This window comes from Lynx canadensis, chromosome B2 (genome assembly GCF_007474595.2).
Source record: "Lynx canadensis isolate LIC74 chromosome B2, mLynCan4.pri.v2, whole genome shotgun sequence".
NCBI classification, from domain to species: domain Eukaryota; kingdom Metazoa; phylum Chordata; class Mammalia; order Carnivora; family Felidae; genus Lynx; species Lynx canadensis.
The window spans coordinates 136,778,653-136,901,913 of NC_044307.1; the positions used below are offsets into that span (position 1 = coordinate 136,778,653).

The 123,261-nt window shown below is 44.4% G+C and overlaps 1 protein-coding gene across 2 annotated transcripts; it reads left to right on the forward strand.

Moving 5' to 3' along the window:
* Window positions 1–14,969: 14,969 nt before the first annotated feature.
* Window positions 14,970–116,539, forward strand: AKAP12 (A-kinase anchoring protein 12). 2 transcript variants are annotated; one of them, XM_030316591.1, is made up of 4 exons: window positions 14,970–15,289; window positions 71,568–71,679; window positions 109,829–114,827; window positions 115,511–116,539. In XM_030316591.1, exons 1-3 carry the CDS (start codon window positions 15,128–15,130, stop codon window positions 114,817–114,819), a joined length of 5,265 nt encoding a protein of 1,754 aa, XP_030172451.1. In that variant the 5' UTR covers window positions 14,970–15,127; the 3' UTR covers window positions 114,820–114,827; window positions 115,511–116,539. The 2 variants fall into 2 exon arrangements, with proteins under 2 accessions (XP_030172451.1, XP_030172452.1); XM_030316592.1 differs by lacking the exons at window positions 14,970–15,289; window positions 71,568–71,679 and adding an exon at window positions 91,686–91,840.
* The last annotated feature ends 6,722 nt before the right edge of the window (window positions 116,540–123,261 follow it).

The window sequence follows — 123,261 nt, forward strand, 5'->3', positions numbered from 1 at the left end:
GTGTTGGGTGGGGGATGGGCTAAATGGGTGATGGGTATTAAGGAGGACACTTCTTGAGAGGAGCATTGGGTGTTATATGTAAGTGATGAATCACTAAATTCTGCTCCTGAAATCATCAGCACACTATATGTTACTTAATTCAGATTTAAATTTGAAAAAAAAAAAAAACATAAGAGATCTCCTATTTCATTTTGTTCTGACAATAAAAAGAGAGCGCCACCTTTTATTAAAGTTCGTAGTGCCCAAAATGGTCTTATTCTTGAGTCTTCGTTTGGTTAAATTAGAGCTGAAATATGATTGAAATCTCACATTTAAAAGCTAGATAGGTCGTAAAGCACTTCTTCCAGTGAAAAGATGGGACCCCTGAGGTTCTAAAACTTTGGCTCCTCAAATTATTAGAAGTTTGGAAATTTCCATATGGATATGACAGACCTGCTCATCTCATCTTCAAGCCAACCTATCGTGTCTTTTGCAAATATTGATTTTTGTTACCGCATCTCTCGTGCTGGGCAGTTCCATTCGCACGGAATAGACTTCTGCTGGGGGGCCCCTGGTGACAACACCCCTTCCACCTTTTACTTTCCTTGGTTGCTGTTCCAAATGCCTCAGGCACCTCCGGGGAAACTCCTCCAGATCCTAAGACACTTCCGCATTAAAATTCAGTATTTCAATTTACATATATTTGCATCTCCACTCTTAGGTCTGAAAATAGGTATTGTTTTAGCTTCGTCTTCTAAGTCTTCTAAATTCCGGAGCCTCTCACACAGCTCCTGAGTGTCAGGAAAAGGCCATTGTACCTACAGCCCCCTTTAAATTGGTTTGAATTGGGCACCTCCTGAGTTTTTATTTGCACGTGGAATTATCACAGTTGATCCTGCCTCTTGCCGTCAGGTCCTCTCTGCAGCCACATTTTTGTTGTGAAACCGCCCTGCTGCTCTGCCTGCCACGCAGTGAGCTCATTTCCTCGTCATACATCTGCCTCTGAGAGCTCCATCCAGATCTTGTCAGAAACAAAACAGTGCAGCAGCCTTGCAGAGCACAGCGGTCACTAAACTGACATGACAAATACCAAGGCCTCGACTCAGGCCTAAAGACCCCTGGCTGTAAGAATCTACCACCTTCTTTTATAAATACCTGAACATTCTTGGGCTTGCAAATTCCAAGGTAGTTTCTTTGTCCTTGAAACACAAACACGGGGGCTTTTTAAATACCTTAAAACAACAGACATTTATTATTTCACACAATTTCTGAAGATCAGGAATCCGGAAATGGCTCCGCTGAGGGGTTCTGGCTCAGGGTCTCTGGTAAGGTTGCCTTCAAAGCTGTCAGCAGGGTTGGCGCCATCCGTAGACTCATCTGGAGCTCAAGAATCCACTTCTCAGCCTACTCTCATGGTGGGTGGGAGGCTCCAGTTCCTAGCTGGCTCTTGGCAGAAGGCTTCAGTCCCTCAAAACACACACCTCTGCACCGGTCGGCTTACAAGATGGCGGCCTGCTTTTCTCCGTGTACATCCAAGATGGAAGCCAAGGTCTTTTATGGCCTAATCTCCAGAGTCTATGAGGTGCCCGAAGAGCAAGGAAGCCCTAGGGGAGTGTCCCCTGCAGAACCTGTCCTCTATGCTGGGATTCCCTGGGCTGGGCATGCAGAAGGCTGGTAATATAAGACAGGGGGAGCCAGAAGTGGGTAGGTGGGGTAGGATGGGAAGGATGGGTGGGGATAAGGGACTTCATATCGGAGCAGCAGTTTCCACAGCAAATGTTTGAACCAGAGCACTATATATATAAAGAGGCAGTGACAGGAGACAGACTGGAGGTGGGCAGCTTTAGGAAAGAAAAACTCAAACGAAGGCCAAGGCCAACATGTTTTACTGGCTCCAAACACTTTCCTGAATCCCACCTGTGGCTTCGGTGGGAGAGAAGAGATTCCCGTGTAATTATCTATGCAGTTTTGAGTTTGGGGATGAAGATGATGCCCTGAAAGGAAGTTGCATTTGCCACTTGTGCTCATAGAAATTGTGTCGGTGAGGGGTGCCTGGGTGGCTCGGTCGGTTGAGCGTCCGACTTCGGCTCAGGTCATGATCTCACGCTCTGTGAGTTCGAGCCTCTAGTCGGGCTCTGGGCTGATGGCTCAGAGCCTGGAGCCTGTTTCCGATTCTGTGTCTCCCTCTCTCTCTGCCCCTCCCCCGTTCATGCTCTGTCTCTCTCTGTCTCAAAAATAAATAAACGTTAAAAAAAAAAAAATTAAAAAAAAAGAAATTGTGTCGGTGAAGGGAAAATTATTCAATAATAAATGCAATCATTCTTCCACTCCATTGCTAGTTTCTTCCCACCAAGCCCGGCTCATGGACATCAGAGAAACCCTGGAGCCAGAGACAAACAGTGTATTGGTGCCCTGAGCCATTTCTTTTCAGGAATGGAGAAAGCTCAGTGTCCTTCACAGACTGGCAAAAAATACCTATTTTAAACAGTTCAGATCTCTAAAAAATCTTACCCCTTTTCTCAGCCACCAAAATTAGGCACGCTGTTATTTTGAGGAGAGGCCGAGATGGATTTTTTCCTCTGCATATCTCCACAGTGTCTAGAAACCATTTTATCTGAATACAATGAAATGTGGAAAATGAAAAGCTCATCGCATGTGGACATTTTTGAGGTTAAGTCTCGTTCTGCCACCACTGTCTATGTCTTACTCGGCTCAAAAGTCAGCTTCTTAATCCTTTCATTTTTTTAAGTTGTTATTTATTTGAGTAATTTCCACACCCACTGTGGGGCTTGAACTCAGGCCCCCGAGATCAAGACTCGCATGTCCTTCCGACTGAGCCAGCCAGGTGCCCCCTTGAAAGTCAGCTTCTAATACTGGTGGCCAATAGGTGCTAGCTGAGAGGTTTATCATTTTCAAAGCTTTTTTAAAAATATGATTATAAATGATTATCAATTTGTTAATCTTGGAGAATGCCTTGCTACATTGACTTGGATGTTGCAAATATTTATAGATAAGCAAATATTTGACATTTGTTATTAAAATGGGCCATGGGGCACCTGGGTGGCTTAGCCGGTTAAGGGTCCAACTTCGGCTCAGGTCATGATCTCACAGCCCCACACTGGGCTTCATGCTGACATGAGGAACCTGCTTGGAATGCTTTCTCTCCCTCTCCCTCTCTGCCCCTCCCCCATTGCACTTTCTGTCTCTTAAAATAAATACACATAAATAAATTTTAAAAAGGCCAAAGAGGACATGAATTTTTTTTTTTAGTCCAGAAAATATAAACCATGCTCAATTTTGTTGAAGTTAAATTTACTCTGCGAAATTAACGGTTTTAAAAAAACATTTAATGTTTATTTATGTTTTGAGAGAGAGACAGAGCGTGAGCAGGGGAGGGGCAGAGAGAGAGGGAGACAGAGAATCCAAAGCAGGCTCCAGCTTTGAGCTGTCAGCACAGAACCTGACATGGGGCTCAAACTCCTGAACTGCGAGATCATGACCTGAGCCAAAGTCCGATGCTTAACCGACTAAGCCACCCAGGTGTCCCCACTCTGGGAAATTAACATTTTTAAACACCTTAGTGTCCCCTCCCATTCTTTATCTGATTTCTTTTATCTTTCTTTTCTGTTATCTGACGTGATATTGCTAGCTTCCAATTTGTGTTTTGCTAAACATTAGTGATGAGGGAAGCAGAAAAGGCAGCGACCTTTGCAGAAACTCTTCTTAAGTGAAAGATGTTCCTCTTAGCTGATTTCACTGTGACTGCTCCTCTTGCTACATTTCTTGTTTGATCTGGTTCCTCTGAGGCCCTTGAAAAGCAGGGGAACTTGGAAATGATGTTGGCCAAGATGATTACAGGTGGATCCACTCCTTCTTTACTGGCAAAATGAAACCAAGGAGTTAAAAGGGTGTATTGACACGAAGGGCAGAGTCAGGAAATCTATTGTGTCCCTATTTTACCAAGTCTGATTGTTTCAGAGTTAAAAAGCCTAGAAGCAAAACAAAATACCAACCTCTTAACACTGTTGACATCTGATTTGGTTTAGTTTTCATTTTAAAGGTTATTTCAAGCATGCTGGAAAGTTGAGGAGACTGGAAATTGAATAAAAAACAGATATCTAGGATCTTAATTTTAGCCCATCTGAGAATACAGATATATATATATATTTTTTTTAATTAAATATATATATATTTTTAATTAAAACTTCCCCACCCCCACCCCCGCAGTTAAATTCCCATGTAGTTGTAAGAAATAATGCAGAGAGATCCCACATGCCCTTCACCCAGTTTCCCTCATGGTAACATCTTGCAAAACTATGGTACATATCACAGTCAGGATATTGACATTGATACACTCAAGGTACAGAGCATTCTCATCCAAGGATCTGTCTTGTTGTCTTAGCCTTACACTCTCCCTCCTCCCCAAGGCTTCCTTAACCCTTGACTGCCACTAAACTCTCCTCCCTTTCTATAATTTTGTTATTTTAAATATGTTATATAAATGGAATCATACAGTATGTAACTTTTGGGGATTGGTGGTTTTCTTTCAGCACTATTCTCTGGAGATTCATCCAGGTTATTGTATATATCAGTAGTTTCTTTTCATTGTTGAGTCAAATGTGTTAAAATCTTTTGGACATTTTCTAATTGGATTGCTTGGAGTTTATTTGTTTGTTTGTTTTTGTTTTTGTTTTTTTACTGCTGAATTTTGAGAATGTCTTATGTACCTAGATACTAGTCTTTATTGGATTTGTGGTTTGCAAATATTTTTCTCCCAGTCTGTAGCTTGTCTTTTCATTCTTATAACTGGGTCTTATGCAGAGCAGAAGTTTTAAATTTTGATGAACTACAATCTATCCATTTTCCTCTTATTCTTTTTGTATCAAGGCTGAGAACTCTTTGCCTAGCTCTGTATCCTAAGATTGTATCTTATTTTTTATGTTTACTTTTATTTTGAGAGAGAGAGAGAGCACAAGTGGGGTAGAGGGGCAGAGGGAGAGAGAGAATCCCAATTGGACTCCACGCTCAGCACAGAGCCTGATGTAGGGCTCGATCCCACAACCCTGGGATCATGAACTGATTCAAAATAAGAAGTTGGACACTCAACGAACTTAGCTACTCAGGTGCCCCATCTCTTATTCAAAAATACATATATATATTTATTTTTATGTTTTATGTTTAAGCCCATGATCCGTTTTGAGTTAATTTTTTTTTAAGGTGTGAGACTTAGGTCAAGGTTAACTTTTTTGCCTATGGATGTCCAAATGTTCCAGCACCATTTATTGAAAAGGCTCTATTCCCTCCATTGAATTACTTTTTTAAATTGTGAAAAATCAGGCATGCATATTAGTATGGGTTTATTGAAATTGTTATAAAATTATTTTACATTTATTTTAAAAGCATTTAGCAAGTCAACTTACAGGAATGCAAAAGAAATGTTAGATCAACATATCTGCCTTTCTTCAATTTATTCCTAGTTAAGATATTTATCAGTTCACACTCTGATTATTTCCATGACTAAAGAAGGCATGTAGGTTTTGGCTGACCCAATATTTTCTATAGTGATTAAATTCTATACTTTGAAGCAAATATTCAGTATTTCATAACCTAATGGTTTTCTGGCTAGGAATATGATAAGCAGTATATAATTGCATAGAGATATTTTTATATTTATCTGTAACTCTATCCTGGAATAACCATCTTCTTTGGCATGATTTGAAACAGTACAGTCTTACTATAAGGTATTCCCACTATAAGACAAAATTCATTATGCCATGTGGCCCTATGCTGGACCCCTTACAGGTGGATTGATTTCCTTGGAAGGTCCAGATTGAATACACGTAATTATAATGATTCCAGATCATAGACTTCCCTTCCCCTAACATCATTAAAAAACTGTGCTAAAAGGAAATAGCTTTTCTCCCATATCCTTGCTTAGCTGACGACTAATGCCCATCAGGAAAGGAAGCTAAGCAGCACCAAGAAAGTCAATTCAATCTAAGAGCTAGAGCAGTGGTTCTAGACCTCAGATGCACATTAGCATCACCTAGGGAGCTTTTTACAACACCAATACCCAAGTTGCACCCTAGACCAATTAAATCAGAATCTCTGAGGTTGAGATGCAGGTATCAGCATTTGTTAAAATTCCTGGGTTATTCCAGTATGCAGCTAAGTTTGAGAACTACTGTTCAGTGCTAAGCTCTCTTCTCTTGTTTACTTCTTTTTTGTTGTTTCTAAGTTTATTTATGTTTGAGAGAGCCATGCGAGTGGGGGAGGAGCAGATAGAGGGTGAGAGACAGAGAGAGAGAGGGAATCCCAAGCCAGCTCCGCACTGCCAAAGCAGAGCCCTATGCAGGGCTCAAACTCAGGAATCATGAAATCATGACCTGAGCAGAGACCAAGAGTCGGACGCTTAGCTGACGGAGCCACCCAAGCACCTCTCTTGTTTACTTCTTTATGAAACCTATTATTAGTATAATTTATCACTCAATACTGTGAATATAGTATACTGGGTTATCATTAAAACTGATTTAAAAAATTATTTTAAAAATGAGATACATTTAAACAATATATATACATGTATATATATATATATATACACTTATATACATATATATATGTGTGTATATATATATATATATACACACACTTATATACATATATAAATTTTCAGCTTTTGTCCTATCAAAGTTGAGATGACATTATAAATATAATTTTCTAAGTTATTTTAGATATCTGATAAATAAATGCAAAAATTAGTATCAATAACAGAAAGAGTGAAGTCAATATTGTTTACAATTGTCATAATTTTTGCCAAATTTTTCAGTGGTCAAAATTGCTAAAAATGTCATAATTTTTACAATTTTACACACCTTGATCTGGGTTATGCATAACAGTAGTTAAGATATACTTTTTTAAAAGTCATTTTACATTGCTATAAAACAACATATAAGGTATGTGACTATACTTTCCAGAATATTTCCCACCTAAATTGACAAATTACTATGGATACCTCTGCTATCATATATAGATTTAGAATTATGGTAAAAAATGCATCATTCCCAACCAAACTAATAACTATTATGTAAAGATAATTGTCTTTTTAAAAAAAATCTTTCCATATTCAGATTAAAATAATGATATGAAGCAGAAAAAGCACATAAAGTGAATACAGACTTATTAAATACAGAATGGAATTGCCTTCAGCTCTGATTCAAACTCAAATGCCAGTTGGTTTATTATTCTCTGGATTTCAATGGGATATGCATGCATATATCATGCACATATGCGTAAATGTTTTCATTACAGAGAAAAAACTTAATGCATATTCATTATGGAATATTTAGGAAAGCCATATAAGCAAAAAACATTTTTTTAATAAAAATCATCTATAGCTATTGTTAAATGCAATATAATTATAGATGCATCTACACAATTATACAATACAATTATAGATGAATCTCAATATAATTATGCTGGGTAAGAAAAACCAGAAGAAGAAACGTATATCTATATATAGCTATATAGTAGATGATTCCATTTCTATGAATTTCTATAAAATTCTAGAAAATGCAAACTAATTTATAGTGACAGAAAGCAAATCAGTGACTGCCTGAGAAGGCAGGGTGGGACTAGAGCGGCTAAAAACAGAAGTTACAAGGGCACGGGGAAAGATTTTTGGGTCAATGATTGTGCCCATTATCTTCACTATGATGATGATTCCAAGGATGTATACATTAATCAAAACTCATCTAATTGTATACTTTATTTTTTTATTTTTTACTTAAAATTTTTTTTTTGTAATTTTTATTTATTTTTGAGAGACAGAGTACGAGTGGGAGAGGAGCAGAGAGACAGGCAGACACAGAATCTGAAACTGGCTCTAGGCTCTGAGCCATCGGCACAAAGCCTGACACGGGGCTCAAACCCATGAACAGTGAGATCATGACCTGAGCCGAAGTCAGATGCTTAACTAACTGAGTCACCCAGGCACCCCTAATTGTAAACTTTAAATGTGTGCAGTTCTTTCTACACCAATTATACCTCTAAAAAACTGTCCAAAATTTTTTTCTTTTTTTTTTTTTAATGTTTATTCGTTTTTGAGAGACAGAGAGTTAGCAGGGAAGGGGTAGAGAGAGAGGGAGACACAGAATACGAAGCAGGCTCCAGGCTGTCGTCACAGAGCCCGACATGCAACTTGAACTCACAAACCATGAGATCATGACCTGAGCCATAGTTGGACGCCCAACCTACTCAGCCACCCAGGAGCCCCTGTCAAAAAATTTTCTAAGTGACTGTTGGCAACTTTCAATCATGGAATGCGTTCTGTATAGTTTTGCTTGAAATACGAATTTGCAATCACTCTGGATATTCTTTTCACTAACTCATTGTTTTTACTTAGGAAAACATCCTGTAATTTTGCACTCTGAAACAATCAGTGTTACAAATTCTCTCATAGAAAGTAAAATTCAAATAGTTTACTCATAATTTCTTCCAAAGAATTCTGAAGAGCACAACATTCAAAACAACATATCCTGGGGCGCCTGGGTGGCGCAGTCGGTTAAGCGTCCGACTTCAGCCAGGTCACGAATTCGAGCCCCGCGTCAGGCTCTGGGCTGATGGCTCAGAGCCTGGAGCCTGTTTCCCATTCTGTGTCTCCCTCTCTCTCTGCCCTTCCCCCGTTCATGCTCTGTCTCTCTCTGTCCCAAAAATAAATAAATGTTGAAAAAAAAAAAATTAAAAAAAAAAAAAAACAACATATCCAAATGATTATTTCATTTTTCAAAGGTTTCATTGACTTAATAGCATAAGCAGCTGCATATTTTGGAATCTGTTTCATGTAATTAATTATGCTCCCAATGAAGTTGTAATGAAGTAACACGTGGGGGGGGGAGGGAAGAAAGGGGAAGTGTATTTAGTTTCATTATTGATTTTCTATCCTTTATTCTGATTTATCACAGCTATCCTTCCTATAGATACGGCATTTATAGGAGTGACAAGAAGTCATTAAAAAGAAAGAGAGAAAGAGAGAAAGAGAGAAAGAGAGAAAGAGAGAAAGAAAGAAAGAAAGAAAGAAAGAAAGAAAGAAAGAAAGAAAGAAAAAAGCAGCTGACAGAGTTAAGATGAATCCCCAGGAATACAGAATCTTACCAGGACATCAAATGAGATTTAGATGGAAACTCTGTAAGATGGGATAAAATAGTCAACCTCTTCTGTGTACCTGATTTTAATAATTCTTCAGGTCAACCGTTGGTCTTGTCATTGTTAATCACATGCAAACAACAATTGAAGTATTTTTTGATGTCAAAGACAGCAAACATATTGTAGACCTGAGATTAAAAATTCAGGAATTGCGGGGGCGGGGGGGGGGATGTGTCTGGATGACTCAGTCAGTTAAGCATCTGATCTCAGCTCAGGTCTTGATCTCAGGATTGCTAATTCAAGCCCCACATTGAGTTATGCACTGGGCATGAATTAAAAAAAAAAAAATCTATATATATCTATATATCTATATATATATCACAAAGGGGCAATCACCTGGCTGGCTCTGTTGGTCTTGATCTCAGGTCATAAGTTCAAGCCCCAGGTTGGGTGTAGAGTATACTTAAAAAAAAAAATTCACAAAGGGATTCAAGTTAATAGAGGAACATAAAAATCTCTCAGTAATTTACAATGTATATTTCTAGTGTCTTTTATCAGTAAGCAATGTTGACTTTTGAAACCCAAGTGTTCAGCTTTGAAAAGTCCCAAGCATTTTGCCTAGTACTTAACTCAATAAAAGTTTGTTGAACTTACTATGTTAAAATATATTTTTAAATATATTGGATACTTACAGGACCTGTGTAGACTTTGTGAAGGGATTTGAAGTTATGAGGATTACGGTAACTTGGTCTGCTCTGGGGAGTAGGAACCTTCTGGATACCTTCAGATACCCTCTCCAATGTGTACCCGTGAAATCTTTCTCCATACTGAGCAAACTGTTCGCTATATCATAGTTCCAGTCATGAGTGGGTGGAGAGCAGCCCAACTCTGCAAAATTAGGAGTCAAAGCTATCCTGGCTTATTGGTGACTGCATTCCAATTGCATTCATTTGCTTGTCTGGTTATATTTAGACACATTTTGAACAGAGCATGGCAGCTATATCAAATTAGTTCTCTGTGAATAATTGCCTCTATTATATAAGCTTCCACGGTGGCTGGAAAATATAAATGAAAAAAATATATACATACATAAAAGAAAGGATTAACTCCTCTCCATCCCACTGCCCTTTTTGTTATTTTGGCATAATCTCAGATTTGGGTCAAGAGCCAATCTCAAATCTTGGTAAATGAAACTGATACACAAAAATCTGGCTTTATAGTTAACCCAAAGCGATAGATTTCTTTAAATTTAGAAGAATAGGGGCACCTGGGTGGCTCAGTCGGTTGAGCATCCGACTTCGGCTCAGGTCATGATCTCGCGGTGCATGGGTTTGAGCTCCATGTCGGGCTCTGTGCTGACAGCTCAGAGCCTGGAGCCTGCTTTGAAGTCTGTATCTCCCTCCCTCTCTGGCTCCCTTGCACTCGCACTCTGTCTTTCTCTGTCTCAAAAAAAAGTAAACACTAAAAATTTTTTAATTTGGAAGAATGGCATTTGCCTGTATGTATAATGTATGTCTACATGTGGTTGGCCTTTGAACATCATCTGTATATTGAACTTTTTCCATAGCTTCTGTATGAATATTGGATTATTTGTCATGAATAAAATGAAATTGTTAATTCTTATAGTTTTCTAGTTTATAATTTGCAAATGCAAGAGAGGAGAGTAGGAGTTGGGTTCTTTGATGATTTAGATACCTTGATGTAAGCAATTAAGTCAGAAAAAAACTAGGCTTCTTATTTAGCGAATACAGTGAAGTGATAAGAGGTAGTTTCAAGAGTGAAGAATTTCCATGTTCTTTTTTTTAAAAATTTTTTTTAAAGTTAATGTATTTATTTTGAGAGAGACAGAGACAGTGTGAGTAGGGGAGGGGCAGAGAGAGAGGGAGAGAGAGCGACGGAGAGAATCCCAAGCAGGCTCCATGGTACCAGCACAGAGTCCAATATGGGGTTCGAACCCACCAACTGTGAGGTCACGACCAGAGCTGAAACCGAGTCAGATGCTTAACCAACTGAGCCACCCAGGTGCCCCAAGAGTTTCCATGTTCTTTTTTTTTTAATTTTTTTTTTTAACGTTTATTTATTTTTGAGACAGAGAGAGACAGAGCATGAACAGGGGAGGGGCAGAGAGAGAGAGGGAGACACAGAATCTGAAACAGGCTCCAGGCTCTGAGCCGTCAGCACAGAGCCCGACTCGGGGCTCGAACTCACGGACCGTGAGATCATGACCTGAGCCGAAGTCGGATGCTTAACCGACCGAGCCACCCAGGCGCCCCAGAGTTCCCATGTTCTAAGCGAAGTTGCCTGAAGGCTTTGTAGCTAGAGAATGAATCTTTGGGGTAGAGTTAAGTGTTGGTTTTAAATTGTTATAATATTTGTAATTATTATTGCTTTTCCAAGGAGTTGTATTAACTCAGGTATAAAATGTTTCACGTTTGTGAATTCATTTAAAACATACTTGAAAATGTTTTGGTGTGTGCACCAGACACCCAGCTGTGGCTTTAAATTTTATGGGTAAATCTCGTGTGACCTGTCTTTCTGGAGAAGCGAGCGTGAAGCCTACGAGTTCAGCCTGCTGTACGGGCCACGTCTCTTTGTTTTGGAGAAATCTCGAGCTGTTTTTATGAGAGTATCAACTCTCACAGGGAAACGACTCAACGTCAGCTGCCCCATGGGGGAGGATGTGTGGGACACCTGCGTCCTGCTGTTTGGAGGAGAAACGGGCTGCTGGCGACAAATCGGGGTAACTGACAGCCTTGGCCTGAGAAGTGGAAAACTGAGAACAGCGGCCTTCCTCGCTGTCACGGACACTCATCCAAGCAATTCTAAAGGAGTCTCCGAAACCTGAGAAAAGAAAACCTTGGCGACTTGATTTAGAAGCTCCAGTGGGAAGCACAGTAATGGAAGTGCAGTAACTCTGTGCTTGGCACCTACTAGGCACTCAATAAATATGTGTTGAAAAATAAAGGAGTGGTGTACCTGACTGGCTCCGTGGGTAGAGCATGTGGTTCTTGATCTCGGGGTTGTAAGTTCGAACCCCAGGTTGGGTGTAGAAATTACTTAAAAACATAAAATCTTAAAAAAAAAAAAAAAAAGAAAGAAAGAAAGAAAGAAATGAATGCGTCAGCTTCGTAATGTTCTGAATGGCATATCTTCTGTTGAATGTTCTTTTATTTTTAATTTTTGAATGTTTATTTTTGAGAGAGACAGAGACAGAGTGTGAGCAGGGGAGGGGCGGAGAGTGAGGGACACAGAGCCCAAAGCAGGCTCCAGGCTCTGAGCACTCAGCACAGAGTCTGAGGTGGGGCTTGAACTCATGAACCAGGAGATCACGACCCGAGCCGAAGTCAGATGCTTAACTGGCTGAGCCACCTAGGTGCCCCTGAATGTTGTTTTTTTTGTTGTTTATTTATTTTTGGGAGAGCACAAGTGGGGCAGGAGTGGAGAGAGGAGGACGGAGGATCTGAAGAGGGTTCTGAGCTGACAGGCTGACATCAGCGAGCCCATGCGGGGCTTGAGCTCACAAACTGTGAGATCATGACCTGAGCTGAAGTTGGATGCTCAACCAACTGAGCCACCCAGGTACCCCTATTCTACTCAACATTCTAAATAACATATTCAGAAAGTTGGGACATGTCATTGCTAGGAATAATAAATAGCATAACTACTCTTCTTAACAAAAATAAGTCCATGGAGAGTAACTCCCCAGTTTACAAGCAGGGATGGAAAAGTTGAGAAACCAAAGGTGCTTGTGTGAATTTACAAAAGAGCCTGTTATTCTTAATACCTCCTTATCAGGGAGCTGTTTCAAGGCAGATTAGGGAATACTAGAATGTGCATATTTCTTAAAATAAGATTTTACTTAAAAAAAAAATCAGACTATGAGCGTGTTCATGGCCTGGAAAATAAACATAAAGCAAGCAGCTGCTAAACTGAGCAGACACTGGCCATGTCTTTCTCAGTATGTGGGTTTGTATACTGTTGGCTTGAAATCTTTGGCCTTGCAATCTTTATCTGAAAATTTAAAAGCCGGGAGATGTGAAAAGCCTTGTTAAGAAGTTCCCAAGAACGGAATAAGTATAATCTCACAGAATGGGACATTTTGATAGTGTTTGTACTACTTACTTACTGATACATTTTTTTTACACGCTGACGTTAGTCCTTCTCAGATAGGCTTTAACAGCATTTTTAGCCCTTAACATCTTAGGTGAGGCCTAAATGCCACTTTTCACAAGCAACCCTGAGAGGAGAGAACACTTTCTACAGAAGGAGAGTGAAGTGTGGTACATAGGTTCGGTGTGGGAAGAGGCCTTGCTCTTGTGTCTGCCTGAAATGCCAAGCACCTGATTTAATTTCTCTGGGCCCACTTTCCCCCACGCCATTGGTAAGATGAGAAAAATAGCACCTACCTCCTAGAGTTGTTGTAAGCATTAAATATGATTAGATATGCAAAGTGCTTTGAATGGTGCCTGGCACATAGTGAGTACTGCAATGTTTTCTAAGTGGTAAACATTTAAGTTGAAATGGTTGAAATGCTTAAAAATTCTGAAAACCCCACCATTTTGCAAATATATTGCTTCTTGCGGGATATATTCCAGAGAAAGTGGCCTTTAGGTACTTCTTCAACTAAAGATGATAAATTGAGAAAAATTTTATGCCGGATAATCGTATGCCATCATACTGCACCCCACAGTTAATTAGGCCCAAAATATTCTACTGCTGAACTAACCGCTTGCATCAATTCTCCACTAACTCGTACAAAATCTGGGTATAGGATATTCATCCGGTATCTCGTGTTGACAACCCGAGTGTCTTCATTCCTCCAACTATTTGTGAAAACTAAGGCACTGAGTTGCCAGGTAAAACTGGCCCCATCACCTTCATGCTTACGTGCCAAATAATCCAGCTAAAGATTCGATTTCGTTCAAATATGGCTTGGCTGCCTGCTACCTTCATATAACAAGCATTAGATCCAAGAGTATGACGGATAAGAATGCAAGCCACTTAGGCTGATCTTATTTAAAGCCTCTACCTATGGAGAGCTACCAACGGCAAAGGAACAGATCTACGTCGTCATGTCTCCGCATGGCGCGAGGGACAAGTGGCCTGTACCTCCAGCATCACGCCCTCAAAGAGAGGACAGGCTCATTTCCCGTCACCGTCTCCCTTTCCCGAATTCCCCAGGGAAGGAGGGCAGCCCGCGTTGCTGATGGCATCGCCTGACATCACTGGTTCCGGATGATAGGCGAGCGTGGGGCCGCCTGGCCCACCTCATCCGTGGCCTGACTGCATTAACCTCTCGGTTCCCAGCTCGGGCCACGTGAGGTGTCCTAATATGGTCAGACTCCGGAGAAGGCGAGGAGCGCTTGCCTTTCTCCTGCTACCGGGGAGGAGGCAGAACTAACGCTGGGAGGATAACGCTGTCTGCAGGAAAGCTACTGGGGACCGGGGTTCGCTTCTGGGCGAATGGAAAGTGGGCTGCTGCAGCAGCAGCAGCAGCTCTGGTTCTCAATCACTTAATAAACCTCAGCAAACCCAATCGCCCCGGGGGGCTTTCTGCCCTCCCCTCCCCTCCCCTCCTGCAACCGTGGGTCTTCCTCCCGTCCCCACTGAGCAATGGGAAGCGCCCAGGGGTCGGGGTGGGCTGCCCGCCTGGACCTGGGCTCGAGGCTCGGGCTGCGCCTCGGGTCCTACAGCCTGGGGGGAGATGCTGCTGCAAGGCGTGTCTGGGGCTGTGCTCATGTGATGAAGCGAGGGAAAAACAAGGGGGAGGAGGAGGAGGAGGCAAAGAGGTGGCTTTTTTTTTTTTTTTTTTTTTTTTTTCTTTTAAGGAGTTTGCCGCGAGCGCGTCTCGTTCATTCGCAGTCTGGGCGCGTTCGGAGGAGGACGGCGGGAGAGGAAGGCGTTCTTGGGACCTCGCGGGCTCACGGCTTCTCGCTCTTCTCCGCGTCGCTGCGATCTGGGGAAGGTGTAACCGGGCAGCCAGGCGCGGGAGAACCGCAGGAGAGCCATGGGTGCCGGGAGCTCCACGGAGCAGCGGAGCCCGGAGCAGCCGGAGGCGGGGAGCGCGACGCCGGCCGAGCCCGAGCCCAGCGCCGGCGGCCTTGCGGCGGAGGAGGCTCCCGGCGCGCAGGGGGATCCGGCCATCGCCGCCGCCGACCCCGCCACCAAGGTACGAGCGCGCCGGCCCACCTGCCCGGGGGTGGGGGGTGGAGGGTGGTCCCTCTGATTTCCGCCTGCGAGAACTTCCCGGCCCGTCCAGCCCATTTGCAAACTCGGGAGCACGCACCCCTCTTTCTAGCTTTCCGGGGTCTCTTGCGCCGGGGGTGGGACCAGAGCAGCAGCGAGCGCGGCGGGCTTGCATCTTTGTCGTGGGTCCCCGGAGGAGGCGACTGCGCCTTCCGCAGTAATAAAATCCGCCCCCCGCCCCTCGCTAACCGAGCCTTTCTCCGCACTCTTCCGGTGGGAGAGACCCAGCCCGAGACGCACGAGCTGCGTGGGGGAGTCCGGGGGGGAGGGGGAAGTGACCTATCGACCGAGGGTCCTGGGCCCCCCGCCCCTCTTTCTCCCGGATGCGGAAAGTCAACTGTTGTCGGGCCGGGACCCGTGTCGCAGCCGGGCGGACCAGCCACCCGTGGGTTCCCCGCCGCGTATGGTCCTTGGCACCAGCTGTGCCTGGAGCGGCCCGGGTTTGGTACCCAGTCTTGCTGCCGCAGCGCTCGCGCAGACACCGCCTTCCTGATGCAGAGAAAGCCTGGGGTGTAGCTCGCTCCGAGCCAAAGAAAACCTGGGTAGACGCTGCACTTCCAAAACGAATGACAGGTTTCGCAGACAAGGCAGCGTCGTCCTTTTCGCCCAGTTCATTGCCCGTGGACTCAATTGGATAAACAAATACTGGGGAGAAGTGAGAACTTCTCAAAGGATGCGGTCAGAGGCGTAAGCGAGCATTCATTCCTTGCACTCATGTCTGTGAAGGCAGTGCTGAACCTCCTGGAAAATTTGTATTTTATAGCCTTAAGTCACGAAGGCTGAAATATTTACTCTTGGCGGCTACAGCCGCCAGTACGTTGGCTTGTTCGGGTAGTTGTATTTTGTTTTTATTACATAATCTATTTTCCAGCAAATGCGTTCATTAGCAAGGCGGCACCTAACCTGTCCTGTGATATCTTATGGAAAGATGGTGGATAATCGTATTTAATACTAAAAAAAAAAAAAAGGACATACCTAATGTGTTGTATCTGAGGATATAGGATATGAGGACCTTTAAGAGTTATCAGGAAGTGTAGATGTTTACAGTGTGAAAAACAACCTCCCGCCCTGAAATCTAGGTAAATTTCTCTCAACTGTGATGTCATCGTTTGTGACCTCTTTAGCTGTCCTAGTCTAGTTTGGGCTGAGAGAGTGCTCTTAATTAGATTACCCCTAGCGTTTAACTTGTAACTACCTGTAAAACCCGTGGTCCCTAGAGCTGTAGGTGGTACCAAGTACCAATTGCCTGGAATATCGAATTTTCTAAGAGGTGCCTAAGCTTTAGGCTTGAGTCAGGTACTAGTCTCGTAATGAAAGTAGTTTTAAGCTGTAATTACTAAAAGCTTGCAATTGGGGACGTTTTTCCCCTCGGTTTTTACTGCTTCAGGTTATCTTAGCAGTTCATGCTGAAATAGGATACCTAATCTGTTAAATAAATCTGGTAAACTTGAATTCGTTCATTTAAGAACTATTCCTTTGGCTCTCTTTTTGTCCTTCCGTAATCCTATCCACCCTCTTTCCTAGTCGCCACCGTCTTGAAGCAGCCAAGCCACCTCCTTTAAAAAAAATTACTTAAATAACATCTAGAATATCATTGAACTCTTTGGCATCCTGCCCAGTTATCAATTTGGAGACAAATCAATACACTTACATGTCTCCTTGGAAAATGGTGTCGTTTTTCATTTCAGCTAGCAAAAATTTATTACTCAGGTTTTGAAAACCTGTCTTTTCGAAAGGACTCCCTAATTAAGAATGACTCAGCACGGAGCTCTTGCCTCCCCTCTTTGCCCTGTTAAACCCTAGTTGCTGACCTTCGAGTAATCCTATGTGCCATGCCAGCCTCCTGTAGCACCCTTCTTCCAGCAGTTCCCACATTTGTAGGTTTAGTGACTTGACTAAGTGTTCTCCTGGCTGTTGTAAATGCTCCACGGGACAGGGACCGTATGTGTGTTTTTGCTCAAGTCCCCCCCCCCCCCCCCATGTGTGACATGCTGCCTGGCGTGTAGGATGTACTGGCTCCCTGGTTTTGATTGGATGCTACTTTTTCTACAATTTAACCTTGGACCATCTCATTGTCGTGATCTGCCTCTTGTATCAGTGACTAAAACCACAGGTTGTTCATAGACCAAGTGACTGTTTTGGCAAAAACTCTTTGGGGTCTTTGGTTTCTATTTCTCTAGAAATAAAGTGACTTGTTCGCATTGCAATTTCAAATTGTCTTTAATTGCAAATGCACAAAATATTGTGAATGCAAGGGGCTCAAGTGAGACCACTTCCTAGGTTGAATTAGTTATGAATACATCTTGAGCTTTCTTGATTGCGTGTGTGGACATTTGGGGGTTTAGACTAATACAACCCCCCCTTCCCTGTTAGGATGCTGATCACAAATTAAAGGCTATTTACAGATTTTTTTTTCCATCTCAGTGATGTTTATATGACATGCATGCTGCCTATTTAGCAGTCCAGTTTACTTTCTCTTTTTTTGTGGTTAATTTTAGTCATCAGCCATTTACTGAGTAAGTAAATGTCTTCTTAGAAGACATTACACTAATTGAATATCACTCCTATAAGGTCAAATGGAGTGTTAAAACTTGATTACTCAACCCTAACATTTAGGTGCACTGAAGCACAAGTCCTGGGTTTATCGGGTATATTTCAATAAAATGGAATCTTTCCACTCTTTTACAATCTTATCTATGTAAATTCTGGGGGGAAATGGCTTGATCAATTATTTATCAGTTTTAATTTTGAGACTTGCCCATTTTGGCCACTGCATGGGCAGGAATTTCAGACTACCCCAATGCAGTTAGTAAATGAAGCCTCATATTCCTCAATCATCTATTTTTATTTTTTTTTTTAAGATTTTTTTAAGAGTTTGTTTATTTTGAGAGAGAGCAAGCAGGGGAGGAGTAGAGAGAGGGAGAGAGAAATAATTCTAAGCAGGCTCCGCACTGTAAGTGCAGAGCCTGATGCAGGGCTTGAACTCATGAACTGTGAGATCATGACCTGAGCCGGAGAGATCAAGAGTCGCTTAACCGACGGAGCCACCCAGCAGCCCCAATCATCTGTTTTTATTTTTATTATTTTTTTAATAGGGGAGGGCTTTAAGTGTAAGGATCTGTTCACAATTTTTTTTTTTTAAGTTTATTTTTGAGAGAGAACGCTTGTGCTTGTGTGTGAATGTGGGAGGGGCAGAGAGAGGGAGAGAGAGAATCCCAGGAGGGCTCTACACTGTCCATGCAAAGCCCAGGTGGGGTTCGGACTCAAAAAAGGTGAGATCATGACCTATGCTGAAGTCAGGCGCTTAACTGACTGAGCCACCCAGGCGCCCCAATCATCTGCTTTTTATTTATTTATTTATTTATTTATTTATCTATTTATTTATTTAAAAAAATTTTTTTTTCCAACGTTTTTATTTATTTTTTTGGGGACAGAGAGAGACAGAGCATGAACGGGGGAGGGGCAGAGAGAGAGGGAGACACAGAATCGGAAACAGGCTCCAGGCTCCGAGCCATCAGCCCAGAGCCTGACGCGGGGCTCGAACTCCCGGACCGCGAGATCGTGACCTGGCTGAAGTTGGACGCTTAACCGACTGCGCCACCCAGGCGCCCCCTCCATCTGCTTTTTAAAAGTTTGTCTTTGAAAGAGTATTTTTTTATTCAGATGTTAATGTAGACATGACATTTACTTAAAGTTTCTGGGAAATCTGGAAATTTTTTTTTTTTTTTTTTTTGAGCAGCAGGCAAAAATTTATTAGAGTATAAGATCAGAAAGGAAAAATAGTAGGAAAGCTCTCTTTACAGAGAGGGGACGTTCGAAAGTGAATGCCTCTAAATCTTGATTTCTTGAGCCAAGCGAAGTTTGGACAATCATAATTCTCCGAATTATCCTTCTTGTATTTCCTGCTCAAGCAATGACTTCAGAGCTGGAAACGGAGCAGTGGTCAGTTGCAACGGTGAGGCCAGTGTCCCTGGCAGGTGGGGAGATGAGACTCTTCACTCCTGGTTATGTTTCCATTTGGTTACAAGAGCTGTGAATCACCAGAACATAAAGATGTACTCAAGTAGAAGAATCCATTGTCTGATTGGTAGATTTAAGGATGTCTTTGCCCTCCGAGCATGAGAGCACACAATTGAGTTGGCCAGCTGCATTTCTTAATTCTTCCCAGCCTGAGGTAGGATGCTTTCTCCCACTTGCCTTCTGTTTACAAAATGGGAACTGAGGAAGAAAATGACCTTACTGTGATGATGTCACCAGTTTTAAAATAAAAGGGCCAGAATTTAGAATGACTAGGAGAGAATTATGTGTTAACAGAGTGGTGGTTTGTGAATACAGGCTACCTGTGTGCCTATGGATTTCTCCCAGATTCCAAGAGGTACTACTTTTGAGTAGAGCACAGGAGATGTGGGTGTGAGGACAATCGCTTAAGATAGGTAGCCTGTGGGGACCGCCATGCCAACCCTTCAATCCCTACTAGCCTTGTAGCCTAGTGGATGTGTGAGATCAGTGGAGATTTCCTCCTGAAATAGTTCCTTCTATGATAGCAGGCCTCAGACAGTGTATGCTTTTGAGTCCACTTTGGGTCAGCTAGCCTCTGCCTCAGATCCCTTTAAAGCGAATAAGGGGGCACCTGGGTGGCGCAGTCGGTTAAGCGTCCGACTTCAGCCAGGTCACGATCTCGCGGTCCGTGAGTTCGAGCCCCGCGTCAGGCTCTGGGCTGATGGCTCAGAGCCTGGAGCCTGCTTCCGATTCTGTGTCTCCCTCTCTCTCTGCCCCTCCCCCGTTCACGCTCTGTCTCTCTCTGTCCCAAAAATAAATAAATGTTGAAAAAAAAATTTTTTAAAGCGAATAAGGAGTATTCTCATTTGGTATTTTATAGGATAATTGATAAAACAAAATGTTATGCTTTATTTATTTTTAAATTTTTTTTTAATGCTTTATTTATTTTTGAGAGAGAGAGAGTATGAGCTGGGCAGGGGCAGAGAGAGAGGGAGACAGAATCCACAAAGCAGATTCCAGGCTCTGAGCTGTCAGCACAGAGCCCGACATGGGGCTCGAACCTGTGAACCACGAGATCATGACCTGAGCTGAAGTCGACACTCCACCAGCTGAGCCACTCAGGCACCCGTAAAATGTTTTGCTTTAAAAAGGTATTATGAAGTGCTCGCTTCGGTAGCACATATACTAAAAAGGTATTATGAAATTGTTTCTTTTTCTCCATCAGCTTTAACTCACTGTTCTAGAATACCACTGAAAGGCAAACCAAGCTCAGTGGTGCACATCCTTGGCCTCTGTGATTCTGTATGTGACAGTCTATCCGGGAAGTAAGAAATTCAGATTTATAGCACTGAGAAAAATTTATCAGTGCTTTTATCTCATGAAAAAAACAAAGCTAAAATATCCTTGAACCCAACACTCCATTGTCTTACACCTGAAAAAATTATAATTTAGAATGTTTTATTTTAAAATAATAGGAAATATGAAGAAAGCTGAGTTTGGAAGGGAGAAGCACTATATATTATAAATGTGCAAGCTTATTTAAGAGAAATCTTAAAAATCTGTAATATTTATTTGACTTGTCTATTTAGATTTTGAGTTATTTTCTTGCTAATTAGCACTTTTTTAGAGACCCTAAGGGTAGGGTTTTGTATGGTCAGTGTTTTGTTTCCAACTCGAAAAAGGATTAGGGGAAGATGTTAATAATCTATAATAATTTCAATTATCCATACATTCATATTACTTATGAATAATTGAGTTATTTAAAACTGACTATAATCTGACATTCTTAAATCATAACATCTTCATAAGATCAAAAGTCCTTGTTTATTCTTATTGAAATGATCTTTATTTAAAATCATTGCATAATAGGATTTATGTTTAATTTTTTAAGATTTTTTTTTTTTTAATTTTCTTTTTTTTGAACGTTTATTTATTTTTGGGACAGAGAGAGACAGAGCATGAACGGGGGAGGGGCAGAGAGAGAGGGAGACACAGAATCGGAAGCAGGCTCCAGGCTCCGAGCCATCAGCCCAGAGCCTGACGCGGGGCTCGAACTCACGGACTGCGAGATCGTGACCTGGCTGAAGTCGGACGCTTAACCGACTGCGCCACCCAGGCGCCCCAAGATTTTTTTTTTTTTAAGTCATGTCTGTACCCAACGTGGGGCCCGCACTCACAATCCCAAGATCAAGAGTCCCGCGTTCTCCCTGAGCTGTCTGGGAGCCCCTAATGTTTATTTTTCTAAAAATGTTAATGGTTGAGAGCTTGGATTTGTAGAGTTTGGTGAAAAGTAAGTCTCTTGTCACCTCCCAGCCACCAAGCATTCACTGTGGATAGTTTGAAACCAAAGTTGATGGTTTCTTGCATGTTCTTTCAGAAACTTTATGCATGTAGAGTATATAAATAAGAACAGGTCCATTATTTTTTAAGTAATCTCTACACAATGTGGGGCTTGAGCGCAAGACCCTGAGATCAAGTCGTCCGTTCTTTTTTTTTTTTTTTAACTTTTTAATGTCTTATTTTTCATTAAAAAATTTTTAGATGTTTATTTTTGAGAGAGACAGTGTGAGCAGGGAGGGGCAGAGAGAGAGGGGGACACAGAATCCAAAGCAGTCTCCAGGCTCTGAGCTGTCAGCACAGAGCCTGACATGGGGCTCGAAATCATGGAGTGAGATCATGACCTGAGCCGAAGTTGGACACTTAACTGACTGAGCCATCCAGGCACCCCTCATGTTTATTTTTGAGAGAGAGAGACTGAGCACGAGTAAGGGAGGGACGGGGGCGGGGGGGGGGGGACACACAGAATCCGAAGCACGCTCCGGGCTCTGAGCTGTCGGCACAGACCCTGACACAGGGCCTGAACCCACAAACCATGAGATCATGACCTGAACCAAAATCAAGAGTCGGATGCTGAACTCATTGGACTGAGCCACCCAGGTGCCCCTTAACCCCCCACCCCCATTCTTATTTATGGCTACATAAATTTTCCCTTTATGGGTTGAAATGCAGTAAAAGTTTAACCAGTCCCCTGTGTTTACATTGACATTTTCCTAGTCTTTTGCTCTGTTAAATTGACACAGGGAATATCCTAGCTCTGATATCTTTGTATGTGTGCAAATGTGTCTCTAGGATAGATTTCTGGAGGTGGAATTGCTTGCTCAGAGCATTTATATGCATTTAAAATTTAGATAGCCCTTGCTAAATTTACCTTCCAGGGAGACACTCTGTATCCCCACTCTGAAGATCACGAGTTTTTGGATGATTTGCCTCAGTGCAGGGCAGATTTGCTAATATTTGCTACTCTGCACCCAAGTTGGCACTTGAGTTTCCTTGATGTGTTTTTAATTACGTATATTAGCCATATGCTTTTCCTCTCCATGCCACCCAATCACGAACCAGACTGGTTTCCAGAACATTAAAGGTTATGGTTTATTTTACTGTTAATTTTTAAAGACTCCCCCACCCCACCTCAAAGTTATTCAAAATAAGGAAAAGCAAGTTTAAGAGTAAAAAGTGGGGCGCCTGGGTGGCTCGGTCAGATGAGCGTCCGACTTCGGCTCAGGTCACGATCTCGCGGTCCGTGAGTTCGAGCCCCGCGTCGGGCTCTGGGCTGACGGCTCAGAGCCCGGAGACTGCTTTGGATTCTGTGTCCCCCCTCTCTCTCTGCCCCTCCCCCCTCGAAAAAAACGAATAAACGTTAAAAAGGAAAAAAGTAAAAAAGTGGCCGAAGTACTGCTTGTGTTTACTCATTTTTCCCCAAATTCGTAAACAGTCTTAATTTTATTTACTTGGACAGTGATCTACTTTAGCAATCGTAAAATTTCTCCCCTGGGAACCATCTAAAGTCGTCTAGTTGCCAGAAATTTCTTCATACTTCTGATCCATGAAATGTTGGAACCTGGGACTGGGGGGCGGCAGAATTCCACTCCTGGGAAAACAGTAGACTGAAGACCCCCGCCCCGGGTTCTGTTCTCATTCCCATCACAAGCTATAGCCTTCCTCTGTTAACTGGAATAAATGTGATTTCCCAGAAAAAAGATAGGTGCTCAAAGCACAGAAACTACAAGGTCTTTCCCAGACCATGTTAGATTTTTCTTAATACACAGATTCATGAGAGTTGAAAGGTTTTTGTCTTCCAGGCAGCTTGTCTGTGATGTTTTTTAAAAAGCAGGGTAGGTGGGGCGCTTGGGTGGCTCAGTCGGTTAAGCGTCCGACTTCAGCTCAGGTCGTGATCTCGAGCCCCACGTCAGGCTCTGAGCCTGGAGCCTGGTTGATATTCTGTTTTGCTCTCTCTCCTCCCTTCCCCTGCTCATGCTCTGTGTCTCTCTCAAAAATAAACATTAAAAAAAAAAATTTTTCTTTTTTAAAGTAGGGTGGAGTATGGACAGCCTTGTGGTTTCATTCTGCCTAACTTTAATTCCGGTTTTAGTAAATGCCAACTTACTAAATGTCAAAGTGTTTGATTTGTAAATGAGACAAGCTAGAATTTAAGAAGGGGAGGATTATTGCCACTTATTGGCTGATCTTCTGTTTGTTAATGTGCAGACCTTGTGAACCGGGTTGCACAATTGAGTAACCTGGTAGCTTTCACATCCTAGACACATTGAAGCAGAACCCCGGGCAACTGAAAGGTCAGGTAATCAGCACCTTAATGCTCACCAGGTATTCTGATTTGCCTGCTGTGGCTGGCATTGCCTTAAGGAAGGAGGTACAGGCGATAGGGGCCCACAGAGGGCCAGGGAGAAGTGGTCCAGGCCAAGATGACAGCAGAGACTGACCGAGGTTAGAGCCCGTGTGGGTGGGAGGGAGCGTTTCAGATGATGTTGGAAGAGCCGGTATTCCGCCCCCTCACATTTTCAGGAGAAAATAAAGGGAAATATTCCTCCTACATAATTCTGTCCTTGATTCTACTGCGTTGAGAAGAAGTGTGCTGCCAGCAGAGGCTTTTCTAAATGGAATGTGCTACGCAGGATAAATACATGTTGAATTCCATGCCATTATCCTTTCTGAGCAAGGAGGAGCCTCTTGTCAATGTTCATTTTCATGTCCACCCGGAGCCTCTTAAACCTCTTCCCTCATTTGTCAATTTTAAAACCTCTGCCGTGCCGGGTAAGTGGAAAGGAGCTGAGGGCTGAGTTTATGGTATTCAGCTGTGCAGAAATCCTTGAAGAAATCTTAAAACCTAACCAAGTCGTCAATGATCAGAATAGGGTTCTGGCCTTGCTCGTCATGTGACTACTCAGTCTTGATTCCATAAACATGCCTTTACTCTCTGTTCTACTCCAGGCACGGTGCCAGGACTGGGGATGGAAAGAAAGAACCCCAAGAGCTCAGGACTAAGAAAGTCACAAGCTTTCCTTTCCACACACTTGCTAGAAATGAATTGTTTTATGTCTGGAGGGAGAGATCCGAATTTATTTGCCATACTGGTTACCTCTTGTTTCCAGGACTACTGATTAAATAGTCACTTCTGTTTAACACTCGAGTTTCCCCACATATGCACAAATCTGTTGCTTACCGATTTCTTTTTTCTTAAAAGGAATTTCCTGCTGTGTTTATTCGTGTTATAGTAACTTAAAAGCATTAAGGGAGTGGCTAAAAATGTAATCAGTTACAATAGCTAGCCTGTGGTTTACATTTTACATCTCAAGTGTTACCTGTAGAGGCCGCTTTTAGACAACAAACTTGAGCAGTGGAAACTTGATCGAGGCACAAGGGCCCACAGGGACCACCAGGCTGGATACAGACAGGCCCCCCAGGCGACCCACCTCAAAATATCCGTGGGCTCTAACTGACCAGTGGGGCTACTTACAAGCGGGCACAGTTACCAAAAAAGGGAAAATTCCACACATCCCCAAACCTCCTCACCTTCCTCCTTTAAATACAGCCATCACCCACTGCCTTGTTGCAGACCATCTCCCCTTTGCTCTCCTGCCCGCCGCTCCCCTGCAGTGTATTTAATAAACTTCCGACTTCGGCTCAGGCCACGATCTCGAGGTCTGTGAGTTCCAGCCCCACGTCGGGCTCTGTGCTGACAGCTCAGAGCCTGGAGCCTGCTTCGGATTCTGTGTTTCCCTCTCTCTCTGCCCCTCCCACTCACACTCCCTCTTTCTTACTCTCTCCCAAAAAAATAAACATTAAAAAAAAATTTTTTTTTAAACAAACTCCTATCTCCTTTGTTCTGCCTTGGTGAATCCTTTCACCTTCCCGTGCCACCGGCTTCCACCCATTGGTTGCCCCACATTTGGGGGTCCCCGTCGACACACCAGGGACACCACATTACCCTGGTGTGCCATGGCAATGGTGAGTTTATACGTACGTAAATATAAAAAAGTCAGTGGGAAGCAGACGTTACCGTCTAAGCTTAATTTTTCTTGGTGTGTAATAACTTGCATTAAAAATAGTCAAGTGTAGGGGTGCCTTGGTGGCTCAGTCGGTTGAGCGTCCAACTTTGGCTCAGGTCACGATCTCGCGGTCCGTGAGTTCGAGCCCCGCGTCGGGCTCTGGGCTGATGGCTCAGAGCCTGGAGCCTGCTTCCGATTCTGTGTCTCCCTCTCTCTCTGCCCCTCCCCCGTTCATGCTCTGTCTCTGTCTCAAAAATAAAAAAAACGTTAAAAAAGATAAAAAAAAAAAAAGTCAAGTGTAGGGTTGCCTCGGTGGCTCAGTCGGTTGAGCGTCCAACTTTGGCTCAGGTCACGATCTCCCAGTCTGTGAGTTTGAGCCCCATGTCAGGCTCTGTGCTGACAGCTCGGAGCCTGGAGCCTGCTTTGGGTTCTGTGTCTCCCTCTCTGCCCTCCCTCACTCGCACTCTGTCTCTCTTTCACAAAAATAAACATTGAAAAAAGTAGGTGTTCCATAACCACTTACCAGGTGAGAGGAATTGGTCCAGATGCTTTGAGAAACGGAGAGCTGAGAACACTCGGCTTTATCTGAGTACCTCATAGTCTGAGTGAGGGCAGAGGGTCCCTCTAGGAAACACTCCATAAAAACAGTTCAACTAAATTGGATAGAAAATAGAAGAATTGCCGTTACTGGGTACATGTCTTCTCAGTGGATTGTCCAGATAGCTGCCGTAGGGAGAAAGCGTTTTGGAAAGTGTTGCAGGTGCATGAGGCCATGAGTTGGGAGGCCAGAGGGACCAGATGAAGGAGCGGCATGCTTGTAAAGGGGCAGAGGGAAGGAGCAGGCTGCAGAGAGCTTGCTGGCGATGCCGCACAGGCAGCGGAGAGCCAGGGAGGGCCGCTCGTGCAGAACGAACCGAAGATGCAGGCGCCACGCGAATGGGTGGATGGGAGGGTGGGGGGCGGGTGGGGAATGAGGCCAGAAAGGGTGTTGGGGGGAGGTGGTGCCAGATAACATTGGCACGATCTGGTGAGGTAGCAGATACTCAGGACCCAGTGGGGATTGGGTGCAGGGCGTAGGTTTGCCTGCGGGCGGCCCACAGGACCCGAGCGGCCAAAACTTAGCCTGCAGAGTACCTGGCACAGGCAAGAACGTTCCCCTCGTGGCGTAGGTTGCAGTTCATTGTCTATCGCTGTAAATGTACCCTGCCAAGCCACGGCTTATGCTGCAGAGAGGATCTTCGGAAGGGAGAACATCACTTGGTAGTAACAGCTTGGGACTTGTGAAAAAGAAGTTTGCGGCAGACTTTATAGGTAATGACAGAGGACTCCCATGAGACCAATACCATTTCTGTAACAGCCATCCCTGTCAGAGCAGAGACCATGGCATTGGGTGCAATCCAGGATCACTGGGTGGTGCAGGTGGGAGGCCTAGGGGAAGGTCAAGTATAAGCAACTTAGGGTCGTGGCTGTGGACAAAGTGGAAACGAGTGAATATTAATAGAAATCTAGGTAGAACAGATGCCAGTGGGTTGAACAGCTATCGGACCCACTGCTGTATACAGCAGGGACTTTTACCCCAGCGCATCGGGTCCGCCTAAAATGAAAGCCTCTGATGGTTAACTCACGTTCCTTCCACTTGTAGGCAAGGAATCTAGGTAACGTGGGATGTTTACCTTTGCTTTCAAAGAAGACCCTTCTTTGTGATTTTTTCCGTCTCCACTGCCTGCCCTCTGTTTTGTTCAGGGGATGATTTATGGTTCGCCATTTTTTGTGTCTGAGCACATGATTTTATACTGAATTGAGCCATTACACACCGTGGGCTTGGTCTGCAGCAAGGATCAATTTTCTATCATCACTCCCTGATATTGACCATTTTAATTTAAAACCTGTTTTTTAAAGACATTTTTTAAGACCTTGCACCCCTGATAGATTTCCTGACTCCATAAAATATATATTGTTGTGATGCATAAAATAGGATTATTGATGTCTCTAATGGCTTCTGATCTTTTTTTTTTTTTTTTTTTACATTTTCAGTGCTGGGTGATAATTTTTCACCAAGTTAGCAAACTGTAGAATGCGTCTTAAGAAACTTTGGTTTGAGGGGTGCCTGGATGGCTCGGTCAGTTGAGTGTCCGACTTCAGCTCAGATCATGATCTCGCGGTTTGGGAGTTCGCGCCCTGCGTCGGGCTCTGTGCTGACATCTCAGCCTGGAGCCTGCTTGGATTCTGTGTCTCCCTCTCTTTCTCTCTCTCTCTCTCTGCCCCTCCCCTGCTTGTGCTCTGTCTCTCTCTGTCTCTCAAAAAGAAAGAAAGAGAGAGAGAGAGAAAGAAACAAACTTCGGTTTGAAGTTATCCTTCATTTGGATAACAGTTTTACTCCATACCCATAACAAATTGCAGGCTCTGCAAAGTTCAGCCTTAGATGTGGTCTATCTGCTTTGCATTTAAAGTCGATGTACAGTGTAGTACATTGGAGGGCCGGGGTGGAGATAGGTTTGTTTGTCAACTATAGGAAATTGCTAAGAATCAGCCAGGCTCTCTATGATGAATTTTTCTTCATTATTTTAGAAATGACACGTTTAATATTCAGACATGAGCTTCCCTCTCTGTCTTTCTCTCTCTAGTTCTTATTTGAATTCCAGTTAACATAGTGTCATTAGTTTCAGGTGTATAATTCAGTGACTCGGCACTTAGACATGAATTTCCGACTCCTGTAGTGTTCATCTAAATATTTAAAGGGAAATTTTTGTTCTTGAGCTCTGTTTTCCATGAAGAAAGTTAGTGAAAACCAGTAGAAAATGTCACCACTGATGTTTACTAAATCAGTCTTGATTATTACCATCTTTTCTCCAATCCTGACAAAAGTCAGTGTGTAAAATTTAAAGAGAAAGTGGTTGACAGGACTGGGGGCAGATCCCCAGTTGATCTGGTTTTATAGCTGATATTTTTTTCTTTGTAAAACTTTCAAGAGTTTAAGTTAACTTTAAATGCAATTCGATGGCAGTTTTAGGTCTCTCAGTTACGATATAGAAAGCTGGTTTGCTTTGATTAAAACGAAGGTCGGTTATTCTTTTCACACTAATTAAAGACATACTAGATCTTTTGAATGCTCAGAAGGTTTTTGTCCTATATGCAGAGTCTGTGGTGACCAAAGAGGACGTACAGTGTTATCTAGAGAGCGAGATTTCAAGTCCCTTTTGGAACTGTGCCTGATAAACAGTCCTCCAGGAGAGGAAGGAATGCAAAGAATGCTTAAGTATTCAGGGAACTAGGTCATGGTTTAAAGTATTACATTTGTCAGAGAAAGTTTCTCAAGCCGTCCCTATGATCCTTGGCTCCTTGCTTCGTCCTTACCCAGTGTGCTTTAGTCTTCTGGCAAATTAAGTGCCTGGATTCACTTCTCAGCCTCTAGGAGGGCTGGTCTAGAAGTAGCAGACCACCTTGCAACACCAAAACAAAGGTAAGGCTCTAGGTTAGTGACTGGGAAGCCATAGATGTGATTAAGTGGGTTTTATTTATTTTTTTCCTTAATTGCATGATCTCAGACTCAAAATTTTTATTTAAAGAGTATGTATGCAAGCGATAATAGGCTATGCATAGGTATATTTACAAAGAAAGGGAAAAGCAGAGAGTTCCTTTTAAGTGAACAGGGGTTGGGGGGGGGAGGGTCTTTCTTTGCAGTGGGTGTTAAGCACCTCAGGGGACCAGCCCGGTTTCCTGCAACTACATATGGCCACAGTGCCCACAGTTTATTGTGGACTTAAGCTCATGGAAACCGTACTGTAGCTGAGTGTTGGACAAGGGGCACGGCCGTGACAGGTCCGGAGGCAAGAGGGAGCACGGACTGAGGTACCAGGAAGGGGGACACAGAGGATGCAATGCACGGAGTGTCCCCACAAAATTCATGTGCGGAAACCGGAACGCTCAGTGTGATGGTATTAAGAGACGGGGCCTTGGGGAGGTGATGGGTCATGAAGGTGGGCCATCGTGGAGCCATCGTGATCGTGTTAGTTACCTCACAAGAAGAGGCAGGTGGGTGGTTTTCTCGCTCCCTGCCATGTGAGAATAGGATGAGGAGACAGCCCTCTCAGCGGGACCCAGATTGGCCCCACCTTCACCTTGGACTCCCTGCCTCCAGGACTGTGTGAGAAATACACATTTGTTGTCCAAGCCCCGGTCGTTTGTCATAGCAGCCCGAGCCAAGATCGAGGAAATAGAATCTATGGTGAATTGTTGAAGAACGGAGACCCTTCAGAGGGGGCAAGAACGTTGAAAAATAGTACAATAATAATAAAAATTGAAAAGTGATGAAATGGGGCCGCCTACTCTTCCTTAACTGCGGGACTTGGCCACATCTTTAGTATGTTGGTAATTATTAATTACGCCTCTCCAAAAGGGGACACATAGTAGGCCTCTTTATGCAAACGCAGTTGAAAAAAGCTGGGCAAGAGAAGAGAGCGTAGCTGGAAGAGGGGTTGAGGAGAGCCCAGGGAGGCACTTGAGGCCCTGCTGCGGACAACATTGAATTCTGGGTGCAGCGTCTGTATTTATTGTGATGGGTAGTGTGGAGCCAATAATTAGTTGGGATCTACGCCTGCATCTGTTGGCATGTAGACGGGGACCGCAAATTTAATAGTTATTCCTAATCTGAGACTGAGACAATAATTCTAACGTATTAGGGAAATGTGTTCTTTTTTGGTGGGGGGCACAGGAAGGATGGGTTTTCGTTTCATTCATGTAAAAATGATGGTATTTTTTTATATATTTAAAAAAAATTCTTTTTAAACATTTATTTTTGAGACACAGAGCACGAGTGGGGGAGGGGCCGAGAGAGGAGGTGACACAAAATCCGAAAGAGGCTCCAGCGGCTCTGAGCGGTCAGCGCAGAGCCCGAGGCAGGGCTTGAACCCCTCAACCGTGAGATCATGACTTGAGCCAAAGTCGGACGCTCAACTAACTGACTGAGCCACCCAGATGCCCCTTATATATCTGATTTTTAAATGAGCCACATGTAGAGAAATTCCTCCTCTCTGGTTAAACTGGGAAAATAGGGGCTATGTCCCAGCTTTTAAATGTATGTTATTTGGGAAATGCCTCAGATCATCCTGAGATGAAATATTTCATATTTTCCTATCCTTAGTAAGTGATGTCTAGACTTGCTAATGGTGGGGGGGGGGGGGAGGGCCAAGAAAGAAGTAGAAAATTGAGGTAACAGTAAGGATCATTAAAATTTGGGGGGCTGACAAATGTCCATCAATGGATGAATGGGTAAACAAGATGTGGTATGTATACATACATATATATATATATATGTGTGTGTGTGTGTGTGTACACACATACATGTATACGTATATACATATGTATATACATATGTATGTATATGTATGTATATACATATACATATATATATGTATGTATATATATATATGTGTGTGTGTATATAGTGGAGTATTACTCGGCAATCAAAAAATGAAATCTTGCCATTTGCAACTACATGGATGGAACTAGAGGGTATTATGCTAAGCGAAATTAGAGAAAGACAAACATCATATGACTTCACTCGTGAGGAATTTGGGAAACAAAACAGATGAACATGAAGGGAAGCAAAAATAATATAAGAACAGGGAGGGGGACAAAACATAAAAGACTCTTAAATATAGAGAGCAAACAGAGGGTTGCCGGAGGGGTTGTGGGAGGGGGCATGGGCCACATGGGTAAGGAGGAGTAAGGAATCTACTCCTAAAATCATTGTTGCACTATATGCTAACTAACTTGGATGTAAATTAAAAAATAAATAAATTTTCAAAAAATTTTTTAAAAATTGGGGCTGAGGACAGTTTGGATGAATTTCATTGTTGAGGTAATCCAGATAATTGCATCAGATTGAGATTATTTTCAGTCTGCAGTGAGTCTAATAATAACTATTTATAGACTCCATTTCTATGGCACTTAATTGCACGTAGAGCTAAATATCCTAACGCAAGCCACGTTATGCCTTCAAACTTTGCCTTAACCATATTTTCTGGAGCCAAAGACAGTTGGACTAGTGTGAAGTTAAATGCTGTAAATTGTGTTCCTCAAACCCTTTCCAGCTCCTGCAGGGAGTACTGGTTGTATTGTAGCTGTATGTGAACCTGAACGGAGATCAGGGGAAGGTCCAAATAGAGCCTTTTTGAATGGAATTGCAAATTCTTCTTCTGGCGAATAAGAGTAAAGAGAAATGTCATCTGCTTGTTGCTTTTTATGGTCATGAAGAAGGCAAAATCCTCAACGTTTATGATTCCTTTACTGTGAGCCAATCAACTGGCTTATATGGGCTTCGGATAAAAAGTTGAGAAAGACACTGATTTATTTTTTCTTGAGTCTGATGAAAGCAAATAAAGCAAATAACTGTATTTGGGATTGTAACTGAGCAAAAATTTTAAGATAGCTGCTGCTTTTAAAATCTAAGAGTCAGGGTGCCTGGGTGGTTCAGTCGGTTGGGCATCAGACTCTTGATGGACTCAGACTCAGCTCTGATGGATCAGACTCAGGTCGTGATCCCCTGGTTCACGAGATCGAGCCCTGCGTGGGGCTCTGTGCTGACAGCACGGAGCCTGCTTGGGATTCTCCTGTGCTCCGTGTGTCTGTCTCTCTCTCTCTCTCTCTCTCTCTCTCTCTCTCTCTCTCTCTCAGAAATAAACATTAACAAAAATTTGGGGGCGCCTGGGTAGCTCAGTCGCTTAAGCGTCTGACTTCCGGCTTGGGTAGTGATGTTGCGTTTTGTGGGTTTGAGCCCGTGTCAGGCGCTCTGCTGTCTGCGTAGAGCCCACTTCAGATCCCGCCCTCCCCCCCGCCCCGCCCCGCCCCGCCCCGCTCCTCCCATTGTCTCTCTCGAACATAAGCATTAAAAAAAAAAAAAAAAAAAAAATCAAATCAGGGGCGCCTGGGTGGCGCAGTCGGTTGGGCGTCCGACTTCAGCCAGGTCACGATCTCGCGGTCCGTGAGTTCGAGCCCCGCGTCAGGCTCTGGGCTGATGGCTCAGAGCCTGGAGCCTGTTTCCGGTTCTGTGTCTCCCTCTCTCTCTGCCCCTCCCCCATTCATGCTCTGTCTCTCTCTGTCCCAAAAATAAATAAACTTTGAAAAAAAAAATTAAAAAAAAAAAAATCAAAAAGTCACCATAGGGCTATTCTTGGGAGATTGTTTCAGGCCACAATAAGCTGGAGCAGGTCAATCTAGGCATAAGGTATTGATTCTTGCTTCTGAGTAAATATTGGCTATTACTGGGTTTATTTTTTAAATCAGTGTATACAAAATCCATATTAATCGAATATGCCCACTTAACCCTTTTCTTGAGTGTAACTTTTTTTTTTTTAATGTTTATTTTTGAGAAACAGAGCTGGATAGGGCATGAGTGAGGGAGGCGCAGAGAGAGAGGGGGGGACACAGAATCCGAAGCAGGCTCCAGGCACCGAGCTGTCAGCACAGAGCCCGACACGGGGTTTGAACCCACGAACTGCGAGATCGTGACCCGAGCTGAGGTCCGGCGCTCAACCAACTGAGCCACCCAGGCGCCCCTCTCTCTCTCTTTCTCTCAAATAAATAAACTTTTTAAAAAAAATGAACCATCAAAGTGAAAATTGAGCTAGGAAGTGGAGCTTTTGTTTCACTAGCTCTTGAGTTTAATACTAGGGTCTCCCTGTGGTTGGCTCAGCTCCCAGTTTTGGGGCTGGTGGGTCCAGGACCACTGCAGTGTGAAGGGATCCTGGCTGTGAGGCCAAGAGAACGTGTCTTTTCTACTTCTCTCTTCTCTCTTCTCTCTTCTCCCTTCTCCTCTCCTTGCTCTTCTCCCCCTCTCCCTCCTCTTCCTTCTCCTTCGATGTCTTTTATTAACTGAGGGGATACTAGACAGCTCCTAAGGTACCAAATGCACTATTTTTCTAAGTATTTTAGGATACGTTACTATATCTTTAAGGGGCAAATGATTCATCTTCATTAGCCAACCTCTTATCTCCACTGTCCCGACTCTGCCCACTCCTTCATGGCCTGGAAGTAGCTGATGCTGGGCTGTACGAGCAATTTGGGTTCGGAGGTAAGTCGCACAGCCTAAATTAGAAGCAATACTACTTATTTTTCTCTTTAATTTGGCTGTAACTGACAGCCAGGCCCCTGCAATCACCCCCTTTTCCCTTCCTGTTTCGCTCTGCTTGCCTGACATCCCAGTTCCTCATCCTTCCTACTGGGCCCTGATGAATTCCATTCCATTTCAAACACATTTCCTCCCTTAGCACCATCTCCCAGCCGATTTGCCTTCCATGATCAAGGCATGGTCCTTAGGAGATTCTGTCCTCTCCCAGGGTTTTAACACTAAATTATGTCCACCAAGTTTCAGTCCCATGTATAGGTCTGTGCATTAGACAAGTTTACCTCGGGGGGAGCCTTCCTTCTGTCCCTTTGGCCCCGCTGTGTTCCCTTAAAGGGGAACTCTTGGAGAATGGTATCCCTGTCTTCGTCTTCTCTTCCTGTCATTTATCAACGTCCAGGCCGCCGTGAAGTGTTTGTTGGTTCCAGTTCTGGTCCCTTAGATCTTTTCCTTGTCCCCAAATTTTAAATATTCTATGTCATATATGCCACATTCATCTAAAAACTAGTCTTGCGACTGGAAGCCCCCACTGCCCAGGCCACTGAATGGGTAGGAGCAACACTGAGTGTCCGTAGGCTGCTTTTCCACAAAGGCAAACATGAGGAAATGAGGTTTTGGGAAGTAGTTACTAAAAGGTGGGGGTGGGGGGTGGGGAAACAGTCTTCCTGGTTCTACCCATTTTTCTATACATATAATTGCTTTATAGATGTAGATGGTTATAAAGTTAGAAGTACCCTGGACCCCTGTAATTGGAGAGGCCCTCTGCTTGCAGGTGTATATAGCCCTCCAGACTTTCTTTGCTTCCAGTTACGCACCTATCATTCCCGTATTCTTTATTCCCCAAGTTGCGTCTTTTTTTTTTTTTTTTAAACATTTATTTATTTTTGAGACAGAGAGAGACGCAGCATGAATGGGGGAGGGGCAGAGAGAGAGGGAGAAACAGAATCGGAAGCAGGCTCCAGGCTCTGAGCCATCAGCCCAGAGCCTGACGCGGGGCTCGAACTCGCAGACCGCGAGATCGTGACCTGGCTGAAGTCGGACGCTTAACCGACTGAGCCACCCAGGCGCCCCTCTTTTTTTCTTTTTAATGTTTATTTTTGAGAGACAGAGAAAGAGAGAGAGAGAGAGAGAGCACGAATGGGGGAGGGATAGAGAAGGGGACAGAGGATCTGAAGTGAGCTCCACACTAACAGCATCGGGCGTGATGCAGGGCTCAAACTCATAAACCTTGAGATCCTGCTCTGGGTCAAAGTTGGTTGCTCACCTGACTGAACCACCCAGGCGCCCAGAAACCAATGGTTTATTAAATGTTTTCTTTTGATCTTCTATACATTTTTCCCCCCTTTCAATCAAGGTAATCATGAATGTAAACATCGCATGTCTAAGTACTTTTCCACTGTGGTGCAGTAGTCACATGGCCTCAGAGAAATGGCGACACGACTAAAGTCAGTTTTCCGCCACCTTGGCCATCATCGATGCAGACTGTGGTATCTTCATCATATTTGTACGGAAACATCATTGCAGTTTGGGCTATGCATGGATTTCGTGATTGGGTCGGCTTTTATTTTGGGAATTCTGTTTGAAGCAGAAACCTAGGCAGTTGACTTAAAGTTTCAAACATTTGATTTATTGTTCTTTTCCTTTTCAACAAATAATGTCCGGTACGAATTAACTAACGTTTAGAAAGTCTGTGTTTTCCTTCTCCTCCCCACCTCCGAAAAGAAAATCCCTGAAGCCTCTCTAACTTTTATTGCGAACAGCTAGGCTTAGTATGGGAGGGAATCTCAGTGAAGCCAGCGTGTATCAGGACTGTTTCACACGTGAAGACTGCCTCAGCCCCTGACAGCTGGAGAGACATTCCCCAGTGCCCACCAAGTCTAAGGTGTTGACAACGTTTCTGGGCATTACTTTCCTTATACTTCAGAGTTCAAGCACATGTTCTTTGCCTGCAAACCAGACCGTTTGCTGCCCGAAGTTCTCTGCCTTTAGATTGATTTCTTGTATGTGTAAAGAGGTGTTGATGTGACCTCCAGAATCCTGTCTTCTTTTAAAGTTCAATGTTCTGTGACTCACATGCTGATGATCCTCTTAGAGTCTGGTAATGTAAAGGCAGAAGTACCACTTGCTGAACTAGAAGCTTTGGGCTTTCTCTAACTCACAACTCAAAGTAAACCGGTCTGGGAGGCCCCCGTTCAAAAACTACTAAATTCCTTCTGTTATTTCTTCAGATATTGTTACACCACAGGCTCTCGTGAGCGGTATCATCCACTGGCCTGGCTTCCGTTACGTCTGTGCGCTGTTGGATTCTGAAACCGTCCCTCTGTCCCATTGTCTTTTGTCCCTTCAAGCTGAGCCCACCCACCTCGAATCTATACCTCCTGTCCTCTTCCCTGTCGATTGCGTTTTCCAGCTTGGGGCAGGTGGAGAGGAGACTTCTGTGAGAAAAGCTAGTGGGATACAGAAGGGATGGAATGAAAAAGAGGAAAGTAAACAAGAGAACATCCTCTTGGAGGGTAGCCTGACTCTCCTAAGTTTGCCATAGTGAAAAAGCCAGGAGCAAGGAGAGGTCCTGAAAGGTGTAAATGAACTACTGACCTGCCTTGAGGGCCGGAGGCAAAGCCTTTTAAGTCAAAAATGTTCTATGTTTTGGGCGCAGGAGTGGCTCAGTCGTTTGAGCGTCTGACTTCGGCTTAGGTCCTGATCTGGAAGTTCATGGGATCAAGCCCTGCAACAGGTTCTGTGCTGACAGCTCGGAGTCTGCTTGGGATCCTCTCTCTCCCTCCTTCTGTCCTTCTGAGGCTTGCTCACTCTCTTTTTCAAAATAAATAAACATTAAAAAAAACTGAACAGTACATACATAGGTATATAAAAGGCAATTCTTTTTCCTTACCCCATCCATCCCCTATCAATCTTCCCTCATCATAAAGAACTGCAGTTAACCGTGATTATAATATTCTTCTTGGCCTAGAATGGATTACTCAGTGGATATGTGAAAAAAAAAAAATTGGTAATCACCAGAAGTCAGGTTGGGTTCACTAAAAATAAACCCAGTAATCAAACCTCTGCTTCTTTTTTTTTCTGTTGTTTTCAGGTTTCTGTACTATAGCATTTTTGAGATAAGACTGATAGCGTTTCTGGATTCTAGCAGAGATGTGACAAAATTGAATAGTTCAGCAACTCTCCTTAAATGTGGTCAAACGTACGGTTGGATAAACATAGTTGACACATCATCCTAGTAAGCGTCGCCAGCTACAGAACTCCCTCGGCCTGGCCAGAGTTAATGTTTTACCAGCTTGCGTCAGAAGTGAGGGCAGATGTCTCAAATTGGCAAATGACTGAAAAATTAGAAAGCGAGGCTGGATTGTGTCTTTTTTTTCAAACTTTGGCATGGCGACAGTGTTGGGATAAAGAGGAAGGACTGTGTAGCTCTCCCCACACCAAAGCAGACGGACGTGAACCACACAGTACAGGACAGAGAAAGATACTGGGGCTGTGTAAGGACAGGTGGAGAGAAGTGCGTCGAATCGAACGGGAGAAAAATGCCCTGAGATGCACGAGTTCCTGTGCTTTTTGAAAAACCAAATTCTAAAGCAATTGGGCGACGCCTTGGACCATGTTGAGTGTTCACATTTTTTTGTGCCAGCACGCCTAATTTTGGAAGGTCAGCAAAAAAGGAATACAGGAGCAGGAAAACTATATGCCATGCGATGATTATTACCACTGTTTATCGCTGCCTTGTTTAAGGTACGGAAAGATCGGCAAAGTGAATTACGTGTGGCGCATACACTAGATCCTTGTCATTAAAGGGTCGTGAGAGGAATTTGTGGCATCCTGGCCACACGTGTGGTTTCAGAATGCGGGGGGAGTATGCAGAACTGACTTCACAATAGCAATTCTTTCTCTATAGTATATGTACGCGGCTAAGTGTGAAAAGGTGTGCCTGAAAATGAAGCGTTAGAATGACAAGTGTTTTAGATGATTTCTTTAGTGTTTTTCTTTTTTTTTTTTTTTTCAACGTTTATTTATTTTTGGGACAGAGAGAGACAGAGCATGAATGGGGGAGGGGCAGAGAGAGAGGGAGACACAGAATCGGAAACAGGCTCCAGGCTCTGAGCCATCAGCCCAGAGCCTGACGCGGGGCTCGAACTCACGGACCGCGAGATCGTGACCTGGCTGAAGTCGGACGCTCAACCGACTGCGCCACCCAGGCGCCCCAGTGTTTTTCTTTTTTTAAGATTGTTGAAAAGCCAGATCAGCGTGGGAGGGAATTTCGGATGAAAGAGGATCTAACTTATAAGCGGGAGGGAGGTAAATCACTATTGTTTATTATCTTTATTCTTTTAAGTTTATCTTGAGAGAGAGGACCAGTGGGGGGGGGGGGCAGAGAGCGGGGAACAGAAGATCCGAAGCGGGCTCTGTGCTGACAGCGGGGCTTGAACCCAGGAACCATGAGATCATGACCTGAGCCGAGTCACTTAACCGACTGAACCACCCAGAAGCGCCGATAGCTGGGGGTTTTAATTGATTTTATGTTGACAATAGTATAAAATGAGGGAGGGTGGCTAATACACAGCATTTCAAGTATACTCTTAATGCTTTATTAATAAAACTACTGTACTGTGGTTTGCACTGGTCTATATGGAGTAGTGTCCTTAGTAATCAGAGCTACATTTTAAAAACTACATTTTAAAAAAAAAATTTGATTTTAAATTTTTAATGTTTATTTTTGAGAGAGAGAGAGCGAGAGAGAGAGCGAGCATGAGTGGGGGAGGGGCAGAGAGAGACGGAGACACAGAATCCCAAGCAGGCTCCGGGGCTCTGAGCTGTCAGCACAGAGCCTGACATGGGCTCGAACCCACAAACCGTGAGATCATGACCTGATCTGAAGTTGGACGCTTAACCAGCTGAGCCACCCAGGCACCCCTCTATGTGTAAGTTTTTGAGTGACTACCAGACTTCTCCAAAGCAGCTGTGCCATTTTACTTTCCCACCAGAAGTGGAAAAGGGTTCCGTTTTCTCCACATGCTCCCTGGTACTTGGTTCATCTGCTCTTTTGAATATTATAGTCATCTTAGTGGGTGTGCAGTGCTTGTATCTCACTGTGGTTTTGCCTTGCGTTTCCTTGATGACGTCGATCCAGTTTGTTTTTAGTGAACGAAATTTCCAGTGTCAATCTTCATCCGCGTAAAGCTAAAAATTAAAGACGGCTTCCGGAAGACTGTGCAGCAAGCACCCTGATGCATCCGTGTGAACGTTGTGGGCTGTGCGCCCCTGGTAATTGAAGCAGTGCTCTTCTGGGTTCTGAAAAACGGTTCTTAACAGCCATGACTATTAAGCTCTGATCTGTTAAGATAAATTCTGCTTGTGGATGGGGGAGTTGCTCAAATAATAAAATGTTCTGGGGCGCCTGGGTGACTCCGTCGGTGAAGTGTCGGACTTCGGCTCAGGTCGTGATCTCCCAGCTGGTGGGTTTGAGCCCCACGTCGGGCTCTGTGCTGACAGCTCGGAGCCAGGAGCCTGCTTCCGATTCTGTGTCTCCCTCTCTCCCTGCCCCTCCCCTGCTCACACTTTTTCTCTCTCTCTCTCTCAAAAATAAATACACATTAAAAAATTAAAAAAAAAATGTTTTGTAGTAGGAAGGCGTAATGGTGAGAATTTCTGTTGGTTAAACATAATCGTACAGAAGCAGTTCAAGACTGACCGGTCATGAACATTTTGCCAGACTTGTTTTTGGTCTCTTACATGTGTCCTTTTGTTTGAACTCTGAGACATCAGAATACTTGGCAAGAGGTTAGCACTGACTCGTAAGAATAAATTCCTCATTCTTCTTCACCACAGTACCATTATCACACGTGAGAGGCTTAACATTAATTTTATCATCTAATAATAGAGTCCATATTCAAACTTACCCTATTCCTTAAATGGGTTTCATACCTGCGTTGAAAAAAAAAAAAAAAAAGATCCAGGATCTCCTCAAGGTTCCCAAATTTCATTCAGCTATGTTTCTTTTTAGTCTCTTAAACTAGAATATGTCTCCCATCTTCTTGTTTTTCATGGGATTTATTTTTATGGAGAGCCGGCCAGTTTCATGCATAGTGGGTTTATCCAGTTTGTTTTTCTACGACTGGGGAACATTCTTAGCCAGAATACACCTGTCTGATATTTAGTGCTTACTGTTACATCACACCAGGAGTCTAGAACATTGGGTGGCCCCACTCTAGGCGATGCTAAGTTTGATGATTTGGTTAAGGGCTTGTACCAGATCTCCTCATTAGAGAGATGCTTTTCCTGGGGCTCCTGGGTGGCTCATTCGGGTTGGTGTCCAACTTTCAATTTCAGCTTAGGTTATGATCTCACGGTTTGTGAGTTCAAGCCCTGTGTCAAGCCTGCGGTGCAGAGCCTGCTTGGGATTCTCTCCAGCTCCCTCTCTCTCTCTGGCCCTCCCCTGCTCTTTCTCTCAAAATAAATAAACTTAAAAAAAAAGAAAAGAAAAGAAGCTTTTCACTGTGGGGTAACATGGCACGTTGATATAGACCGTACTGTGGCCAAACGATGTCTTAGCATCCGCTGATGATTCTTGCCTGACTCCCGTTGGAGGTTTGCAAAATGGGGACACTCTTATCCACTATTTTTTCTACATTTCTTCACTTGGCATTCTTCGGTATAAAAGACTTTTCCCCCTCCCCCCCCCCCCCTTTTTCCCTGGTCTTTTCTCCCTTTGTTTTCCCCTTTACATTAAAGATAGTTTTCAACAACGTTACGAGCATGTTTCCAATTTTTATTTCAAACTTGCCTCAAGGAAGGAAATCCCTAGCAGGGCACTTCAAAGACTCCTCTTGGTGGGGACATGTCATAGAACAAGAGAAATGGTGAGATAATTGTTGTTGGATTGGTTAAAAGAATGGGACCAAGGTGGTTATTACCCTTAGTTCTTGAGGATCACCTGGCTGGGAGTGGTGATGGTGGAGGAGGGGTAGGGTGGCAGGGAAGGGGGTCACTAGAGTAGCACATCTGACTTTAATTAAAACATGTCAGAAAATTTTGGCAGAAATGCTTATTTTTTTCCTGAAGGAAGTTGTGAATTACCTGATGAGACATAAGGAGTTCTGTATCTGAACAGGTCAGGGTCATTAAGCATTGTAAATATGGAAACTAGAAATTGTAGAAAGATTAAAAAATAGGAAGAAAAAAGTTCCAACTTAACATAGCCTTTATCTCTTTTGTATGTTCTTAGAGAAAGACTCACAGTTTTAATCATTTTTAACTTCAAAGCATTGAAAAACAGACTCAGGTTCATAGCAACAATGGTATGAAAATGGAGGTAATAGTTCTTTTATTCCTTTCAAAAATTTTTAATGTTTATTTTTGAAGGAGAGAGAGACAGAGCATGAGTGGGGGAGGAGCAGAGAGAGAGGGAGACACAGAATCCAAAGCAGGCTCCAGGCTCTGAGCTGTCAGCACAGAGCCCGGAGCGGGGCTCGAACCTGCGAATCGTGAGATCATGACCTGAGCCGAAGTCAGACACTTAACCAACTGAGCCACCCAGGCGCCCCCGTTTTCCTTTTTTAACTGTTTATTTTATTTATTTTGAGAGAGAGAGCGAGGGGAGGGGCAGAGAGAGAGAAAGAAAATCCCAAGCAGGCTCCATGCTGTCAACAAAGAGCCCCACATGGGGCTCTATCTCAAAAACCGTGAGATCATGACCAGAGCGGAAATCAAGAGTTGGCCCTTTTTTACCGACTGAGCCACCCGTGCCCATGGAGGTCATATTTCTAAGTCAGTTCTCCCAGACCTGTTTGAACCCCTTGAAGTCAGGCGATGGTGCTGATTGTGTTACCCTGACTGCCATTTTTGTTGCAACAAGCTGTCCTTTTAATGGCTCTTAACCTGCTGTTTCTGGAAGACATTTGGAAAGCCAGAGGTTTGGCAAATGAGAATCTAGAGGTGGACAGTGTCCCTCATGTTAATTTGAGGTTTCCATTGTTAGTTGCATTCAGGGTGTTGAGCCCTCCGAGCGTCCCTTTAAGAGTGCACGTCCATTTTACATTGAGAAAAGGGAACAAAACCATTGAATACATTTTTGAAAAATGAACCCACCCTCCAAGAAAGTGGTGTAAAAAACAGCTTGACTACTATCTTCCCTTAGAAACACTATCGTAGGAGACATCACATTGCTAAAGTTCACATGTTGCTGTAAAAGACCTTCGAATGAATCATTAACAGGTTTTTTTTTTTTTTGTCAGAATACTTTACACATTTTATATTGATTTAGTAATTTGAATGTTTAAAAAAATCTCATACTATCACTGGAAGAAGTAAGATTTTATAGGATTATTTTCCTGCCATCTGTCTCAACAGGACCACCTACATATCATTTTTTTATCCAACAAGTTGTACATTTATATTTTCCACTATAGTGTGGGATTGCAGAAAGGCTGTTTTTATTATTTCTGTTGAATGACTTTATGCAGATTAAGCCATTAGAATACCTCGCTGACTTGGAAAAATGTTCTAATTATCTAGACATCTAGACTGGTTTTGTTTAATTGGTTAACATTCATCTTTGCAAGAAGAAATAGCTAGTAAATAATAAAAATTAGATTGAACATAATTATTAATGGATGACCTCACTAGCCATTTGTCTCGGTCCTACAATTGCTCATTGACACATTGATCAGACTGAAATTTTGTGTACAAACAGAACTCTGGTAGTGTTGAGCCTCCACGGACCGTGAAATACAATTTGCAGAGAGTTAAACAATAAATTTTGTGGGTTTTTTTCCTTCTGTGTTCCAGGAGACCTTTTAAATCTTGAAACAAATTTACATGTAGCAAAGCTAAAACTGTGCAAGCTAATTTTCCTAGCAAGGTGTTCTGGTGGTTGGAATCTCTGTTGCAAAGGCTCCTTAGGAGAAGCCAGCAAGGTTTCTACCTGCAAGTGTCTGCTTCCCGTGTTTGAAAATGATGAAGACATTTGTATAGGTGCTAATGCGCTCCATTGCATGTTTCCGTTTTTGCTTAGGGCTTTAGTGGAACTGAGAGAGAAAGCCTAATGAAACCGAGTTAGCTTTAGCTTTGTCAGCAGTCCCCGTCCCCCCCCCCCCCCCCCGCAGTTGTTGAAGGGATACGATCAGGCTCACGCCCCAGCTCTGCAGTCACTGCAGCTTGTCTCCCGGGGGACAGAGCCTCACACAAAGGCAAGCCAAGCAGGACTGGGAGTGGCTAGAGGAGCACAAGACACCTGGAGATCCAAGATTTGGAGGAACTTATTATTTATTTGCCATTTCTTTTACCTGCCCCACCCCCACCCCCAGGAAGTCGTTGATTGTGTTTTATCACAGTCTCGTGCCTTTATGAAAGATTTAGATAGCCCGTTGATTTCCCTGTTCCTTTTTATTGTTGTGTCTCTTTAAAAGAAGAATACCAGGGCACCTATCCTTTACAAGACTTACCCTTTTGGGATTGGTGTGGAAGGATTGACTTCGAGGTGGAGTTCTTTGTGAGCCCGAGCTCAGTTTAAGCGATGTAAGACAAATCTCGCTCACGGTCATTTAGTTATTGAACAAGATAACAAACCTAAAAACAAATACAGCAAGTTATACAGTCTTGAAGATTCGGAAGAAAATGAATCCGTCCTTTCCTAGGGGTAATTACTTCTGCAGCTGTTTCAAGGTGGGTTCTGTACTCGAGCTCCAGATCTCCATCAGACAGATGGAGATGTCGAGCAAATGTCTGAGCACGGTTATTAATCGATGGGGCTGCAATAAATGTTTGTCAGTTATAAATGTTATGTAGACTGGAATGCTTTACTAAGCTATATATATATATATATATATATATATATATATACACACACACACACACACACACATACATATATACGTATATATATGTGTGTGTATATGTGTGTGTGTGTGTACACACACACACACACACACATGCTTTTACTTAAAAAAAAAGAGACCTGGATTTTATCTTTTTTTAGGGGTGGAAAGTGCCTATGATAACCACACCCATGCAGATAAGTAACTCATTTTCTGGATCTGCTCCTCTTTAAGAGAGTTTTTAAAATGCAAAATGGATGGAATAAGAAATCCAGGCATATTGTTCCTAAAGGTCTAGACATTTATGAGGGGGAGAGCTTTATAGAACTGAAATAATACAGAACTGTTAAATTCCTTTAACTCAAAATTTGCTGCTTAATAGAATCTCAATAGATATTTATTGAATGAGTCTCACACTTAGATCTTAAAATGAGAAGGCATAAAACCGCAAATAGACTATTGCCTCCTATTTTCCCATTTTCTTTGGTATAGTATATTTTAACAGGGCTATAAATCCTACTTCTTTTTTAGCTTTTCCCTTCTGTTCTTTTTGAACAAATATAAGACATTTTAAATGCTAATAAGTGTATACATAGGAACAGATTTTAGGACTAATGTGTGGATTTTGTAAGCATTTATTCTCCAAGTGTATCAGTTTGCCAGATACTGGTGTATCTTCTAGTAAAAAAAGCATTCATCACTGAACTATACGAGACATGGTAAGCCTTCCCTTTTCAGACCCTTAGGGAGTAGCTCATAGATGTGTGTGTTTCTTGTACTACTGTGGAAAGAGGAATAGTAGATAGAATGTGTTCATCTTCTCATTTGTATTTTATTTAAAATCTACGATAATGAAAATGTATCGTGTCTGATAACTGAAAATTTCATGAATTAACTGCATATTAATTTCTGTGTGAATGTTGGGGTCTATAATGTATGAATGTGGATAGACTCACAGTGAGGGAGAATTCGTGTGCTGTTTATCGTTATCAAAGATGCACCATAAGTCCGGTTGGATTTTGATTTGGGAAAGGTCCATTCTTTAAACACAGATATGCTGGAGATTGCTTTCTCTCTGCAGTAGACAGTGGTGCTTCAGTTATGCGAAGAGAAGGCCTAGTTCATGACTGAGCTTCGGACAATGAGTTTAAAAGCGTTCTTCCAGCAAAACCTCCTGCTTATTTTCTAAAATCCTTCAATAAATCTTTAAATTCATACTGTACTCTTTTAGTGGCCTAGAATGCCCACACCCAGAACCTTATTCCAGAACTCTTGGGAAGACACTTGTTATTCTAGTGTTTTAAAAGATCGTATTGCCGGGGCGCCTGGGTGGCTCAGTCGGTTGAGCGCCCAACTTAGGCTCAGGTCACCATCTCACAGCTTGTGAGTTCACCCCCTGCACCAGGCTCTGTGCTGATGGCTCAGGGCCTGGAGCCTGCTTCAGATTCTGTGTCTCTCTCTCTGTCTCTCTCACTCTGCCCCTCCCCTGCTCACGCGTGGGGTCTCTCTCTCTCTCAAAAATAGACATTAAAAAAAACTTTTAAAAAAAGGTTGTATTGCCTAGTATTATCTTCTTAAATATTATCTTAAAAAAAAAAAAAAAAAAGTAAAGATACAGGAGACAGGAACAGTGGCCAGGAAGCTGGGATTTTTGTCGGGTGGTTTCTACTCCAAACAAGGTCTGTGACTTTGGGGCAAGTTCTCTCAGAGTTTGGTTCTCAATGGTGTAGTTAGAGGAACTATTCTAAATGATCTTGAAGAGGAATCGTTCAAGCACGACTGTTTCATGCTGTTGCTGTATGTAGTTTTTATTTATTTATTTTTGAGAGTGGGGAGGGGCAGAGAGAGAGAGAGAGAGAGAGAGAGAGAGAGAGGATCCCAAGCAGGCTCCCACACGGTCAACATGGAGCCGGATGTGGGGCTGGAACTCGCAAACTGAGACCGGGACCTGAGCCGTCATCAAGTGTTGGACGATTAACTGAGCAACCCAGGCGCCCCTATGTCTCCTTTTTAAAAAATGTGATATTATTAGATACTTTACAAAATACTCAGAACACTGCCCCTCCCAATTTTGGCATATGAAGACTATCTTTCATTTACAGAATTCCCTATGTTTCCATGTCACTTAACAAATACATCACAGCTGACTGAACCATTCTTTTTATTTGCCAGTGAACACAATGACAGCTTATTTCCATTCCGCAGGGAGTGACTTTGTTTATGGGCCCTCCCCCCGTTATTCCGCAAGGTAAGCGTCCAAGGCTTCGGAACAGAGTAGAAAGAACACGCGCTTTGTAGTCAAGACGTGTGTTTGAATCCCTGTCTGCCACTTACACAAGATAAGTAGCTTAACGTGAAGTTTTCCTCTACAAATTGGGTTGAAGGCTGCAAAGGGCTTGTGTTTACAAGTTATGCTAATTTCGATGCCACTGGGGACAGGTAAGTGCTCTGACTTTGCTGCCGCATCCCTGATATTGGTAGTTTTCCCTTGACAGGCCAAGGATGGTATCTTAAGTTTGCTTTGGTGTTTGCGTTTCTTTTTTAAGAAAAAAATTTTTTTTTTTTAATTTTTTTTTTTCAACGTTTATTTTTTTTGGGACAGAGAGAGACAGAGCATGAACGGGGGAGGGGCAGAGAGAGAGGGAGACACAGAATCGGAAACGGGCTCCAGGCTCCGAGCCATCAGCCCAGAGCCCGACGCGGGGCTCGAACTCACGGACCGCGAGATCGTGACCTGGCTGAAGTCGGACGCTTAACCGACTGCGCCACCCAGGCGCCCCAAGAAAAAAATTTTTTAACATTTATTTTTGAGAGACAGAGAGAGACAGAGCAGGAGCAGGGGAGGGACAGAGAGGGAGACACAGAATCCGAAACAGGCTCCAGGCGCTGAGCTGTCAGCGCAGAGCCCGGTGTGGGGCTTGAACTTGTGAACCATGAGATCGTGATCTGAGCCAAAGTCGGACGCTCAACCGACTGAGCCACCCAGGCGCCCCTGGTGTTTGCATTTCTTTAGTTTATTAGAGCAGACGATACATTTCCATGTGTTGATTCATGGATTTAATTTCATGCTATCAATGGTATTTATTGCCCACTTAACCTATTGGGGTCTTATTATATGCTTCAAAACTCATGGTTTATAGTTTCACATTTGCAGGCAGTCAGCTATGTAATTTTTCCAAATTTTGAGTGTGTTTGTGTGTGTGTGAGAGAGAGAGAGAGAGAGAGAGTTGTTTACAGTGTCTTCTTTTGGGTACCAGGCAAAGCTCCCAGTCCTGACTTACCCCATTGTGTCCTGATGATCCCACAGAATTTTCAGTCTTGGGTTTTGGTGTGTAAAGCATTCTACGTGAGGTTGGGACCCAGTTTCTTGGGGCTTCTTTTCTCCACATACGTTTTTGTTTATTTAACAAACACTTAAATAGTGTTTACTCTGATTTCACTTGAGCAATCCTATCGATGTTATGAGTTATTAGCCCCATTTTACAGATTAGAAAACCGAGGCACGCTCTGAGTGGTGAAGTAGCTTGCCTAAGGTAACACGGCACCAGTAAGCAGAGCCTGGGTTGAAATCCTGGAGATCAGACTCCAGAGATGGCTCTCTTTACCTCTTATTATGCTAATGGAGTTATTCTAATGGAGCGTACCAAGTTTTTCCCTTTAGTGCGTGGACCGGTCACATAACTTGGTTTTGGCTCTCACATAAGCTCACCCCTCACATTTGCAGGGCCCAAGGCAAGAATATAAATGAGGATCCGCATACCACATGTCGAAATATTTTAAGTCTCTTAATCAAGCTAATTGTTAAATGTTGTATCCTCGTTCCTGACCATTAAACCTTCATAATGACCAAGAAGGCCAAATCTGAGCATCGAATTCTTTTCATTTTTTGGAAATTTTATTACTATTTTTAATGTTTATTTATTTTTGAGAGAGACAGAGTGCAAGTGGGGTAGGGGCAGAGTGAGAGGGAGACACAGAATCCGAAGCAGCCTCCAGGCTCCGGGCTGTCAGCACAAAGTCTGTCCCATGAGCTGTGAGATCATGACCTGAGCCAAAGTTGGACGCTTAACTGACTGAGCCACCCAGGCTCCCCGCCTTTTTTTTTTTTTTTTTTTTTTCTCTAGTTTATTTATTTACTGAGGGCGGGAGAGAGGGAGAGACAGAGAACGAGTGGGGGAAGGACTGAGAGAGGTGGGGGGACAGGATCCGAAGCGGGCTCAGTGCTGACAGCAGTGAGCCCCAGGCGGGACTTGGACTCACAAGCCACAAGCTCGTGACCTGAGCCCAAGTCGGACGCTCAACCGACTGAGCCACCCAGGCGCCCCTCTTGTTACTACTCTTGACGTTCAGGTCAGACAAACGTGAATTATTTACTTAGAGCGTATCGTGTGTAAGGTGCTGGGTGTGTAAGGGAGATGCTGTCCCCACCCTCATGAGTCTCTGTCTCAGCTTAGCCCTCGCCTGCTTCCCACAGCACAGCCCGCATTCACGTTGTGTCAAAGTACAGAGGTGATGGCGAAGGATATTGATTTCTTCCTGATTGGCCCAAGACGGATCCTTCAGGAAGGAGGGTAGGGGGAGCAGTGGAACGAGGAGGCTGTTCTCCAGGGAGGCTCCGCTTGTGCTGTAGGATGGTGAGGAGTTAGGGTTTAGGAAGCAGGCGAGACTCACATGGCAGATGCAGAACTAAGGAAATTAACAGGGAGGCCAGCTTGGGACCCTGCAGGCAGCAGGAAATCAGACGTGCAGTGTTGATGCCTGAGCTAGGGCAGAAATCAAAAAGTGGATGATGCAGACAGCACTGAAAACTCAAAAAATGATGGGACTTGATGGTGTAATATGATAGGGAAAGGATGGGATAAAACCGGCAGAGAGGTTCAGGGTAGGACCTGAGGTCCCTGCGTGGGGAACGACACTTATTTGGGAACGATGCTGGGAGTGTCTGACCACAGCAAACCCCCTCAGGTGGAAGGTTCCTGTTAAGAATGTAACAGATACCGCCTAAGACCTGACTAAGAATAAACAGTAGACCATAAAACCTGTGACCCACAAGGGACAGTATGGCCACAGACCACCTCTCCTACGTTGGAAACGAGCCAATCAGAAATGGACAACCCAGCACCTAGAGCTATCAAGCCAATGAGGGTTGGACCTGAGAAGGAACCAGCGGGATGGGAGGGGGAGGGGACGACCAGAACCTTATGTAAAACAAGGACCCGCCTATAGTCCGCGGGCATTTACCTTTGAATGTCCCCTCTGTAAACGGAGCTTTCCTACTTTTCTTACTTTCTAATCTTAAACTCTAATAAACTCATGCCTGCCGTTCATCCCGTGTCCAGTCTTCATTCTTCGAATTGGAGACACAACGAATCCCTGGTATTGCGGTAAAAAATCTTGCAACAGTATCCGTGTGGGGTTGAATGAGAAGCAGAAAAGCCCAAAACGATCCCCAAGTGTCTAGGTTCTTATACCTAAGATGTTATTCCTTTCCTGGAAAGGAGTAGTATCGAGAAAAGATGGCCTAGGGGGTGCCTGAGTGGCCCAGTCAGGAGCCCACTTCTGATCCTCTGTCCCCGCCTTTCTCTGCCCCTCGCCTGGTCTCTCGCACTCTCTCAAAAATATAAATAAATAAATAAATAAATAAATAAATAAATATAAGTAAGTAAGTAAGTAAGTAAGTAAATAAATACTTAAATAAATACTTAAATAAATTTAAAAAGATGGCCGAACCATTGGGGCCAAATGCTAGGAGAGGGCAACAAAAGCAGGGATTTGTTCTTTGTAATGCTAATAGCTGACATTGATTGCTCACTACCTGTCGGGTGCTTTCTTAAGCACTTAATACACACAAACTTGTAAATCCTCTTTCTACCGAGGGCTGAAACTGGTACCTAGAGAATCTGGGAGTCCTTTTTTCAGTGTCGGGTCCTGTTGGTTTCATCTCCAAAATACATTACAGGTTGAATGTTCCTGTCCCCAAACTCTCCTCTCTGGTTCCAGTTCTGATATAGTTGCAGTCTCCCTGCCTCTCTTTCATTCTGTTGTCTACTTTGCAGCCAGGTTGATGGTTTGGGTGGTTTTTAGTGTTTATGGTCAACTGACATCCCATAAAGCGTGCGTAAGGTGTGTGGCTTTGGTGGATTCTTACAAAGTGAACACCTTTGTAAAGAGCTTCTGTGTCAGTTTGTAGAACATTGCCAGCGCCCAGAATCCTCCCTTGTGGCCCCTTGCAGTGCGAATTGTGTCCCCCTTCAAAATTCGTATGTTGAAGCCATAACCCCCAATGAAACTATTTGAGGATAAGATAAGGAGGTAATCAAGGCCAAATGAGGTCATGGAGTGGGTCCTGATTGAAAGGATTTATGTCCTTAGAAGAAGAGACACCAGAGAGTGTCCCCACTCATTATCTCCGTGTGCCTTTATCTCCTTCCTTTGCCCTGTGAGCGCACAGTGAGAGGGTGGCCATCTACAAGCTCAGAAGCAGGCTCTCATCAGAAATCAAATTGCCTGGCACCTTGATCTTGGACTTCCCAGTCTCCAGAACTGTGAGAAATAAATTTGTTGTTTAAACCACCCAGTCTGTGGTATTTTCTTATAGCAGCTTAAGCTGACTGATACAGAGGCTTTGGAAAGTGAGCTTAGAAGGTCAGTAAAGAAAACAAAATGCAAGAAGTATGAGTAGATAGTGGTCTAGGTTGCAGATTCATTCCATGGACTTGTTTTAAGAATAGTGTGAAGGGGCGCCTGGGTGGCTCAGTCGGTTAAGCCTCCGACTTCGGCTCAGGTCATGATCTCACGGTCCGTGAGTTCGAGCCCCGCATTGGGCTCTGTGCGGACCACTCAGAGCCTGGAGCCTGTTTCAGATTCTGTGTCTCCCTCTCTCTCTGCCCCTCCCCTGTTCATGTTGTGTCTCTCTCTGTCTCAAAAATAAATAAACATTAAAAAAAATTAAAAAAAAATAGTATGAAGAATGTAATATGAGGCAGCAGAGTGGGGAGTGTATTTTGGGTCAAGTAAGACTAATTCCATCATACAAACTTAACTATTAAAGCAGAATGTTTATCCCCTACTCCCCATAGGCAGTGACTGGACAGGTTTATAAGACATTTGCTAATTTATATTTCAGTCTCAAAGCTTTTTCCCCCATCATTATGTGAACGGATAGCAAATAATATTTTTCTGTCTGGACAGTGATTCACTTTATTGAGTTTGCCATTGAACTGTTTTTTCTTTGCCTGGAAGGGGATCATACAAATTAGAGAAAACTGCATTTCATTTTCCGTGTGTCTTTTTCAAACTGCAATCTTCAAGGGGGAGTTTATGGAAAGGAGGGAGAGGATGCTTTTTAGCAGAATAAAATGCACATTTGAGAAGAATGATAAAACAAAGTTATTTTTTTTTATTTTTATTTTTTTTGTAGTAACGTCTCCAGTAATCTCTTGTTCAGGAAGAAAAAAAAAGTTTTTAAAAAAATTTTTAGGGGCGCCTGGGTGGCGCAGTCGGTTAAGCGTCCGACTTCAGCCAGGTCACGATCTCACGGTCCGTGAGTTCGAGCCCCGCGTCAGGCTCTGGGCTGATGGCTCGGAGCCTGGAGCCTGTTTCCGGTTCTGTGTCTCCCTCTCTCTCTGCCCCTCCCCCGTTCATGCTCTGCCTCTCTCTGTCCCAAAAATAAATAAACGTTGAAAAAAAAAAAATTAAAAAAAAAATTTTTAACGTTTATTCATTTTTGAAAGACAGAAAGAGTGTGAGCAGGGGAGGGGCGGAGAGAGAAGGAGCAGAATCCGAAGCGGGCTCCAGGCTCTGAACTGTCAGCACAGAGCCCAGCGTGGGGCTCGAACTCACAAGCTGTGAGACCATGACCTGAGCCGAAGTCTGATGCTTAACCGACGGAACCACCCAGGCGCCCCCATCAGCTGTCTCTATTAGATGCCAGCTGTTTATGAAAGCACTTGTGGACAAGGCAAGCCAGTCTGCGCTGTCTATCCTAGAGTCAGATCATTTGCTGACTGAGATTCCTGAATGTGGTCTGTTGAGAATGGTAGGGCTCAGAGCTCAGAGTTCTGAGCTTATATTTTCTAGAACAAAACAAATAAGGACCAGAGCTGCCAGTGTTGACCTGACCAAGATGCCACAGTCGTTGGTCTGGCGGAGCCAGCTGAGGCGGGTGCAAATTCATTAAAGAACCACGAGCACACTGTTGAAACTGACTTTTCAAACAGTAGCTGCTAACATTAATTACGTGCTGTTGTAAAGTTGGTAGTTACAACTGAGGATTGAAAATTTTAATTCATGTTTTTGTTGGATTTGGGATACATCTGTCTTGTGTCTCATTGTCCCTACCCCACCCTACCCTCCCTACCCCGGAATTAAAAACTTCTGGGGGCCCCTGGGTGGCTCAGTCAGTGAAACGTTGGACTCTTGGTTTCCGCTCAGGTCATGATCTCGGGGTTCGTGAGTTCGAGCCCTTCGTCAAGCTCTGTGCTGAGAGTGGGGAGTCTGCTTGGGATTCTTTCTTCTTCCCTTTCTCTCTGCCCCTCCCCTGACCCTGCTTGCTTTCTCTCTCTCGAAATAAATAACGAAGTAACAACTTCTATATTTGAAGACAGAGTTCCTCCCAAATTAATGCTTCTGTCTCGTAAATCGGGACAAGACTCCTTGAGTATTTATATGGGGGCCTATTCTCTGTCCCACTGTCATGCTGATAAAGCTAAAAATTAAGGTATTAATACCATTACTAGATGTTCTCTATTAGCTAGCAGCTCTAAAAGCTATTTTGACAGGTATAACTTATGATTTATAAATTAGGTTAATGGACTCCTTTTTTACTGGAAAATGCACTTGTGTGAGATCACTTATATTTAAGTAATAATTAAGTACCAGTGGCAAGTGCAAATGCACATTAAGAGATGCAAGCTGATATCTTCCACCCTGAATGCTTAGAGATGGTTATGCACATTTACGTTTCTCTGTAAATGCACCATGATGCTTAGCCAGACTGAACACTTCTTTTGTGTTTTTTTATGTCCAATACTTTCATTTTATTTTATTTTTAATTATTTATTAAAAGATTTATATCCAAGTTAGCTAACATATAGTGTAATAATGATTCCAGGAGTAGAATTTAGTGATATTTAGCGATTCGTTACTTACATATAACACCCAGTGCTCATCCCAACAAGTGTCCTCCTTAATGCCCCTTGCCCAATCAACCCAACCCCGCACCCACAACCCCTCCAGCAACCCTCATTTAAGAGTCTCTTCTATTTTGCCCCCCTCCCTGTTTTTATATTATTTTTGCTTCCCTTCCCTTATGTCCATCTGTTTTGTATCTTAAATTCCACATAGGAGTGAAGTCGCATGATATTTGTCTTTCTCTGACTAATTCCGCTTCATAGTTCCATCCATGCAGTTGCAAATGGCCAGATTTCCTTCTTCTTGATCACCGAGTAATATTCCATTGTGTGTGTGTGTGTGTGTGTGTGTGTGTGTGTACCACATCTTTATCCATTCATCAGTCAATGGACATCTGGGCTCTTTCCATACTTTGGCTATTGTCAATAGTGCTACTATAAACATTGGGGTGCCTGTGCCCCTTTGAAATAGCACTTCTAATTAAGGCTTTTTAGAGTGCTTGCTTACACACTAGGTGAATTTTCTGAGCTCTATGTATCAGAAACAGAAGTCTGAGGGAATACATTTGGTAGCAAAGCCAAGCAAACAGACAAAAAAAAAAAAAAAAAAAAAAAAAAGCCCCCAAACAGCTTGTAGTTGATGCAGTTTTTACAAGGCTTTGTCAATGACAAAAGTTTTTCACAATGTCTCCTTTTTAGAAACCCCTTTGGGTGGAGTCAGATCCCGAGAAGAAAGTTGGTCTATGTGTGGTGGAACTTATTAAAGAACTTTGTGAAGGGACGCCTGGGTGGTTCAGTCGCTTAAACATCCGACTTGGGCTCAGGTCTTGACCTCACAGCTTGTGAGTTCGAACCCCCTGGCGGGCTCTGTGCTGAGAGCTCAAAGCCTGGAGCCTGCTCTGGAGTCTGTGTCTCCCTCTCTCTCTCTCAAAGTATAAGTAAACATTAAAAAATTAAAAAAAAAAAAGGAACTTTGAGAATTTTCTCTAAAGTTTATTCAGTCAGAGAGAGAGACAGAGAGAGATCACGAGAGCGCAAGCGAGCAGGGGAGGGGTCGAGAGAACTTTTTAAAAACCAGGAAAATAAGAATCCAGAGCTGCCATTTTTACATCAAGGTGTTGTCTTTCTTAGAATAAGTTTCTTCATGCAGTCCAAACCAGTCTAGATTTATCTAGAGAAGGGAAGCATGATGGCCTTTGAATACAGACACTGTGGGGGGAGGGGCGTCCCAGATGCCACTTCCCTTCTCCAGGTTCTATTACTAGGCTGGTGTCCCGATTATTTGGAACAAAAGCCAAGGGATGCTTAATTTTCTGAGACGTATGTTGTGTAACCTGGGACTGTGATTCTTTATTCTTTGAGTAAGAGGATGACTAGTATGTTTGGGGTTTGTGTCAATTTTGTTTTTATTTTGTTTTGTTTTAATATCCTTTTCCTCGTCCAGAAGGCAGGGCCAGGGAAGAGGCATCTGAGCAATATTGTCTGGAAGCTTACTGTTGACAGAAGAAACGTATTGACCAATATAACTCTGCTCTTTTTTTTTTTTTCCATTTATTATTATTTGTTTTATTTTTTTTAATTTGTATTTAATTTATTTTTTAACATATATCCAAGTTAGTTAGCATATAGTGCAACAGGGATTTCAGGAATAGATTCCTTAATGCCCCTCTCCCATTTAGCCCATCCCCCCTCGCTCAACCCCTCCAGCAACCCTCTGTTTTTTCTCCATATTTAAGAGTCTCTTATGTTTTTGTCCCCCTCCCTGTTTTTATAATTTTTTTTTTTACATTTATTTATTTTTGAGAGACAGAGCACAAGTGGGGGAGGGGCAGAGAAAGAGGGAGACACAGAATCTGAAACAGGCTCCAGGCTCCGAGCTGTCCGCACAGAGCCCGACGCGGGGCTCGAACTCACAAACCCCGAGATCGTGACCTGAGCCGAAGTGAGACGCTTAACCGAGTCACACAGGCGCCCCCCCCCCTGCCTTTTTATATTATTTTTGCTTTCCTTTCCTTATTATAACTGTTCTTAGAATAGTCACTATTTCTATATAGAAAAAAAATATTTTAGTGCCTCTGCATGCTTAGAGGACCTAGTATTACGGTGTTCCTTCTGTTCCTTCTCAGCGAGTTCAGGTTGCCTGATCAGGGCCATTCGGGCGACAGGACACGGAGGAGGCCAAGGTGCCATCTTGGCTGAGCGCCCCACGACGGTGCTGGGTAAGAGATCCTTCCAGCATGACCCTGCTGCACCAGCTGGATGCCATGATGAGCCGAGTTTAGGCCGGCCGGCCGGACATGAAGCAAGGCCTGCTGCCATCTCTTTTCTTCCACCCCGGCCCTCCCCTAACCTCACCTCTCCCCTGCCCCCGCTCTTCTCCATCCTGGGGGGTGTGCCCGGTGGAAAACCTCCAGCCAAGCCGACTGATCTCTGGCACGAGGGCCTCCAGCATTTAGTCAGGATGCCTCACTGCCTTTGTATCAAATGCTGTACGAACTCACCTGCATTCTGATTTGTTTTCCTTTTGAGAGCTGTTTCCCCGTTGTGGCAAATGACCCAACCCGGGGTCCCCGTTCACCAGTGGTCAGTCTCCTGTGGTCAGCATCTGCCTCCGGGGACAGCGGCTGCCCGTGTGAACCCCCTGAGGACCTGTAGAAACTCCTCTAACAGCTGGGTACCATTCCCTGGGGTTCTGATTTCATTGGGTCGGGGTGGGGCCACGGCAACTTTGCAAGGCGTTCGTCCCATTTTCTAGGCTCTGGATGAGAAATGTGCTCAGAGGTCTCACGGCTAAAAAGGAGGCCCAGCTGGGATTCCCTCCCCAACTGTCTCACTGGAGAGCACGCCCTTTTGTCTCCCGTGCCCTCCTCTGCCACTGGGTCTGCAGAAGCTTTGTAGTATTTTTACCAGTTAAGGGCATGGTCCTGCCATCACCTGCCTTTTATGAATGTGTGGGCCTCGGCAGTCTTTGTTTGACTCCGACCTGACTTAACATAAACACTGGCTGTGCTCTGGCCGCAGGACCGCTCACGTCACTTTTATTTTGGTCTGCAGCAGGCCATCTGAATTCCGGGGAGCACAGAGCTGAGCACACACGTCCGAGAAATCCATGTCAGTTTATCATTTTGATTCTGCTCTTAACCAGCTACAAAACCCTAAATGGATTCTCCAAAATGGCGTCTTCAAGTCCATTATCAGAGCTAAATGTTTAATAACTTTATTGAATAATCCATGCCATGGTGTATAGGAAACTCTCTGTTTTGTTTTGTTTTCTTTTTAACATGGAAGGGGGCATTTCTGGAAGTCTGGAGGGCTTAGCATAGCTCTCCCGTCCCCCACTCCTCCTTCCTTGCGAGTGCCTTTCCGAAAAGCTGCAGACTGGAGAGGTTCTGGCAGTGCCCCTGCGTGGCAGGTTTCAGAAAGCAGCAGATGTGAGGCAGACATTTAATCAATCGAAAAGCGGTTTAGAATTCAGCCTGGGAGGCTATAGATTCGCTTTTCAGCAAACACAGCACGGCACTCTGGAAAACTCTGTGTTGCTTTTCTCGTCTGTAGCACGTTTTTCTCCGCGACTAGGCTAGAAATATTTGGAGTAGAACATTGTGGAATAGCAGTGTTGGTTCTTTGCTAAATCACATTACCTTAGATGGGCCATCTTTACAAGTTAAGTTCGTTCTCCTGAAAACAAGACCAGCAGTCCTGCTTGTTCGTTTCCTTTTTTCACATCACAGGGCCCACAGACTTAGAACTGAAGTAGCAACACAGCGATCAGTACATTCACTCGGTGATCAATAAATTCACTCTCTCTGGATTTTTTTTTTTTAATCAGCAGTTATTTTAAGCAATGTGGTTCAAAGGCAGTACAACCACTAAATATGCATACTGATAATGTATGTTATTTAACTTTGATCTCAATTATCCTCCTGATTAAATACTTTGGTTGGGCAAAGCTTGTAGTAAACTTACGGTCTCATTTCCCCTCACTGTAGTCATCCACATGGTGTAGGACCTGTAAGAGGTGGTAATTTGTGGGCTGCTTAGAACAAGCAATTAAACCAATTCATCAGGATGGGAGAAGAGCTTATAAGACATTCTCTCCCAACTTTTCCATTTCTGCCTTTCTTTCTTCATATATACAGGTGATAGCCCTCTACCACTGGACTCTCGCTCAATCCCAGATGTCTATTTTAGTTTGCATAGTGGAGTTAATTGTGCCACGTTCGGGCGCTGCACATTTTTCATAACTTACTCCCTCTCTGAAGTTTCTGATGCTCATGGCTTAGGGATACATTTTTGGTTAGAAGAAATAATCCTAGCGCCTAAAGGTTTTTGAACCTTAAAATCTATAAACTTTACTTCAGGTGATGTTGGTTTCCTCCTTTGTCAAAACTGTTTATCTCTCAGGTTAAGAAACTATCTAGCCTTTCTAAGACATACAGTGGATTTTAGAACTTTTTGTATTATTGAATTCCTGAGCAAGGATGCGATAATGGTATTTTGCTACCTAATGGAAATCCCTTTGAGAGAGTCTTTTTTTTTTTTTTTTATGTTTATTTTTGAGAGGGGAGGAGCAGAGAGAGAGGAGACACAGAATTTGAAGCAGGCTCCAAGCTCCCAGCTGTCAGTGCAGAGCCCAACGCAGGGCTCGAACCCATGAACTGTGAGATCCTGACCTGAACCAAAGTCAGATGTTTAACTGAGTCACCCAGGCGCCCTTCCCCACCTTTGAGAGGGTCTTAACAAGAGAGTAGTTACTCGAGTATGGTGTGTAAGGATTAGGTGGGAATTGGGCTCCTGATTTCTGCAACTACATTGAACTTGATGGTACATGGATCAAAAGGAAAAGGCATTAGAATAGTCAGATGCTTCAGAACACCAGTCTTTTGCTTTTAAGGTACTCATCTTCACTGTTCTCTTCACATTAATATTTTGCTTAATTTGCATTTGGGATCTGCAGATAACAGTGAAGTCAATATGGCAGGCAGTTGATTTCCCCCGTATATCTTGCAGGTGCAACAACTCCGAGGGGGAAAAATAACCTGTCTTAGACATTCATCATATGTCATAACACTAGCAAATGTGCTTTGAGGATCCGTATCCTGAGGTGTACAATTTGACAAGATCTGGAGAGCCTCACCCCACTCTGAGGTCCACACTCAACCAACCAACAGATGTTAGCTGCCTACTAGGGTTTAAACATGGACCTTCAGCGTTGCTTAGAAGCTTAAGACGAAAGTCATTAACCTGAAAGTGCGGCTTGTTTCCTGTCCTTCACACAACAAAGTTTTCAACTGTTGGGTTGTTTAGTCTGGTCTTTTCCCCCCGAGTGGACATACTGGTCCCGCCACTTTGAATTTCTGTATCAGATGGGTTTTATCAGTGACCCAAAGGTATATAAGTAGGACCGTGTTTCCTGGTTTAGGGAAGTTGGGGGGGGGGAACAGTTTAAGCTCCCCCCTTTTCTGATTCAATGAGGCTGAGTAGTGGTTCTTAGCCAGGAGTGTGAGGATCACTACCCAGAGGGGACACGTGTTCGGTAGAGGCCACCAGCAATACCTCCTGTCCTGTGATTCCAGCGCACAGGAGGATGCTGGGGCTATCAGCGTGCCAGAATCCTTGACCTAGGATTCACATGTTTCTGTGGTTTTATTGAGCATCTCTGTTCTAATTACGACACAGACCTAAATGCTGTGGGAGCTGCCAAGTAAGCCCTTCACGTACTGGAATCCTGGTGGACCATCTTCACACAGCGAATTGCTATAATTAATTGGTAGGTGGTACTTTTCATTCCCTCATGTCCAGCAGAGATCTTATAAATTCCCTTTGTCTGAAATCAGCACGGTTGATCTCCTACCTCTACCAGATTTAGAGCTCTGTTTTCTTTCACATACTTTCCCAGAGAACCGAAGATCTTTAGTACGTTTTAAAACAACTGTAACTCCTTTTTAAAGGAGGGGAATATCCGACTGAAATGTTGTGTGTTAAAGCATGTGGCATTTACTCTGGTGTCTTTACTTAACGCGGGCTGTTAATAATTGCGGGTCTACGAGGTGGGCAGGTCATTTTAGAAAACGTTACAGTGGGGCGCCTGGCTGGCTCAGTTGGTAGGGCGAGCGACTCTTGATCTTGGGGTTGTAAGTTCGAGCCCCATGTTGGGTGCAGAGATTACTTAAAAATAAAATCTTAGAAAAACTTGCAATGATTTCCTCCCTAGTGGTTCAGAATGCACACTACAGAGAGTTTTCCTGAGATCATTTGAGCCCAGCATACTTCTGAGATAATGCCTGGTACAATGGCATTTGATAACGCCTGGTGTACTGAGTATTGATATTTCAAAAGCCTGATCAGTTGGACGGTGTGTTTTCTTTCTGTGAGGCTGGCGGGTAGGGAGCCCCGTTGACTCTAGTGGATGGTGCCGACATGCCCACCCCCTTTTCTGGGTACTTCAGATTAACTCAGTCATGTTCAGTGTCACCAACCAGTAAGGAGATACTTTTGTTTGTTGGTTTTATTTTGCTGAATACAGGAGTGGGAAGAAATAGCGCGGAATTAAAAGCAAGCAGAGGTTTTATTTCGAGATCGGGTGTTTCAGGGCATCTTACAACTTTAAGGTATTAAAAAATGTTTTTTAATGTTTATTTATTTTTGAGAGAGAGAGAGAGACACAGCCCGACGCGGGAGGGGCAGAGAGAGAGGGAGACACAGACTCTGAAGCAGCCTCCAGGCTCTGAGCGGTCAGCACAGAGCCTGACGCGGGGCTCGAACTCATGAACCTGAGATCATGATCTGAGCGAAGTCCGTGGCTCACCTGACTGAGCCTCCCAGGTGCCCCCCAGGGCATTAGTATTTTAAGACGTGGAATTGCCGCCTCACCTACAGCAGGGCATTTTTCAGGAGGAAAATCAAGATCAGGCAGAGATCTCCTAAGGTCATTTCTCAGATAAGGACATCTCGTTTTTAGCGGTCACTGGAATCACTCTTGCCCCCGAGTATATACTGTTCTTGATTTCAGGTGGTATGAAGAGCTTTTAGTGCAGCGTTTATACAATACTCTGAAACATTAGAAGCACTTCTTTTTTCTCTTTAAAGGCTTGCTAGTTTAAGGGCCTCCTTTTTTTTTGTTTTTGTTTTTTGTATCGTTTTGTGAATCGCCATGCATCTTTTCTAGATTCATGGAATACAGAATAATACAACAAACACCCGTACCCATCCACCAGCGTCAGCTGTGACCAACATGTTGCCAATCTTAGTTTTGTCAGATTGTAATTTTTACGTTATATTTGCTTCTCTTAAAACAAATACAAGATCTGGTGTCTGCAGACCTGTCATTATAAACCTAATAGCTGAAGACTTTGTCAGACTTTACAGAATTGAGCTTTTTGGGAATCTTAAAAAGAAAAACCTTTTTACCACTTTCGTTCTCGTACGTTTTATTTCTGCAACTCGGAGGTGGAGTGTCCTTGGGGTGGAGACAGCCTCTTAAGGCTAACTTGTTGGGGGCATGGCTGTAGGGGAAGGCCTAGAGGGATTCAAGAATTCAATCCAATTAGCTTTCAAAAACTAGGGCTGTAGCTTGTGAAAATTTTTTATAAACATGGATTACGGATGGAGTCATCAGTTTCTATATTTAGCCTTCAGCTTATTTCTAGAAATTGAAATTTTTGTTTAAAATTTTTTTCTAGTTTATCTAAAACTGAACTGTTGGCACAGAGCCCGACGCGAGGCTCGAACTCACGAACCACGAGATCATGACCTGAGCCGAAGTCAGACACTTAACTGACTGAACCACCCATGCCACCCCTAAGGTTTATTTTTGAGAGAGAGAGAGACACATACACACACACACACACACACACACACACACACACACAGGGTGAGCAGGGGAGGGGCAGAGAGAGAAGGAGACACAGAATTCGAAGCAGGCTCCAGGCTCTGAGCTGCCAGCACAGAGCCTGACGCAGGGCTTGAACCCATGAACTGTGAGATCATGACCTGAGCCAAATTCAGATGCTTAACTGAGCCACCCAGGCCCTCCAATTTCTAGAAATTTTAAAATAATTTCTGAAATTCTCTTTGTGCTTGTGTTTACTAAAAGGGAGGGATGAAATGGTTTCACCATATTCAGGTGTGTGCTGTTTGGACAGTTTGGTTCTAGAGTGAATATAATGTTTGGAGCTATGGCTGTTGACTTGTGTGAAATAAGTCTTCAGCCATAAAGATGGTCAATTTTTTTTTTTTTTTTTTTTACCTTTATGTAAGCTCTGCCTCCAAATTGAGGCTTGACCTCATGCCCTTGAGATCAAGGGTTGCATGCTGTAACAACTGAGCCAGCCAAGCGCCCCAAGATGGTCAACTTTTTAAGCGGCGTTGACAGATGGGCTCATTAATCCCCATGCAGCCATGTATACACGTGGTGGTGGGGAGGGTCCTGTACGGTCTCCTGCTCACAGCAGGATAATTGTGTTTTGCTACCTGAGGGTCAGACCCACCAGGAACCACCCCGGGCAAAAGAGCTTACATGTCTTGAGTCAGCGTTTCCTCTTGACCAAGTTTATTCCAAAGCTCTGGCCTGCTTACTAGAGGGGTGCCCTGCGTCTTGAGCTGTAACCCTGTTTTGTGTGCAAGATTGGGTATCGTGAGATGCATTTTCTGTAGACAGATGGCTGTGTCTAATTTTTTTTTTTAATTTTTTTTTTTAACGTTTATTTATTTTTGAGACAGAGAGAGACACAGCATGAATGGGGGAGGGTCACAGAGAGAGGGAGACACAGAATCTGAAACAGGCTCCAGGCTCTGAGCTGTCAGCACAGAGCCTGACGCGGGGCTTGAACCCACGGACCGCGAGATCATGACCTGAGCCGAAGTCGGACGCTTAACCGACCGAGCCACCCAGGCGCCCCAAAGCTGTGTCTAATTTTGTTGGATCCCCTTGTTTCAAATCGAATGCTGCTTCCTTCGACACCCTCCTCACTGCAAACATGAGGACAATTTCTTTTTAAAAATTTTTTTTTTTTTTTAATGTTTATTTATCTTTGAGACAGAGAGAGACAGAGCATGAACGAGGGAGGGTCAGAGAGAGAGGGAGACACAGAATCCGAAGCAGGCTCCAGGCTCTGAGCTGTCAGCACAGAGCCCGACGCGGGGCTCAAACTCACGGACCGTGAGATCATGACCTGAGCTGAAGTCGGACGCTTAACCGACTGAGCCACCCAGGCGCCCCGAGGACAATTTCTTAAAAGTTGGCTCTAGCACGATAGAAAAATACTGGAGTAGATCACGGGTGGATTTGGGCAAGTGTACTGAGACACAGCGGCTTCCGACAGCTTTTCAATTGAGGAGAGCTTTCCCAAATATTACTTCACTTGAAACTCAAGACGATCTGAAAATCAAGATGGTCTTAGTCCCCATGTATATAATTTGGAGAATGAGCACAGAGGTCAAGTTCCATAGCTAACAGGAGCCATACTGTGCCGTTTGCTGTTTCCGCCATACTTCCTGTGGTTAAAAAAACAAAACAAAACAAAACAAAAAACAACTCGGGTGTCTCTCCTCTGCTTAGACCTTTGTGTCAACTGCCTTGCCCCTCTCTTCCTACCCAGACCATTAGACAACTAGAAGGCTTACAAGCCTTTATGCTAAATGTTGTGTTGAGTGCAGAGTGTGGACAATCCAGAAAGAACTCTTGAAACTTTCTTTTTTGAAAAAATGTTTTAATGTTTATTCATTTCTGAGAGAGAGAGAGACAGACAGACAGACAGACAGACAGCACAAGGGGCAGGGGTTGGCAGAGATAGAGGCAGACACAGAATTCGAAGCAGGCCCCAGACTCTAAACTGTCAGCACAGAGCCCAAAGCAGGGATCGAACCCACAGGCCATGAGATGGTGAGATCATGACCTAAGCTGAAGTCCGACGCTTAACTGACTGAGTCACCCGGGTGCCACTTGAAGCATTCATTTTGTAGGGGGGAAGTGGGCCTGGGACAAGTAGTTCCCTTTATTTTATATATATATTTTAAGTCAAATTATTTATTTGGAGAGAGAGAGACAGAGGGCACAAGTGGGGGAGGAGCAGAGAGAGGGCAAGAAGAGAGCGCAGAGCCGGACGTGGGGCTCGAACTCACGAACCACGAGATCGTGACCTGAGCCAAAATCAAGAGTCGGACGCCTGCCCGACTGAGAGACCCAGGAGCCCCATTAGATCACACTTATGACAGCAAATGGCATGATAAAAGCAGCTGCAGCTTAGGTTAGTAGTGGACTTATTAAGAACGTGTCGGGGATGCCCCAGATACTCTGTGAGGTAGATAAAAATGAATTCTTATCCCATTTTTACAGAGAAAGGGAGGTAGGAGAGGCTAAAACGTGTGGCCCAAAGCCACAGATCAGACCCCGCTCTCCTAGCCACCTCCCATTTGCTGGCCTGGAAGGAACCCCACCACGTTTCAGCCTGAGACAATGAGGGGACAGTTCTAAAATGCCAAAATGAGGTACTTAATCTTGCCCCAGAGAGTACCAGTACCCAGTTCTCCACTCTGCTTCTGAGCCCGCTGTGTTCTCTACACTTGAGGGAATATGGATTAGTTTGCATGACCAAATGCCTGAAATAGGATTTCACTGTTGCATTTCTGTCTTAAAGCAGTTCTGTTTTCTCATGAAATTCATGTGACTGGTAGAAATTAGAATTACAATGCTTCCCTGTAAAGCAAAATCTTCTTAACGGCCTCTTGCCCATTCTAAAAATAAACAAACCGAGACAGAATATCCAGCGAAGGAAAAGCTCTCCCACCCCCCAGTTGTAAAAATCATCGTGTTACTTAGATAAAGAACATAACATAGAAACATAGAACATAGAAACATCAGAACATAGAAAAGTAGAAAAATAGGGGTGCCTGGGTGGCTCAGTTGGTTGAGCGTCCAGCTTCGGCTCAGGTCATCTCACGGCTCGTGGGTTCGAGCCCCGCATCGGGCTCTGTGCTGATGGCTCAGAGCCTGGAGCCTGCTTTGGCTTCTGTGTGTCTCTCTCTCTCTGCCCCTCCCCCACTCAGGCTCTGTCTCTCTGTCTTAAAAATAAATAAATATTTAAAAAAAGAAAAGAAAAGTAGAAAAATAGAGGGTATCAAATATTCATGGTTCCTTCCTCAGTGATATTTTGATATATTGCAGTATGAACAGTATGGTAATGTTGCTGTTTTACAGTATGTTCTTGTATGTATTTGTAATCATTTTATATGTATAACTGTTATGTTCGCTCTTTAAATTGAATATCACAACGTAAAGTACATCCCCATACTATTACATACACTTTGTAGGTAGTATTTTTAATGCCTGCAAGATGCACTATAACCATGCCCTAAATTTTGGATATTTAGAATTATTTCTTAAGTTAATTTTTGTAATCTTTTGCCTTCTGTCCTCTTAGTGTTTTTTGCAGTGACCTTAACTGTAGGAATTAGATCTATTTAATTTAATTAAGTAAAGTGTCTCCTCTTCTGTGCCTTAATCTGTGGCCTAACGGTTTATATCGTGTTTACAGTTGGATTTACATAGCTTTCTACTTAGATTAGTTTGAAATAAAAATGGTTACTTTTTAAAAGAAAAGCAAACCTTTCAAAACCCATAATTCTGTTGGTGTTCTGTAATTGACCTCTAAATTAGAAGGAAACTTTTAGCTTAAACATAACCCAGGCTGGCTGGTATTGTCACGATGACTTTTTTTTTTTTTAAATAAATGTTTATTCAGTTTTGTGAGAGAGTGTGTGAGCAGGGGAGGGGCAGAGAGAGAGGGGGGCACAGAAGATCTGAAGCAGGTTCTGCACTGACAGCAAGCCAGCCTGATGCAGGCCTGGAACCCACGAACTGTGAGATTGTGACCTGAGCCGAAGTCGGTCACTCAGCCAACAGAGCCACCCAGGTGCCCCGACAATGATTTGTATTCTTGCAGCCTGTGTCACTTTTGTGAAATGGATTGACTGGGGTTTTTTCCTTCAATCAGAAATTCTGCTCTTAAGAAACTCAGTGCCAAGGCAGAACATGCTCACGTTAGGCCGTGTGTGCAGCTCAGGTCACCTGGGGTGAGTCCCGGCTTCCCCACATCTTGGCTCAGCCCCTTGGGTGCAGTACCTCTCCCCTTCTGCTGGCCATAAAGTGGGGGTGATGGTAAGAGTTTCCTTAAGGTGGACGGTTAAATTAGCAAATGTATATAAACGACATTGGTGATATGGGTCCATAATACATGTACTAATATATCGGGAGCCTCGGGTAGCCTGGTGTAGAGCTGTGATAGTCTTGGCTGTGTCTTCGTCAATATTTTTGGTTAATGGTGTGGCCGAGGGGTTATTTAAATGGTAATCACATTTGGAGATCATGTGAACAGACGGGTGAAAGGTCCATGGGATCAGTTTGGTCCATTGCTCAGAGGATCTGAAAAGGTTTGTGAACCCTGGAAAGCCAGGCTATTAGCATGTGATAGCCTCAGAATCTGGATTTTAAGTTTCAAAGCATTTTCACCTTTGCAATGATAAAGTAAATAAAAAGGAAGCCATGCCTTCATATAATATATATTAGTTATGCCTCAAACAAAGCAAAACAAAACTGTGTCTCTTCCCCAACACCCTTGCAAAGGGCAGAATAACTAAAATTCCAGAGGCAGCATTTGTTAAAGATTTTGTGTAATATTGTTACAGTTTTTTTTAAATGCTTATACAAACATCCGAGGGAGCCCTCCCATCCCCATCCTTCTCTTTCTCCCTCCCTATAAGTGGGTTATTTTTGTCTTATTATTTTTTCTTTTAAAAAAAATTTTTTTTTAAATGTTTATTTGTGTTGGAGAGACAGAGAGAGACAGAGCACGAGCCGGGGAGGGGCAGAGAGAGAGGGAGACACAGAATCCGAAGCAGGCTCCAGGCTCTGAGCTGTCAGCACAGAGCCCGACGCGGGGCTCGAACTCACAAACTGTGAGATCATGACCTGAGCGAAGTCGGACGCTTAACCAACTGAGCCACCCAGGCGCCCCTATTTTTGTCTTATTTTAAACACAGAAAGGAATCAAACATTCTCTATAACTTGCTTTTCCCACTTAAACTGGAGACATCTACCTATGTCGGGGTGTCTAGGTTGACCGCGTTCCCTTCGATGCTGTTATGTGGGTTGTGTGTTGTGTGTCATTGTCCCTATACCTGCGTAAGGAGGGAAAGCCATGTCTGCTAGGATAGTGTGGTGGGTGGGTATGCACATTCCAATTGTTTCTGGCTATTTCCAAATGGCTTCCCAAAGACATTGTTTACGGAATGATAGTCTCATCTCTATTTTCTTCTATTTGACAATTTTATTTTTATTAATTAATTAATTTATTTATTTATTTAAATGTTTATTTATTTTTGAGGGAGACACAGAGCACGAGCTGGGGAGGGGCAGAGAGAGAGGGAGACATAGAATCGGAAGCAGGCTCCAGGCTCTGAGCTGTCAGCACTGAGCCCGACGCGGGGCTCGAACCCACGAACCGTGAGATCATGACCTGAGCCGAAGTCGGACGCTCAACTGACTGAGCCACCCAGGCGCCCCATATTTGACAGTTTTGAAGGTTTCCTTCAAAATGCTCTATATTAGAATGGAGAAGAAGACACTGAAGAGTTTTCCTTACAAGTTTTGTCAGGGATTTAAAATCCCCCCAGATGATCTTTTCTTCCCCCATATCGTTCGTGCGTGTGTCCCTGTCATACTGACTCGCTTCTGGTTGCACCTGCTCACATCCACCTAACATTCCGTTTCTGGGGCTTTGCCAGAATTGCACTGGTTGGAACCTCATTTACTGCAAGCAGGGCAGGACTGTGGGGGGCAGTGTCACCTGTGATGGTCAGCTGATCATCCGATGAGAACATAGACAACGAGGGTCACTTCTGTGGTGAAAGAAGTTGCTTCAGCAGGCTCATGGCCTCTACCCCCAACATCCCGAGAGCTGTCGAGAGCCCATCTGTTTTGTTCATTGTTTAACTCATTCATTAAAGAGCTTAATTCTCCTGGGGCCCCTGGCTGGCTCCATCATTGGAGTGTGTGATCCTTGACCTCAGGGTTGTGGGTTTGAGCCCCACGTCGGGCGTAGAGACTGCTTAAAAATAAAACCTTAGGGGCGCCTGGGTGGCGCAGTCGGTTAAGCGTCCGACTTCAGCCAGGTCACGATCTCACGGTCCGTGAGTTCGAGCCCCGCGTCAGGCTCTGGGCTGATGGCTCGGAGCCTGGAGCCTGTTTCCGATTCTGTGTCTCCCTCTCTCTCTGCCCCTCCCCCGTTCATGCTCTGTCTCTGTCTGTCCCAAAAATAAATAAAAACGTTGACAAAAAAAATTAAAAAAAAAATAAATAAATAAAACCTTAAAAAAGAGAGAAAAGAGCTTGAGACTCCCACTGCTTACTCTGCAGAGGGGCTCAGAGCAAGTCGTGGGCAGTCCTGTGGAGGAGGAAGAGGAACGAAGTCTGGTAGTTTCTTTCTGCAGTGTCCCGGCTGCCATTTTGGAGATTCCAAAATCTTACAGGAACGAGAGGAAAATACTGCTGCTGGAGGCACTGAGATGTTTTTTAAAGCTTGTTTAGTCGTAATGTGGGAATGCTTCACGGGAATAAACTCTGGCTGACCCACTCAAAGGATATAAGCTTGAAAACATTTAGGGTTTTGATTTGCTCAAAAGAGGCGTTTACGCTTTTTGAAGCACAGATCCAGTGGGAATAGAGGTTTTCTGGTGCTCACTATGTTCAAATGCAGAGAGCATGTCTTTTAAGTCTAGTGTCTATCTCTGTGTTTGTACAAGTGTAGAAGTAAGTACAGAAGGGTTGGAGAAAGCTGAGTGAGGAAGCTTCAGAATGAAAGAATGGAGTAGAAATTTCCGCTTTTTCTTTTCTGGAAACTTGAGTCCCAACGCTGCTTTCCTCCCTGAAGTAGATGACCCGTAACACTACATCTGGCTCCGACATTCACCTCCCGTGTCACTAAGTTGTGCGACTGCCTCCTTCAGTGTAACTGATAAATCAGTCCTTGTCTTCTGTGGGCATTTGAATTACAGACAAAAGAGAATGGCTGAGGACAACTCAGATAGGTGCTAATTGACAACGAAATGCATCCACTATGTATGAAATAATCAGGCATAAAACATGTATTCTCCCTTTTTAAAAAATGCTTATAAATACATATACACATAAGAAAAGACAGAAAGGACTTAAATGTTAAGGAAAAGTGGGTTAGGTTTCTTACAATTTGAGGTGACCTTAATTTACTGGTAACTCTCAGAAGCACCTGGAACTTTAACAACAGTATCAACTGTGTAAATGGTTGGGGTTGGGAAAAAAGGAAAACAAAAACACTATTTTTGTCACAGACAAAAGTGAGTTTTTCCTTCTACAAGATTATGTAAACAGCATCTCTAAGCAAAACACAGAATGGTGGAAATATCCGAATATGGCTAGGAATGAAGTCCCATTTTTGTGTGGAGTGTTGGTGTCTCCTGGGCTGTGAATGTTCACTTGGGGGGTATCACCCGTGGGGGTCAAAGCTTGGGTGGCCCACTCGCTTTGAGACTCAAGCTATGCTTGTAACAAAATTGGCTCAAAACTCAGTTTCAATAATATCCCTGTCATATATTGTCTGGTACCAACGTTAATCCATCAAGTGCTTTTTGGAAATAGGGACAGGGTCCTGTGGTCACTGGAAATAACTAATCCATAATCATCACACTTTGGGTATAAGGAGGGCTAGCAAGTAATGTCAGATTTTAAGACTCATCTGATGTTATTTAATGTACTTCATTATATGTATGTAACATTTACGAGGAGAGGAAAGTTTGTGCCTGTGTCCTGTAGATGTTTTGCATTTAAAAACACTCAGTTTGGCTCTGCGTAAAGATAGCTTGAGTTTGACAATTCGTAAAGAGTTATGAGAACTCTTCCAGGAATTATAGAAATTCTGTAGGACTCTAAACGGTAAAACTTCAAACTGTTGGTTCCTAAACAAGGGGCACAGTTGCCCAACGTTTATTGCATTGAAAAATTGAGGCATTAAAACTGCTTTCTTGGGGCGCCTGGGTGGCTCAGTCCGTTGAGTGGCCGACTCTTGGTTTTGGCTCAGGTCACGCACAGTCTTGTGGTTTCGTGAGCTCAAGCCCTGCCTGGGGCCCTGCGCTGGCAGCACTGAGCCTGCTTGGGATTCTCTCTCTCTATTCCTCCCTCTCTCTCTCTGCCCCTCCCCTACTCATGCTGTCTCTGTCTCTCGAAATAAATAAACTTAAGACAACACACTGCTTTCTCATGTTCCCCATTTAGTTTGCACATCATGGTGCACATCAAGCATTTTTTAGATCGAAGATCCACGGGATTTCTGCGGAGCTCGCAATAATATACGTTCCCTGCTTTCCTCCTGCCTCTTCTTCACGTTGCTAATCAAATCTGACTTGGACGTGTTCACATAACCAGTGATATTTAGTCCAAATACTCTTAAACGCTGACCTTTTTGCTAATGGGCATTGTGGAGACCTCCCTCCCCACCCCCCACCCCCACTTTTGTCTTTAGGTTTCATTTCAGACTCCTATCTTTCATAGTTTGGTAAGAGCAGACTTTAAGTGGAAATGTAATCTGAGCATTCTCATAAGTAGACTCAGCGTGGGCATTTTGAAGCCGACTCTTCCATCTGTGGAGTAAGTATTAAAGTGCAGTGGTATTATTTCAGGAGGCAGCCAGTGCTGCCGAAGGGCAGCTTTGCTGGGAGCCGGCAACAGCCAGGTGAAATCAATTTAGCTCAGTTCAAGACTTCCCGATTGACGTGTCTTGAACCTGCTGTCCTTTCAAGGCTGCGATCAAAGTCAGTGGTTTGGCCATTGGGCTCTGCTAGCCTGTAAGCAGCACGGACTGATGCCAAGGGGAGTGGTGGGCCCGGAGATTTCTTTGGGCTGGGCGGGTCTGGAGACTGCGGAATACTCTTAGTGCCATTTTTTTTTTTTAATTTTTTTCTTAATGTTTTTATTTATTTTTGAGACAGGGAGAGACAGAGCATGAGCAGGGGAGGGGCAGAGAGGGAGGGAGACACAGAATCGGAAGCAGGCTCCAGGCTCCGAGCCATCAGCACAGAGCCCGACGCGGGGCTCGACCTCACGAGCCGTGAGATCATGACCTGAGCCGAAGTCGGACGCTCAACCGACTGAGCCACCCAGGCGCCCCTCTTAGTGCCATTTTATCGTTACGCACCGCAACAGGTCCTTCAGCAATCTGTAGTGCTGTGGAAAAAACCCTGGAAGTTCTTGGTGGGGAGTGCTGGCCTTCGGGCTGTGGTGCTTCCGTCTGAGCTGTGGGATCTGTGGCCCGCCAACCCCCACCCTCTGTGATCCCACTGGGTTCCAGTGTTCCCTGCTGTGAAATGGAAATAACAGCACCTGCCTACATTGGTTTTCATATACTGGGAAATGTGTGCGGACTATAAAGCATTGTTGACATCCTGAGGTTCCTAAATGGTTACTGAGCTATTTTTGTAATAGCCTTAACACTTTTGACCTATATTCTCAGGTTTTTTTTTTTTTTTCCAACGTTTTTATTTATTTTTGGGACAGGGAGAGACAGAGCATGAATGGGGGAGGGGCCGAGAGAGAGGGAGACACAGAATCGGAAACAGGCTCCAGGCTCTGAGCCATCCGCCCAGAGCCTGACGCGGGGCTCGAACTCACGGACCGCGAGATCGTGACCTGGCTGAAGTCGGACGCTTAACCGACTGCGCCACCCAGGCGCCCCTATATTCTCAGGTTTAAAAAAAAATACAAAACAATAAGAATAACATAGGGGCGCCTGGGTAGCTCAGTCAGTTAAGCATCCGACTTCAGCTCAGGTCATGATCTCCCGGTCTGTGACTTCGAGCCCTGTGTCAGGCTCTGTGCTGACAGCTTGGAGCCTGGAGCCTGCTTCAGATTCTTCGTCTCCCTCTCTCCCTCTCTCTCTGCTCATGCTCTGTTCCTGTTCTGTCTCTGTCTCAGAAATAAACATTAAGACAAAAAATAACGGTATATCTATATGTCTACTATTTTTGCAACTGAAAACATCAATTGCATAGGGTATTCTCCAGGTTAGAGGACCAATGTCCATTTTAGTAACATTTTAAAGAAAAAACTGACTCGGAAAAGCATGTGTGACGCATCTCTTCTTTGTTCTCTTGTCTCTGAGTACACTGGTCTTCAAACCATGGGGTTCCTAATTTGCCTCCCTTCTCTGCCTCCCCTGCACCTTTCTTTTCTCATACGCCCATCACGTGGGAACTTCAGTCTCAGCTTTATCCGTACTCCCTTTTCTCCCAACACCCCATAGGTTGGGGCTCCTCTGTTTATTGTGACTTGTGTTTCTCCACCATGACAGTTTCCATAATTGTTTATTTACATGTCTGCCCTTTCGCCTGGGAAGGTCATATTGTCACTTAGGTATATTCTGGTCAAATGTATAACCTGCATCTAAACACAAGGAAAAACGTTGCTTTAAAGAAAACAACATTTTTTTCTTGAAGTCTGCTTTTGATGGAAGTTTGTAAGCTCAAGGGGGCTGGGACCACACCTGACTTACTCGTTGTATATTCGATAGGACTGGGCTGTATGTCAGGGATGGCATTTAGGTGAGTGAATGGATGAAGGAGTGGTGCACACATTTGCCCTGATACAACGCCGTATCTGCGCCCGGGACCTTCTGTAAGGTAGCGGGATCATGCAGTGTAATAAAAGACTTAAATCTTCATCGTCATTGAAGTTTACATGGTTTTGTTTCCCATGTAGCTCCTCCAGAAGAATGGTCAGCTGTCTCCTGCCAATGGCTTAGCTGAGGAAGAAGATTTCAGCCCTCAGGAGGGAGCCCTGAATGGCCAGGAAGAAGTCCCTGTCACAGATGGTAAGCTACCTCTTCGGGCTCTGGGCAGAAGCAGGGGCTGGAGGGTGGACAACACCTGCAACGAATCCGCGGAAAACAAGGAAAACAGGCCTGGGAAGAATATAGAACATCCCGCCTGGGGTTGCCTGATTTCGACAACAAAAGCGATCAATTGGTTCCAAAGGGAAGTATTTCTCTATACTTAGGTGTCGGAGTGAAGTCACGTTTCATGTTTCTTAGATATTTTTATCTGGAACTTTTTTTTTTGCCTTCTCTCAACTACTCGTCTGGTGTTCACTGGCATTCCTGTGAATTCTTGTTGGAAACCCCAGAGTCGTGGTTGCTTTAAGAGTCAGTTTCTCTCACTCTGGAGAGTAGCCTCCTCTCGCACAGATTTTTCTAGTTGTGTATGTTTCAGGATGCACGCTTCTCTTTGCCCAGGCTACGATGTGTTGCGTGTTTTCTAGCTCTTGAGACTACCAGGTCCCACGGGGGTGGTTACTAGAAAGCGAACCTTTCACCACATTGTCACCTAGTTCGAGTCAGCCCCCTCGAGGTAGCAAGGACCATGGTTTAGGGTCATTAGGGTCAGAATCAAGTACCTTGACCGAGCACCCTTCTCTGTGGAAGGGCCACAGGTTGAAGAAGAAACTTCCTGTGTCTCCTCCTTCCATTCAATCGTAAACAAAGGGATAATTTCACAACCACTCTAGAAGATATATGAAATGATGATTTGGCATGCAGTGAATTGTGTCTTCTATGCAACATAAATAAGACAAATGTAGGGGAAAGCCCCATGAGAGGAGACTGGCCATGGCCTTGGTTAAATGAGACTCTCCTAACATGTGGAACCTGTTTCTCTTCTTGCTCAATACCCCCATGGAGCTACTTCAAGCAGCGAGCTGCTTTTGAAGTTGGTGGGAATACTGATCTTTATATAACACCACAGGCACAATATAACGTTAGAAATATATACAGTCTCACAGAAGGGAGGATTTGCATGACCCGGTGTGAAAGTTTCAAATCATCTCTACCAAAATAATTGGAATGGCCCCAACTCAAATTCCAAAGGCCCGGGCTTTGTCCTTCCCATGGCAACTTTTGAATCGAGTCAAGCCACAGCAGGTTGGGAGCCTTCTATGGCCAAGCCAACTGTGCTCGGTGCTTCAGGGAAGATGAACAAACTGAGAAACGACCCACCACTGGTGGCGGGGTTGGGGGGACGACAAGAAGCGGGTCTATAGAAGGATCAAAGGAAGGTTAAGACAAAGCAGCGTGGTGGTTATCATGTGAGTTTTGCAAGGAGTGAGAGCTGCCCTCAGTTCTGGTGGTGCAATCATTTGAGATCCAAGGGTGGATAAGATCTGGGGACGGAGGCAGGGTAGGGGTTAGGTTTGTTGACAAGGGATGAGAGCCAAAGTGAGTAGAATAATAACAGCCAACACTTCGCAAGCTTTTTCTCTGGGTCCTGGATCTGTGCCTTTTGTGCAGTGTGGTCTTTAATGAGGCGCGGGTACTATTGTTCTCAAGGTTCAAATCCAGATCAGCAGATTCTCAAGCGTGAACTCTTAACTGCTGTGCCTTCACTGTGCTGAGCACGTCCAAAGCCTTGTCTGTTAGGACAGTGTCTTCTGAGCAAAGAATAGAATGAAAACCCAGCAAGGAAAGTGTACTAGATAACCGGGCTGTGAAAGCCGAGTGCACTTGAGGAATATTTAGTAGCAATGTGGGATCGCTGAAATACACCACCAAGGGAGAGCCTGGGTCAGGCAGGCTTCCTATCTGACGCTGGCTGATGGATGTGATCAGCAGAAGGCAGAGAAGGATCAGGGACATGCCTTAGCAGAAGATCATTCCATTGTCTCCCTGAGCTGACCTAGGCTTCTGATCATGGCCTTGGGGCTCGAGCAAATATCCATTACCTCCCTGCAAGAAAAGTGGCAAATTATTAAAAAATATTTTTTCATGCTTTTCTTTTGGGCAGTGATAGCCTAAGGCTATATTTTATGGTTATTTCCAGAAAATCTCTTCCCCAGCGATGCTTACGATAATGTAAACAAAGGCATGATTTGGTGCGTAACACTTAATTGTAGGATTTGAGGGACCTGGGTTTCCACTCCTGTCCACAACAGTAAGAATAGATCTGACCCGTCTTGTTCCCTTGGAGAATTGACCAACAGTGTTGGTTCTGCCATAAATGGATCAATTAACGGGAGAAAACTGTGAACAAGGGCCATTCCTGCTAGAGGTTTCTTAATGTTTGTTTATTTTTGAGACAGAGAGACAGTGTGAGCGGGGGAGGGACAGAGAGAGACACAGAATCAGAAGCGGGCTCCAGGCTCTGACCTGTCCGCACAGAGCTCACCGTGGGGCTCGAACTCACAAACTGGGAGATCATGACCTGAGCCGAAGTTGGATGCTTAACAGACTGAGCCACCCAGGTGCCCCCTGCTAGAGGGTTTTTAACTTAAAGTGGCCAAGGGGCATCTGGGTGGTTCAGCCTGTTGGGCATCTGATTTCGGCTTACATCATGATGTCGAGGTTGTGGGTTGGAGCCCCGCATTGGGTTCTGTGCTGACAGCTTGGAGCCTGGAGCCTGCTTTAGATTCTGTGTCTCCCCTCTCTCTTTCTCTGCCCCTTCCCTGCTTGCTCTCTCTCTCTTTCTTTCTCTCTCAGAAATAAACATTAAAAAAAAAAATTAAAGTGACCGACTATATTTAGACAGAGCCAGAAGTGAAAATATTTTCTGACCTTAACTTGCTTGTTTTCTTGCTAAAACCAGGAATAGTGGTAATTCAGAACCAATCTTCTTCCTAGAATGAAAATGGAATCCTGTTTCCTTGTAAACTTTCCATAAATGACACAAAAAAGGAACTTCTTCCTAAATGCTAATCTGTGCAGCAGGGTTAAATATGTGTATAGGTATTTTGTAGAGGACTTGAAGATTATGTAATTTCACGGGCCATCTTTTAGAAAGCAGACAATCAGAGTTGGAAACAAATAATTATTAAAATTAAAAAAAAAAACAATTCACAACAAATTACTTTAGCCTTGGAGATTTACCCCTTCTGAATTCTTTTTGGGTGGTTTACCATTTATCAAAACTGCTTCTGTAGAACCGCAACCTTTTCCCAATTAGAAAAATCTGTTGGGGTGCCTGGGTGGCCCAGTCGGTTAAGCATCTGACTCTTGATTTCGGCTCAGGTTGTGTTCTTGTGGTCATGAGATCGAGCCCTGTGTCAGGCTGTGTGCTGACAGCACGGAGTATGTTTGGGATTCTCTCTTCCTCTCTGTTTACCCCTCCCTGGTTCACATGCTCTCTCTCGCTCTCGCTCTCGCTCTCGCTCTCTCGCTCGCTCTCTCTCTCAAAATAAACTTAAAAAAAAAAAGAAAAAAAATTTTATCATGCCATGCTATCCCCAGCATTCACAGTGGTTGCATGAGTGCCATTAGTTCTATGGAAAATCTGCTTCTGTTGAAAAGATTTTTAAAGAGCCCTCTCAGGACGCCTGGGTGGCTCAGTTGGTTAAGCGTCTGACTTCAGCTCATGTCATGATCTCGCGGTCTGTGAGTCCGAGCCCCGAGTCGGGCTCTGTGCTCACAGCTCAGAGCCTGGATCCTGTTTCAGATTCTGTGTCTCCCTGTCTCTGACCCTCCCCCGTTCATGCTCTGTCTCTGTCTCAAAAATAAATAAACGTTAAAAAAAATTTTTTTTTTAAATAAAATAAAATAAAGAGCCCTCTCTGTCCCAAACTGTCATTTTTTCATAGTCTGTGGCTTATGGATTTTCTATGAATTAAATGCCTCAGCAAGAATGATTTTTAAGACATTACAGATTGGTCCAGGTCCAATTTTAGATTTAAAACTTTTGCAAATTAAAACTTTCCGACTCAAAAAAAAAAAAAATTGTAGCCTTAGTATCTGTTGCACAGATTATTTTTTTTTTCCAGATGGGAAAATTCAATATTACAAAATCAAAAAACTTAAGACCTTCCTTATTTAGATGATATATTTTTATGAAATAAAGTACCTACTCCACTCATTGCCGTGTGCATATTATCAATTGATTGTCTCAGATCTTCAAGCATTTGGACTTATCATTTATAAGGCAGTCATTTCTGATTCCTCTTTGAGATTTGCCTTTCTGCAAAGCAGACACAGCAAACATTATAAAGCACGTGAATGCCATGATTTTTCCGTCTCCACAGGTCACATTTGTTTTTGTGAATAAACAAATCTTTTTTGGCTTTTAAATTTTTGTTCACGCGTGCGTTTATACTGGTCGCGTGCCCCGAATGAGGATGTTTACACCAGCGACAATGGAGCGGTAGTCGGGGCTCTGCTCCTGACATTTGCCACTCTGGAGCCAGCAGCATTCCGAGTAGCAGCCAGCTTTGTTAAGCTGATCAGAACGGTAAGGGGAGTCATTGCTGGGATCCGGAGGCAATCCTGGGAAACGCCAAGAAAAATGTAAAAACAGGAAAACCCCAAATGTCACTTAAAACAGAAGTCTTTTAGAGAATGTGTTTCTTACATTCTGCAGGATTCCACTTTGCTACAGCATCTGGATATCGTCTCCCCGATACCGTAACAAAAACGGGGTATCCATCGCTCAAGTTATCTAGAAGCTTAATTTGCAACCTTACGGACAATTTCGTTTTCCTAATGGTGCTTAATGTCACTGTCTTAGCTTTTATTAAGTTTGCTGTTTGAAACCTGCCAGATTCTGGTGTTTAGTGCCTTTGGGATTCGGAAAAGCCAAAATGTTACTGACTGCCAAGTGATCACAACCTTCCCCGAGGACCTTGTTACCTTACAGAAAGTCCATTCTGGAATTACCGGTAGTTCTTTGCTTTTTGATCACTTAACCACTTTATCTGGACAGTGAGTACCTAAGATCCTTTCCAAGTCTCTGTTAGAGGATGCCCCCCCCCCCCCCCCCCACCGTTCTTAACTGTGAAGAAACAGGATTCCATCCCTTTTCTATTTCAATTTATTACATAATTGGTACCTTGTTAGTATTCTCACGAAGTCATGCCTGTTGCCCAAATTACTACCCTCCATTCCTCCTTTATTTTTTCCCACATTGGGTTGTCAACATGTCACGTTGACTATGCCTGTCTCTTGCCTCCACTTCTGCTAAAATACAGGAACCACGGGCAGAGATTTCTTGGCGGGGGGGGGGGAGGTCTAGTCCATATGGTTCAGTGCTGAATCCCCCAAGTCTGAACTGTCTGGGAGCACCTGGGTGGCTCAGATGGTTGAGCATCCGACTTCGGCTCAGGTCATGATCTCACGGTCCCACATCTGCTGCCAGCCTGTCAGTGCAGAGCCTGCTTCAGATCCTCTGTTCCCCCCCACCACCCCCCCCGCCCTTCCCAGCTTGCACTCTTCCAAAAATAAATAAATATTTAAACAGTGTCTGATACATGGTAAGTGCTCAACAAATACTTGAACACATGAAGGCATGTTTAAGTTGACATTAACTAATGAGTTAACATTTACTCATGAGAGAGGAGGATCTATTAGTTTTTCACCTTTGTGCAACTTAATGGATTTACCCCAGACCTCCTTTCCTTTGGTGCATCAGCACTAACAAAGCTGGATCCTTCCCAGCACACCATGCCATGTTCTTACAGGTGCTTACTCTAGATTATCCAGGGGTTGATCGTGATGAAATGAGGACTCAGGAATGCTATCCCTCGTGAGGGCTCAGTAGACAAAGAGGATCATCCCTCCCACCCCTGCTTTGGTTCGAATACAGTGTTATTGCCTGACATTTTCTCAAGCTGTATCCTGTTTTGTAATGTTTTGAAAACTAGAGGGAACACTCATAAAATAAGACTTGAACGTCAGCAAGAGAGTACTGTAGTTTGCAGTTTCTGGGAACCGGTTTTTATTCATGTTTTTTACAGGGATGTTTTTAGAGTGCCTCTCTGAAATTATGCCATTGACAGATAACTACTGCTTTCATCTTTAAAGAAACACAGGGGTTTTTTTTTTGCATTACGTTTATTTATTTTGAGAGAGAGAGTGCACACATGCACGTGTGCACACGTGAGCTAGGGAGGGGAAGAGAGAGGGGGCAAGACAGAGAATCCCAAGCAGTCTCCAGGGTGCTGGCAGAGAGCCCAACGTGGGGCTTGATCTCACAAACCATGAGATCATGACCTGAGCCTAAATCAAGAGTCGGAAGCTTAACTGACTGAGCCCCCAGGTGCCCCAGGTTTGGTTTTTTTTTTTTTTTTTTCTCCTAGTAATTAACAGCTAACTAACAGCTAACCCTTATAGGGAAGAATTTCTTCCTGGAACTATATTCAAGTCTCACAGTGCAATGAACCTTTATTATTCCTTCTAACATGAAAAATGGTGGTCAGGGTATGGAGTATGAGGAAAGGAGTAGGAAGGACTTCTGGTCCTTTTTATGCTCGGTTTATTCTAGGCAACAGAAACATGGGGACACTGTTTTAGTCACTGTTTCTTTGTGTGTGTCACCTTGAGTTGAATGTATCCCCTTATCTCACTGATCATCAGTTTTCCTATGTAAAATCAGCATCCTCAGCCAACTCTGAAATTCTAGGACCGAGTAACATCAGAATTAACCAGTAATATAAACACTGAAAACCAAATGATGGGTTAGCCGCTGAAGACACCCAAGTGACCTTGGGCAGGTGGGAATCTACCTGGTAATTCCATTATGCCCTTTTGTGAAAACACTTTCTTTTTCCTCTAATCTTCTTTTAAAAATTTTTATAATGTTTGTTCATTTTTGAGAGAGAGAGAGAGAGTGAGAGAGAGTGGGTGCATGTGTGCGCGTAAGCAGGGGAGGGGCAGAGGGAAAGGGAGACACAGAATCCAAAGCAGGCACCAGGCTCTGAGCTGTCAGCACAGAGCCCGATGCGGGGCTCGAACCCAAGGACCCAGAGCTCATGACCTGAGCCGAAGTCAGGCGCTTAACTGACTCAGCCACCCTGGCGCCCCCTTTTTGTCCAAACTCAAAAGGCATCTTCTAGATTTGGGGCACATGGCTGGGTCAGTCGGTGGAATATATCACTCTTGATCTCGGGGTTTTAGGTTTGAGCCCCACATTGCCTGTAGGGATTACTTAAAAGTAAAAAAAAAAAAAATCTTAAAAAAAAAAGTCTACTTCTATATTTGAAATTTTAATGTAATGAACAAGTTCAAGAGGGGAAAATCAAGATGTCTCAACAGATAATCATTTAGGTACAAAACAAAGATACGTAGCTTCACAAATGTGGCCACACGGTGATGTCTTTCCCCCTGTATGGAAGATTGAAATTATATAATAGGATTGGTTATGTCCCCACTGGGTGACAGTGATAAATTCCATATCTACTTGTCCTGAAGACGGGCATTCAACCTTAAGTTGCAGTAACCTTAAGACTTACCTATAAATAGCTGTAGGTTTGAGGCTGGTCGAGTCCACTAAGCAGGGTCAACGTTGTGGTCCACTTGAGGAAACACATAGGGGAGATGGTCAAGCTGGTCTGCGTTAGTTGCCAAGATTTAGATCCTTTCCCTTGGAGGGACTGAAGTGGCCTAAGGTTAATGGTTCTTTAGTTGTGAGTAAGCCCATTTGGAAATAATACATTATTTTAGCCATTTCATTTATTGAACGACAGTCTTTTAGATGCTTTCTCAAAGACTGACTCATTTTTAAAATGGTTCCAATTTAGGGAGGAGCATGGAGGAAGAAGGACTCTTGATTTGGGGGCCGTGAGTTCAAGCTGCATGTTGGATAGAGAGATGATAAATAAACTTCAAAAAACTAAAACAATCCCATTTTCACCTAACATGGCAACCCCCAGATGGATGTTTCCAGCAATGGTATATTCTCGAGCACAAGGTCCCTATGTTATATAAAGGAGGATGCTTTGGTAACTTCCAGAAGATACAGTCTCTGGGTTTAAATTCTGTCGAGTGAGTCTTATTCCTGAATACCATACTTTGTATGTTTACCAACTGCTTCTGCCCTTGAAGTGTCAGTAGAGTGTGATAGTAACAATGTATGCAGTTCTTTTTGGTGAAGAGCAACATATAGGAGGTTTAGTTAATCGAATGAACTGGTTGCTTTCACCTGTCTTAACATGGACACCAGAGGGGCGCCTGGGTGGCGCAGTCGGTTAAGCGTCCGACTTCAGCCAGGTCACGATCTCGCGATCTTGCGGGATCTCGCGATCTCGCGGTCCGGGAGTTCGAGCCCCGCGTCAGGCTCTGGGCTGATGGCTCGGAGCCTGGAGCCTGTTTCCGATTCTGTGTCTCCCTCTCTCTCTGCCCCTCCCCCGTTCATGCTCTGTCTCTGTCCCAAAAATAAATAAACGTTGAAAAAAAATAAATAAACATGGACACCAGAGTTTAGAGACAGACAAGCACAAGGCGGTTATCCTTGTGTCAGGCTGTATCAGTTTCCGAGGACCGCCCCAACAAACTAGTACAGAACAGGTGGCTTAAACAGAAATTTATTTTCTCACAACTCTCGAGGCTGTGAAGTCCCAAGTTCAAGGTGTCAGCAGGTTCAGTTTCCCCGAGGCCTCTCCTTGGCTCTCCTTGTGGCTGTGTTCAGTCTTTCCCCTATGTATGCACAGCCCTGGCTTCTGTGTGTCTCATGCTTTTTATAAGGATGCCGTCAGGTTGGATTTGGCCCATGACAGGGATCTCTCTCTAAATTAATCACCTCCCTAAACACAGGCGCATTCTGCTATGCTGGGGGTTTCAGGCTTTAACTGTGCAGAGGGCACAGTTCAGCCCCGAACACCTGTCTGCATGATCTGCAAAATCTGGTTTAGTGGCCTTAGTGAAAGGGAACTTGGAGGTGGTCTAGACCAGGCTTCTGCCCCCCCATACAGGCGGCTCTTCTGCTTAAACCTGCTCTTCTCTGTTCCCAGGACTGCCTCCTGGAACTACATAGAACGGACTCACCTCCTTTTTCCACATGGTAGCCCTCTAAGTATTTGAAAACATTTATCCTGTCTTTCCTTTAATCTTTTCTTCTCTAGGCAAAACATTTCCAGAGAAAATAAGCCGTCTCACATTTAAAGAAAAATGCCAGTGCTTATTATGTATTTCGAGTATGCATGTGCTTGATGGAAACTTGCCAAGCACAACTGGGTTTCAATTTAAATATTCCTGCTTTTTGGGGCGCCTGGGTGGCTCAGTCGGTTAAGCGTCCGACTTCGACTCAGGTCACGATCTCGCGGTCCGTGAGTTCGAGCCCCGCGTCGGGCTCTGGGCTGATGGCTCGGAGCCTGGAGCCTGCTTCGGATTCTGTGTCTCCCTCTCTCTCTGTCCCTCCCCCGTTCATGCTCTGTCTCTCTGTCTCAAAAATAAACTTTAAAAAATTAAAAAAAAAATATTCCTGCTTTTTAAGAAGAGTTTATTTCTCAGCTTCTTTCTTTCTTTATTTTTTTAATGTTTTAATTTATTTTTGAGACAGCGAGACAGAGCATGAGCACGGGAGGGGCAGGAAGAGAGGGAGACACAGAATCCGAAGCAGGCTCCAGGCTCCGGGCTGTCCGCACAGAGCCCGACGCGGGGCTCGAACTCACGGACCGTGAGATCATGACGTGAGCCGAAGTCGGACGCTCCACCGACTGAGCCACCCAGGCGCCCCTCAGCCTCTTGAAAACGTGAGAACTCGGTTTGCTTTATACCAAGTATGATGTACTGAAAGAATTGCTTGGAGTGGAGACAAGTACATTGATGGAGAAGCAAATGAAGGAGGCTCCTTACCGAGGATGTTGCTAAACGAACTAAAGCCAAATAGAGGGAAGAAAATGTCAGTATACTTTGATGTATTTCTAATGTTGGAATTAAAGTCACTCTTTGGCCTTCACTCATCATGATCATAGGCACACAGCCTTGCATGACTTGATGCAGTAGCTGAAGATGACAGTAAGATGACCTCCACTTAGTTCCAAATCATTGCCTGTCACAAATGAATGAAAGATGCTTTAGTTTGTACATTGGTAGCTTCCTGCAGAGCCGCCAGCTAGTGGCCTCACTGTCTAAGCTCAGGGAATGAACTTTTCACAACAGAGAAGCATTTTTCTCATGTGTGTCCAGTGTGGGCCTTAAACATCCACCCAGTCGTGTTAATTTCCATTCATGCACTCGAACATACTAGGATTCTGTCAGTGTTGTCTTGATACGTGTATCACTGTTGGAATCTGCCTATTAATCCCTTGGATGGCTCATGGTTTCTTAAAGTCTTCTGGAAATCTTGCAACAATGGATCTCCATGTGAATCCGTTTATCCAACAAGCTGAGTTCTTAGGAGTTCTTTCAGTCGAGAAACCCATGCCCTTCGCTTCTGGGAAATTATTTCATCCATTCCTCTCTATTTCTTTGTTGTCTTTTTGGAATTACTCTTATTCAGATTTTAGACCTTCTAGAATGGTCCTAATCAAAACCTTTTTTTCCTATTATTTATCTCTTTGTATTTGGCTCTGTTTTCTGGGAAAATGTCTTAAGACTAGATTTAACTTTGTTATTTTTGTTTTTAATTTCTAAGAACTGATTTTTTTCCTAAACAATTCATTTTTGAAGTATCCTGTTTTTTCTTGGCTGCAATATCTCTCTGAGGATTTCTTTGAAAGTTTATTTCTCTGCATAGCCTCAGTCTCTTCCAAATTGCTTTTTTTTTTTTTTTTTTTTTTTTGGTCTTTTATAATAGGTGTTTTTGTTACATGTCTGATTCAGGGGCTGTTTTGTCATATTTAAAAATTGTTTAGGACTTGTGTTACTGGGACAACGTGGCCATCCCCGAAAGGTGATCTGGTTGATCTTAACATCTCTTTTCTTGGGCTGGTCGAATTGCCCCAAGAGGACTCTTGTTTTCTGGAGTGTTCAGTCTCCTCTTTGGAGCCTAGTAGGGGAGAGTCTGGGAGCGGTGTGCATAAACTCCACTTGCTTTTCAGGACAGTGGGCTTTGGTGTGCCTTTGAGCATCTGTTCCCCCACCTCCCAGACTCAGGTGCACTCCAGTCACCTCTGGGGTAGATAAGTGAAGAGCGTCTGGCTATGCAGAATGTGGGAGGGGAGACCTAGGGTCTTTTTGTTTTAAATAAAAAATGACACACATAACAAAATTTGCCCACCTGACCACTTTTAAGCACCCAGATCGGTGGCATTCAGTACATTCCCGTGTACGGCCATCACCACTATCCATCTCCAAAACCGTTTTCATCTTGCAAAACTGAACTTCTGTGCATTGAAAACAACTTCCGGGGTGCCTGAGTGGCTCAGTCGGTTGATCCACAGACTTCGGCTGAGGTCAGGATCGGGCTCTCAGCACAGAGCCTGCTTTGAATTCTCTGCCTCCCTCGCTCTCTGCCCCTCCTACCCTCTCAAAACTAAATAAATGTTAAAAAAAATTTTTTTAACCCCCCACAACTTCCTATTTCCCTCGCCCCCTGGCTCCTGAGCCGAAGCCGGACGTTCAACCAACTGAGCCACCCAGGCGCCCCAGTCTGAGGCTTTTAAAGGCGATTTCTATAGCATACGTTGAATTACTTTTTCCACTGATAGTTTAGGACGCAGGTACATTGAGGGGGTCAAACCAGTTACCACGTCAAATTTCTTATGTTTTCTGTCTTTTCCTGACCTTGAAGTTTATGCATTAAATCTTGGTGACCCAGGAGTAGGTTTCTTAGAGGGAGTAGAAGTTAAACCTGCTGTCATCCAGAATTTACTCTTTATCCGAGCGGTAAATTTTACATTGACTTAAAAAAAAAAAGCACATGCTTTTAACTATCACACTCTAGATTTGTAAAAAAAAGTCATCTTTGCAACTAAATTGTAGTTCATGTGACTACACGATTAAATATATTTCTCCTGCAAATGTCAATTTTTGCTTTGCATTTATTTTTGAAGCCGGTCTAAATATACTAGTAAGTTGACCTTTTAGATGAAAACAAATCATTGAAAGCACTTTTTCATTGTGTATGATTATAATGAAAGTTGGTGGGAAAAGTAATAGATTGAAACATTAACTCAAATATATTAACAAATTAAGAGATGACGAAAAAGACAGGTGTACCAACTAAATCCATCAATGGGAATTTAATTCCTTGCCACGTTGAGGCCACCAGGAACTCATCTGTAGTCCAACCAAGTTAGATTTATTTAAGTGCTAAACCAAGGGAGGATTCGTGCATGGAAGTCTTTGTAATGGGGAAGTGGAAGGGCCTTGTTATAGGATCTGGGCTAATGCTAGATTATTCTAGGAGAGTGGAAAGGGTCAACTCTAAACTGGACCCTGAAGTAGTGAGGGCAATTCTGTGATTGGGTGTCTTGTAATTTCTGTCCAGAAGGCTAGGAGATTAAAGCAGGATAGGATTGTCATTGGAAAAGTCACAGAAAGAGGGGAACATTCAGTATTTTGTAGTTTCAGAGCTGTGCTGCAGCCACATAGCACTTGAACATTTTGCTAATCCTATTTGAGTTGTGCTTTGTGAGTGAAATACATACTGGGTTTCAAAGACTTAGTACAAAAAAAAAAAGGGATGTAAACTATCTCATTAGTGATTTTTCATATTGAGTACAGGTTGCCGTAATATTATGTTGATACTAGGTTAACCTCATTTTTTCAGATTCATTTTGATGCGGCTATTAGAAAATTGGAAGTTGTATATGTTGCTTGCTTGGGGACTCACACCGTGGTTCAGGAGGACAGATGCGGAATGCTAGTGGGTTCTTGGGGTTGGGGGGGTAAATAACTATTATTGTTCCGAGTCTACCTTCAGCTTGTCCCCCCTGGCCACCCCCCCCCCCCCCCCCCAACCCCTTGATTCTTTTGGTTAAGACTCCAAGCAAATCAAGATCCTCTCTGGAAAAGCGAGAGGAAAAGGTGCTCAGAATGATTACTTCTAGCACAAGGTGATACTTCTCTTATTACCATGCATTTCTGAAAAACTGATGAAAAAGTAGCACTCTTGCCTTTCCAGAAATATTTTTCAAAGAATTCTTTAAAATGCGGCTTATCTGTATTAAAGACTATTTCTCAACCTTCTTTTCATTATCACCCCAGAAAGGAATGTTTTTAGGTATTTTCCTAGTGCACCCCCTAAAATTTGAATAGCATAGATGAATTGTATATCGGTTTAGGTTATCTGTCTATCTCTCTATCTATCTATCTATGCCTCATATACACATAGCCTCCTCCTCATGAACCAGTTTTCTTTCCATTGAAAGCAGTATCACCCCTGTTGAGATGCATGGTTTAAAGTGATAAATATTAATAAATGTTAATAGCTAAGATTTATTCTGCTTCTAAAATATACTCAATAGTGCTGGTGTTAACCTCAGAATAACATTACTTTGGGTGACATATTTATTCCCCCAATCAGTTGAAGCCCAGAGACTTAAATACTTTGCCCCTAGCCATATAGCTAGCAGAAGCAGAACTAGAAGCTAGCTTTTCAGACTCTACTTTTGGGCAATACCGAAGACAGAGATATTCAGGCTTAAGATGAGTCGAAGATTTGAACACAAGGCACTCAGGAAATAATTGATTCCTGTTCATGTATCCGACCAGATCTGGTAGTAAGGCACGTTTTTCTTACTTCATAATTTTTAAAAGATCACACTGAAAATTTAATGTGCTTTTAGCTCGCTAATTTATATGTTCCAGTGGTTGGAGAGTTGAAGATCAGGATCATTTGGACCACTGTGCATTTTTTTTTTTAATTTTTTTTTCAACGTTTATTTATTTTTGGGACAGAGAGAGACAAAGCATGAACAGGGGAGGGGCAGAGAGAGAGGAAGACACAGAATCTGAAACAGGCTCCAGGCTCCGAGCCATCAGCCCAGAGCCTGACGCGGGGCTCGAACTCACGGACCGCGAGATCGTGACCTGGCTGAAGTCGGACGCTTAACCGACTGCGCCACCCAGGCGCCCCGACTGTGCATTTTTTAATAGAATATCAGAAGTACTGCTCCTAGATTCAAGGTCTGGGAGTGCTGGACCACCCTGTCCAACCCAGAGCCAGGCATCTAATATGCTCGCATTCTGACCATAAAAGCAACAAAGCTGTGGAAGATTTATAAAATGTAGGAAAATACTGAGATAGAGATTGCCCATAATTCCACTGTGGTTGGCTTTTGTTGTTTTTCTTTCTGGGTTTTCTTCCTCAGCCTCAGGTACATATGCATTTTATTTTATCTTATTTCTTCTCTTTCTTTTCTTTTAATTCTTTTTGGTACATATAAATTTTAAAAAGCAAAATTGCGGGGCATCTGGATGGCTCTCTCTGTTAAGCATCTGACTCTCAATTTCTGCTCAGGTCATGATCTCAGGGTCAGGAGATTGAGCCCCAAGTGGGCTTAGGAGTCTCTCTCCCCCTCCCCCTCTGCCTTGCTCCCGCTCACGTCCGTGCTGTTTCTCTCAAAAATACATACGTAATAAAAAGCAACATTGAGATTATATTCAATATATAGTTTATACCCTGCTTTTATCCTGAATAAAGGTGTGAACTTATATATTGATGTAGCCATTTTCCTTGTCATCAACTACTTCAAATATGTTGTTTTTGCCAAATATTCCACCGAAGGGATGAGATACACCGTTTTCCTACTAGTAGGACACATTGGCTCTTTAAATATTGTACATCCCAAGCAGTAAACGTTCTCAAACATAAATCTGTATGTCTACATATTTGTATGTAGCATTTGGTGTCTACAACATTCCCCTTGAGGAACTCTTCAGATTATTTGTTGAGGACTTTGAGTCACCATAGCCATGTCTATATAAACATGTCCAATTCAGCTGGACCATAAGATTCAATTAGCTGGTATTTGTGTGGGTATATAGCATGGGGACAGAGCCCAGGAGAACCTACCCATCCTGCATGTGACTTGCTAATGTCATTGAGACAGTGTCTGCGTTCCTCTCTTTCTGCAATTTTGAGCTCATCCTTAGATTACCTTGAAGCCTTTTAGAGTCACAGTGGTGAACAACGCTCCCTTTGATTTCACCTGCTCTCTTCCAGCCATAGGAAAAAAGAAGCGACTTACGGGTTGTTGGTTGATTCTCCTCCAAGTTACGGCCATCTTGGAAAGGCCGTGAAAGGGGGTGGGGAGACCTGGGTTTGGTGTCTGTCTCCCCATTTCCCCGCGTTTCATATTTGGGTTTAATACTCAAGCCCTCTTGGAGGCCGTGAAGGAACGTGGTATCGGTGCTTGTTCTGGTGTATGCGCCCCTGTCCCCTCCCTCTCAGGAAAGAGAGGTGTCCTTATGGTGTCCTTCTACTGGCTGTTTGTCTGCTGGGCCTGCCCTCCCTCCCCCACTGCCCCCCAGACCGAGGCAGATTGTACCACCAGCACCACCATGAATTTCAGAACATTTCCGTCCTCTCCTAAAGAACCCCCAAACCTGTTAGCAGTCAGTCCCCCTCTCCCCACCCCTCTGGTTCTAGGCACCCATTAGTCCACTTTCTGTCAGTTTGCCTATTCTGGATATTTCACATAAATGGAATTAGAGGCACCAGGTTGGCTCAGTCGGTTGTTGAGCGTCTGACTCTTGATCTTGCCTCAGGTCGTGATCCCAGGATTGTGGGATCGAGCCCCACGTCGGGCTCTGCACCGAGCACAGAGCCTGCTTGGGATTCTCCCTCTGCCTCTCTCCCCAGCTTGCATGCAACCCCCCCCACCCCACCAAGTAAAATAAATTAAGTAAATAAAAGTGAATTTATGTCAGTATGTGCTCTTTGGTGACTAGATTCTTTCACTTAGCAATTTTTTCATTCTTTATCCATGTAATAGCATGTATACTTAATTCCTTTTTTACTGCTGAATAACATGCTATTGTATGATATACCACACTTAGTTTTCCATGCGTCAGTTGATGGATATTTAGGTTGCTTCTAGTTTGGGCTACTGTGAATAATGCTGTCATCAGTATTCCTGTGCAAGTTTTTGTGTGGATGTAGGTGTTCGTTTCTCTTGGGTATGTATCTAGGAGTAGAGCTGCTGGGTCATAATGGTAAATCTATGTTTAACATTGTGAACAACTGCTAGACTGTTTTCCAAAGCAGCTACACCATTTTACATTTCCGCTAGCAATGTAGAAAGGTTCTGATTTCTCCACTCCTTGTTATTGGCCATCTTTTTGATTATAGCCCGCCTAGTGGGTGCAAATTGGATTTCATGGTTTTGTTTGGCATTTTCCTAATGGCTGATGATGTCGAGTGTCTTTTCAGGCGCTCACTGTGTATACATTTGTGTATGTACTTTAGAGAAATGTCTACGTAGATCCTTTTGCCCGTTTTTTTTTAATTGGGTTATTTGTTACAAAGCTGTTAAGTTGTCATTCAAATTCAAAAGCCTCAGATATGTACTTCTCGTTCTCATTTCAGTTACCATCTCTGTCCCTTCCCTTGCATTGTTCTCGCCATGTACTCTGAACTTGAAGCTATAAGGAACTCATCATTTACCAACTATCATGTCCTTCTTGCCTTTGCTCACGGCACTCCCTCTGCGTGGACTGTCTTCCTTTGCGCCCCCCTGGGAGGACTGGGAGGGCTGACCCCTTCACACATCCTGTGCTGTCAGAGGCTAGCTCGGATAGTTTCTGAAGTGAGCTACATTAGAGTGTGCCCACTTTGGCCTCCGGATGTGTCTGCCACCAGATGACCTCCCCAGGGCCAAGGATAATCTTTAACTGTATCCCTGGGTGCACAGCATAATTAACACAGAGCCAGAATGTGGCAAAGATTTGTTGAACAAACCATGCAGATTTGGGAAAACACCTTTTCTGTCCTCTACCTATTTGTGATATGGTAAGTATCTTCCAGAACATAATTTGTGCTTTGGGTGATGGTCTCTTCCCCTATAACTTTGCTTTAATAAAAACAGGGAATGGAAGTGATAACAAAAGAAAATGTTTGCTGCATTGTATACTGACCCTAGTTCTGATCTTTACTTCTGCTTTCATCCTGATTGATGACTTTTCTTTGTAAATGCAGACACACGGAGGCTTAGCCAGCAGCTGCCACACACGCCCTGTCCTTGGGTTACTCTTAGAGGTGGAGATCAAAGGAGAACTATCTGCTGAGAGTCAACAACTTGCCACCTTTGTTGCTCTGCTCTCTGCCTTGTGTTTTTTTTTTTATTATTTTTTTTTAACGTTTATTTGCTTTTGAGACAGAGAGAGACAGAGCATGAACGGGGGAGGGGCGCAGAGAGAGAGGGAGACACAGAATCGGAAGCAGGCTCCAGGCTCTGAGCCATCAGCCCAGAGCCCGACGCGGGACTGCGAGATCGTGACCTGAATCGAAGTCGGACACTTAACCGATTGAGCCACCCAGGCGCCCCTGCCTTGTGGTTTTAATTACTTCTATAAGAATAGCAGATTAGATGTGTTAGTATCTTTACCAGTGTCTTAAAAAGAAAAAGCTTAACAAAATTACACAGCAGTACATTTATCTTTTTTTTTTTTAATTTTTATTTATTTTTGAGAGGGGGAAGGGCAGAGCTGGGGGGTGGGTGGTAAACAGAGGATCTGAAGCGGGCTTTGCACTGACAGCAACAAGCCTGATGTGGGGCTTGAACTCATGAACTGTGAGATACTTCTTGAACTGAAGTCAGACACACTCAACGGACTGAGCCCTGCCCGCCCCCCCCCCCCAGTCGCCCCTCCATTTATCTTTGCAAGTGTTGTTTGGGGCCTTAAATTTGTAACTAGTGAAGTTTCCTCCAGTCCAGCTCGTGGAGCTTCTGGTGCCGGTCCTTCTGTTAGAAATTGGACTTCCAGGAAGGAAAGGAGCTGGTAGCACAGTTAAGCAAGGTCAGAATCAACAAGACATACCCATAAGTGGGACATGTGTATTTCAGAGGTGGCAGATGATGGCCATGTGCTGTCCCCAACAGCTAGTGCTGAGTAGTGAGGTATTACTGAGACCATAGGTCCCCGAGGTAGTTGGGGCTCCTGGGACAGTTGAAGAAGTGGTGTGGGCTCCATGGGGGCGGGAGGGACGGGGGGACACACTGTTTGGACTGATACACATGCTTAGGAAGGCTGTAGACCAGTCATTTAATGTAACAGACCACCAGTGCAGCCTCCAGAGTCTCTTTTATCCATGATCTGTTACAGCCAGGACTCCCCAGGGCTGGGGCTGCAGGTGTAGGTGGGGAGAGGGGAGAAATACAGAGCTGCTGTGACCCGACCCCTTAACTGTGCACTACAGAGGGACCGGACCGTTCCACCGGCAGTATTTCACACACACCAGACTCTCAGCATAATTGAAGCTATTTGTGAACCCGAGTTAAGAGTCCTCTAGAGAAGATGAAAGGTTAGAAAGTGGCTTGCTTTGGGAATCAGATCCCAGCCGTTAGGACAAGGAGCTCATCACTCCCTGTTCCCACGGGCCCTTAACGGCCAGGCTGGGTGTTTGCTGGGATAGAAGAGAGAAGCCCGGTCAGTGGAGAGGCTGAAACTGATTTTGGTTAACAGGGCTTGATTGCTGGGAACGTTGCCGCCTTAACTGCTCAGTTTAGGCCTGACCCTGGTGTGTTGCGCCTCCTGGTGGCCAGAAGAAGCAACTAAGTTCCAGCCAGCATCTCTGTGCTCAGCTTTTTCTCGACCCTTCTCCCCCACCCTTCTCTTTACTCTGACCACTCTGGTCCACCCCAGGCCTCTCTCTGCCCCCCCCACCCAGTAATGAACAAGATCTGAGCTTCTCCGTCTGAAGAGAAGAGCAATAGTAAACCGTTCTTATGTTTGCCCAGGGGAAGAGCGTGTGGTAAAGGGGGCCAGGCAGGCAAGGCATGTGGTGATAAATAGTACAAGGGGGAAAAGGAGGCGGCACAGCCAGGGAGCCTACACAGACCTACCCTAACAGAAAATTGGCATAGAAAAGAGGGTCAGAATTGTAAGACTTGTTTATCACTTATCTTGTGTTTTTATGTAGAACATTCTAAAGTTTCAGGGGAAAAAAATGTTAAGAATTCAGGGCTGCCTGAAATTTTCAGAATTTTTAATGTAGGTTCTGACCGATTTCCATGCAGCGTTGCTTGTATATTAGAGATAGGACAGTGTCTGTATTTTGGAAGATGGCATAGTTTGATCTAAAAATTTAGTTAACTTACATCATAAAAATAAAATACAGACCTATTGCTCAAGTATTTGGGCTTTTTAAAAGTTTCCTCGAGGGGCGTGCCTGGGCGGCTGTTGGTTGAGCGTCCAACTTCAGCTCAGGTCATGATCTCACCGTTGGTGGGTTCAAGTCCCCCGCCCCCACCCCCACCCAGTCGGGCTCTGTGCTGTCAGCTCGGAGCCTGGAGCCTGCTTCCAATTCTGTGTCTCCCTCTTTCTCTGCCCCTCCCCTGCTCACACTCTGTCTCTGTCTCTCAAAAGTAAATAAAAATGTTTTGTTTTTTAAAGTTTCCTCGATCCAGTGTTGGGGACACAGAGTTTGCCTTGTAACCGCCCATCTCAAAGACCAAGAAATGGAACAACCGAGATCAGTGGCCATCCCCAGATCAGCGCACCTTGTGTGTGTCAAACATGGTGAAAATATGAAATATTCTAGGTGCTAAAAAGCAAACAGTGCTTTGCACCTCATCAGCCTTCACACAAACCAGGATACAGGACGTGCTGTAAAAACTGGCCGTAGAACGTAGTATCTGTGCGGTTATTTGCTTTAAGTAAGGCTAAAAGCTGAGACACAGAAGTCGTAAATCAGCGCCAGGAATGAAGTAACGGCTCTGATAAAATGTTGCTGACTCTGGGTTATGCATCCCAGCAACTTTTAAACCCTCCCCGGGTCGCTTTGCAGAGCCTCGCTGACCATTAACGGAGACCAGGGCGGGGGAGGGCTCCTCGCCTTTAAAATGAAGCACGTGACCCCCGCGCTGTGCCAAGTCCCAGCGCGCGCGGGGGGCGGGGTCCCAGCCCCCCGCTAGGTGGGCGGCCGGGGGTGGGGCCTCCTATAATTAGCGGACGCGATGCACCCTCGGCCCCTTTCTGCCGCAGCTCCGAAGGCACCTTTCGTTGTCCCGGATCCTCTGAGGGTGGCTTGGCGGTTACTCCTTTCTGATCGCAGCGAGGCCGCACGGGGTTGGCAAGACCGCGTGGCGCGTCAGCCCGCCGCCAAAGGCCGGCCAGGACCCGCTGTTCTCACCTGCGGGTGTGCTAGTAACCATGCTGGGCATCATCACCATCACAGGTAAGGCGGGAGCCGGGCCGTTTGCGTTCTGCCCCCGTAGCAGGTGGAATACGCGCGCCCTTCGCGTCTCACCTGCGTTTGGGTGGAGAGTTTCGAGGTCCGTGGCTGAACACACCGATGGGAAGGTCGGCAGACGGACACGAGTGCCAATCAGAAGAGCGTTCGCTCTCTGGCTCAGCAAGAACCCGACACACCCGGCGTTTTCCTTTCGCCTCGGCGGGAGTCTTCCTGTAGGTACTTAGGGGAGACTCTCAGTGTAGTTTTTCAGGGGCGGGAGAACAGCACCAGCTGAAGAGAGAGACGTGGTAGATGGGGGCGAATTGGAAAAATCGGTGTGAAAGCCTAACCTAATCTCTTGTAGCCATAAAAAAGTAAGCTCCTGGTTTTGAGATAATCACGCTATTTGGCCTTTTGACCTGATTATTAGAAACTTTCAGTGAAGGTGCACTTGGCGATTGATGGGGTGGGGGCGGGTCTAAGATGTTAGCTGTGGTTTAAATGATGGTTTTAATGAACACATAGTACAAGGTTGATGGGCTAGCAGGTAGCAGCATTTAGGCACTAATAGTAAGAATGTATGTTTTTAAAGCGTCCTTTCTAGAAATCTAGTTGTGAGCATGAATTCTGATATTTAATTCCCACCCCTATCAAATGAGTTATATATATATATATATATATATATATATATATATATATATATATGTATCAGACTTGGAGAAGGTACTGACAACTTTTCTAAATTGTATTTATTTGATCATTAATCCAATTGTACTGTAGCCTGACTCCTTTGGAACCTGCCTGTTTTCTCCTTCTCTCTCCCTTTACCCCTCATCAGGAAGAAAAAAACTCCCATTTGCTAATTTAGATTTCTAAGATCAGCTCGTTGCTATTTGAGATCACTCACCAAATCTACGTATTTTCTTAAAAGGGCAGTATAGAATTTCTAGACTTTACATTTTTCTCAATAGAATTGCTTCTGCAAAGCCTGGTTCTTCTGTGGAATTTTAAATGAATGTGAAAGTGTAGCAAAACTAAAAATAGCTCTCACTTCCTATAGATTAGCTTGTTTACTTGGAGATTTCCTCAGAATTCCTTCCTCAAGTTAATACTGTAAGCCTTTCTACCATTTCTATAGCATATGAGGGCTTACGAGATACCTAAGATCTATCATCGAATAGACTATACAAAATAAAATAAATTGAAAACAAAATTTTTAATTTTTTCTAGCTTGTGACTTAACTGTGAATGAAACCTAGAAATCCCAAACCCTGAGAGAGGCTGCCTGGGAGGGTGGTTTGTAGGGTGTCACAGCTGGGGGGTGGGGTTCTGTGATTAGAACTTTCTTTTGGGTGCTTTTTGCGTGTAGCACAATCTTTAGTATATTCCCTATCTGGTTTATCACTTGGCGAGTTTCTTACGGGAAAGGAAGGTGTTTCTTTTTCGAAGTAATTCATAGGTAACAAACCTGGGGTACATGTAGGGCTTCTAAAAACTGGTTCAGATAATCCCCATAGGTAGACAAATGAGCAAATAGTTGGAAGCACCGTCTCCTTTTTAAAGGCAGCTTCAAGCAATTGGATTGATGACTTTCTGAGCTTAAATTCTATTATCATGTTGGTATGGAGGATGTGGCAAAATTTCGTGCCAGGAGGTGTACAGAAATTCTTACCTCCAAAAATCGAACAGCAAATAAACATTTTGTGGTGGATGAAGTAGAAATAACAGGGAGTTTGAACTGTCATTTTTTTTTTCCTTTAAAAGTTAACCTGATAAGGAAGATTTATAGTGACTAGTCTTCAGTTGGTCAGAATCTTGAAAAGCAACGAAGGCTTTTAAAACTGGCCTTAAGTGTTAATTAAATATCAGATTACTCATCTACATAATGTGAAAGAGAGTTCTAGTCCTCTGCAGTACTATGTTATGCACGGAGCATTTAAATTTCACAATGAACAGGAAGGGATTGGACTGATAATATTTTTGTGCTTAGGAATGAGTTTCCTTTTCTGGAAGCAGGGAAAAGCTGTCCCTTAAGGGCTGTTATTCTCCCCCACTGCCCATACACAGACGAGTGAGATGAAGGCAGCAGAACTTGAATTGTAAAATGATTGCGTATTCACATTACATACTTTGTCTTTCTTGATATTTTACCCTCATCACCACATGAGCAACCCCTCGCTTAAAAACTAGAAAATAGGGGGTGTCTAGCCAGATCAGTCAGAAGGGCGCTCAACTCTTGATCTCAGGGTTGTGAGTTCGAGCCCCATGTGGTGTGTAGAGATTACTTAAATAATTTTTTTTAACTTAAAAAAAAATTAGCAAACATGTGATCAGATACAATGATGATGGCAGTGTCTTCTCGCCACCAACCTATTAATGGTATGCCAGGAAAAGAAGCGTTTTTTGAATTTCAAAAGGTACTTGGAAAATATCTTCCCTATTTGTTCTAACTCATGCACGTTATTGAGACTATAGATTATCATGAGGAATTAGGACAGCATTGCTCTTTATCTCTAAAGTAAACTGGGAAAGGAAGAATCCCAACATTCATGCAAGTTCTAGATGATTTAAAATGCCTTTCTCTATGCAAATCATACTACAAGATAACAAGAGAAGCCTCCACGTGGCTGCTTGTGTCTCCCATGGAGGCTTTTTGGTATACACCAGAAGCACCTGCGACTTGCCAACTGCCCAATCTGTGTGGCAGTTATCCTTATGCCCCGCAAGAATCCTGCACAAAGTGGTTGTTTAACCCTCTTTTTAAGATGAAAACTAAGCTTTTCTTGGTGTTCCGTAGCTACGAAAAAGCACAGCTGTAGAGTACCTTGTGAAGAGCCTCTTTCTCACTGTGTAAGGGATGTTAATACTGGTTCAGTGTTACCCCTGTTTTCACCTGCCCAGATGTATAAGGAACCATGGAACATCACTACTGAGGCCAAGGCCAATGGTGACTCACCTGTGCGCCTCCGATACGGGGTTTTGCCTCTCTGAGTTTTAATCCCACTTAAACATCTCCCCTTTGAGGTTTTGTGGTTAATGAGCGTTAGAACAAGGGGAGTGGGTGTGTAGGATATAAGGGAAGGATTTAGAATGTAGAGAATTTCTGGAAAAACTCCAGGACAATGTTGCAGATCGTAGGAGAGAGTTAACCAGATCCAGATGTCAGCAGCCAGCAGGCCCGATGTGCCTGGGGAACAGCGCGCTGGTTCAGTTAATGTTGTAGCTTTTGCAATATTGCACTTTTTCTCTGACCAAAAAATCACAGTAGTTGTGCCATGGAAATTTGAGAGCTACGTTTGGATAAAAGCATTGAAAATTTGCAGTAGGTGAGACTTTTTTTCCTTAAAAATTCTAAACTAAAAGGAACAAGTTATACTTTTATGTCTTAATCTCTTAAGTATTTGCAAGAGTGAAAAGAGACTCTGCAGGTTTTGGGTCCTGGAACTGTTGATTGCATATGTGGACATTGGAGTGGGGTGTCTGTGAGGAACACAGCATCCACAACAGCACTGCGACTTTTTGGGGATCATGTCCCTTTTGAAACTTGGGAAGTTGGGGGATTGTTACTTTCACAAGGAAAATGTATATTGGCCCATGCACAATATAGATCTCTTGTGACTGATTTCGTAAAATTGGGATCAACTAACTGGACATTTATCTGGAGATTAAACATTGTTTAGTAGAAAGTGACACCTAAAAAGCTATAATCATTGTCTACCAAAGTGGGTTTCTATACATGAAATGCTTTCAAGTTTTTCTTTCTTTCTTTCTTTCTTTCTTTCTTTCCTTCTTTCTTTTTCTTTCTTTCTTTTTCTTTCTTTCTTTTTCTTTCTTTCTCTCTTTCTTTCTCTCTCTCTTTCTCTCTCTTTCTTTCTTTCTGCTTTTTTCTCTTTCTTGCTTTCTTGCTTTCTTGCTTTTTTGCTTTCTTTCTTAACTTTTTAAAGTTTATTTTGAGAGAGAGCAAGTGTGAGTGGAGGAGGTTCAGAGAGAGAGAGTGAGGGAGAGAGAGAAGCAGAATCAGCCTCCATGCACTGTCAGTGTGGAGCCTGGTGTGGGGCCTGATCTCACGAACTGCGAGATCATGACTTGAGCGTAAATCCAGAGTCCACCACATAACTGACTGTGCCACCCAGGCACCCCTAAGTTTTCTTCCTTGAGACATCATTAAAGATACTTTTCATCTATTCTCAATTTGTTTGACTTCATTAATATTCCCCGGTCCATAGACTTCTTGTTTTTGTTTAACTTTGAGAGGGCTTACTATGACAAAGTTTTACAAAATATTAAGAAATACATAGGAGATTATTATTAAAGCTCTGTTATAAGTTTTCCTATGTTGTAGTAAAGAGAATAATGGCTTATGCTTTTAAAAATGAAACTATAGTTATGGGTGTTCGCTCCAGAAAATAAGTACTACTGGGTGTCACATTTCTTCTCCATTTCACTGTCTGCGCTTTTTAAGGATATCGCTTCATTTGTCTTAGAGAAACATAAGACAAACAAGCTTGCCCAAAGTCTCTGCTGGTAGGACAGCTTCCAGAAGCTGTACTGGCAGTTTCTTTTGTGTCCAGCATTGATCTACTGTGTCGGGTCACCCTAAGGGTTTTCCTTCTAGGGCATATTCAGAAAATTAAGTGCATGAAAACACCTTGTACATCATTTTTTTTTTAAGTTTATTTATTTTGAGAAAGAGGGGAGGGGCAGAGAGAGAGAGAGAGAGAGAGAGAGAGAGAGAATCCCAAGCAGTCTCCACACCATCAGTGCAGAGCCTGACTTGTGTCTCAAACCCATGAAACTGAGTTCGTGACCTGAGCCGAAATCAAGAGTCAGACACGTGACCACCTGAACCACCCAGGCGCCCCATGTACGTCATTTTTTATTTTTTAAATTTTTTAGAATTTATTTATTTTGAGAGAGCACACAGGAGAGAGGCAGAGAGAGAGGGATGGAGAGAGAGAATCCCAAGCAGCTTCCACGCTGTCAACACAGAGCCCGGGGCAGGGCTGGATCTCACAAATCGTGAGATCATGATCTGAGCCAAAATTAGTATCAAGAGTCAGACATTTATGTAACTGATTGAGCCACCCAGGCGCACCCCCATCATTTTTCAACATCCTCTTCTCTGGGGTACCTGGGCTGGCTCTGTCAGAGGATCGTGTAGTCTTGATTCTGTGTTCCTAAGCTCGAGCCCCACGTTGGTTGTAGGGATCACTAAAATAAATTTAAAAAACAAGTCATCTTGGGGCGCCTGAGTGGCTCAGTCAGGTGAGTGATCTCACGGCTTGTGAGTTCGAGCCCCGCACCAGGCTCTGTGCTAACAGCTCGGAGCCTGGAGCCTGCTTTGGATTCTGTCTCCCTCCCTCTCTGCCCCTCCCCCGCTCACACTCTGTGCCTCTCCCCTTCAAAAATAAACATTGAAAAAAGTTTTTAAAAGCATCCTTTGCATTTCCAATGTAATATTTTCAACAGATGCACCCTCTCACACGGGCACATGATTAGGGCCTCCTTCCAGACAAAGGGAATAGAAATGCATGGTTTCTGCGGTAATGTCTGTTTGAGAAACAAGACTTCTGTGACGCTGTTCCCACTGATGGTCGACGTGGGAAAACACGTCAACACAAGCCGTGTACCCGGCAAAGTGGTGTGAAACGTGGCTCTCATGAGCGTGTGGACCATGGCGAGCACTGTGGTCGGTCCTCGTCCTTGTGAGTGGCTGTGGGGTGAGGGGGGGAACCCGCATGTGCCAGCTCTCCCTGCTGGAGGCTTTTCCAGTGGACACATTAACCGGCTTCCTGTCCAAGCCTGTGTGCGGTCTTTGATGCCAGGTAAGAATGCGGGGGTTCTAGCCCAGTCCCCGCGGCAGTGGATAAGCGAACACGGTGTTTGGGCTTTTTTGGGGCATTTGAGAAACTAGCTGGATTAACAGCAGTGTGTTCAAAGTGGGTAATTTGGGCAGTTCAGAATCCCCCATGAGTGAAAAGATACTGACATGTGACATCAGAAAGGCCTACTCTAAAACTAGTTTCTGGGGAAGGACTTTTTTGGGCACCAGGAACGTGTATCCCCCCAATCAGTGATGCTTCGATGAGCGGGGCTTTTTGATTTTCCTCTTCCTATCCAATCCGACAAATCTAGAGCAGATGATCCTGTATGGAGCTGATGTGTTGAAAGTTATAGTAGAGGAGGTTTTGAAGTCATTTAAAAGTAAATTTATTAATGAAACGTTTCTGAGTGTGGTTTTGAATGGATTCTACTGTGCCGAGCCTGGGTTCGGCGCACACACTGGCCTGTGTTTCCTAGGTTATTATCCCTGGCCTTCTGTCTTCTCACCAGCTGCCTTCACTCCCAGCAGCCAAACCTGCTGGTCTGTGGTCCTCTCTTCCAGGCCAGCAGCCTTGCTCCCCATGCTGTGATCTTTAACTCTTTCAGAACCGGCATGCAGACAGCACCTAAAAATACCTGTGAAAAGGTTTCCGCTAACCCCATGCTAGAACGAGGATGGGAACGAGGATGGTCGTGTCTGGAGAGCTCCCCCTTCAGGCAGCACCTGGGAAACGCGCGGTGATTTCATTTTGCTGCGTACAGCCTGGCTGGGAAAGCAGGGGAAGGAGTTCAACACAGAAAGAAAGGCTGTGGCCACGTTAGACTTGCCCTTGGTCCAAAATGGGTAAAGGATCTGCATTCTCACATGGTGCAAATAAAGAAAAGGAGAGGGAGGGAGCCAACCCAAGGTGTTTGTGCCCCGTTTCCCCCCTCGGTATCTGTGATGGGAGTCAAAGAGGTAATTTAGGTATAACATGGCATTCAACTGTACAGAATTTGAAAAGGCACCTGAGCCTTATGTATGGTAGATTTTTGAATCTTCTGGTCTAGGAAATTTGCAAGGTTTCCAGTTTGGGAGAGCCGAAAGCTGTTCAATACTGCCCTCTTCTGTTCAAACCTGGTCAGGGGTTTGGACAGTGATTTATACAGGCGAATATTTGATGCAGAGTGTGGTGGTGAAAAGTTGGGACCGACGAATTGTCTAACAATAGGGGGAGGCAAAAAGAAATTATGCAGCCATTATATCATAGTTTCGAAGACTATTAAGTAACTTACCCAGAAAAAGCTATCACAGTTACTTAATAGTGATCATCTCTGGACATTGTCTTTATGAAGGTCATTTTCCAATTTTTCAAATTTCAAAATCTCCTGCAATTTATAGATCATTTTTGGAATTGGTAAAAAAAAAAAAAAAAGATTATGCTTAAGTAGTTCTGTTTGACGACAATGAGGGAAAAAACCCATTAGAATTTTTGTTTTATTGTTTTATAGATAGCTGACTGATACTTCCTCCTAAGAAGCCTTAGCAGGAAGTACTAAAGGTGACCTATGTTTCAGGTGAGGACATTCAGGACAAAAACTTCAGGAAATTTGCCCAAGGGCCCAGTACTAGATGTGGTGCACCTGATATTTAAACACAGTCTGTCTCCAGAACTTCTGTTCTTTTATCTTCCCCTCTCCCTGAATTGTGTCTCTTTTTGGGGGGTTTGGGAGAGAGTAGTTTTCCTATTAATAATCTCCTTGATTCTTTTATAACTGTAAATTTTGTACCTTTTAGTCACCTTTTTCTATTTAGCCCATCCTTGAGTGATTTTTTTTTTTTTTTTTGAACAATGACTTCAAACTTAACAGAAAGTTGCAAAAATAAAAAAACAAGTACAGGAAACACCTAATTACCCTTAATCTAGATTCATATATTGTTAGCATTTTACCTCATTTGCCTCTTTATTTAGTTTTTTGCTCTCTGTGTTAAGAAAACAAAACCAAAAACCAGCATGCAAGTTCCTGTTATGTCTTACATAGGCAGGAGATGAAAAATTTTCTGAGCCTCTTGCAGATAAGTTATAGTATCATTTCCTTTTAAATACTTATGTTATTTCCTAAGGATAGAGATATTTCCTTTTTTTAAAAAATATTCTTCACATTTATTTATTTTTGAGAGACAGAGAGAGACAGAGCATAAGCACGGGATGGGCAGAGAGAGAGGGAGACACAGAATCCGAAGCAGGGTCCAGGCTCTGAGCTGTCAGCACAGAGCCCGACGCAGGGCTCGAACTCACGAACCGCGAGATCATGACCTGCGCTGAAGTTCACGCTCAACCGACTGAGCCACCCAGGGGCCCTGAGATACTCCCTTTTATATCCAGAGAATGGTTATTAGTATCATATATTTACATTATTACAGTACTATATAATGTACCATACTTACTCAAATTCTGTCAGCTAATTTAACAGTGTCCTTTTTAGCGTTTCTCACCTTGCATTGTAAGATCATCTTCGGTCTTAAGCATCATATTCTTTAGCTTCTTCTTTTTTTTTTTTTTTTTTTTAATTTTTTTTCAACGTTTATTTATTTTTGGGACAGAGAGAGACAGAGCATGAACGGGGGAGGGGCAGAGAGAGAGGGAGACACAGAATCGGAAACAGGCTCCAGGCTCTGAGCCATCAGCCCAGAGCCTGATGCGGGGCTCGAACTCACGGACTGCGAGATCATGACCTGGCTGAAGTCGGACGCTTAACCGACTGCGCCACCCCGGCGCCCCTTCTTTAGCTTCTTTTAATCTGGAACATTTCTACAGCTTTTCTCCTTTAAGACATTGACGTGTTTGAATGTATAGCTCTCCTCTCCCCACTCCCACCACCCTCCTTAGCGTGTTTTTTTTCTCCTATTTTACCTGTAGGTTACTTATTTATTTTTAATTTTTTTTTTCAACGTTTATTTATTTTTGGGACAGAGAGAGACAGAGCATGAACGGGGGAGGGGCAGAGAGAGAGGGAGACACAGAATCGGAAACAGGCTCCAGGCTCTGAGCCATCAGCCCAGAGCCTGACGCGGGGCTCAAACTCCCGGACCGCGAGATCGTGACCTGGCTGAAGTCGGACGCTTAACCGACTGCGCCACCCAGGCGCCCCTATTTTTAATTTTTTAAAGCTTATTTATTTGAGAGAGAGGGAGCTAGCAGGGGGCAGATAGAGAATCCCAAGCAGACTCCACGCTGTCAGCACAGAGCCCGATGTGAGGCTCGAACCCACGACGGTAAGATCGTGACCTGAGCGGAAACCAAGAGTTGGACACTCAACCGACTGAGCCACCCAGGCGCCCCTCTGTGTTTATTTTGAAAGAGAGAGGGAGAGTGTGTACCCGTGAGAGTGGGGGAGGAGCAGAGAGGGAGAGAATCCCAAACCAGCTCCACACTGTCGGTGCAAAGCCGGATGCAGGGCTCGAACTCAGGAACCATGAGATCATGACCTGAGCTGAAATCAGGGGAGTCCGATGCTTAACTAAGTCACCTAGGTGCCCCGGTTAATGTTAAGTTCTTGCCCAATTTCTCCACTGTATAGGGCTTCCCACCCTTTTAATTATTAAACATGTAAATATCCTGCATACTCTGACACCCATTGATCTTGCCTTATCCAGTTTTTATCATAATGCTTGCAAAATAAGGGTCAAGTGATCTTTAGAATCACTATCAATGAGTGGGTGGGTAGGATATATGTGTTTTTTTTAAATTTTAATTTTTAATTTTTTGTGCAATAATGATTTCAGTGGTAGAATCCAGTGATTCATCACATGCATGTAACACACAGTGCTCATCCCAACAAGTGTCCCCCTTAATGCTTCTTGCCCAATCAGTCCATCCGCTGACCCAAAACCCCTCCAGCAACCCTCAGTTTGTTCTCTGTATTTATGAGTCTTTTATGGTTTGTCCCCCTCTCTATTTTTGCTCCCCTTCCCTTATGTTCATCTGTTTTATATCTTAAATTCCACATATGAGTGAAGTCATAGGGCATTTGTCTTTCTCTGACTTCTTTCACTTAGCATAATATCCTCTAGTTCTATCCACGTAGTTGCAAATGGCAAGATTTCATTCTCTTTGATTGCTGAGTAATGCTCCATTGTACATATATATCACATCTTCTTTATCCATTCATCAGTTGATGGACATTTGGGCTCTTTCCATACTTCGGCTATTGTCGATAGCACTGCTGTTTCTTTTTTAAATTTTTTTATTTTTTAAAAATGTTTATTTTTGAGAGAGTGACAGAGTGTGAGTGGGGGAGGAGCAGAGAGAGAGGGAGACACAGACTCTGAAGCAGGCTCCAGGCTCTGAGCTGTCAGCACAGAGCCCGACATGGGGCTCAAACTCACAAGCCATGAGATCATGACCTGAGTCCAAGTTGGGCGCTTAACTGACTGAGCCACTCAAGCGCCCCTCTTTCTTTTTTTTTTAATAGCATGACTATAACCATGAAAAACTGCTTTTTACACTGCAATAGATAGAATTTAAATTGCTGTCTACATCAGACATAATAGCAGTTTTCCCATCCAAGTGTGGGAGTTGAGATGTCTAAATACTTTTTCTTGTCGTAAGTTACATTGACAAATTATAAAATCTTATCATGATTTATGGAAAGTAAGAATTTTAGCACTTTGAAAGTGTATGAAATTAATTTTTCCTTTAAAAAGACAAACTTTTTTTTGTTCCTTTTTAAAAAAATTTTTTTTCAATGTTTATTTATTTTTGAGACAGAGAGAGAGACAGAGTATGAATGGGGGAGGGTCAGAGAGAGGGAGACAGAATCTGAAACAGGCTCCAGGCTCTGAGCTGTCAGCACAGAGCCCGACGCGGGGCTCGAACTCACAGACCACGAGATCATGACCTGAGCCGAAGTCGAACGTTTAACCGACTGAGCCACCCAGGCGCTCCTTGTTCCTTTTTAATGCATTGACTCTCTAAGTGTTTCTCTCCAGCCTTTGGTCCCCCAGAGATGCCACACCCCCATTATATGACACTGGCCAAGTCCTATGACCATTAAAAAAAAAATAGACCGTATTTTTTTAGAGCAGTTTTAGGTTCATAGCAAAAACGAGTAGAAAGTAGAGAGTTCCTATATGCTCCCTGCCCCCCTCACATGTGCTATCAAATCCCTCTTCCACTAACAAATCCCTCACCAGAGTGGTACATTTGTTACAGTTGATGAAACTACATTGACCTGTCATTATCCCCCAAAGTCTCTAGTTTATATTTGGGCTCACTCTGGGGTTTTGAACAGATGATGTGATAATCCTATGTATCCACCCGTATTGCCTCATGGTATATAGTTGACCCGTGAACAACATGGGGGTTAGGGCTCCCCAGTTGAAAACCCATATACAAATTTTCACTCCCCCTCAAAACCTAACTACTATTAGCCTGCTGTTCACTGGAAGTGTTACTGATAATGTAAACAGTTGATTAACATATTTTGCATGTTATATGTATGATATACTCTATTCTTATAATACAGTAAGCTAGAAAAAGAAAATGCTATTAAGAAAATCATAAGCAAGGACGGTGCCTGGGTGACTCTTGATTTCGGCTCAGGTCATGATCTCGGTTTGTGTGTTCCAGCCCTGCCTCGGGCTCTGCGCTGACAGCATGGAGTCTGCTTGAGATTCTTTCTCTCCCTCTCTCTGTGCCCCTCCCCCCCATCAAAAATAAACATGTTTAAAAAAAAGAACGATAAGAGAAAATACATTTGCAGTATTGTGCTGTACGTATTGAAAAAATCCACATATAAGTGGAACTGCACGATTCAAACCATGTTGTCGAGGGATAGCTCGTTTCACTGCTGTAAAAATCTTCTGTGCCCTGTCGATTCATCCTTACTTCCCTTCCAGCCTTTGGCAACACTGACCTCTTTATTGTCCCTGTAGTTTCGCCTTTCCCAGAATGTCATATGGTTGGAATCATACAATACATACACACCCTTTAAAGATTGGCTTCTTTCATTCAGTGATACACATTTAAGGTTCCTCCGTATTTTTCCATGGCTCTGCTGGCTTATTTCTTTTTAGCACTGAATAATATTACATTGTCTGGAGGCACCATAGTTTATTCATCCATTCACATAATGAACATCTTGGTTGCTTCCAAGTGTATGCAATTACGAATAAAGCTATTAACATAACTATAAACATCCATATGCAGGTTTTTGTGTGGACGTGTTTTCAGCTCATTTGGGTGAAGTACCAGGGGGCACGGGACATGGTAAGAATATGTGCAGTTTTGTGGGAAACTGCCAAACTGCCCTCCAAAGTGTTTGTACCATTTTGCATTTCCCACATGACCATTTTTGAAGTCCATTTACTCCCCAGTTGGAGGGACAAGGTGAACTCTCCCTTCAAACCCTAAGCCTTTGTGACTCTAAATGAGAGCTTTGCGATGGGAACCTGCGTGACGTCCCCGATTCTTGTTCTAATACTCAAGACATTGAAAGTTTTTGAAACAGAACAAACTCATGCACAAGATCCCGCTATCCCTCGAGCCATCGCCCTGTATTGCGATTTTGGAGGCCACCTGCCTTCTGGCCCAGATAAGGAGGCGGGTCAGGGATCCAGCAGTATTTAGGTTTAGCGGTTTGGCAGTCATTTAGCCACGAGAGTTTTGGTACTCGAATGTGCGTGAGTTTGAAGAGATCACATCAAGGTGAAGCACAGGGCCCCCAGGAACCCTTCTTTGAAGGCCCGTGAAACCAAAGCCCTCGGCCACTGGGCCACGAGGAGACTGTGCCCTCTGTGACGCACGCGGTGGCCCCCAGGGGGCGCCCTCGGCATCGGCACCGGTGTCCGTCCCGCGATGGGGCAGCCGGGGGAAGAAGCCTGGGCCTTCTCGGGCCCTGTGGCGCCGCCCCTGCCGGAGGGTGCACACGATGCCCTGGTGGAGTAACCTTTGCTGTGAGTAGCGCGCCCCCTGGTGGCTGTCGGCCCGGGGACGCGGCGGGTGGGTCGGCTTTGAGAGCCACCCGCTGGACCTTTCGTGAGTGCCGGCCACCCCTCGGCGTGGGGGCTTCCAGCCTGCCTCCTTTCCCTTGCTCTGACCAAGCCCTCGGCATGGAAGCCCGCGGGGAGGTGTTAGGAAGGGACCCGGCGGCCCCGGTACAGCCGACGCCCTGGGGTTCGGATGACCCAGCGGCCCGGCTCGAATACGAAGCCCGCCCTGCCGCTCCTGGGTCGTGTCGCGTTTGCTGCGGGCCGGAGCGGCGGTGGAGCATGTGCCCAAAGCCTGTGCTCCCGGAGCAGTGACCCCACCCGGACCCAGGCCGCTCGCACGCCGCTTCCTGCCAGGAAAGGACACAGCGCGAGGACTCAGGCGTGAGAGGGGCGTCGGGCTTGGCCCGAGGTGGTGGCCGGCCGGGGTCACCTGGGAAGGTCTTTGCACAGGAGGATAAAAAGAACATGATACAGGTCTCAAAAAATCACTAGCATTTACCAACGGCCAGAAACAGCTTGGAGGAGAGCGAATGGGGGATGTGGCACAGGACAGACGGGCCTTGCTTGTTCGGCCGCACCGTGGGGAATGTGTAGCCGACTGCGTAACAGGAAAGGAGGCTGAAAGATGGAATCCAGGTTCCAGTGCGTTTCCCAGCCATCAACCGTGGTTTGGGGCAGAACAGGCACCTGTAACGTGGAAGGTGTGGTCGGAGTTGGTTTTTTGTTGGTCGTGGTAGTGGCTGCAACTAATTGACCCTTGGTTGCCAGGCTGGGTGGCTAGGAAGATTGTGTCGGAAGTCCTGCAGCCATTAGGGGTAGGTTGCAGCATCACTTTGTGATCAAAGAGGTATTTTAGGAAGCAGAGCCTCCCTGGAAGGTCTGTCCCGGTTCGGGAGGGCGCGGAAGGGAAGTAGAAGCTGGAATGAGGGCTGAGTTCTGCTGTGTGGCTCTTAACCCAGAGCACAAAGGCCCCTCCTGGGCCAGCAGTGGCCCAGTCTGGAAGGCTGTTGTGACAGCCATTAGCTCCTAGGATTCCTTAGGTCAAAAGACACGGCAGACCAGTTAGGATTTAAATGTCTCTTGTGATCCTTAAAAAAATGTGTTCAGCCTGTCTATCACTCTGTCTAAAGAGAACAACTCGTATTGCCAGGCTGCGCCGTGACGGTCAATAGCTGTTTTGTTCTGCCAGTTGACAGCTGTTAATCTTTGTCTCTCTGGCTTTGACCGTACACATTCCAGTCATCCCAGAATTTAAGAAAAAGTGTTTCAAATCGAAACAGATTTGGGAGCATGGAGGGGAATTAGGGAGGAAGATGGTAGGTACACCACCTGTTTTCTCCCACCGCGTTAGCAACACGTCTCTGCGTTTTCTAATAAATTTTGGAAAGGTTGGGTGAGGAGTGTTCTTTTTCTCTCCTACGTTGCGGGCAGGAAACTTTTAATGTGTATTCATGGACATTTTTAGTAAAATTGTACGAGAACGGACTTTATTGTTGGGGTTTAACTTTTTTTCTCTAGCGTATTTTCAGCGGTAGTAGACACCTTTTTTTTTTTTTTTTTTTTAAAAAGGTCACATCTCTTGTGTGGCGTTAAAAGGGTTTGTGGAAGGTTTTTCCTGTGCGTGTCCTTGCATCATTTGGGGAAATTTGTAGAAAGCGGTTCGTGTCATGGAAGTGGACTTAATTCAAAGAAACCTTTAACCTTTACCGCAAGCAGGTTTATAATAGGAACACGTGGAAATTTACAGCATTTTTGTATTTGAAAAGGTTATATACGTGGTGCCAAAAAATAATGGGAAGAGCATTCCCGGAGGACTTCTGGAGGAGGTCTGTCTCCTGACTCGAAAGAAGTGTCCGGGGATACTCTAGGAAGCCCAATGACATACATCTAGACAGTCTCAATTTTTCTTTCTGTTGGAATGTTTGCCACAGTGTGGGTGCTGATTATTTCTTTATTCTTTATAAAGCTTCAAGTTGCTCAGAAACGTGTATTTCGTAGTGATTTTTTTTTTTAAAGGGAAATCAGGAAGTGTACTTCAGATGAAAATAATGAGACCCTTGGTTTTTCTTCAGACCTCCTTCTCTGTCTAAAATATTGAGTTCTCTGTTGTTTTTTTTGAATTTGTTATTTATTTAATGCTACCTCAGACGCTGATGTCAGGTAGAATCAATGCGAATTGGCTTTTTCTTACAGAAAAAGGTAGAGACGACGATGTCACGGTCAAAGGCCCTGTCCACACGGTGCCATGTGCTTAGTATGAGAATGCTTCCTTAGTTTCTCTTCCTTATGGTCTGCAGAATAAAATAAAACCCACCCAGTACTGCGATAGAGACTTGTAGACACAGATTGTAATAGTTCACATCAAGGACAAAACTATTCTCGTGGGAAAGAAAGATCCTATAAGCTGGGTAAAGTTACGGATTTGGGGAAGCATGTTGTTTTTGTCTTTCCAAATATATCTGTATTTCACATATTTATGGATATGTTCTATGTGTTGGTATGCATACCGTTTATAATTACTGAGCTTCATCTTCTGCTGTGGGCATTAAGTGTATTATTACAATTAAGACCTTTTCTGTGTTCACTTTAATTGACTTTTTTCTTAGAGAAAGCAGTACATATTCTAGAGGGAAAATTGATACAAGCAAAACTAAAATATATCACATTTCCATCCCCCAGAGATCATATGTGAGGTAGGTGTGTATGTGTGGGGGGTGGGGGTTAAATGTGATCATATTGTATATACTATGTGGTAACCTTCAACTCTTTTGTTTTGGTGAAAATCCCATCTCCTCTAATCCCAAATCATACTCACATTTTCCCAAGAAAAGCCAAAACGTCCTTTTGTTAGTTTGCCCTAACTAATATCCAATCTAGGACCATGCCCAGCCTGACTTACTGTTATGCTTTTTTTAATTTATTAATTTAGCTCTGTACCCCTCCCTTTTATTACATCACACTGACTTGTTTTTTAAACATGAGTTTTTAAATTTAAAAACTGCGGACAAATACACACACCCATATACACTTGACCTAATCTACCAGTTACTGATATTTTAGCACATTCTCTCCCCTGCCCCCCACCCCAGCCCTCAGTGTCTCTCCTTAAACTGTTTGAAAGTTACTTGCGGACAGTCTACGTGCGTTTTTGTTTCATTTTTGTCCCTTGTGACATTGATGTGTCAGACCAAGCTAGTTGTCTTCTAGAATATCCTTCATTGATTTATCTGATTGTTGCCTTACAGATTCCATTAAACATTTTTAGTAGGAATACTGTAGGTGATTTATTGGCCTTCTCAGTGCCTCACATCAGAAAGCATGCTGACAGTTTTGTTCTGTTATCAGGGATGTTAAGTTTAAGGCAGTACCTGCCAGATCTCTCCACTGTAAAGGAAGTTTTTCCCTTTTGATCTGTGTGTTAATACTCTAAAACTGTAGGTTTCCTGACAGCCTTTCGCCCAAAGGTTTCTAGCATTTCTGGATCTTTGAATGAGTTATTACAAAGGTATGGGTAAAGAGCGGTTTCCTTCATCTAATGACAAACAGCCAACTAGGCTTTTCCAGATAAAATAACCACTTCAGCTATAGTGAATCTGACAGTTTCCTTGCTTTGTGTTCTTTTCTATGAAAACTTTTCCCCTGCCCCTGTCTTTTTGTTTGTTTCTTTTTGAATGGCCGATTTTCATGGTGATATGACAAGCTCCAAATTTATCAGTCACACCCACCTTCAAAAGAGGAAAATTTCCCGTAACCACACTTGCCATGAAACAGGGCTGCATTTTACTTTCTTTTTCACATAACGAGAAATGATTTTTACCTTTCTAAGCAACTGGAAACGTCCAGTGCAACTGGCCCTACAGGTGAACCGAACTACAATATGGCTTTCTTCTCCCCAAATAACTACAAAAGAAAATCCACTTATGTGTATCGTACTTGATGAATGACATAAGTCCATCTTTAAATACCACATCGCTCCACATCTTGAAGGCTGAAGAGCTGTTTGTCCTGGTCTAGGAAGAGCCTATGTAACTCGCTATAAAAGAAACATCTTTGTTAACTCTTGTCCTTAATAAATAATATGTGAATCCCGATGCAGTAGAATTTTGAATTCTAAAGAAAATGACTATAGATCAAAGTGGAAGGTATATCTAGATTTAGTGATTGGTCTTTCTCATAAGGAAATACTGCCTGTTCCCTAGTTACTTTTTTAGTATCACTCTTGATTCGTGGACTCTTGTTTTGTGACCCATCATTGTCATTGTTGTTTGCCATGCTTCAGCTTTTGGATGCCACCTTTTTAAAAAAATTTTTTTATTTGAGTATAGTTGATACACAATGTTACATTAGTTTCAAGTGTAGACATAACGATTCTACACGCTTCTGGGTGGTGCTACGGAGCACCTCCTTTCTGTTCCTCACTTTGCCTGACCCGGCCTGGAATTTCCCTGTGGAGCCCTGCTCCGTTTTTTGGGACTCGTTACAGAGACCAGCTAGTTATCACATAGAATGTCCCTCCTTAGATTTGTCTGGATTCTTACTTTTTGTTGTTCTTTAGCTTATTTCTCCTAAACGGGGTGGATTCTAGATCATGGGCGTGATGATTGATTCTGTTTTGCATTGCAACAGAGCCTATGCCGTCTGCCTGACCCACTCTTAGTGATGCTGCAGCTACTTCTACTTACTATGCTGGTACTTGAGTGTGTTCACTTTTCCTTCATGGGGACCAGAAGGAGCAGAGTAGTATCTTTAAACCTGAATTCTTTTTTTTTTTTTTTAATTTTTTTTTAACGTCTATTTTTTATTGAGAGACAGCATGAGCACGGGAGGGGCCGAGAGAAGGGGAGACACAGAATCTGAAGCAGGCTCCGGGCTCTAAGCTGTCAGCGCAGAGCCTGATGCGGGGCTCGAACCCACGAACTGTGAGATCATGACCCGAGCGGAAGTCGGACGCTTCACCAACTGAGCCACCCAGGCGCCCCTCTTTAAACCTGAATTCTTAAAGGTCCTTTGGAAGAAGTAGCGTTTGCCTAATGCACTGAGATTTGCAAATACTGATAAGACTTTAACTCTGTCCTGGAATCGCCTGACATTAAAGAACGTATTCATGGGTTATGTTTTTTAAAATATGTAGGGTTTTGTTGAACTGTAATAATTTTCTCCCTTCTCCCCCACTGCTCTCCTTTTTCTGTTCATAGTTGGACAGAGAGAGTCGGAAGATGTGAGCGAAAGAGACTCAGATAAAGAGATGGCTGCTGGTTCAGCGGTTGTGGGCGACATCACAAAGGATGGGCAGGAGGAAGTGCCTGAAATAATCGAACAGATTCCTTCTTCAGAAAGCAATTTGGAAGAGCTAATGCAACCTACTGAGTCCCAGTCTAACGATGTTGGATTTAAGAAGGTGTTTAAGTTTGTCGGCTTTAAATTCACTGTAAGAAAGGATAAGACCGAGAAGGCTGACACGGTCCAACTGCTCACTGTCAAAAAAGACGAAGGTGAAGGAGGAGGGGTGCCGGACGGGGCTGGCGACCACCAGGAGCCCAGCCAGGAGACCGGGGAAGCAACAGCCAAAGAAAGTGAGCTAAAACAATCCACAGAGAAACCCGAAGAAGCCCTCAAACACGAGCAGAGCACCACGGAAATTTCGCTTCAAGCTGAGTCTGGCCAAGCAGCAGAGGAAGGCAGAGATGGAGAAGAAAAGCAAAAGGAGCCCACCAAGTCTCTAGACTCCCCGACGAGTCCCCTGGCCAGCGAGACAGCGTCACCCTTCAAAAAATTCTTCACTCAAGGTTGGGCCGGCTGGAGAAAAAAGACCAGTTTCAGGAAGCCTAAGGAGGATGAGCTGGAAGCTTCAGAGAAGAAAAAGGACCAAGAGCCAGAAAAAGGAGACACACAGGAACAGGAAGAGACCTCTGAGAAAGCGGCTCCTCCTGAACAGCCACAGGAGGCCACCGAGAGCGCCGGCGAGGCCCGACTGTCGGCGGAATATGAAAAAGTGGAGCTGCCCTCCGACGACCGAGGGCAGGAGGCCCCTGAAGAGAAACCCGCCCCTCTAGCGACGGAAATATTCGACGACAAGGTGGAGATCGTCGCAGAAGTCCACGTCAGCACGGCAGAGAAGAAAACCGAGGAGCAGGACGCCGAGGCGGAGGAAGCGGAAGCCGCAGAGCCCCCGCCACCTGAAACAGCGGTGGACACCCCGGCTGAACTTGAGAAAGCCAGGCCCGTGGCGGAGCCGGCGAAGGCCACGGAAGCGTGCGCCCCCGGCGGTGACCACAGCCGCCCCGCCGACCTGAGCCCCGAGGAGAGAGCGCCCCCCGCCCACCCCGAGGGCCTCGCGAGCGAGGCGGATGTGCTGTCCTCGCAGGAGCGAACGAGGGCGCAGGGAAGCCCTTTAAAGAAACTCTTCACCAGCACCGGCTTGAAAAAGCTTTCCGGGAAGAAGCAGAAAGGGAAGCGAGGGGGAGGAGACGAGGAGGCCGGGGAGCATCAAGCCGCAGCGGAGTCTCCGGACAGTACCGACGAACAGAAGGGCGAGAGCTCCGCTTCGTCGCCCGAGGAACCGGAGGAGATCACGTGTCTGGAGAGAGGCGTCGCGGACGCACAGCAAGAGGGGGACGCCGAGGAAGGCGCTGTTTCGGACGGGGAGAAGAAGCGAGAAGGGGTCACTCCCTGGGCGTCTTTCAAAAAGATGGTGACGCCCAAGAAGCGAGTCCGAAGGCTTTCGGAGAGTGATAAGGAGGACGAATTGGAGAAAGTAAAGAGCGCCACCCTGTCTTCCACGGAGAGCGCAGCCTCGGAGACGCAAGAGGAAGCAAAAGGCAACGGAGAGGAGCAAAAGCCCGAAGAACCAAAGCGCAGGGTGGATACTTCAGTCTCCTGGGAAGCTTTAATTTGTGTGGGATCGTCCAAGAAAAGGGCAAGGAAAGCATCATCTTCTGACGACGAAGCGGCACCAAAACCAGCGGGAGGAGAGGGCCAGAAGCCAGAAGATGCAGGAAAAGACAAAGAAACGGGACCAGATGCTGCCCTCGCTAGTTCCCAGGAACATGATCAAGGGCCAGGAAGCTCCTCACCCGAGCAAGCTGGGAGCCCCACTGAGGGGGAGGGAGTTTCCACCTGGGAGTCATTTAAAAGATTAGTTACTCCAAGGAAAAAATCCAAGTCAAAACTGGAAGAGAAGAGCGAAGACTCCGTAACTGGGTCTGGCTTAGAACATTCAGCTTCAGATGTCGAACCCGGGAAAGAAGAGTCTTGGGTTTCAATTAAGAAATTTATTCCCGGGCGGAGGAAGAAAAGGTCAGATGGGAAACCGGAACAAGCCACCGTTGAAGACACGGGGCCAACAGAGGTCAACGAAGATGATTCTGATGTCCCAGCTGTGGTACCTCTGTCTGAGTACGATGCAGTAGAAAGGGAGAAAACCGAAGTACAGCACGCCCAGCAGGGCGAGGAGAAGCCTGAGCAAAAGGTAGCTGTTTCTGTGTCAGAGGAGCTCGGTACGACTCTGGTTCATGCTGTGGCTGTGACTGTTGTTGACGGGGCAAGGGCTCTTAGCAGTGTTGAAGAAAGGTCACCCTCTTGGATATCTGCCTCAGTGACAGAACCTCTTGAACAAACAGAAGAGGAAGCCAGACCCCTAACTGAGGAGGCATTTGAAGGGGAGGCCCTTGCAGAGGAAACCCCCGTTGTTGCCAAAACTCTGCCAGAGGGTCAAGACGCCATTGGCGACACAGTCGTCAGCGAGGTGGAGTTGACTTCTGAAGCTGTGACAGCTGCAGAAACTACAGAGGCGTTTTGTGCCGAAGAAGCAGCAGAAGTATCTGGTGCTGAAGAGACCACCGACATGGTCTCAGCTGTTTCTCAGTTAACTGACTCTCCAGTCACCACAGAGGAAGCGACGCCAGTTCAGGAGGTGGAAGGCGGTGTGCCAGACGTAGAAGACCAAGAGAGGCGAACTCAAGAGGTCCTGCAGGCAGTCGCAGAAAAAGTTAGGGAGGAATCACAGTTGCCCGACACCAGAGGGCCAGAAGACACGATGCAGACAGTGCAGGAAGTAGGGGCCGAAATTCCAGAGAAGGTAGACGCGGAAGAGGGTTCTCAAGAGCCGGATCTGAAGAAAGAGACGGACGTAGTGACGGAAGTACACGTAGAAGAAACTGAGACTGAGACCTTGACACAGGAGGAGGTGGTTGTACAGGCCACCCCCGAAAGCTTGGAACAAGTTCCTCAAGTCGCAGACAGTGTAGAGCCTAGTGAGCTTAGAACCACTTGTCCAGCTGAAACCTTGGTTGGGGTAAAATCAGAATTTATTCTAGAACAGGCTGTTGCTCCCGATTCAGCTGAAACCCTTACCGACAGCGAGACCAACGGAAGCACCCCAGTAGCAGATGTTGAGGCTCTAAATGTAACACAGCAAGAGAAGATGACAGACATCCACGAAGACCCCGAGGTCGCCTCTGGGGTACAGTCACAGATCACAGAAGCAGAGGCCGTTCCTGCACCAGAACAGATGCCTCCAGCACCTTCTAGTCTTCAGTCCCAGGAAGAAGATACAGGACATTCAAAAATGGAAGAGGTTCGGGAACATACAGAGGAAGAGGTATCAGTGGAAACTGTACCCATTCTTTCAAAGACTGAAGTGACGGAAGAGGAAGGCCAGTCTACTGACCGGGAAACCAAAGACACACCGCTTGTTGAAGGCCCTGAGGTGTCGACAGACACTGAAACAACAGTCGGTGAGAAAGAGACCATGGAGGTTGCCCTTGAAGATGAAGTCACCGAAGAACCTGAATTTCAGAAGAGTGATGATACTGAACTCCAGAGCCACACGCCATCTCCTCCAACCCAAGTGGAGGAAGAGCTGGTAGTTGAAGTAGAAAGGGAGAAAACGGAAGCAAAGCCAACCGAAGTGAGTGAAGAGGAACTTGAGCAAAAACCAGCCGTGACGGTATCTGAAGAGCTTAGTAAGCAGCTGGTACAGACGATTAGCGTGGCCGTCATCGACGGGGAAAAGGAGGTGACCAGTTTGGAAGAAAGTTCTCCTGGGCTGGCTCAAGAGGACGCGGTATACACAGAAACTCCAGCTCAAAGCTCTGAGCCGTCATTACCTCTAACGGCTGCAGCAGTGGAGGAGAAGGTCTTGGGAGAAACCGTCAAGATTTTAGAAACACCGGAAGCCCTGGAATCTGCAGATGCACGTTTAATACCAGAAGAAAAATCCTCTGCAAAAGATGAGGACTTCACTGCTCAGCCAGGGGAAGACGAGGTGCCCACAGGGACGGAGTCTCAGCCGGAATCCGTACCAGAGGCCGTATCGGCCACGCCTGAAGGAGGCATCAGTGCTGACCTGGAAGCAGACAAGACCACACCGCAGAAACGGGCCTCAGATGAAGAGGACGAGCCGGCTGGTTGCCAGGAAGCCCAAGTAAGTGAAACTAGCGAGGAAGATTTAAAGGCTGAAAACGAGATTTTGAAACTTGAGACTGAGAGCAGTAAACTTGTACAAAATGTGATCCAGACCGTTGTTGACCGGTTAGTAAGTACTGAAGAAACAGCCACTGATTTCCAGACACAGGCTCAACCTATACAAGCTGACACCCAGGAAGCTAGACCGCAAATGGAGGAGAAAGAAAGGGAACTTCAGGCCTCTGCACGGGATGAAACACACACCGTTGCAGCCGAAGAAGAATCCACGCTAACCACCGTGGAACAAACCCACTCTGACGTTTCCAAAGCTGTGAGCGAAGCTTCCGAAGAGATTCCAGCCGTGGAGGTAGAAGGTTCCGGTGTAACCGACCAGCAGCTCGAAGAGGCAGTTCTCCCGTCGGAGGAAAAGAAAGAAACAACTGGAACAAAGTCTATTCCAGAAGATGGCGATCGCGCCGAGTTAGGCGAAAGGATAGAGAAGTCACTGTCTGAATCCCAGGAAGATGAAAAGGATGATGCTGTTGATGACCCTGAGAGCCACCACTCAGCCCTGGAAGATTCTGAGGCCTCAGGAGGCTTCACCAAAGAGTCCCTGGACACAGATGGACCAGCGCTGAAAGAGGAGGAAGGTGGCCAGGAAGTAGAATTTCAGGAAGGAAAAGCCCACGGTGAGTCAGAAGAAGAGATCGAAACCCAGACACCGGGAGAGACGCAGAAACAAGAGGAAGGACCAGCAAAATCAGAACCCACAGGATCCTAAAACATCACGTAAGCGAGCTTCCTTTCCTTCCAAAACACTTTTTCCCCTTTCATGCCGCTTGATGGCAAATCTGCTCTAAAGGAAGCAGGAGTTTAAATAATTACGACTTTATGCAGAACCTTCAGTTGGGGAAAAAGCAGTCAAGTAGATCAGGAGACCTAGCTTCCCTTCCTTTTCCCCCTCACTGACAACCCGTTCAGTCTTACTGGTGTCATGAAAACAGTGACTTCGTTTTACCCCCACGTGACTGCTTTCCGAGAAAATAAACGGGGCACGTGTGTGCGCACAAGTGTGCGTTTGCGTGTTTGGCTCAAAGGCATAAGAAATACGTTGCGCTCACAGCACCATACTTACCAGTTCATTGAATTTTTCCTCAAAACTAGAAGCCCAAAGTAAGTTTTCATCCTACAGCTTGAAATTGTAGTTTGTAGCTCTCTGGAAAAAAACAAAACATTTTTGGCCACCGGTAGTAGTAGCCAAGCATTAAAAAAATCCCCAGTGCGTGTGATGCGCCTGAATGCTGGAGCCACAGCCGCCAGTTTTTGGTGACCCAGCCCGACCTGCCGTCGGCCCCCAACCCACTCGCTTTCTCAGGGGCTGGACACCGGCGACTGGGGCTTCCACGGCTCGGGGAATGAACGGGGGAGGAGAGGAGACTTGACTCACTTTTGATTCTTCCTTCCTCCCACAGTTCTGCCCCGTGTGTTTGCAAGACCAGAATGTGAAGACAGGCAGTAGGAGGAGATGAACGCTGCTGACAAAGACTCACGACCAGTATTTCAGACTCCGAACCGAAGAACAGGCCCATCGACTGACCTCCTCTCTGGAGCACCCTGACAACCCTGAGGCAGCAATCGGGGGCTACAGCCATTTACCGTGTCCTCTGCAGGGCCACCCCTCTTCCCCGCCGCCGATACCATGTAATGTTTCTGATTTAAGGTCCCAAATTCTCCACCCGGAACTGGAGTTGGCCGCACCTAGTTCTGCTTCTCAAACTGGAGTATCATTCCCTATGTATTTATATGTATGTTTTAAGTAACCCTCCTGTATCTATTGTATATTTTTTTCCTTAACGATTAAGGAAATGTACAATACGGTGCATTCCTTTTGTATCACGCAGGATGTGGTGGAAGCTCTAAGCCTCAGCTGTAACCTGTGACAGCAGCTTCCTTAGAAACAACATTCCTGATCAGAAGCTACGGTTCGTACTTCAAAACCCACTGAGGGTCGGGTCCGTGTTTCAGGCCGCTCTGAAATCGCTCACTTTCCTGTTCTGCACAGTGTGCTAAAAATAAAAAGCTTTTTTGGGGGGAAACACAGAAGGTTCCATTGTTACTGTGAAATTTTTCTTTCTAGCCCAGTGGGGGTTGGAAGGGAGTTTTTTTCAGTAGCGGGTTAACTTTAAGCCTTTTCTCTGAATTGTTGTGGCCATTTGGACAGATGAGTGCGCTTGAATCCCGAGGCAAAGTAGTGAAATGTTTTTCATCTTCTCAAAAAATAATCGACTATTTTAAGTTTTTTATTCTACTCTTATACGCTGGACCACATGCACACACAGCATGAAGTAAGTCAGGTTCTTTACAGATGGTATTTTGCTAGGTACTGGATTGTGTCTGTGCCATATCTGTGCCCACTCTTTTAAGGACAACGTTGCATTAAGTTCCTTTGGATAAACTGTGATTTGACAACTGATTTAAATAAAATATTTGCTTCACTTAGATTTGCTGGTTTTATTAGCTACCAGGGAGCCTGGGGCATGTTTGCGGAGTTCTAAAAGCAGATGAGGTAGAAGTTTCCAGTGTGGTTACTACGTCATCCTGGTTTGTCACATTATACTGGTTTGAGGTAACGTCCAGAGGAACTCATAGCAAAGAGGCATCTGCTAAAACACACTGGGAGTTTCTTCCGACGGACAGTATTGATCCAATGCTACCATCTGGTGGTGTCTTCCTGAAAAGGTCAATTTTCTGTTGCTATTTTTGGTTTTAAACAACGAGAAATGTCTAGAAAGAAACTTCTCTTTTGAGATTTTTTACAATGTTTATATTTCGGAGACCGAGCGCAAGGAGGGGAGGGGCAGAGAGAGACAGAGACAGAATCTGAAGCGGGTTCCAGAGCCCGATGTGGGGCTCGAGCCCATGAGCGCGAGATCATGACCTGGGCCGAAGTGGGATGCCTGACTGACTGAGCCACCCAGGTGCTCCTAGAGAGAAATTTTAACAAGGCTTCGTAGTAAAAATGCCTCGCCCAACAGGTGATAGTGGACTTTTTTTAATGTCGGTGATTTAGGATTCGTGCTAATACGTAAGAGACTGTCAGACAATTACCACACCACAGTCACCCGTGTCCCGTAAAGTCCCACTTTTTCACGTGTGGAACTGGCCTGGCATACCTGCTTCTTAAATTTCACTCAAACCCAGAACCCGCGTTTGCAAACTTAAATCGTGACTGCCAGTTAATGATTTTAAAGCATTCTAGACATTCTAGAAAGACCCCTTTTAGCAGAAGGAAAATAGGCTGTTAAAATGAGACAGTAGTTGATCTTATCAACGAACCTGATTCCCCCCCCCCTCCAAAAAAAGCCACATTAGACATTGATAACATGATACGGCATTCTGATAACAATGTATGGTGTTGTAGTTGGGAAATGTTTCATATCCTTTTAGGAGTTATTCTCACATCCAATAGTCAACCTTGCTTGATTATTAAACTTTAAAATGCCCAAATTAAAAAAAAAAAAACAAACCCTCTGATCTAAGTATCTTTTGCTGACTCGAGACTTAAAAAATCCAAGTGCATGAGCTTCCTCTCTGTGGCATGCGGTGGTTTTGTGCTGCTTTGAACAGATAAAAGATCCCTGTAGTAAAGTCGTAAACAATTTTTTTTTTGGGGAGGGGGGTTGTAAACCCCATCCTGGCACTCCGTTCTGTGTTTGCTGTTCTCTGACCGCCTGTGGCCAAGTCTCTCTGGTCGCGGTAACAGCTTCACCCGCGCTTTGCATACTCCTGTCTGGATGTGCCCCGGATCCCTTCTGTGCGAGCCCTAGGCCCGTGTCTGTCAACCAACACTGTGTTATTAACCAGAGGGATGCTGTTAGCAGCATGAAATACAACTCTGTATGGTAATTCTAGAGCTGCTGTTACTCTGTGAAGTACACGATAACCAAATGTAAACTGTGTGCCTATATTTCGCTACTTTGGGCATCACTATGGAGCCATGTACAATAGGAAGCAACGCGAGACTTGTAAACTCTCACCACTGCATACTGAGGAGTATAAAATGTTCCCCCCGCCCCCCCTCAGGTTATTTTGCTAATGGTACACACGAGTTGCCTCTCGCTGTTCACACAGACTTTGTTCCAATATGTTCCTTTGGCCGTTTGGGGCTGCAAATAGTCAAGGGCTGGAGAGTTTAGCTTTCAGTGTAAGCTTCAAGCATAGCAGTTGCCTTTTAACCTGAGACAATATTTGCTTCCTAGTTCTGTTCGGAGGCAAGTTTTCATGGATCGAAATAAAATGCAACCTAATTGAATGCCATAGATTTTCTTTCTGTAATTTCACCTGAATTCAGGTTTGATTGCTTTTATCTACTGTTGTGATATTCATCACACGTTTCTTTTAATTACTTACCCATCTTTTACAACATTTTTCACAGAGTCTCATGGCAGTTTGGGACGTATCTGGGGCATGTGTCCATGCATGAAAAACTAACAGTGATTCTTAACCTTTTGGGGTCAAAGGCCCCTTTAATTAGAATCTCATTAAGCCTCTGGCTTAAACTCTCCGCCCCCCCCCCCCCCAATACAGTTTTTGGATAGTCCCACAGACCTCCTTTGAAATCTTGGCCGGAAACTAGAACCAGAGCTAGAAACCGCTTATCCAACGCTACAAGAAAGGAAATGGACACAAACCAAGGAATCCCAGGTGGTAAAGAGGGTGGAAGCTGAATGCACAGTGTCCTGTAACTTCGTTGACATGACTGTGCATTTCTGACGTGGTTCTGGAAATGGATCTGTTAGACATCCTGGCACAATTCTCGTGTGAATGCAGGTTTCTCTGCCCCACCAATTCCTTCCCATCTCCCGCCTGGGTCGCTGGGAATGATCTGGGTCCTAATTTTACATATGAGAAAGCTGAGATTTAGACTACGAGCTTTTTTTTTTTTTATTTTTTTTGGGACAGAGAGAGACAGAGCATGAACGGGGGAGGGAGGGGCAGAGAGAGAGGGAGACACAGAATCGGAAACAGGCTCCAGGCTCCGAGCCATCAGCCCAGAGCCCGACGCGGGGCTCGAACTCACGGACCGCGAGATCGTGACCTGGCTGAAGTCGGACGCTTAACCGACTGCGCCACCCAGGCGCCCCTAGACTACGAGCTTTTAAGTGACTTAAGGTTTTCTCGTTTCTCACTTTTACGGTTTTGGCTAAGGGGACCAGAACTTGGGGATGGCATGATGGTGAAGATAGTCGTGACTTTTTAAAAATGCTATATCACAGCTTAGAATCCGTTCTTTTTTGAAGTCTAACTGTAAAAGACGTTGTTACTGAATGCTCTTTCATTGTGAAGTATTACATTAGCCTTTTTTTTTTTAATGTTTATTTTTGAAAGAGCACGAGCGGGGGGTGGGGGGAGGGCAGAGAGAGGGTGACAGAGGATCTGAAGTGGGCTCCATGCTGACAGCAGAGAGCTCGATGCAGGCTTAAACCCATGAACTGAGCTGTGAGATCATGACCTAGGTCAGATGCTCAGAACTGACTGGGCCATCCAGGTGCCCCTAAACCTCTTTTTTTTTTTTTTTTTTTAATGTTTATTCATTTTGAGGGAGAGAGAGAGAGAGTGTGAGCTGGGGTCGGGGCAGAGAGGGGAGAGACAGATTCCCAAGGAGGCTCTGTGCTGTTAGTGCCGAGCCTGACACGGGGCTCAGTCTCAGGATCCGTGAGATCATGACCTGAGCTGAAATCAAGAGTCGGACACTTAACCAACCGAGCCACCCAGGCAACCCTACGTTGGTTAACCCAACCTTAACGTCTTAAGAGCAACTTTACTGTAACACTCGTATTTTGGAGACCAGAGGCAGAATAACATTTCCTACATGAAGAAATTGGGACCCAATGTGTTGTTTTCCCATGGCAGGATATTGAGTAGTAAAGTCTAGCTCTAACTCAGTTCTCTGTTTTACCTTCTATTCTTTTTTTTTTTTTTTAATTTTTAAAAATATTTTTGAGATCGAGGAAGACAGAGTGTGAGCAGGGGAGGGGCAGAGAGAGAGGGAGGCACAGAATCTGAAGCAGGCTCCAGGCTCTGAGCCATCAGCCCAGAGCCCGATGCGGGGCTCGAACTCACGGACCGCGAGATCGTGACCTGAGCCGAAGTCGGACACTTAACCGACTGAGCCACCCAGGTGCCCCTACCTTCTATTTGTTCTAATTCGAAATACCTTGGTATAATTAATAAGCACAGAGGCAATAGTATAAAGTAAGCCAATTTCAAGACCACACTGCTTGATTCTACTGAAACCTGTTAGCCTCAGGAGCTCACCTGATACCTGGAAAAGCAGGTAAGTTTTCTCTAGAACTTGAAACCCGGACACAGTTGTGTTCTTTTGAAAGATTTTCCAGAAATGATATTGCAGAGTTGGCCAGTGGGCCATTTTAGGGAGTGAGATTTATCCTAAGAAATCGTTAAACTAATTTAGCAGGGAAGTGAAGTGATCCTTGCGTTAGTGGTTCCCAAGGAAGTGTTTGGGCTTGTGCTACTGCCCTATCTATTCCCCTGTAGAGTTTTTGGTTTCAGTGGTACGGGTGTTACTGGAATTCAATGTGTTGGGGTTGTAGAGGCTTATCATCTTGCAAGGTCCAGGACAGCCCTTAATAAGAAAGGAGTTTCCACCTAAAATGCAATGCATCTGGAGAATTGCTTCCACCTTCTAGAGAATTAAAGACTGGAGGTTGGAAGGAGACTAGCAACCACGTGGGTGTAATTATCCAGGCAAGGGTTGATAATGGCTGATTCCAACATGGCAGTTTGGAGAGCCTCGAATGAGATCAAGAGAGATTAGGAGATAGAATCAGTAGGCGTGACACCTCATTCCCTGTCAGGGGAACTATGTAGGATGAAGAATGAAGTTTCTGGGTTACCGGCCTGGATAGGAAGCCAAGTCCTGAGATGGGTGGGGCCAGGAGATAATCAGTTTGGGAAATGTTTCATTAGAGAGGCCCAGGAGCTATCCAAGGGTAAATACAGGATCGGCGGCTGCATGTGTGGGTCTCAAACAAGAAAATTGAGGACAGTGAGACGTCAATGGCTCCTGTATACCCTTGGGGACACAGAGGGGGGAAGTAACCTACATAACCCTGCAACATTTCTTCAAATCTCGTGCATAAACTTTGGTTGGGAGACTGCGAAAGACGAGGCTTTCCTCACCTTGTCACAGCAGTCTCATTTCAGAATGTAGGACCTTGCACTTCACGAGGGTTTCCTGCTGTGAATATGCTGTAGGAACTAGAAAGCAAAATGCACCGCGTTAATATTAGTAATTAGAAGCGAAAGACATTCTATAAAACTGTCCGCCAGAGGCAACGTTGTGACTTCTGATGACTGCTGTCTCCTTGAACATTTTGGTAGATTCAGAATAATGACACTGATCTTCCTAAAATGTTATGAATATACATCGTATTCAGACCTGCTCTTTTTTACTTTTTTATTTTAGTTTTTAAGTTTGTTTATTTTGAGAGAGAGAGAGTGCAAGCAGGGGAGAGGTAGAGAGCGATGGAGAGAGAGAATCCCAAGCAGACTCCAGAGCTTGAACTCAAACCATGAGATCATGACCTGAGCTGAAACCAAGAGTTGGTCGCTTAGCTGACTGAGCCACCAGGCACCCCCAGACATGCTCTTTTTTGGAGATGAAACATCCACTTGTCTGTCACCGACATTTCTTTTCTTTCCTCCCTGCTGCCTTTTCAGCATTTGTGGCCTGCTGCACACCTCCCCCAGGGAGACTTGATGGCAGGGACCAGACCCCCAGCATCCTCAGACATCCCCAGGTTCTCCAGACCCTTCTAGCATGCAGGCTCCCTGTTCTTTCCCCTGCCTGTGTCCCCATCTTTGCTTATGGGTGTCGCTAATTAACTGCAAAGATAAGATTCTTTAGTCCCTTTCCTTTTGCTGAAAAGAAATTATAGAAATACATTGAAACGATTAAGAACCAGGAAGGGTTTCCCAGGCAGTGTGTGGGTGGTGGAAGGGCCCCGGCTTAGACCTGGGCTGCGTGCTTCCCTCTACGCGGTTGTGTGGCCTTAGCCAACGACCTAACACCATTTTGTTTCCTCATCCGGATCCCTGCCTCTGTTGCTAAGGAGGATGGCTAGGTGGCCTCTTCAAAAACTACTTAAGGTATTTGATGACTTTGGCTTCATTCTTTGTGCTCACAAGTTACAGGGGCATTTAGAATGAGAACAAGAAGGTTTAGAATAAAGCCCAGGGCCTCTCAAGCACACATTTCTTCTAAGCTCCTGTACCAATCTGTGGACTGTACATGTTTCATTCAGGAGCGCTTTTCTTCAAGGAAAGAAGAATGTTAGAAATGTCCCAGATCCCTGTCTGGCCCTTTCTTAGCTCCCCTGGGTTATTATAATTCTGAGAAGCAAGTAGAACTAAGAAAGGACAGTAATATAGCAGAAATGACACAAGATGCTGTGGTTCTCAAAGTGGCTTCTGGTACCATCATCATCTCATCTGGGAACCTGTTACAGATGCAAATTCTTGGGCCTGACTCTGGACTGAAGCAGATACTGTCTGTAAGCAGTCTCTTTTACCAAGCCCTCCAGGAGATTCTGATGTGTGGCTCTGAAGTTCTGGTTTTCGGACCACTGCAGTAAAATAAGGCTATAGGATGGATTTAAGTTAATTGCCTCAATAGCAGACCAAATAGGTTAACAGGTGAAAAAGCTTTCCCCTCCCTGCTCCTGGCACTTCTCCCCCACCAATTGCTTCCAGCCCATAGAAATGTTTGCACATTTGGGAAAATCTCCACCCCCCCCCCCCCCCCCCCCCCCCCCCCCGTCCCCACCTCATAATATAATTTGGACAAACTTAGGTCTGAAACCAAATGCAACAAAATAGGTCAGGTGAGCAAGAAAAGCCATGCTTTGTATTTCTTGCTTTTTGCTGAATCAAAGACTTGTCAATTACAATACAGGACTTGTCAATTGCTAAAGGCTGGCTGGTCAAAGGTGCATGTTAGGTGTAGAACATCTCTAGGGTAGAAGAAAGAGCATTTTGCTTTTTGAGTGAGCCACATGGGGTTTGGAATCCTGGTTGTCTCTATTGGACTGGATAACCTCAGAGAGGTTAATTTCTTTGGAACTCAATTTCCTCATCTATAAAAACAGGACACATGCCTGCCAGGAAGGTTGGGAGTAAATGAAAGCATCTAGTACACACC

What these genes read in the sequence shown, in the direction of transcription:
- AKAP12 (XM_030316591.1), top strand. Translation starts at nt 15,128, where the DNA reads ATGGGTGCCGGGAGCTCCACGGAGCAGCGGAGCCCGGAGCAGCCGGAG. An exon ending in CCGCCGACCCCGCCACCAAG is followed by an intron (nt 15,290 to 71,567) that starts GTACGAGCGCGC and finishes TTTCCCATGTAG; the next exon opens with CTCCTCCAGAAGAATGGTCA. An exon ending in AGAAGTCCCTGTCACAGATG is followed by an intron (nt 71,680 to 109,828) that starts GTAAGCTACCTC and finishes TTCTGTTCATAG; the next exon opens with TTGGACAGAGAGAGTCGGAA.